The sequence below is a fragment of the Sphaeramia orbicularis genome, unplaced genomic scaffold (genome assembly GCF_902148855.1).
Source record: "Sphaeramia orbicularis unplaced genomic scaffold, fSphaOr1.1, whole genome shotgun sequence".
Classification (NCBI taxonomy): Eukaryota; Metazoa; Chordata; class Actinopteri; order Kurtiformes; family Apogonidae; genus Sphaeramia; species Sphaeramia orbicularis.
In genome coordinates this window covers 25,987-170,165 of record NW_021941589.1, presented here as the reverse complement: position 1 = coordinate 170,165, position 144,179 = coordinate 25,987, and the positions used below count along the sequence as shown (strand labels likewise).

Sequence of the window (144,179 nt, the reverse complement as noted above, 5' to 3'; positions counted from 1 at the left end):
ATCATGAATTATGAGAAAAAAGAATCTTGATGAACCCTTTCATGTACAGTGGTCCCTCCAGTGGACAGCTGTTCTCCAGTATATTCATTTGGCTGTTTTAGTTCCATATCAGCCGACGCAGTGGGGTCAAGTCACACACCTACTGACTTTAAATAAAAAAATTAGACTTGAGATAATGATTTAAACTTTTTAGAGTTCAATAGCAGAACATCTTAAGTTTCTAAATCCATTAAAATTTTTGCCAAAAAAAGATTTTCAAGAAAGTTACAGAACTTTTTATATGAACTAAATTCAGTCCCTCGGAAAGTTCCCTAAGAATGAATAATAACAGAACGTATCACCAGAGGTGGGTAGTAACGCATTACATTGACTCTTTTTTTTTACTTTTTACATAAATTGTACTTTTAAGAGTACTTTTAATATGACATACTTTTTACTATTACTCGAGTATATTTATGAAGAAGAAACGCTACTTCTACTCCATTACAATGGTGCACATTCCACTTGTTACTTTTATTTTTGGTCATTTGTTAATGGACAAACCATTTGTTTTGTTTTGTTAGAAAGATTTCTACCAAAAACTCACATGACTCACGTGAGTTAAAGAAATTTGACAGAAGGGGAAGATATGTTAAGATAAAGATATCTAGGCTAACTCGTAAAAGTAAATAGAAAAACATGCACAGTATCTGCCTCCATAAGAACAGACTAGAAATATTAAAGTGATGGAACCAACAATGATTATTGTGAGGTATATTTGTAACTAGCTGTAATGTTCCCATATATACTTTATATATTTTATTTTAACAATTCATTTGTTAATTGTTGAATTTAAAAGAACAATAAATATGATGTTACTCAGGAACTACTCAGTACTTGAGTAATTTTTTCATTAAGTTCTTTTTTACTTTTACTCAAGTAATTATTTGGATGACTACTTTTTACTTGTACTAGAGTAATATTTTTCTAAAGTAACAGTACTTTTACTTGAGTCTAATTTTTGGCTAATCTACCCACCTCTGCTTCTCACTGCTATAATTTGAAATCTCAATCATATATTCCTATTTTCAATATAGTCTTATGACCTTTTATACATCCTTTTATCATTATAAAAATCATTTTGTCTGAAAAATTGTTGTGAATTGCTTTTTTAAGCATTTTAATAACAGATGGTGCTGGTTATGTAGGGAATTTCACTTTTCTCAAAAAACATGTTTTTTTTTTAAATCACTAATTAATCAAATGAGCTAAACCAATGGAAATTTCTGAAAGTAAGCATTCAACCCTCTGCTTAAGCATGGCTTCATTGGAATTTAAGATTATTTTGTCACTAATCCAAAAAAAAATATTTATTTTTTTCCTCTACATAACCAAAAATGGGTCTTGACATGAAATAGCTGCTTGTGAAGAATTTTTTTCTTTCACTTTCTATAGATTTAACTTTTAAATCAATAATTATGATATTCTGTCGTCTTCCTATGGATTTGGTATACATGAATATTACATTCTCTGGAAAATATTTCCTCTTAATTGAGATTAAAGGGTACACTTCTGCATCATCTTAAATACTGCAATTCATACCATAAGTGTAACTTTGCTGTTTTCGATAAAGCTGATCTGCAGTGGCAGGTTTTGTTTGGTTTTTTTTTGTTTCATATTTTTATTGAAGTGTATACAAGAGAAACAAAGGTACTTACATATACTGTACCAGGGCACACTGATGTCAACATTAACCATGTTTGTATACACCATTAGGTTTAGAGTTGCATATTTTTAAGAACAAATAACAATGAAACCCCACAAACAATGCTATAAAAAGAATATTAAGACATAGTTTGTATGAAATAATTAAAACTGGTGACATAAACATAAGAAAAAAAAAAAAAAAAAAAAAAAAAAAAAAAAAAAATATATATATATATATATATATATATATATATATATATATATATATATATATTATATATATATATATATAATTAAATTTAAAAAAAAAAAAAAAAAAAAAGGGGGGGGGTTACATTGTCTCAAAAAAAAAAAAAAAGTCCATGAACGGTTGCCATTTATTGTAGAATTTCTTCAAGTTTCCCTGTTTTGAATATCTAACTTTCTCTACTTTTAAAAAGGACATAACCTCACTAATCCATTGTGTGCAGTGACATGTTTGAGTGTAAATCAAGTGCTAGTTGTTACTAGACTGTAAGTAACAGTTTTCGTAAAACAAAAAACTTTTTTTTCCCTTTATTTCTATGAAGTGAATTGTAATGGCAAGTTTACATATATTCAATATTACATATAAGTTTGGTTGAACTCTGGATTATATGAGACTGGGTTTTATTCCTGTTCGACAAATGACTTTTGCATTCTGTGTTTGGTCTAGGCCACAGGGACGTGTGTGTTGGAAACAGCTTTCTCACAGGAGTTTCCCACAGAAGTTCCCTCTTCCAGACATTCCATTCTAAAACAGGAGATATTGTGACACAGAGAGCATGATTTTTTTTTATTAGTTTTCATATAAGAGACAATGACGACTATAATTTCTTGTCCACTCATGCATCGTACCTTGGAGCTCCAATTAAAATTATACTGAAAAGACACTGATCGTATGAATTGACCATTTCTTATTTTGAGGATGAATGAGTAGAGTAATTTTTTTCCATAACATGAATAACAACTAGTGTTAGAGTATGTAAAAATGTGAGAAAACATCAGATTAGCTGCATTAAAAATGTTTTTATTGCATAGTTTTCACAGAGTTTATCACTTTCTGATATTGCATGTTAAATACATGTTTCTTTGCTTCAAAAATTAAACACATGCTGTTCAGTGGAGTAGACATTTTTGGAAATCCCTAAAAATTAGGTTCATTAAAAAAATTCAGTCACATTGTTTTTTTCATGTCTAAAGAGGAATAAAAACACCCAGGAAAAAAAATCTTGACTAAAGGCTGTTTTGAGGCTGGGTTATTCTTGCTGCACAAACGTGACGTGTGGAAAATAAACGCAGGGAGTCGGCACGAGAGTCACGTGGTGCTTTTTTTTTTTTTTTTTTTTTCCAACTTTATTAATCAAAATCTGGTTATACATTCAATCAATTTCATAGAAAAGACTTATTTTTTCCAGACTGAGCAACAATATCAAACTTAAGTGAACAATATTAGTAAAGAACATCATAAAATAAAATAAAATAAAGTCAGAGGTCTAATCAGGAATCAATACATTCAAATTTTCATAAACAATCAAGGCTCGTTTGGTTTTCACATGTCTCAGTGTCTTTTTGAAGTTTGTTATTTCATTCTTGTAAATTAAGAACAGTGTGTGTGTGTGTGTGTGTGTGTGGGGGGGGGGGGGGGGGGGGGTGTCTTCACAAATCTACACTTGTGTATAAATTGTTTGGTCATAATAACCAAAGTGTTACACATAATTTCTCTTTTTCTGTTTCCATTATAACTCCAAAATTAATGTCTTTGTATTCCAGTTTGGGTGTTTGAGTGTCCTTCTCAGATGTCCAGTCTTGAAATGTTGTCCAAAATGTCCTGGTGTATGGGCAGTCAAAAAATAAATGTTCGAAAGATTCAATTTCAAATTCACAAAAAAACACAATTATTTTTCTCAATATTAAATCTTTGTCTCACAAAGTCATTGCAAGGATAGATATCATTTAGTGTTTTAGAATGAGTTTCTTTTGCTTTGGGGGTATGGGTAGAGTCAGGTATCTGGTTCTAATCCTGAATAAAATTTCTTTTAATACATTTTTCCATTTTAATGGGAAGGGGAAAAGATTACATGTGAGGGCACCACGCATGAATTTGTTTGTACATTTTTCTCCCATAAAATTAATGTCATCCATAAAGACTTTATTTTTTGTATGGTTTCATTTAAATAACAGTAAGCATACGGAGTATTTTGTGCATTTAGTCTCTAGCCGCATGCTGTTTTAATATTATTCCCTATTATTTCAATTTCATTTAAATGTTATTTTGTTTTTTGTCTTATTTTCCTTTATTTTGTTTTATTTTGTTTCACTGCATGTTCGAAATAAATAAATAAATTAAATTAATTTAATAACGCATTTAGTTTACGCCTTTCGCCCCAAACGCATTCCCTTCCGGCCACCGTACACGGACGTCTCGTTCCACTTCTCGCGATAAATTGAGAAGGCGAGAAAAAAATAAGTGTAGAGAAGCTAACGCCTGTTTAGCATGATGTACTGACAGTTTCGCAGGCTGTTTGATGGAGGACAACACGTCTGGCTGATTTTAGGGTGAGTTATGAAATGTCAGACTAAACCACACACATGTACATGTTTATTTGAGCTGTACGTTGATGATTAAGGGGCCTGTGCAGCTCAAGATTGTCGCCGGTTAGCTGCTGGGTCGGCTAGTTATCGATGTGATTGTAGCTGAAATGGACCTTAAACGTTCTTATTATTGTTGTTAGCCGCTGTTTTTTAATAGTCATCGGTCTGTATACTGTGGGGAAAAGTCAAGTTTATCAGTCTAAACAGTGTGGTGGCAGCAAAGAAAACTGACAGGTATGTGTAACAGGGGTATAAAGATCCTCAGTGCCTAGTTTTAATGTAATGAGATGTGATTGAGGCCCAGTCTTTGCTAAAGAGTCAGTGAGTAAGTGTTTTTCCAAGTTTTTTTTTTTTTTTTTCAATTCTGTCATCACTATTTTATCTCATCTGAAAAGTGTATTTCTAAGCGTAGCATTAACATGTGCAATCCCAAAATTAATCTGATCCTTGGGTGTCAGGCAACAACTATTCGTGCTGCTACAAAAAGGACAGAGTTGACTGTTTTTTCTCCAAAGTTTTATATTATTGAATTTTTTAGAGCTGCAACCGATTAATCGACTCAAAGTGATCCAAAAAAATCCTTCAACCACAATTCTCCTGAATCAAAGCTTTGTTTCCTTCATTTCTCTGCTGTTAAACATTGGTTCCACTGTTGTGTTTCACACGGACGCTTATTGTGACGCACAAAGAAGCTTCAATTCAGGAAAACTGCAATAGAATATTTCCCTTCAATCAATTCGAGACGATTAATCGAATCAGGAATTTTTGCATTTGCTTCAAGCACTTAATCGATTAATCGGTTGCAGCTCTAGAATTTTTATCTTGTAACAATCATAACTGTACAATTGAATCTATATAAAATATAACAATGTAGTTATGTATCCCCACTCTAACAGAGTCCCAACCCTGATGTAAAACCTGCTCTACAGATAAACTCAGGGTTCGTATGGGTGCTTGAAACCCTTGAAAATGCTTGAATTTCAATGTTGTGTTTTCAAGGTCTGAAAAGTGCTTGAATTATAACTCTGTGATGTGATTTATTTATTTATTTTTTATATTAACTCTACCAGGTTAGATGGCAGGCCAAAGCGACTTACAGAGAGGTGATGCATTTAGAAATATAGAACTTTATGTCGAAAAATAAAACTTTGTCAAAATCAAAGTTACCAGGTGTTCCCAGGTCAGTTCAGGTACATTTTCATCTTAATCTTTGTCTCGGTGCGAGTGTGTCTGAAGTGGCTTTTTTTTTTTAATGTGTTAGAGCCATTTTTTGTGCTTCAGTTAAAAACTCAGATTTATATTTATGTTTGATTTCTTATTAATAATTTATGTACATTATATGAATATCAAGTAATAATAGCATAAGTCTTGACATCATTGTGTGATGCAGTCCTGTTGGCTGCTAAGATCATAAAACTTAAAGAAAGAAAAGTGTAACTGGAAGCCTGGAGCCCAGGAGCATCACAGTCTTTTGACTGTCATGTAATTTAGAAATTCATCTTTTGTTTGTATCAATCTAAGTTTTAAATAAAGACCACAAAAGAAAAGTTGGATTCCAGACCCTTTGTTTACTGATACGTGTCGCGTACAGAAGAACTCTGAGGTTCACGGCTAGTGAGTTATACACCGCACTCACATTATGAATAAAACTTTGTGTTCTCTTTTCATTTATAAACTTGTTGCTACAGTGAAACAACATTTTAGATGTTTATAGCATAATACAATGAACATTATAGTGATAAAAAGTGAAAAATAACCCTGAGTATATGTATTCCTGTAGATGTGTATTTTTTCCCAGTGATGAGGTGCTATGCTGGAAAAATTACAAAAATTACCCTTAAAAGTGCTTGAATTTGACCTTGAAAAATGTTGGAACCCTGTGAACTGTTCCTGAGTAATGTTGTGTTTTCTTTGCACAGAAGGAAAGGCGTCCACAAACCTGGGCCTGCACTTCCTCCATCAGCCTCTTCAGGGCGGATATGAAGATGTAGCCAAGAGTGACGTGGTTCATCTGGTACCCTGGCTGTCCCCGCCCACAACTCCTCACCTCCGTCCAAAACCTGGAGATCTTCCCCCCCTAACCAGGGCACAGTGTGAGAGGCTCCGCCCCCTGGTTCGGCCATGCTGTTCTCTCTGAGGGAGCTGGTGCAGTGGCTGGGCTTCGCCACCTTCGAACTCTTCCTCCACCTCCTGGCCCTGCTGGTCTTCAGCATGCTGGTGGCGCTACGAGCCGACATGTTCACGCCGTCGTTAAACTGGTGGCTGGTGTTCGTGCCGCTGTTTGCCGCGGACGGCCTCAGCACCTACTTTACGGCCATCGTCTCCATCCGCCTTTACCAGGAGAACGAGAAGCGCCTGGCGGTGCTGAGGCTCCTGTGGGTGCTGACGGTGCTCAGCCTGAAGCTGGTGTGCGAGGTGCTGCTGTGCCAGAAACTGGCCGAGCAGGAACAAGCCAGAGACCTGTGGTTCGGCCTCATTGTGTCGCCGCTGTTCATCCTGCTGCAGCTGCTGATGATACGAGCGTGTCGGGTCAACTGACGGCCTCGCCTCGCCGACGAATCACCCACGAGCAGAGAGCAATCTTCATCTGCCATTAGAGATTTAAAGCATAACCCTCCCTCCATGTTCAAGCACACTGATGTCCCCCTTGAATTCAGAATGTGACAGTGTTCCCAGTTACACACGATCATCGTAACGGTATTTTCCATTTAGATCTCCTGAATCTGAGTTGTCATCTGAAGGGATCATTTTCTGATTAAAACATGAAGCATGTGCTGGTATTATTTGAGCTTTAGGAGCATTCTGTGGTCATGTATACAGAGCATTCACAATGTGTCTGAGATCAGACTGTACTGTCTTTTTCATCTATTTACAGTTAAAAAAAAAAACAAATAACCAACAGATTCTCAGTTTGGAATAGAGGTGGAAGGCCATAAGAGGCGCCCACGTTTCTGGTCAGAAGGAGAAACACCTGCTTTAACATCATCAGAGACACAAATATGCTGATAATTGTGTTACTACACTACTATACTGTACACTATGTACTCATGCAGGGTGTGAAGTCAGCTCCAGAGCCTTTACTGGAAACAGTTTCTGTTTTTTTTTTGTTTGTTTGTTTGTTTTTTGTTATAGTTGACATTAAATAATGTCAACTCCAAACTTTTCTCTTTGTTTTCGTGTAAAAAACAAACATTAAATTAGAAATGTGAAAACTATCCTACAAAAAAGATGTGAATAACCAGAAAAAAACTGACATTTCAAGTGCATCTTTAACTCTGTACGTCAGCTTATCATTTATACACGTACGTTACACACAGTGTTACACAAACATTTAGTAACAGGCAGAATATTGTTAAAATTGCACTTGATTTTCTTCAGACATTTCATGTTGTTCATATTTTATTGTTAAAGGATAGTTTGTAAATATTTTCACAATTTAATGTTTTGTTTTTTTTCACATCACATTGGAGTTGCCATTATTTATTTCTAGTTTATTCAGTTATTATTGTCCTGGTCTGACCCACTTTAGATCATATTGGTCTGAATGTGGAACCTGAACTAGAATGAGTTCATCCCTGCTTTAAGTTCACACAAACACATGTACATGGACCACAACAGACGACTTAAGGCCTTAAGGTGGGATTGCCAAGGCAACTTTTTGGGCTTTAGTGAGTAAGGAGTTGCTGCAGCGTTGTTGCTTTTTTTTTTTTTTTTTTCTCTAAAACACACCAAAGGGTCCAATCTGGCCCGTGGGATGAATTTGTGAAATCCAAAAATTACACTGAAGATCTTAACAATCAGTGGTGTCAAAATCATTTTAATTCAGGTTCCACATACAGACACATACAGTCCAATTAGATTTCAAGTGGGTCAGAACCAGTAAAATATTATCATAATAACCTATAAATAATCACAAGCCCAAATTTTGTCTTTGTTTTTTTGGTATAAAAAAATTCAATTACATGAAAATGTTGACATTACCAAACTATATGTTTACAAAAAACATGAATAACCTGAACAAATATGAACAAACGGAAATGTCTTAAGAAAAGTAAATGCAATTTGACTAATATTCTGCCTGTTACTAAATGTTTTGTGTGATTGTAATGCACATGTGTAAATGATAAACTGATAAAGCGAGGCAGAATATTGTGAAAATTGCACTTGTTTTTCTTAAGACAATTCAAGTTGTTCATGTTATTCAGATTTTTAAGAAAACTTTGTGGATGTAAACCTGATCATAGTAGAATTTTACTGTTTTTGTTATTATTTTCCTGGTCCGGCCCACTGCAGATCCAATTGGGCTGAATGTGGAACTGAACTAAAATGAGTTTGACACCCCTGCTCTAAAAGATGGCGTCGTTCACTCATTTGGGGGTTGGGTTTCTTCTCTCCCGTCTCACTTTGTTGCCTGTTGCTGGAAGTGTCGCTCCCACATTTTCCTCCCCCTTTACCCCAGGCTTTAACCTCCATCAGTTTAGGGTGTTTCATGTTCACCCTAACGTACAACTGAATGTGTTTGGTGTTGACACATCTACTCTGATTACTGCTGTTTATTTGTACACAGTGTAACACATCGGATCTGTTTTTGTGGAAGCATCGCATGTATTTAAAGCCTCCTTTTACAGTAAATTCTGATGTGAAATTCTCTGTGATGTGTATATGTTGATTCTGGAAAGAAATCCACTAAATGTTTATTTATGTTGTTGTTTTCACGTCATGACATCCATACTGTCACCTGTATATATGTGTAAATAAAACATCGACATTTAAGTGATGACATTGTGAATAGAACACTTCTTATCAATCACTTTGGCTCATTTCTAGATAGGGATGTAACGATTACCGGTATAACGATAAACCATGGTAAAATTCCTGATGGTTAGCATTACCGTTTATACTCTAATTATCATGATAACCGTGTTTTATTACTGTACTTTAAAAGAGAGAGAGAGAGACCCTAAAACAACTCAAACTTGATCTGGAAAATGGTCAAACAATGGCCATGAGGTGCCATCTTTAACGCACATTTATATGTTTGATGTTTACGTGTTAATATTTGAATGTTTCTGCAACAGAAAGTACATTGTGCCTAGTATTTGATTTGATTTTTTTTTTTGTTTTTTTGTTTGTTTTTTTCAAAATACAACTTGGTTAAATTATTTGAGTGTGTGTATCAGTACTTTTTGAACATTTTGAGCACATTTCAACAATACCGTGATAATAATGATGACCGTGATAATTCACAATAACCGTGATGTGAAATTTTCATATCGTTACATCCCTATTTCTAGACTAGGGGTGTTCGAAATATCGGTTCTGCAATATATCGTGATATTTCATTTCACGATACTGTATCAATATTAAAAAGTATTGTATCGATGTATTTTTAGGTGTTTATTCAAATACAGATATAGCGGAGGTTCATGTTTGTGTTTTTGGTTTTCTTTATTTATATTTTATTTATTATTATTTAACACTTTTATTAAATAATAGTTATTTGAAGCATCCTGAAAGCACTTTTTACTGTCTGAGAGGCAGGTGGTAGTTCCTTTGGAAACTAGGAGAATCAGTAAAATAAAAATGTGTTTAGTATTTGTACATATTTCTGGTGTAATTCAATTCTTCCAGGAAATCTTAAAAAAAAAAAAAGAAACCAAAAATTGCCTTTTTTAACAGTATCATGATATATCATGTTGTGATTTGTATCGTATTGCTAGATTCTATCCTAGACATATTTTTAATAATCTTAATGCTTTATTTGCGTTTGTCATGAGCAGCTTTAATAGTAAAGTGTAAAAGTCACAACTCAGAAAAAATTAACTCATTCTTCATAACGTGTCTCAGAAATGTGAAGTGTTTTGTGAGTATGGCAGACTCCTTTAAAATGATGTTGACCTCAACTAAATTTGCACTAAACAAGAAAAAAAAAAAGTTAAAATTGCACTTCAAAGACTGTCAGACTTTTCTGTTATTACTGAATTATTGTTTATTTAATTTATTGTTATCACCTGTTTTAAAGCAGAACTATATAACATTTAGCCGTTCTGGTTCTTCTTTGCTGTTTTTCTGGTCATTTTTCTCTATAGAGTGCCCCCTACAGTTTCAGAGTACATATTCACCATCGTAAAACCCACCGTTGACCCTCCCCCTCTGACCATGTATATATATATATATATACATATATATATATATGTGTATATATATATATATATATATATATATATATATATATATATATATATTTTTTTTTTTTTTTTTTTAATTATGTGCATTTGTTTACAATGAAGCTGGCAACAAAAAGGTTAAAAAAAATAGTGATTGAATACACTACTGGAGCGGAGTGGGAAACTTTAGCTGGACATTTGTTTTCGCTTCATGGAGGAGGTTGTGGAACCGGCGCTGGGGGGGGGGGCATGTGGACAGGAACCTTCTTTGATGTACATAAACCAATATATGACAACCAGGAGCGCACACAAAGTCCTCTTTTAATTAGGGCGGTCTCCAAGACTTCACTCCTGTTGTCATTTGTGCAGGAAATCTAACGCCCCGTTTCCACTGCGTGGTATCGGCTCGACTCGGCCTTTTTGTGTTTCCATTATGAAAAAGGACCTGGAATCTGGTACCTGGTACTAGTTTTTTGGTATCACCTCCGCCGAAGTTCCAGGACTGGGGACCAGATACTAAAACATGACGTGTAAACACTGCAGACCTCTGACTGGTCAGACAGTTTTCTCTGTGACCCACTGTTTTACAAAAACAGATGTGGAAGTGGACAGTAAATATAGCGGAAGGTTAATCCACATGATAACAGCCCAAAACTACACCATGGTCGGTCGAGGAGATTCAGTCTTTGGTGGCCGACGTAAAAATTCAGACAAGACAACACGCAACGAGCGAGTTTATCAGCACCTCTCTGAACAGATGACACGGAAGTAACACGTCGCATCGCTATGACGACCAGGTACCGTAAAGTCAGTAGTATCCTGTAATGGAAACCATCTCCAGTATACTGAGTCGAGCCGAGCCGGTTCCATGTAGTGGAAACGTGGCATTAGTTGATCACCCATGACACACAAATCAATAGCACGCACATTTTTTTTTGTGCGAGGAAGCACATTAGCGCCCGTTATTTGCGATCTTAGTAAATCAGGCCCTATGACTGAACAACGAATGTAGGACAGGAAACTGTGGTCCACTCAAAGCACCAAAAATTCTGGTTCATGTTGGACCTGGTGAGATGGAACCTTGTCTGGATGTGGCTTTGGAGATCTTCCAGATTTACCCACAATTCAATTCTCCAGTGAACCATGGATGGAGGTTTAGGATCACACCCAGGGAATCAAAGTCTCATTTTTACACATTGTTAAATCCTCGGTACTACTTTGGTTCAGCTCTCCGTTTAAATAGGGTCCTGATCCTACATGGTTAAACCGGGGTCTTACCCTCACGTCCTAACCCGCAGAAATACTACTTAGCTGAAGTAATTTTGAAACGCTCGCCTGTCTTCTAACTACCTTTAATTCCAACCTCTGCCCCGCTAACTCTGGTACCAGAACTGCCTGTCATGTCTGCTCCCAGACTGTGTCTGTCTTTTCTGTTTTCTCTGTCATTTCCTGTTTTATTTTGTTAAGTTTCCCTCTTGTGTCATGTCTGGTGTCTTTACTTCCCCTCCTTGATTGTTTCACCTGCTCCTGATTACCTGACTCCTCCCTGATTATCTCCACCTGTGTCCTATTGTCTTCCCTCCCTCTTGTGTATTTAAACCCTGTGTTTTCCCCTGTTCCTTTGCCAGTTTGTGTTCTACCTTTGTGTGCTCACTTACCAGCGTTTTTGGATACCTGTCAGTCTGTCTGCCCGTTCTTGACCCGTTTTTGCCTTCCGACCACCGATCCTGCCTGTTCCTTGTCTGCCTGCTCGTCTGGTTCTGACCTGGTTCGTACATCGACTTCTGATTCTGCCTATTCCCTGACTACCTCAGCCTCCAACGTGTTACCTTGTGTTTCGACCCTCGCCTGGACCCTGACCGTGAGTAGCCTTTCCCTCATGTCCCGTTGCCTCCTGAATTGCCCTCCTGTGTATGACCTGGTTTGTTTTTTGACTATCCTCTGTTTTGCCCTAGTCGGGGTGTTGACGGGAATCCTCCGGCTCGGCCGTGCTGACCATCCATATTCTCCGCTCACAGCCCGGACGAAGAGTCCAGTATCACACGCCTTCATAGACGTGTTAACAATTTTGTGCTGTGTTTTTACTACTGTGATTGTGTTTAATAAACACACTCAATTGGTCATCTGTGTTCTGGTCTTGCATTTGGGTTCAGCATTTGTACTAGTCCCATTACACTGCCAGGAGAAACCCGCTCTGTGGTCAGTAACAACACCAGCCCAGCTTGTTCTGGCAGCTGTTTCACATGGATTTAGAGCACTTGTTACATGACAGGTAATAATTTAAAGGCCAGGAATGGAAGGCCCTAGGGACACACAAATGGTAGGTGGACTAAGGCTAAGACACCTTTAGGACCTTTAGATGTTATGCACACAACAACCTAACGTTTTACGTTCACCAACATAAGGTACCATATTGGGAATAATTCAAGGAGAATTTAGAATTTACTTTTTATAAATTTATTGTTGGCAATTTTAGCAAAGTAAAGCATATACATAAATCATCAATCAATTCATCAATAATAAAATCATTAAACTGAACTTCTAAATTTATAAATCAATATCCAGATCATTAAACTTAACTGTCTTCTATTTTCCTTACTTCACCGCAACCCAGTTGTTATCCCTCGACCCACAGTTCAGTCCTTTGAGTCCTTTTGAAAATGTCCCAATTGTTGCCCTGCTCGATGTCCTCAAGGGGAGAAATAAGAAAGAATTTGTGTTTCCGAATTTATGAAAAAATTGAAAAGTTCAAATTCAGGCAAAGTAAAAATTAATACAATTTAGAAGTCGACCTCAGCAGTTCGGCCAAAACTGCTCAAATCTTGAAATGCCGGATAGAAGGAAAAAGAATTAAGAAATATAAAAATCTTCTTCTTTTCCAGTTTCAGACCAAAGCAGGGAAAAACCCAACAAACTCTGGTAAACAGCTTATTCGTTGGCAAATGTCCCCGTGGAGTTGTCTCTAAAGTCTTTTTGGTCTGTTGTCTCTCAGATGAGATAGGTCTTTGTCTTCAGATCCCGATTCATCGATGCAAAGTTACTCTATCTGATGAAACCTCCAGCATTCTTTGAGAAGTAAGATTAACAACTTAGAAGCCAATCTGCCACACTCTTTCCTGGTCCTAAAAGAGCATAAGTCTAAGTCTAATCTCTACGTATAACACGTAGGGCACCCTTTCCTTCGGAGCGCCTCGTACTTCTGACATGCTATAATAGCAATTCTAGTTTTTAACAGAGCTTTAGACATCCTTGGGCTACACCCAGTTGACTTCATTGATAGATGAGTCATGTCCAGATGTCTCCGTTGGAACTTCCCTTTCTCTCCAGTTTTGACCAGTTTCGGGTGCGGCAGATAGCCGGTGGTTTTTCTCACTTCTCTTAATTTGCAATAGTCACTGACTGTGTTCGTGCAAAACCTGTCCTGACATGCCCCTTCTCTACTTTAACATGTCTCAACACATCCCTTTGCATACAAATGAATCAACATTCATCTACACATTGTTTTTACCTTAATCATACTTATTGATTACAATACATATATCTAATTCAGCTTAATAAATCAACTTAATCATCATGTTAGTATTACATATCACAGTTTTTACCCTGGATAATATGTTCCCCCTCGGTGCCCACTGACCTGAGGAGCCCTGACCTCGACCTAACTTGACAACATAAAAAGTCATATTTCAGGATAAATGTTGTTCTACTGTTTTAATAAAAGCATCAATACATAAAGCGAAGAACTCTGGACTACTCTGAGTAAAAAGTGTTTTCAAAAACAAATCAGAATATTATATGAAGGAAGTCATATTTACATGTGTCTAAACCAGGGGTCTCAAACACGTGGCCCGGGGGCTAAATGCGTCCCACCAAAGGTTCCAATGTAGCCTGTGCAATGAATTTGCAAAGTGCTAAAATTCCACAGTCAAGGCTGTGGAACTCATTACAGTTCAGGTTCCACATATCAAGTAAAATAATAGCATAACAACCTACAAAAAATAATGACTGCATATTTTCTTCTCAGTTTGATGTGAAAAAAATTACATTATGCTGATAAATAATGACAACTTCAAATGTTTGTCTTTGTTTTAGTGCAAAAAATAACATTAAATTATGAAAATATTTTCATTTGCAAACTATCCTGTAACAATAAAATGTGAATAACCTGAACAAATATGAACAACCTGAAATGTCTAAAGAAAATTCAGCACAAGTTTAACAATTTTCTACCTGTTCCTCAGTGTTTAGTGTCTTTGTAGATCCGATCCATAAAGCACATGTAGAAATGATAAGTTGAGGCAGAATATTGTCAAAATTGCACTGATTTTTCCTATGAAGTTTCAGTTTTTTCAGTTTATTCACATCTTTTTTGTTTGGATAGTTCATAAAAGTAAGTATTTTAAGAATTTAATCTGGGTTTTTGCACTAAAACAAAACAAAAAAAAAATTGGAGTTGTCATTATTTATAGGTTATTGTGTTGTTCTTTTACTGGTCTGGCCCACTGGAGATCAAATCGGGCTGAATGTGGAACCTGAAAGAACATGAGTTTGAGAACCCTGGTATAAACTCTGTGAACAGAAGCTGAGACGCTGATCGATCATGAAGCATCAGAACAGACTGAAGGCGTTTATTGGTTCAGCTGTGAAACTGTTGATCCGATCCAAACATCAGCTGGACTCACACTGAACAACTGGAACTCTACAAATGGGATGTTTCTTCCACAACTCTCATCGTGTTTGTCTCCGCCTTCATTCGGATCCGCTTCACGGAGACCTGGAAAAAACATGGCAGCACACATGTCCAGTTCAGACTTCTGTGTGTGACTAAATCTGAAGTCCAGTGGATCCACTGAGGACAGATGTGAACGTACCTTATAGAAGAAGAAGAGGCAAAGATCAAATATGAGTAGAGCTGGGACGAGGACCACCACCCTGATGATCAGATTTGTCACAGAGTCTGAAACACAATAGAAACAACCTTTAAAACAACGCCCATGGCACATGTGTCTGAAGACTACGAAGAAATACCAAAGGATTGGATTGGATTGGATGGATGGATGGATGGATGGATGGATGGATGGATGGATGGATGGATGGATGGATGGAAAGGAAGGAAGGAAGGAAGGAAGGACGGATGGACGAAGAAATACCAAAGGATTGGATTCGACTGGATTAGATTTGATGGATGGATGGATGGATGGATGGATGGATGGATGGAAGGAAGGAAGGAAGGAAGGAAGGAAGGAAGGAAGGAAGGAAGGACGAAGAAATACCAAAGGATTGGATTGAATTGGATGGATGGATGGAAAGGAAGGAAGGAAGGAAGGACGGACAGACGAAGAAATACCAAAGGATTGGATTGGATGGATGGATGGATGGATGGATGGATGGATGGATGGAAAGGAAGGAAGGAAGGAAGGACGGATAGATGAAGAAATACCAAAGGATTGGATTGGATGGATGGATGGATGGATGGAAGGAAGGAAGGAAGGACGGACGGAAGGACGGACGAAGAAATACCAAAGGATTGGATTGGATTGGATGGATGGAAAGGAAGGACGAAGAAATACCAAAGGATTGGATTGGATTGGATGGATGGATGGATGGATGGATGGATGGATGGATGGATGGAAAGGAAGGAAGGAAGGAAGGATGGACAGACGAAGAAATACCAAAGGATTGGATTGGATGGATGGAAAGGAAGGAAGGAAGGACGGATAGATGAAGAAATACCAAAGGATTAGATTGGATGGATGGATGGATGGATGGATGGAAGGAAGGAAGGAAGGAAGGACGAAGAAATACCAAAGGATTGGATTGGATGGATGGATGGATGGATGGATGGAAGGAAGGAAGGAAGGAAGGACGAAGAAATACCAAAGGATTGGATTGGATGAATGGATGGATGGATGGATAGATGGATGGACGGATGGATGGATGGATGGAAAGGAAGGAAGGAAGGAAGGACGGATAGACAAAGAAATACCAAAGGATTGGATTGGATGGATGGATGGATGGAAGGAAGGAAGGAAGGACGGAAGGATGAAGAAATACCAAAGGATTGGATTGGATTCGACTGGATTAGATTTGATGGATGGAAGGAAGGAAGGACGGAAGGACGGAAGGACGGAAGGAAGGACAAGTTCCCAAAGAAGGAAGACCAGAGCAAAGGGGAGGACTCCAGAGGCAGAACACTCTCGTCCACACCTGGAACGACTTTCACTAGAACTCTATCAGAGAGGATCAAACCAGCAGCAGAGGACCAGCTCCATGACAACCAGGCTGGATTTGACCAGAACAGGTCAGGTGTTGATCACAGAGCACCCAGCGGATCGTGGTGGAACCGTCTGTAGAGTGGAACCTGCCTGGATTAGTCCACTTCAACCACAGTCAAAAAGCATTTGATAACAGAAACCTGTCCAACACTGGAAACTCAGGAGACACCACGGAATACCAGAGAAACTAGTCAGCGTTGTGAAGGCCATGGACCAGGAACCAACTGCACAGAAAGGACAACTGTCCCAACCTGTCCACGTACAGACAGGAGGACGACAAGAATTCTTTTCATCCTGGCAGTTGATTGGATCATGAAGGAACCGACCAAAGGAAGACAGCGTGGACTCCAGTGGACACTGGTAACAACTGGACGACCTAGACCAGGGCTGTCAGACTCATTTTAGTTCAGTTCCATATTTAGCCCAGTTGGATCTCAAGTGGGCCAGACCAGTAAAATAATGACTTAATAACCTATAAATAACGACAAATCCAAGTTTTTCTTTTTGTTTTAGTACAAAAAACCCAATTAAATTATGAAAATATTTACATTTTACACAAAAGATGTGAATAACCTGAAAAAACAGAAATTTCATTAGAAAAATTAGTGCAATTTGAACAATATTAAGCCTCGACTTATTATTTATACATGTACATTACACACAATGTTTAAAAAAAAAATTGGTAACAGGCAGAATATTGTTCAAATTTTGGAGTTTGGAACTAAAATTTGAACAATTTCTACAATATTCCATCTCTTATTATTATTATGAACACAACTCCAGATCACAGTGGATCCATAAATGCACCAAACATTTAGGAACAGGCAGAATATTGTTCAAATTGCACATTTCCTGTTATGCCTCTTTGTTTTTACGTATGTATTTATTTGCATTTTATTGTGAAAGAATAGTTTTGTAAATGTAAATATTTTCACAGCGTAATCTTATTTTTTTCACTTAAATTTTTTCCACATAATTTTTCACATAGAAAATGTGTCTTTGTCATTATTTCTGGGTTATTGTGTTGTTATTTTGACTGTAGGTCACATTGGTCTGGATGTGGAACCTGAACCAAAAGGATTTGGACAACCTGGACTGTTCAGGTTCATTTTTGCACTTTCATCCTGCTGGCCGGAATGGATCCTTTGGCGGGCCAGATTTGGACCCCGGGCTGCATGTTTGACACCTGTGACCTAGACTTTGTGGACGGTCTGGGCCGACTGTCTCCTACACATGTAGATGCACCTTTAACAGTGGACACTAACTGGGCTTCACATTCAACTGGATGGACTGGGTTTAAACCTGGGTTTAAACTCAGCTGTGGTTTAAACTGAGCTCAGATTAAAGGAGTGTTTGTTGGTTCAGCCCAGTCTCTGACAGGTTCATCTGGACCGGCTTTACCTGATCTCAGTTCTACCATCGTGGTTCTGCTCACACGTGTTCACTCTGCTCAAAGGGAACATGGTCATGTGACTGTTACTGATGCATTGTGGGTGTTTTGTGTGTGTTTGTCCTGGTCTTACCTCCGACAGTGAGATAGAGGGCGGGGCTCTGGGACGACGAGAAGCTGTGGTTATAAACGTCTACGTGATAAACACATGTGTAGTTCCCTCGGTGGGCGTGGCCCATGGCAGACAACAGGAAGTGGGCGGAGTGATTGACAGCCGGCAGGGTGAGGTTCAGGGGCTTCTTGGTGTTGGAGATCAGCTGGAAGGAGCCTCCTGGGTACTGTGGTCGGACGGAGCACGTGATGGTGAGGTCTGAGCCCACCAGCACCCGGAACCCCTGCTGGTAGACCTCAAAGACCCCGTCAGACAGGGAGATGTTGGGCTGAGGCAGCAGATCTGTCCACACACAGAGACATGATTGGACCAAGCAGCACACATGAGCACAAACAAGCAGTCAGAGAATCCATCCTCCTCAGAGACACAGATGGATCTGATCCACAGGAGTTTGGGATGGGATGAACACTGACCAATGAAAACATGAGGAATGGGTCATTTGGGCACAGCTGACATTCAAAGGCATTATGGGTAAAAAAGGACACACATGTGGTGCTTTTGCAGTCTCACATGTCAACATTTGGTCCTTTTGTCCGAAATGAGACTAATGTGAAATCTGTTTGTGTTTTCAGCCTCATCTGGTCCAAATGAAGACGTTCATTTGGGATCTGGACGTTCCAAAGGTCAAAGGTCAATATATGACACATTTGACAGAAAAAACAATGAACTGAGACAAAATAATCAACTGATGAAATGAAAAGATTCATTAGATGTAACTTTAAACGGCAGAGTCAGAACCATCTGGTCACTGAGAATTCAGTGAAGACACAGTTTGTGTCCATTTGTACCTGAACACACCACGTCCACAGCAGAGCGACTGGAGGAACCATCTAGTCCAACACAGTTCTCGGGTCCAGATGTCAGCTTTACACAAAGACCTGAGACCACCCACACAGGTCTGTCTGGAGAACCATATGTTCTGTTGACTGACACAGCTGATCCACAGTCCAGATGTTGACACACAGCAGATCCAGACTTCAGGTCCCAGTCTTTATAGTCATCTCCTGTTGGTCTCCAGTGTCCCTGGTGTTGGATCTCCAAAGTACCAGCACAGCGGCTCGGCTGTCCCACCAACCTGACACCACGTGGACCTGAGCAGAGACACAAAGACATGAGTCACAGAAACACACTGTCGTATGAAAGCCACGCCCCCTTGGTACCTGAACAGGTGAGTCCAGCAGCTGTTCCATTTGAGCAGGTCTTCCCAGCTGAGCTGGACCTTCTACAGTCCAGGACAGCAGACTCATTTCCTTCACACTGGAGTTCACTGGTCCAGACTGGAGCCTCCCCCTCTCCATAGAGCCCCCCCTGGAGGAGCCCAGGAGCCCCACAGCCCAGCTCCCTACAGACCACCTGGGTATCATTAAGGTCCAAATCCTCTTCACACACTGAGGACCAGGACTGGTTGGACCGGACCTCCAGTCTGCCTGAACACCGAATGGAACCATGGACCAGTCTGACAGAGTCTGTGGACCCACAACAACACACACACATGTTTAAAGACACAAAAGCCCCTGGACAGACGGCAGTGTGAGGGTGGACCACTGAACCCTTTCAACCCTCAGCCCAAAATGGACCGCCTGCACTTTTTTTAGTATTTTTGACGGGAAAAAGGACAGAAAATATGCTGTGAGTTCATCCTTTTGCCCATATTTCCACAACACTTAGAACATTCAAAACCTAGTCATTTCCAATTTAATAATAGTAATAATAATAATGATAATAATAATAATAATAGTAATAATAATGGGTTAGATTTTTATAGTGCTTTTTGGGACACTCAGAGTGCTTTACAATTTCCTGCATGTTCTAATTCTGCTAAAACGGCTTCTTCTCCAGCTTCTAGTTCATGTCTGAGTAATGACCCAATAAAACCAATAAAACCTGGAAAGCACAACGTCTTAAACAGTGAAACAGTTCCATCTGTCCAAACTGCATATGCACAGGGTGTGTCAGCGATGACACGTCAGGTTTGAAAGACTTAACAACACATCTGTTCATTTGGAAGAACAGAGTACAATATATAACAGAACAGTTCTATACAGTCTATTGTCACAGTGATAAATACTGTAATTATGAGAGACAAATACTGGTTGGTTACTCAAAGAGATGATTAGAAGGATCAAATATGCAGTAATTCTGAATACTAATACTACTGATAATGCCTTCATGTTCAAATGTTCTTCCACGTTCCCTGTGCAGAACCATGTCTGTGCACACGTGTTCTCACATTCATCTGCAGAAGGTTTTCAGTTCTCAGCAGAAAATCTGAATTTATGGGCCCGACTGACCACAGAACATTTGGAAATATGACGGATGATGGACAGTGGACTTTTACAGAAGCAGGAAACACGTATTATCTGAAAAGAAACTGATAACAGGTACATTTGGATTTGAACAGATGCTTTTTTTCCAGAAATGTGGACAAAAAGTCAGTTGAACATGAACTAAACCATTGAACTTTGGAGGAAACACCATGTTAAAATCAAAGATTAAAGTGATCTGGACTCTGTCAAAGCCTCCTGTCAGTCATTAGTGACACAGGAACTAAACTGGACTCATGGACCAGTTCAAGCAGAGACACAACGTCCTCAAAGAAAACAGCAGAACACAGAACACACCAATAAAAGGCCCTTTAGTGTTGAATGTGGAGCTGAAGGACACAGTGAGTGTGTGCTGTTGTTGACCTGGATTCCAACAGAGGGCGCTGTCTACATTCAGACTGGACTCAAACAGGCCTCAGGTCCACTCTGTGGATCCTCAGTCACAGGTTAGAGTTAGTTGAACATCAGCGCTGGTGGACACACAGTCATTCTGAAGTCAGACTGAACATTCAGTATGTGTGAGTGGGGTCTGTTCAAAGGCACACACACAATCCCAGTGGTCAGTGAATGCACCATAATGCAGTGGGTTTGATCAGTGACCTGTGCACTGGTTCATCTCAGACCACTGGAAACATGTGGCTCATGTCAAACATCTGCATTTAAGGACTTGGCTTAGTGTCAGTGATCTTTCCATGGTGTCCTCAGAGTCCAGCAGACCCACATAGAGCTGGAAAAAGAGCACATGGACCAACACAAAGTCCAGTTCAGACTAATGGACTCAGTCCTTCTGAGCTGTTCAACAGCCTGTTGGAAAGCAGAGTCATGTGACCACGTTCATGGACTGGAACTGAATTCAGCTGCATGTGTTTGATGGTTCAGTCCAACTGTCCAATGTGTGGACCTGGTCTGACTGGGTTTGGTTTGACCCAGCTCAGATAAAACACACCTGAATGGACTCATGGAAGAACTAGGACAGAACCAGGACCATCATCAGTAGACTTACCTGAACAGGTGAGGGTCAGGGGGGAGACACTGGAGTCAGACAATGGTCTCACACAGTCCGTCAGTGTAGATATAGAGAGAAGACAGTAGGAGCTGATGGACCACACAGGACCAGATGGACCAGATGGACCAGATCCTCTCACAGAAACAGCAGATCCACAGTCCAGTCGACGACATATGACATCTGCTGTCTTCAGGGTCCAGGGGTCAGAGGAATAATAAAATCCCACGGGTCTCCATTCTCCATGATGCTTCATCTGTACTTCACCGTTGCAGCGACTGGCTCCTCCCACCAGTCTGACATCATCAGGATCTGATCAAATACAAATGACAGATACATGAGCTCAAAGTGAGTGAACTGATGTCAGCTGGTGTCAGTCAAAGCTCCGCCCACCTGTGCAGGTAAGGTTCACAGCTGTTCCAGATGAGCAGGTCTGTGCCCCTGAGCTTCCACAGTCCAGCAGAGCAGACTCATGGCCTTCACAGGTGAACGTCTGCACCACAGGAGCCTCCGCTGCTCCAGAGAGCGCCCCCTGGAGGAGCCCAGGAGCCCCACAGCCCAGCTGCCTACAGACCACCTGGGCACCATGGAGGTCCAAGTGTCCTTCACACACTGAGGACCAGGACCTGGACTGGTTAGACCGGACCTCCAGTCTGCCTGAACACACACTGGACCCATGGACCAGTCTGACAGAGTCTGTGGACACAGATGGAAGAAGACTGGAATAAGACTAGAGTCTGAAGTGGACTCTAAGGGATTGTAGTGGACTGGAGGAGACCAGGGTCTGGGGCTTGGACTATATAGTGGATTTTACTGGACTGTAGTGGACTCATATTCATATGGGTTTGGTTTGGATTCTTCTGTGTGACATGATGTTCAATCAGCTGTTTGTTTGTGGACATGATATTATTGATTGTATTGATCAGTTTGTGTGAGTTCACATTAAATGTGAGTTGAAGTCTCGGACCGACCAGGATCTGAGGGTCCACAGAGTCTGGAGCCCACAGTGACAGTGGAAGGGTTAGGGTTCAGTGTTCATGCTCTTACCTGAACAATTCAGCTCCAGGATTGAAACGAGAGATGAATAAGATCTAAAACAGTCCCTCAGTGCAGATTCATCACATTCTGAACTGATCCACCAATTATCTATGCGTGAACCAGTGTCTCTGCATGTCACTGAAACTACAGATCCACAGTCCAGTTCTGCACAAACTCTGTTTCCTAACTTCCTGTACCAGTATCTCCCATCCACTGGTTTCCAGTTTCCATCCTGTCGTTTCATCTCCAGGTCACCATGACAACGACTGGCTCCTCCCACCAACCTGAAGTGGACAGACTCTGTAGAAATAAGACAGACCAGTCAGAGTCCAGTCCAGAACCACAACACCCCATGTGGACCACATGGACTGGATTATTGAGCACATATGGTTTCCATGTGAACAGTGTTTTCAGTCCCACTGACAGATTTTGTGTCCAAACAGACTCAGTTCATCCCTCATTCATTCAGTCAGTGAACTGAATGGCTCAGTCTGCTCCTGTTTGTCAGTGTTTCCTTCACTTGTGGATCTTTAACCCTTTCATGCATGAATTACAAGAACCTTAGTAAAGATTTTTTTCTTGAGTGTTTTTATTCCTTCTTACATATGAAAAAAACAAACAAACAATACGATTAGTTTTTTTTTTTTTTTATGGAGTTACAAAAATGTCCATGCACTTAATTTTTGAAGTAAAGAAACACGTGTTTAAAACCCAATATCAGAAAGTACGGAAGAGGATTAGGGCCACTGGAAAAAAATATAATAAAGTAGGTCCAATATATATTTCTTATTTTTGTTATGAGAAAAAAAAGTCAGAATTCTGAGAAAAAAGTCAAAATTCTGAGTTTAAAGTCAGACTTCTGCATTAAAGTCCAGTGGTCCTAATCCTGTTCCGTAAGAAAGTAATATGAAAACACTGAAATAAAAACATTTTTAATGCTGCAAATCTGATGTTTTCTCACATTTGAACTTATTCCAGTCCTAGTTATTACTCACACCATGGAAATAACATGCAAAAAAAAAAAAAAACACCTTTGTATCTAACAAATAACAGGTGATTTCCACTCAAACATGTTAGAGCAGATCAGGTTTATGAAGAACAGCAAAGTGACAGTAATGGTCTGAATGTCAGTGTATGGGATGGAGCGTAAACAGCCACTGTGTCGGCTGATGTGGAACTAAACCAACAAAACCCATGAATATACAAGAGAACAGCTGGAGAAGAACTGTCCACTGGAGTGACCGCTGTGCATGAAAGGGTTAAAGCCACACTTGTCCAAATGTCAGGAACAGGAGCTGAGCGTGCTCAGTGGAGCTTCTGTAAACCCATCCTTCCTGAATCCTCTGCATTGGCTCCAGTTTGTTCAGATGAAAACCACCTGAACCAGGATGTTCAGCTTCAGCCCAGTTCACATCCCTCCTTTGTGCATTTCTTACCTGTTGAAGTGCTGTTGTTTCCAGACAGAAGCCCTGCAGCAAAAACACAAAGGACAGCCATGAAAACAGGACAATATTCTGATGAGAAATCCAACATGTCCACATTAGGAACCAGGACCAAGGACAGCCATGGCTATCTATCTATCTATCTATCTATCTATCTATCTATCTATCTATCTATCTATCTATCTATCTATCTATCTATCTATCTATCTATGAGTTTCACAGCTTTATACAAAAAAATAAATAAATGCTGTCCACCGCAAAGGACATTCCATAATTTAAAAAAAAAAATACATCTGAAAAAATTGTTGCATCACGATGTTTCCAATATAGACAATTATTTAATTAAAAAAAGCCAAAACGTATATATTACTGGGTCTCTATTATTAAAAATTCAAAATGCATTTCAATTACGGATGTCCCGATCCAATCTAAAGATCTGTATCTGCTGCTGATCTGGCAAACATACAGCCCGCGGACCAAAACCGGCCGGCCAAAGGTTCTATTTTGGCCCCCAGTATGAATTTGGAAAGTGCAAAAATTATACTAAAGTTATTAAGAGTCAAAGGTGTCATATTTGTTTTAGTTCAGGTTCCACATTCTGTGATCTCAAGTAAAATAATACCATAATAATCTATAAATAATGACTCCAGATTTAAATGAAAATTTCATTGTAAAAAGTATCAGTATCAGATCAGTATTGGCAAAACTAATCATATAACTAGAAGCACTCGGAGAGCGCAGACCTCTGCCAAGGCTAATTAGTGCCCCCCCCCCGTGGGCCCCCCCACGCCAAGGAGGTTATGTTTTTGCCAGGGTTTGTTTGTTTGTCTGTTTGTTTGTTTGTCTGTCCGTTAGTGTCCAACATAACTCAAAAAGTTATGGACAGATTTTAATGAAATTTTCTGGTCTGCGCCCCCCCCGTGAGCCCCCCCACCCCTGATCACCACCAAAATTTAATCATTTCTTCTTTATCCCATTTCCAACAAACCCTGAAAATTTCATCAAAATCTGTCCATAACTTTTTGAGTTATGTTGCACACTAACGGACAGACAAACAAACAAACAGACAGACAGACAAACAAACCCTGGCAAAAACATAACCTCCTTGGCGGAGGTAAAAATCGGATCAGAAGTAAAAAATAAATCCAGATCAGGACATCGCTAATTTCAAATTTAGCCTAATTTTGAGTAATAAAATCAACCTAAAATAAATCTAGATACTTTTTTTCAAAATTCATGCATGAAAGGGTTAATGTTGTTTCAGTGTGTTCTAGACTGCATTGGTGTGGTTTGTGGTTGATAGTGGTGAACAGATGTCCAAAGCCCATGGAACAGAGACGGTTCCAGCTGCTGAACTGAAATGAGTTTGACCCCCTGGTCTAATGTGACAAACACATGAAACAGACTGGGTGACCAACAGCAGTCCCACTGTGTCCAGTGGAGACGCTGGAATGCATCAGTGTGTCCACAGTGTGGTGCATTCAAAGCCTGTCGTCCATCCAAGCACACACACACACACACACACACACACTCTGTTTGTGTCCCAGACTTCAGTCTCCTCCATCCTGTTCCTACCTGGAATGTTCATGGACACAAACACCAGGATGTAGACGCTGTGCTCCATGTCCAGTCAGATGGTCTTCTGTTGTCGGAGTCGTCCTCTTCACTGTCTCTGTCTTTGATCAGGACTCCGGTCTCATCCTGCGTTCTTATCTCCTCATCGATGCTTCCGCTGCTCAGTGTCACAGTCGACCTCAAACATTTCATCACATCAGACGTGTTCAGAGTTCAACCGGAAAACTGTCCTGATGAATGTGACGCAGCTCCAACACCACAACCAGTCACTGACACTTTAACCCTTTCATGCACACTGGTCACTCCAGTGGTCAGTTCTTCTCCAGCTGTTCTCTTGTATGTTCATGGGTTTTGTTGTTTTAGTTCCATATCAGCCAACACAGTGGACACTTATGCACCATCCCATACACTGCATTTCAGACCATTACTGGAACTTTGCTGTTCTTGATAAAACAGTACAGTTCTTGATAATACAGTATAGTATTAGGTTTGAGTGTAAATCAGTTGCTAATTGATATTAGAATGTAATTAACAGTTTTCTCAATCAAAAAGCTTTTTTTTGCTTATTATCTCGATGAAGTGTGTAATAAATAATATTAGAGTATGTTAAAATGTGAGAAAACATCAGATTAGCTGTATAAAAAATGTTTTTATTTCATAGTTTTCGCGCTGTCACTTTCTGATGATGGTTTCTTTGCTTCAAATTTAAAAGCATGGTGTCCAGCAAGGGTGTTAGAAAATACTGATTCTGCAATATACTGTATATTTCATTTCACAATACTGTGTCAATATTAAAAAGTACTGAATTGATATTTTTAGGAACTTATTCAAATGCAGATATTGCAGAGGTTCTTATTTATTATTATTTAACACTTTTATTAAATAATGGTTATTTGAAGCATCCTAAAAGCACTTTTTACTGTCTGAGAGGGAGATGGTAGTTCCTTTGGAAACAAGGAGAATTAGAAAAATGTTGTGATATAGTATTAGATCCTGTTCTGATCAAATAAAAATGTGTTTAGTATTTGTACATATTTTTTGGTATAATTCAATTCTTCCAGGAAATAATCTTTAAAAAAAGAAAGAAAGAAACAAAAAATGGCCTTTTTAACAGTATCATGATATATCATGATATATCATATCATGATCCTAGTATTGTGATTTGTATTGTATCATCAGGGTCTTACCAATACACGGCCCTAGTTTCCAGCTGAGTGGACATTTTTGTGACTCCGTGAAAACTAGGATCATAAAAAAATTTCAATCACATTGTTTTTTTCATGCCTAAAGAGGACTAAAAACACTCAGGTGAAAAATCTCACCTAAGGTTCTCAATTAATGCATGAAAGGGTCAAAGTTAGTTCCAAAGGAATCACCAACAACAACAGCAGCTTTGAACTCTTCTGTCGTCCAATCACAGTCCAGTCCACTAAATGTGGAGTCTGTCAATGACAACCAACCTGTGTTCGACACCAGGGAAACTAATGAAACCAAAGAATCACTGAGCAGTCACTGTAAACAAGCACCCGGATCATGGGTGTCCTTAGACCTGGGCACTCCGGGCTCAAGCCCCAGATGTTTGGGCAGAAGCTCTGGATCTCTGAGACACCGTTTTTATTTATTTATTTAAAAACAAACATATGAGTAAATGCATGTCCCCTCCATCACTGGCGCCTGCAGCCGTACGGTCTGTGCTGACTGACTGTGTACTAGAGGTGGAACAGGACAGAAAAAGTTCAGTTTGGTCCATTTTGGGTACAGGGGTCTTTGGTTTGATACATTTTCCATGTTTTTGGTACAGGGAAGGAGACCAATGTCTTTGAAAAAAATTTTACTGAAGTAAAAATGCAACATATTATGAATTATTAAGTCTCACTCCAGCTGAAGTTTGTATACGACTGTGGGTCTTTGAATGTGAAATATATATCGAAATAAATTATGAACTGAATCCTAGATACACTATACTGCCAAAAGTATTGTCTCCCCCATCCAAATAATCAGACTCAGCTGTTCCAGTCCCTTCCATGTCCACAGGTGTATTAAATCCAGCCCTAGACATGCAGACTGCTTTTACAAACATTTGGGACAGAATGGGTCGCTCTCAGGAGCTCAGTGAATTCCAGCGTGGAACTGTGATAGGATGCCACCTGTGCAACAAATCCAGTGGTGACATTTCCTGGCTCCTAAATATTCCACAGTCAACTGTCAGCTGGATTATAAGAAAGTGGAAGTGTTTGGGAATGACAGCAACTCAGCCACGAAGTGGTAGGCCACGTAAACTGACGGAGCGGGGTCAGCGGATGCTGAGGCGCAGAGTGTGAAGAGGTGGACGACTGTCTGCAGAGTCAATGGCTACAGACCTCCAAACTTCATGTGTCCTTCAGATTAGCTCCAGAACAGTGCGCACAGAGCTTCATGGAATGGGTTTCCATGGCCGAGCGGCTGCATCCAAGCCATACATCAGCAAGTGCAATGCACAGCGGTGGATGCAGTGGTGTAAAGCACGCCGCCACTGGACTGTAGAGCAGGGGAGGAGCCTTCTCTGGACTGACGAATCGCGCTTCTCCATCTGGCAATCTGATGGACGGGTCTGGGTTTGGCGGTCGCCAGGAGAACGATACTTGTCGGACCGCACTGTGCCAAGTGTAAAGTTTGGTGGAGGGGGGATTATGGTGTGGGGTTGTTTTTCAGGAGCTGGGCTGGGCCCCTTAGTTCCAGTGAAAGGAACTGGGAATGCTTCAGCAGAACAAGACATTTTGGACAATTCCATGCTCCCAACTTTGTGGGAACAGTTTGGAGCTGGCCCCTTCCTCTTCCAACATGACTGTGCACCAGTGCACAAAGCAAGGTCCATTTGGACATGGAGGACAGAGTCTGGTGTGGATGAACTGGACTGGCCTGCACACAGTCCTGACCTCAACCCCATAGAACACCTTTGGATGAATTAGAGCGCAGACTGAGAGCCAGGCCTTCTGTCCAACATCAGTGTGGGACCTCACAAATGAGCTTCTGGAAGAATGGTCCAAAATTCCCATGAACACACTCCTAAACCTTGTGGACAGCCTTCCCAGAAGAGCTGAAGCTGTTAGAGCTGCAAAGGGTGGAGCCACGTCAGACTGAACCCATAGACTAGGAATGGGATGGACCTGAAATTCATATGTGAGTCAAGGCAGGTGAGCAAATACTTTGGCAATATAGTGTAGTTCAAATTCTGCCCTTACATTTGACCTTACATTTGACCTTACATCTGAGGCTGTAAACATGCCAGTAGCATTTGTTCTGTCATTTTCTGGATCAGAACCAGAGGCTGAAGGTGTTTCAACGCTGCTGGGATCTGTAGTTGGGTTACACTTTTTCTCTTGGTAGTGCTAATAAACTAAAATGAGTTTGACAGCCCTGGTCTAAAGTGTCATCGCAGTCCCAGATCCTGTTCCATCATCAGTGTCTTTGACAGAATGGGAACCTTGGACCTCTGGAAAACCACCACTGATGCACAAATGGACGATCAGCCGCTCCATCTCACTCATCACTTCTGTTTCTCACCATTTTCTCTGCGTACGTGACTTCAGCCTCGTCCACACGCCGCTGCTGCTGCTTCTGTGGTTTCCTGGGCTTTAGCTGCAGTGCATTGTGGGACACGTTGTCCTGGGCCGTATGAGTTGGACCTCAGTCCCAGGAGTGGGTGCAGTCGATAGGACTTTCACCTGTTGAACTTGTGTCTGGATTCAACCTCCCTTTGGACCTCTGAGCTGCTGATCAGGAACAAAACAACAACAACAACAACAAACACCAACTCTCCCAAATGGCTGTGCTGTTGGACCCACACTCATCACTTCTCTGATCCGTATCACAGGATGCAAAGACTTGAACTCATCCCACAGTGGTTCCTGTGGCTCGTGGTTGCTACGGTGACCGCAGTCAGAGATGTAAACTTGCAGATACCTGATTAGCTGACGCTGTTATCGTGCCTCATGATGCTTGTGGGAACAGAGAGACAGGAAGTGTGTCATGATAAAAATCAGCTCAACTTGAATTCATGGCTCTGGGTCTAGATTCAGATCAGTTTCTGAGTTTAACCCTTTCATGCATCAGTTATGAATAAAAAAAAATAGGTTGTAGATGGTTTTGGTCACCTGCAGATGTTTGGGGCTTTATGGGTTAAACCTGTGTTCTTCGATGGCATGTGCTGTTGATCTCTTGGGCAAGTCGTCCTTGTAAAAGAGAACCGAATGTCAATGGAACTCTGGTAAAATAAAGTTTAATAAAAAAAAAAAGATCAGCAAATCAACAAAACAAATGAGATGTTTAAAGGTTAAAACCAGTTAAAGCCTCATAATCACATGGTTTATTCTGTCCGATGTGATGACGTTCCTGTGTCTTATTTGTCCAGATGGAAAAGGTGTTCAGAACATTCTAACATTATCTGAAATCACACTGTAAAAAAATGTGTAATTTAACAGAATTTTCACTGCTTCTTTAACAGATTTTTCCTGTATTTTTAAGATACAGGAAAATATCAATGAAATGACAAAAACAGACTGTGATTGTACATGTCAAATGTAAAATAACATGAAAAAACTGTAACTGTGAATAACCATAAAATTTCCATTTTTTAAAAAAACAAAACAAATGTTTTCGTTTTTCACAGAAAAATACAGTTAATATACATTTGCAAATGTATCGTAATTTCACAAATATTTCTTTTCCATGTATAAGACTAAACTGTTAATTTAAAATTTAATACTGTAAAAATAAATAAATACGTAAAACGAGATAAAATTACTGACAATTAACTGTAAAAAGAAGAATTTGTTCTGTCAGTTGAACCAGACTTGTTTGTTAATTGACAAATATCTTGTGTAATTACAGGAGGTTTCACAACAAAATGTTGAATAAATGTATTTTTGTGAATGTATAACATGTAGAAGCACTGATAAACTGTCCAAATACAGTTTTTATCAGTGGATTGGACAACTGAGTCTCACTGAAATTATATATATATATATATATATATATATATATATATATATATATATATATATACATATATATATATATATATATATATATATATATATATATATATATATATATATACACACACACACACACACACACACACACACACACACACACACAGACTCCCCACTTGTCTCACTCCCCCTTCTTGCTTTTGTATATTGTAGCTCTACTTAAAACCTCATTAAGATCCAAATGTGCAAAAGGTAAATTCTAGCTATTTTTCAACTGGTCTTAAGATTTTGATCAGGTCTATACACACACACACACACACACACACACACACACACATATATATATATATATATATATATATATATAAAAACACACACATACATACATACATACAAACACACTCACACACACACACACACCACACACACACACACACACACATATATATATATATATATATATATATATATATATATATATATATATATATATATATATATATATATATATATATATATATATATATATACATACAGGGTGGGAAGCAAAATTTACATATTTTGAGGCAGGGATTGAAAGACAGTGTATGACCAGTTAGTTTATTGAAAGTCATGAGAATTTATTTGCCACAAGAAAATGTACATAATAGAAAATGTTTTTATTCTATGTGTCCTCCTTCTTTCTCAATAACTGCCTTCACACGCCTGAAACTTGCGCAAGTGTTCCTCAAATATTGGGGTGACAACTTCTCCCATTCTTCTTTAATAGTATCTTCCAGACTTTCTGGTAATAGTTTTGCTCATAGTCATTCTCTTCTTTCCATTATAAACAGTCTTTATGGACACTCCAACTATTTTTGAAATCTCCTTTGGTGTGACAAGTGCATTCAGCAAATCACACACTCTTTGACGTTTGCTTTCCTGATTACTCATATGGACAAAAGTTTCTGAAAAGGTATGGATAATAGTGTTAGGTATGATTATGACATCAGTATATGTTTGGGTTCAAAACAACTGACGTAGTGTCTGCTGAGAAAAAACAACTAAATGTTCATTGTACATTTTGCTTCCCCACCCTGTACATATATATATGTGTAATTTGATTGTTTTAATACATGTAAAGATTCACTATTAAACATTAAAAAGTCAAAGAACATATGCAAAATCTCATGTAAAGTTAGGGCAAAAAACTGTATTTTAATTATGGAAAATTACCGTATTTTTATGAGATGGTTATTTTCCATTATTTAACAGTATTTTTGGCACCACTGCTGCTGGAATAATACTGTTTTTTTTTATGCTTTTTTTTTTTTTTTTTTTTACAGTGCAGGACAAATTCACAGATTCCACACGTTTTCATTTGTTCAAGTCTATTTATTATTGAGCTTCTCATTTGTACAAGTCTGACATCACTTTTGTTTTTATCTTTTATTTTCCCAAATCATTGACGGTAACTTTACAGTAAAACACATCTGCTGAGATGTAGATTTACAGACGAGAGCGAAGAGGAGGAGGAGGAAGGAGAGGAAGGAGAGGAAGAGGAGGAGGGGGTGGATGATGTGGTTTCTTTCAGTGATGATGAAAACACTCGTGTCCACTTCAGTCTCTTTCTTCTGCTGATGCTGGTGTTTGTAATCAATTAATTAAAAGAAATAAAGAAAACGACAGAAAATGCTGTGGGTGTGACGGTATCCTGTTTGGGGGGCGTGGTCAGTGGAGATCCTGTTTGGGGGCGTGGCCAGTGGAGATCCTGTTTGGGGGCGTGGTCAGTGGAGATCCTGTTTGGGGCGTGGTCAGTGAAGGTCTGTCATGTGACCTCCGACCCTCCTCCTTTGTGCTCAAACCTGACATCGTAAAGTCCAGGGTCATGTGATATTTACAGCAACCAATCAGGAGGAGTTTGGAAAATCAAACAGGAAGCAGTGATTTCTAAATGTGGTGGAATGTAACGAAGTACAGGTGGTTCATTTGGTTCCATTTTCTGCTGTTTCAACCTTCATCTCAGAGTCAAATACTGGACTTTTAACTTCGTTCATTTGACAAATTTAGATTCAACACAACAAATAAAAAAAAATAACCATAAAAGACCCAAACAAACCTATCTACATAGGTAGATACCTATCTACACCTGCTGGGTTTTTTTTTTGTTTTTTTTTTGCTGATACTCATGTTCTTTTACTAAAAGTCCAGTTTTTACGTAAAAGTGTTAGTATTTTTTACTGCAGATGAAGTTTTTCCTCCAGAATCGAAGTCTTTTTTTTTCTTCATCCAGGTTCACATAAATCACCTGTTTATGGAATGTGTCGCAGGCATCTTCGTTGTAAATTTACTAAATGAATCAAGACAAAAACACTGAGTTTAAGTACATTTAGAGATCACTGCTTTCCGAGTCGGAGTTCAATTCATTATTTGACATTTTCTGTTGATTATTCTTGTCTGTTTTTTTTTTTTTTTAATACGTGGATGCTTTAAGGTTTAAGACAAATACAGAATTAAATTAAAGTCAATGAACATCCAGAAAATAATAATAATAATAATAATAATAATAATAATAATAATAATAATAATAATAATAATAATAATAATAATAATAATAAAAAGATTTCTCAGACACAAGTTGCTTCGTATGGAAGCAGAGAACGGCCATGTTCACAATTTTTGTTGGTTTTTTGTAATTTTCTTTTGATAACATTGAGAATATTAATAAATTTGAGAATTTATAAAAGAAAATGGTCCTTATCGCAGAATTACTGAGGAGATCTGGACGTGATCGAATGAAAACATTAAAAATAAAATGGCTCCTGTTTTCTCGTGATAACTGTTGTTTTTTTTGTCGCATTGGCTCCGTTCACACTGCAGGTAAATGTGGCCCAAATCCGATTTTTTTGCTCATATGTGACCTGGATCTGATCTGTTAAAGACAGTCTGAACAGCACTAATCTGACCCGGACCACTTACATATGTGGTCCTAAATCTGACCCAGACCACTTTCATATGTGGTCCTAAATCTGACCCAGACCACTTTCATATGTGGTCCTAAATCTGACCCGGTCCTAAATCTGACCCGGACCACTTTCATATGTGGTCCTAAATCTGACCCGGACCACTTTCATATGTGGTCTTAAATCTGACCCAGACCACTTTTCATATGTGGTCCTAAATCCGACTCGGGCCACTTTCATGTGTGGTCCTAAATCCGACCCAAACCACTTTCATATGTGGTCCTAAGTCTGACCAGACCACTTTTCATATGTGGTCCTAAATCTGACCCGGACCGCTTTCATATGTGGTCCTAAATCTGACCCGGACCGCTTTCATATGTGGTCCTAAATCTGACCCGGACCGCTTTCATATGTGGTCCTAAATCTGACCTGGACCGCTTACATATGTGGTCCTAAACATGACCTGGACCGCTTACATATGTGGTCCTAAATCTGACCAAGACCACTTTCATATGTGGTCCTAAACATGACCCGGACCACTTTCATATGTGGTCTTAAATCTGATCCGTATCTGATATTTGAAATGTGACTTCAGTCTGAACGGCCAGGTCACATTTATCCGACCTTTATGTCATTGAAATGCGACAAACGTCACATTTCTTCGTCCCAGGAGTGTTAGTTCTGTAAACCCAGTGTGTGTCTGCGTGGTCACGTATTCCATCAGGACCTCTTTAGTGCATGTGGGTCACTTCAGGACCTCTTTAGTCCATGTGGGTCACTTCAGGACCTCTTTAGTCCATGTGGGTCACTTCAGGGTCGCATTCAGTTCAAACTCAAAACTGATAGAAGTCATATTTAATGTGGAATATGAACGAACACACAAAAAAATCGGATTTCACCCAAAAATGTCAATCGTGCATTAGGACCTGCTGTGTGAACGGAGCCTCAGATGCAAAAATACTTCAGTGTTTAAAGTTAAGGTTCATAATTACAAATAAATAAAAACATAGATAAAGTGATTTATCGTAAAGCAAAGAACAGCCATGTTTATCGTGTTTTTTTTGTCATTTTCTTTTGAAAATATCAAGAGTTTTGAAAATTTTGAAAATTTATCAAAAGAAAATGATCTTTATCATGGAATTATTGACGAGATCTGGACATGTTCGCATGAAAAACATTTTTTTAAAAAAAGTATTTTGTTTTCTCATGATAACAGTTGATTTTTGTCACATCGATGCAACAAAGCTTCAGTTTCTTGAGTTCAAGAGAAAATAACAGATGAATGAAAACACAGATAAAGCAGACATGGTCCTTCTAGGCTTCCGTAGTTTTGAAAACAGGTGTAATTTATCGTAAAGCAAAGAACAGCCATGTTTATGTCATTTTTTTTTTTTTTTGTTATTTTCTTTTGAAAACATCAAGAGTTTTGCTACATTTGAAAATTTATAAAAAGAAAATGATCTTTATCATGGAATTATTGACGAGATCTGGATGTTTGTATGAAAAAAATGTGTTTTTTTTTTTTTTTTTTAAGAATTTTGTTTTCTCATGATAACAGTTGATTTTTTTTAGTCACATCAGTTTCTTGAGTTCAAGAGAAAATAACAGATGAATAAAACAGATAAAACAGACATGGTCCTTCTAGGCTTCCGTAGTTTTACAAACAGGTGTAATTTATCGTAAAGCAGAGAACAGCCATGTTTATCGTGTTTTTTTGTCATTTTCCTTCAAAAACATCATTAGTTTTGATAAATTTGAAAATTTATAAAAAGAAAATGACCTTTATCATGGAATTAATGACGAGATCTGGACATGCTCGTATGAAAAACATTTAAAAAAAAAAAAAAAAAAAAAGTATTTTGTTTTCTCATGATAATGGTTGATTTTTCAGTTACATTGATGCAACAAAGCTTCAGTTTCTTGAGTTAAAGAGAAAATAACAGATGAATAAAACAGATAAAACAGACACGGTCCTTCTAGGCTTCCGTAGTTTTACAAACAGGTGTAATTTATCGTAAAGCAGAGAATGGCCATGTTTTTTCATTCATTATCTTTATTTTTTGTCACTGTCTTTTGATAACATGCTCATTTATGTCATGATTCCGGAGTTTGTTGAAGATTTATCAGAAGAAAATGATTGTTTTGTACACATTTATCACTAATTGTTGAAGAATCAGAATTGAAGTTTGTCTGTGAATCCCGATCTCTGGAAAACATTAAAATAATAAAAGGTTATTTGTTTTCTTGTTGATTTTTCTGTTACGTCGATGCAACAAAGTGTGATTTCTTAGGAGAAAGTGGATAAAGTCTAATAAATTAAATAAGTCACTTGTATTCAGACATAAAATAATTGGACGCATGGTCGTTCGTTGCTTCCGTACTTTGAACTGGTGCACTGTAGTTGTAACAAACTGGTTTGATCCATTAAAGCTGCGGTTCCTGCTCTTCTATGTACACAATACCTCCAGCATTTACACCAAAAAACTCAATTCCCAGCATGTTTTTGCAGCAGAATTGAGTTTTTCCTAAAGTCTGACTGGGGGAACCGCTGCTTGGAATGGCAGGTGTTGGTTTCAGAGGTTTTTTCGGTGCCAGAACCAGCCTCGGAGCGCGTTAAAGCTCGACTCCAGGCTCCGGCTGCGGTCACAGTGACAAGGCCGACAATCGTACGACGTCTGATTCAAAGGCTGAGGCGGACGCAGAGTACAAACAGTGGACATGGCATTCGGCGGCAGTGCATCCGACAGAGTTTTACTCCAAAAAACAAACAAAAAAGAACAATGACAACTTCATCAGACATTCCAACGCATCAGATGAGTCTGACGAACAATCAGGTGTAGAAAACTAGTCCCACTGTCCCTGTACGTCAGCGTCTGTTCTGTACATGAATGTGTGAGGTTTTCAGGTTCTGGTCTGGGTTCCAGACCTGGTTCTGGTCTATGTTCCAGACCTGCTTCTGTTCTCTGTTCCAGTCCTGGTTCTGGTCTATGTTCCAGTCCTGGTTCTGGTCTGTGTTCCAGTCCTGGTTCTGTTCTGTGTTCCAGTCCTGGTTCTGTTCTATGTTCCAGTCCTGGTTCTGGTCTATGTTCCAGTCCTGGTTCTGTTCTGTGTTCCAGTCCTGGTTCTGTTCTGTGTTCCAGTCCTGTCTGTTGTTCCAGTCCTGGTTCTGTTCTCTTTTCCGAGTCCATGGTTCTGGTCTATGTTCCAGTCCTGGTTCTGTTCTATGTTCAGTCCTGGTTCTATTCTATGTTCCAGTCCTGGTTCTGTTCTATGTTCCAGTCCTGGTTCTGGTCTATGTTCCAGTCCTGGTTCTGTTCTGTGTGTTCCAGTCCTGGTTTCTGTTCTATGTTCCAGTCCTGGTTCTGGTCTGTGTTCCAGTCCTGGTTCTGTTCTGTGTTCCAGTCCTGTATCTGTTCTATGTTCCAGTCCTGGTCTGTTCTCTGTTCCAGTCCTGGTTCTGTTCTATGTTCCGTCCTGGTTCTGGTCTATCCTATGTTCACAGTCACTGGTTCTGTTCTTGTTCCAGTCCTGGTTTCGGGTCTATGTTCCAGTCCTGGTTCTGTTTTGTTCCAGTCCTGGTTCTGTTCTGTGTTCCAGTCCTGGTTCTGTTCTATGTTCCAGTCCTGGTTTCTGTTCTGTGTCAGTCCTGGTTCTGTTCTGTGTTCCAGTCCTGGTTCTGGTCTATGTTCCAGGCCTGGTTTCTGGTCTATGTGTCCAGTCCTGGTTCTGGTCTATGTTCCAGTCCTGGTTCTGTTCTATGTTCCAGTCCTGGTTCTGGGCTATGTTCCAGTCCTGTTCTGTTCTATGTTCCAGTCCCTGGTTCTGGTCTATGTTCCAGTCCTGGTTCTGTTCTATGTTCCAGTCCTGTGGTCTGGATGCAGATCAGTCTAACTATAGAAGTGGGCGGGACTTTGACTGGAGGAGAATGCTGAACTCATCCAATCACAGTCCATATATGACTTCTATCAGTGACCAATAGGAATAGACTGATATCTGGAACCATTTACATGTTCTAAACCATCAACATATGGGACCAGTAGAAGGAAAAGGCAAATTTTTAATATTTCAAAAATTTGTTACAAATTCAAAACTCTAAATTTGTCCAAATTTTGTGATCAGACTTTGTAGACATTGCTCCAAGGATAATCACATTTAAAATTTGAAATAAATCTGACCTGAAGTTTTGGAGAGAAGAAAGTTTTGAAATCTATGCATTAGTGACCTTGTGTTTGACCTTCAAGGCCACTCAAGGTCAAAGGTCATGAACCCAATCAAAGTCCATATATGACTTCCTATCATGATCATAACTACTATATTGATACCTGTGGACCATTTCTATATTATAAACCATCCAAATATGGAGCGTTAGAAGGAAAGGCCAATATTTCAAATAAGAAATCTAAGAAGAATCTGTTCTTAATTGCTTGCCTGAGTAAATAAAGGTTAATTTATTTATTTATTTAAATTTCTTATTTTTATTTATTTTTTTGTTAGGGGTGGGGCTCTGTTGGAACATTGGTGGGAAGCAGGGGGTGGGGACTGTTCTTGTTTGTATTCATTCATGTCTGAAACACAATTCTGTAGTCTCTGCATAAATACCAATAAAAAAACTTTGTGCAAAAAAAAAAAAAAAAAAAATTCAAAAGTGAGTCAAAAGTCTAAATTTGACAAAATTGTGAACAGACTTTGTAGACATTGTCCAAAGGAATATACATAAGAAATTTGAAATGAATCTGACCTGTAGTTTTTGGAGAAGTTGTTGAAATTTCGACATTGGTGACATTGAGTTTGACCCTTCAAGGTCATTCAAGGTCAAAGGTCATGGACCCAAATGAAAGTCCATATATGACTTTCAATCAGTAATCAATAGGAACCATATTGATATCTGGAACATTTCCATGTTAAAAACCATCAAAATATGGAACATTAGAAGGAAAGACAAATTTTTAATATTTCAAAAATTTGTTAAAAATACAAATGCCTAAATTTGTCAAAATTTTGAACAGACTTTGTAGACATTGTCCCAAAGAAGATCCATAAGAAATTTGAAATGAATTCAACCTTTAGTTTCAGAGAAGATTGTTGAATCTAGACATTGGTGACCTTGAGTTTGACCCTTCAAGGTCAAGGTCATGAACCCAAATCAAAGTCCATATATGACTTCCAATCAGTGATCAATAGGAACTATATTGAGATTTGGAACCATTTGCATGTTGTAAAGCATCAAAATATGGATAATGTTTTAATGGCAAATTTTCCGGCCGCTGAGATAAAATATCGTAAACATGTTCGGACATTCCAGTGGATCAGATGTTTTTGTCGTATAATCAGCCTTTGGAGTAAAACTCTGTGAGCGGATGTTGTTGTTCTTTAAGAGCACGTTCTCCTTCTCCTTCTTCTTCTTCTCATGAGGTGCAAAACGAAGCTAAAACAACGACAGTGCAAAGACATTTAACATCAGGACAAAACACAGAAAAAACACTCCTGACAGAACGTCATCTGATTGACATGTTTGAAAAAATGACACGATAACTTTACGAAAATATGGTGGGATTCTCCGAACTGTACAACAACACTGGTCCCAGGTGGATTCTGGGAGAGCAGACCATGGACGTGAGGCTTTTACAGCAACACTTTAATAATCAGTTGGCATTATGAGTAAAAAAAACAAACAAAAAAAAAATCTGGAGAGTTATTGTGTATAAAAAAGTCTCAATTAAAAAAAAAAAAAATCATTACATTTCCTTAAACGCTCACAATCTTGCATTCGCTCACAATCGGATCGGAACCAGCGGACCGGATGCTGTTTGCTGTTTCCGTGGAATGTCAAAGTCCAACATGAGGTCCGACTGGAAAACACAAAGACACACAAGCACACACACACGGTCCTGGACGAAGCTCCGCCCACAACGCACAGTCTGGACGAGGCTCCGCCACAACGCACAGTCTGGACGAGGCTCCGCCCCACACCGGACCGTCTGTCACAACAAAACAGGGTTTGTACACGAGTGGGTCCGACAGGCAAACTTCAACTGGACGCAGGAGTAAACACGACCCGGAACCAGAACCAGGACCACTGAACCCAGAACCAGAACCAGAACCCCAGTTTAGACCTGAGGAAGACCAGGAGAACCGGACGATGTGGGTTTAAGGTTCGTAAACGTCATGAAATCACTAAATAAGGCCTCGATGTTCGATTAATCACACATTTATTAACCCATAAAGACCCAGAACTACTTTTCTATCAGTTCCCACATGATTTTTTTTCTCTCTATTTAACCTTTATTAAGTAATTTATCACCATTTATTCTAATATTATCCTCTATATTTTGCTTTTTTTCCTGTATTTATTTCACTGATCATGTAGATGTTCATTAAAGCTCAGATTAAAGTTGGTAATTACATCAAAAACACAGAAAACCTTTGAATTTACTCTGAGCTTTAATGAATATCTACATGATCAGTGAATTAAATACAGAAAAATACACAATTTTCACAAAAAAATGTAGAGGATAAAATAATAAATTGTGATGAATCACCTTGGAAAAATTAATTTACACAGAAAAATTAATTTGGACGTCACCAAAAAAAAAAAAAAAAAAAAAAAAAAGGGCTTTAAGGCTTTAAGACAAATTAATTCTAAAATCTACATTTAAATTTTCCAAAGTCACTTATTGCTGTTTATAATATTAGCCCTCAAATTTAGCATTTTTCAGGCATCTTCCTATATTTAATTCACTAATTATTTAGATTTAAGTGTTTTATCACCATTTATTATAATATTATCCTCTGCATTTTACATTTTTTTCAGTGAAAATCAAGTATTTTCCTGTATTTAATTCACTGATCATGTAGATGTTCATAAAAGCTCAGATTAAAGTTGAGGTTATTATATCAAATACACAGAAAACCTTTGAATTTACTCTGAGCTTTAATGAATATCTACATGATCAGTGAATTAAATACAGAAAAATACACAATTGTCACAAAAAAATGTAGAGGATAAAATAATAAATTGTGATGAATCACCTTGGAAAATTTACTCATACAGAAAAATTAATTTGGACGTCACAAAAAAAAAAAAAAAAAAATCTAGGCCTTTAAGGGTTAAAGATGAATTAATTATTATCTACATTTAAATGTTCCAAAGTCATTATCACTGTTTATAATATTATCCCCTTGAATTCTGCATTTTCAGGCATCTTCCTACATTTAATTCACTAATATATAGATTTTTTTGGCAACTTCCAAGTCAATTTTTCTCTATTTAACCTTCTTAAGTGTTTTATCACCATTTATTATAATATTATCCCTCTGCATTTACAGTTTTTTCAGTGAAAAATCAAGTATTTTCCTGTATTTAATTCACTGATCATGTAGATGTTCATAAAAGCTCAAATTAAAGTTGAGGTTATTATATCAATACACAGAAAACCTTTGAATTTACTCTGAGCTTTTATGAAAATTTATTGATCAGTGAATTAAATATAGAAAAATACACAATTTTCACTAAAATTGCAGAAGATAAACAATAAATGTGATGAATCACCTTGGAAAATTTACTTATCCAGAAAAATTTATTTGGACGTCACCAAAAAAAAAATAAAAAAAAAAAAAAATCTAGGCCTTTTAAGGGTTAAAGATGAATTAATTATCTACATTTAAATTTTCCAAAGTCATTTATCACTGTTTATAATATTATCCCTTGAATTCTGCATTTTTCAGGCATCTTCCTACATTTAATTCACTAATTATAGATTTTTTTTGGCAACTTCCAAGTCCATTTTTCTCTATTTAATTTTTCTTAAGTATTTTATCATATAGATATTTAATTATTATATTTTTATCACCATTTATTATAATATTCCTCTGTATTTTGCTTTTTTTCAGTGAAAATCCTGTATTTTTCTTGTATTTAATTCACTGATCATGCAGATGTTTCATTAAACTTAGATTAAAGTTGTGGTTATTTTATCAGAAACAGAGAAAACTGAAGAACAAATGACTTTTAGTCAAATCTCTCATTAACTGAACATAAACCGACATTTCCATGGTAACTACGGAGCCTCTGAACGTCCAAATGGGTCATATCTGATGACCATGAAAAGAAGAAGAACTGTATTTTACACCAGTTATTGACATGTATTGATAGAATTAGTGGATCACCGGTATTAACAGTTTAGATCAGTAGATGGTTTTGGTCACTGACTGTTTAAGTCTGTGAGTTTTTATAAATGAAGTCATAATATAAGAAAATAAAGCCACGTTGCATTTTATGAGTAAAGAAATGATCATGAAAAATCCGAAGCTGAAGTCCCAGATGGACCGTTTTATGTATGAGTATTTGACCTGTTCCTCTGATACTTGTACACCTTTATGAGTTTATTCTCACAAAATGACATCTTAAACCTCAAATGATCGTATTTGTGTGCCTCTAATCCACCTCTGGAATGTGTGAACCATAAAGTTTGAGGAAAAAAACTGTGAGAAAAGCCACGCCCCAACAAGTGAAGTTCTGTGAAATAAATCAGAAAACTGTGGGTTTTAGTTGGAATTTGATGTTTTGGTTTGTTGTTTAGTTTTTTTCTGCTCCTTCTGTTCCTTATTTCTTGATGTTACTACTATCAGTTTGTTTTTTTCCTTCTGTTTCCTTCCTTATTGACAGTTTTTCAGTTTATGGGGTTTGTATCTAGATAACGAAGATGATATCTGACCATAAAATGGAAACACTGATGTTGACTGGCATTCATTCACTTCCTTATTCGACAGTAACTGATGCTCAGCAGTACAGTTTTATACAACACATACAGAGACACGGTTCACCAAAGACTAAAAGAGTTCTGGACCCGTTGAATTCAGGTGTTTTCTTTTCTAACAGGGCTTTGGGATACAAACAATAATGACTAATGTCAGAATATAGTTTTATATTATGGGATAAATATCATTGCATTCGACTTAATTTCTCTCAACATTGTGTTTTTGGGGGGGGTTTTTTTTTTTTTTATTTGACTTCCACTTAACCGTGAATTTTAGTGAACTTTGTGCATTTTAGCATATTTTTAAAATGTATTTCAGTGCATTTTAGCATTTTTTGTGTGGTATTTTAGTGTATTTTGGGGAATTTAGGTTCATTTTAGTGTATTTTTTGTGTTATTATACACAAGTTAATAACTATGAGGCCCGTTGAACTGTTATTTATGTCTGAAATTGACCAGAGACACCATGAAAAATGTCTTTAAAAAGTTCTCATTTTATTTTACTTATAAATTGAATAATGTTTTTGTCCATCCCTGACTATGATTTTAATGTTCGTCCTCTAAATTTCTACAATATTTTTCATGCTCTGACTGTAAATAATAATTTTCTACACAACTAACCATCTATTTTCATCACATCTGACTGAGGAAGAAAAATCTACCATTAAACTTTAAGCAAATATTGATGTTTTGTTCTTAATCCTCATGAACAGGACATCTTACAGCTGTAGACATCATGTGTCCCAATATTTACGTCTATATAGTTTATAAAAAAATATCATTTACAGTCAGAGCAGGAAAAATATTTGAGAAATTTACAGGTAGAACATTTTAAATCAGTCATAAACCTATAACTAATGACAAATTCTGATTTTTTCTTTTTATTTTAGTTTTAAAAAGTGAAATTACATGAAAATAATTACATTCATAAACTATACTTTGACAAAAAATGTGGATAACCTGAACAAATATAAACAATATGAAATGTCTTAAGAGAAATAAGTGTAATTTTAACAATATTCTGTCTGTTATTAAATGTTTTGTGTATTTTGTAGATCCACTGCACTTATAATATTGACGTGTAAATGATAAACGGAGGCAGAATATTGTTAAAATTACACTTATTTCTCGTAAGAAATGTCTGTTGTTCATCGTATTCACATTTTTTTAAAGGATAGTCTGTAGATGAAACATTGTCCTCATGTAATTTCACTTTTAATTTTACTTTTTTTTTTTTTTAACCCAGTTTAGATCATATTGGTCTGAATGGGAACCTGGACTATGATGAGTTTGACCCCCACCCGTTCTGGTCTAATTCTGACACTGGAACGGGTCTGGTTCTGTTACTGAGGCGGTTTGGTTCGGGTTCTGGTCCGGACGACTCACAGAAACATTCGTCACCAGAAAAACACCGACGTACAGACATATTGGCCAAGGGCACTTTTCAAACATTCATCAGAAATGGGAGCTGCTACTGATTTATGCTGATTTTTGCTGATTATTTTTTCCCCGGAACGTTGAAGTTGCTTGTCGACTCGTCCACTTTTAACGTCCAGCAGCGTCGGTACAGCAGAAAAAAAAAAACAAAAAATAATAATAACAATAACCGTACAAAAACTAAAAGGCGTACAGAAGCTTTCCAGTCAGAGAAGCGACGGACCCAAACATGCAGGTACAAAACGTTTCATCTGTGGCACCCGTTGAACGTCTGTGTTTCTGAGGATGTGCGACAGGTTCCATGGTAACACTGAACTCACCGTGGCATCGCGGCGGTTTTAACACGTGCGGTCTCTCTGCTCCACATCCCAAAAACCAAAACAAAACAAACAAAAAATAATAATAATAAAAACCTGAAGCCGTGGCGCGGACGTGAGCAGGTTGGAAGACAGATCAACTGCCCCAGGGGATTGTGGGAACACCACAGTCCAGCTGCTTTTGGATTTTGTTTTTTTCTCACAGGGTTAAAGACGGAAAACAGCAGCGAGATGTGGACGAGGACGGAGACCAGCGCTGTTTCCTGTCCCTTATGGAAGGTGTGCTTGGAGATGAGCCGGAGGGCCTTCAGTCTGGTCCTGGTCCTAGTCCAGGTCCTGGTCCAGGTCCAGGTCCCGGTCCCTGGTGACTGATCAGAAGTAAAGCGCCGGCTCGCTGCTGTAGTCGGACAGGGACGAGCTGTCTGCGGGGGGTGAGCTGAGGAGAAAAGACTGACGTTAAAAAGGAGGAATTCTCGCACACAACCCAGAGACTGAGAGATGAAATTCAATTTCACACCATTATGCTTTATAAAATCGTCCTAATTCCATAATCCGATTTCAATTTAAAATCGTTAATCGTGCAGCCCTAATACACACCTCAAACAAGACTTTTAAGAACATCATTGCCTTTACAACTTTAACAGCTCGTCGGCTCATTTGACTTAAATGGAAAGACCGACATTCAACCTCGGGATTAAAGACCTTATGAACGATCGGACATCAGAGAAAATAAGAAATACCACAAAGAGGCAATCCAGCCAAATCCTGTGCAATGTGGCAACCTGTCTTATTATATATTAAACAGACGAACACAGACAATTTCTCATTGTAACTAGGATATCGTATATATAATATATATATATATTTTTTTTTTTTTTTTAATCTAATTAATGTTATTTCATGTGTTCCTTTCGGATGTGTATGTTGATGTATTTTGTTGAAGTGTGAGGTGCAATGCTGTTTATTGTGTGTGCATTCAATTGTAAAGTGTGATTGTTACAATATAAAAATTAAATTAAAATCTTTGGAGAAAAAGGAGGAATTCTGGGAGTTATACCAAAGGAGACGTTTAGTTCAGACCCAGTTATTAGGGTCCAAATACATGAACCAAATACAATACAAATACAGTGAACCAAAGACTAATAATAGTGGGTGCAGATAAATATGAGCCCTTTAAAACAACCACATAAACTTGGATAAAAACTGTGATGATTCGTCTTTTTTGGGGCTGTTCATGAATTTAGTCTCTTCTCTACGACGGATTAAAGCCTCTTAAAAATAAAGAACTAATTGCAGCCCTCCATCTGCAGCACTTGGAGTCTAATAGGTTGATAAATAATAATGTAATTGTCATTACATCCATATTAGTCCATGCTACATTCATATTTTTTTAAAGTGATCCTCTCTCCTCGGTGGGAAATGATGTGTCACTTTATTCAGCTTCACCTCAGGCCACATTAAAGTTGGCATCACATGTAATTAGTAGAAATTCAAAAGGGGGATGACGTGGAGTAAAAAAAAAAAATAGGACCAAGCAGTCCAAACGCATATTTAAAGACGGTAATAGACATTGTTTGACCTTTTAAGGTCACTCAAGGTCCAAGGTCATGGCACCAAATGAAAGCCCATATCTGACTTCCTATCTATTACCATAGTAATTATAATCAATATCTTCAACTGTTTTCAAGTTATAGCACTTTGGAATGTGTCCCATTATAAACCACTGGGGATTTAGAAAAATATCCAAAATTCAGAAATCGATATTTCCAATTATTTGATCAAACTTGGTAGACCTTACTCCAAATATATTCCACAACAAATATCAAGTCATTTCTGTTTCTGGTTTCATCAAAGAAGATTGTTGAAAAATTGTTTATGGATGACGGACAGATGACATAATAACCCTTCAGGGTCGGATGTCATGTTCTATGTGGATCAGGAACGAAAGTGAATGTGTGAGGTTGTCAGGTTCTGTTCAGGTTCTGTTCTGTGTTCCAGTCCTGGTCTGGTTCAGGTTCTGTTCTGTGTTCCAGTCCTGGTTCTGTTCAGGTTCTGTTCTGTGTTCCAGTCCTGGTTCTGTTCAGGTTCTGCTCTATGTCCAGTCCTGTGGTCTGGATGCACATCAATCTAACTATAGAAGTGGGCGGGACTTTCACTGGGAGGTGAGAACTCCCCTCATTAGATGCAGATGTAAATTAGCTAAAGGCTAACTCTGGTACCGTGTAAACTTTAACTAAACTTCAGTTTTTACTTGGAACAGACACATGCCGTGTTTCCACTACGTGTATCGGCTTCGACTCGACTCGACTTCGACTCGACTCAGCCTTTTTCCGTTTCCATTACGAAAAAGGACCTGGAATCTGGTACCTGGTCCTAGTTTTTTGGTATCACCTCCGCTGAGGTTCCAGGACTGGGGACCAGATCCTAAAAGGTGACACTGTGTAAACACTGCAGACCACTGACTGGTCAGACAGTCGCCTCTGTGACCTACTGTTTTATAAAAAACAGATGTGGAAGTTGACAGTAAATATGTCGGTAGGTGAATCCACATGATGACAGCCTGTAAAACTACACCATGGTTTGTCCAGGAGGTTCAGATGTGAAAATCCAGCATGGAGTTTGACAAGACAATAAGCAAGATTATCAGCAACTCTCTGAGCTACGACACAGAAGTAACGCGCTAGCATCGCTATGTACGTCAGGTACTGTAATGTCTGTAGTACCCTGTAATGCAGGGGTGTCAAACTCAGATCCTCAAGGGCCGGTATCCTGAATGTTTTAGATGTTTCCCTCTTCCAACACACCTGATTCAAATGATAAGCCTATCATCCAACTCTGCAGAAGCCTGATAACAACCGTCAGGTGTGCTGGAAGAGGGAAACATCTAAAACATGCAGGATACCGGCCCCCGAGGACCGGAGTTTGACACTGTGCTGTAATGGAACCGGTCTACAGGAATAGGACCTGGTACCAGCGTCGAGCCAGGTTCATGTAGTGGAACACGGGCAAAAGTCGTCTCTGATCTTCAATGTTTTCATGGTGTTTCTCTCACCATGAACCTCCTTGTCAGCTGCATCTGTTGTTGGTTGAAGTGACGTCTTCCTGGAAACGCCGCCGTGTGTTTTTGTTCTTGCCACGTTGCTGAAGTCCACCGAGTGTTTGGGGACGTAGTTGGACAAGGTCTGCAGAAAAGAAAAGGCAGAAAAACTCAAATAAAGATTATGATATTAATAAAAATACAAAGGTGTTCATATTTCGGCACATGTGCAGATGATGACAATAATTATTAGTTAAATATATGTTCAAATATATGTTGAAAGGGGGAGAAGGAAGAGTTTCATTGGCAAACAACGAAACAACACAATGTCTTAAAAAAGATTTTTTTTTGTCATTTTACCTTTTTGAAAAACACAAACCAACTACATTTAATACATTCTGCATTTCATATAATATATGTTATTTATGTTCATGATGTTGACTCATATATTTTCTTTGTGTACTTTTATGTTCTTCCACCAGGGGGCGAACTCTGCACATATATGTACATAAAAGTATCATGACTCAAAGGAGATGCTCTACATGTTCACATTTATCCATTTAAAGGTCTAGAATGATGCACATGCTCCATTATTTTTATAATACTTGATCTATTTCTTTAGCTGAAGTGTGTAATGTATTAAACAACAACTATTGATTATTTTCACTTGTGTTTTTGACTAATCGATTGGTCTGGAAAAGGTGTGGATGTGATTAAATGTCAGTTGTTCAGTTTATTTTGACAAAGAGGGAAATAAAACTGAAATTTTAATAAAACTTTAAGACGCTGGAATCAGAGAGTTGACCCTTTTTTCTTAAAATAATACTGAAAACCACCACTGATTATAAAAACAGTCGTCGATAACAGCAGTAGTTGGCAAGAATCTATGAAAATATATGAATTTTTAACCATTGTTAGGTGTTTAATGTCTATTTTTTAACCCTTTCATGCATACTGGTCACTACAGTGGACAGTTATTCAAAGCTGTTCTCTTATATATTCATGGATTTTGTTGTTTTAGATCCATATCAGCCAACACAGTGGATGCTTATGCACCATCCCATACACTGCAATTAGTAGTAGCAGTAGTAATTTATTCATCTATTTAACAGAACATGATGTATACATACATACAGTTTGGATTTCTATATTAAACAGGGGCAAGAAGGCGTCGGCTGAAGCAGCAGCTTATTTATGCCTTCCCTATTTACAAGAAGAAAAGTTGCAGAAACAAAAAAGATAACAAGATGGCACAGTTTTAAACAATAATATAGTAAAACAAATAATATAATCTAAGCAAAATCTTAGATTCACACTCATAGTTGGCTTACTTTATCCTAATAATAATTCATACCATTACTGTAACTGTGATGTTCTTGATAAACCTGATCTGCAGTAACATGACCGAGTGTAAATCAATTGCTTGTTATTGTTATTAGACTGTAATTAACAGGGTTGTTTGTTTTTTTAAACAAAAATACTTTTTTTGCATATTATCTCCATGAAGTGAGTAGTGACTAGTATTAGAGTATGTTCAAATGTGAGAAAACGTCAGATTAGCAGCATTAAAAATGTTTTTATTTCATAGTTTTCACACTGTACGTCAGTAAATACATGTTTCTTTGCTTCGAAAAATAAACACATGGTATCAGGCTGAGTGGACATTTTTGGAACTCCATGAAAAACAGGTTCATAAGATAATTTTCATGCTTAAAGAGGAATAAAAACACTGGAAAAAAAATCTTGATTAAGGTTCTCATAATTCATGCATGAAAGGGTTAATACTAACCACCTGAAATTCATGCTTTTTAGTCATAAGGACTGTTGTAAAATGTGTTTCGCTGCAGACAGGACTTTAGATTCTGTCGTTTTACTGGGTTTCCTGTCTGTTTTCTGCAGCTGATGGTGGATTTTCTCTTGGAGTCCATTAGTCAAAGTGAGCATGTTTAAGGCAGGGCAAAGGAAATTAAATGAAGACATCTGATGAGTCGTCCTCCACCCTCTGGAATATGAAGTCCAACTAGTTTTCATGGCTGCAGATCTGTGTGTTTGATGTGGACCGGTCCTTCAAAATAAAAGCCTACTACTGTTCGTCCAAAAACAATACAGTCTCGGAAAAAATTCTTAGACAAACCCCCCCCCCCCCCCCCCCCCCCCACCCCGTTCTTCAGTTTCGTGGTCATTTTAAAGCCTGTTTACAACTACAGGTCCATTTATTTGGACAAATATAAGATACCAACAAAAATAGCTCCATAGTAGTTTAATTTCAGAGCTGATATCTATCCATTTAAAATGTTTTTTTTTGGATAATAACCAAATCACTTCAGTTCTTAAATCAATACCTTTGTCATTGCACTGACAAAAACAGTGCTTTATTCATTCCATGTTTTTCTTTCTGTCTGTTTTAGTCACATGATACACACAGGAGTTAAGATTGGATTACATAATCATTGTTTTGTGATGACTTTGGATGGTCTAATATTTTTTTTTTGTATGTGTAAATGGTAACTGAGGCTGAATATTGTTAAAACTGCACTTATTTTTCTTAAAATACTTTCATAATGTAATTTTGGGTTTTTCACGGTTATTATTTTCCTGGTCCCGCCCACTTCAGATCATGTTGGGTTGAATGTGGAAGCTGAACTCAAATGGGTTTGACGTCCCCGCTGTGGAAGAACCAACATGATGCAGAGAAGACAGGAAACGAGTTCATGAACTAATGAATAATATAAGAAAAGATGAATAAAGCAGGAAATGAGAAAATGCGGAAAATGAACAAAATTAAGAGAATAATATAAGAAATGATCAAAATAAGAATAATAAAAAAAGATTGGAAATAATCATCAAAACGAGAAAAATTGAGAGAATAATGGAGAATAAAAAAAATTAACACAATAATGAAAAAAATTAACAAAAACGAATACTGAAAAATGAGGAAAATGTGGCATGTTTTGGTTTTTTTTCCAATATTCTTCATAAAAATTTAATTCCTGATTTGTTTTATTTTTTTCATCCTGGCATATGTCAGTGATTAACACCAACATTAATTCATGTACATTATTATTTTTGGTTCTAGGTCAAATGCTAAAATATGTCTGTGAATTTTATACTCACTTGGTGGAAAGGTGTTAGTGTAGGAATTTAACACTTTTTTTTTTACAATGTGATGATTTTAATGGATGGATCAGAATTTTATAAAATCATGCAAAAATTAACTTTTGAATTCTGACCTAAAACAAATTGTGAAAAAATAATAATCTGACCTGTTATAACATTAAAGTGCAAAGTGTGCATAATATGCTCACCTCGATACCAGCAGGTTAATAAGTCATAAAACCTGTGAGTATAAAGCACTGACACTAATCATCACATGTGATCCACAGAGTTCACACAGGCCTGTTTGTTTCTAAAATAGAGTTTTAATTGCTCATAGTTCAGATCACACCCTCAGAGATAATGAGAGTGAATCATGAACTCGTTTCCTGTTTTCTCTGCATCATGTTGGTTCTTCCACAGCAGGGACGTCAAACCCATTTGAGTTCAGCTTCTACACTTCAACCCAACATGATCTGAAGTGGGCGGGACCAGAAAATAATAACAGTGAAAAACCCCAAATTACATTATGAAAGTGTTTTAAGAAAAATAAGCGCAGTTTTAATAATATTTAGCCTCAGTTTATCATTTACACACATCAAAAAAAATTATTAGACCAATCCAAAAGTCATCAAAAACAATGGTTATGCAATCCAGTTCTAACTCCTGTTGTGTGTCATGTGACTAAAACAGACAGAAAAGAAAACTGGAATGAATAAAAGCACTGTTTTTGTCAGTAATAAAATAAATAAGTCATCCAGTTTTATGAAGAATATTGAAAAAAAAAAACATGCCATGTTTTTCCTCATATTTTTCAGTATTCATTTTTGTTAATTTTTTTCATTATTGTGTTTTTTTTTGGTTTATTCTTTTCATTATTCTCTTAATTTTTGCACATTTTGATGATCATTTCCAACCTTTTATTATTATTATTCCTATTTTAATAATTTCTTTGATTATTCTCTTTATTTTGTCATTGTTCTGCATTTTCTCATTTCCTACTTTATTATTTTTTCTTATATTATTATTATTATATCATTCTCTTTGTCATGTTGGTTCTTCCACAGCAGGACGTCAAACCCATTTGAGTTCAGCTTCTACATTCAACCAACATGATCTGAAGTGGGCGGGACTAGGAAAATAATAACAGTGAAAACCCAAATTACATTATGAAAGTGTTTTAAGAAAAATAAGCCGCAGTTTTAATAATATTTAGCCTCAGTTTATCATTTACACACACAAAAAAAATTATTAGACCATCCAAAAACAATGGTTATGCAATCCAGTTCTAACTCCTGTGTGTGTCATGTGACTAAAAACAGACAGAAAAGAAAACATGGAAATGAATAAAAGCACCGTTTTTGTCAGTAAATAAATAATAAGTAATCCAATTTTTATGAAGAATATTGAAAAAAAAAACATGCCATGTTTTCCTCATATTTTTCAGTATTCATTTTTGTTAATTTTTTTCATTATTGTGTTTTTTTTGGTTTATTCTTTTCATTATTCTCTTAATTTTTGCACATTTGATGATCATTTCCAACCTTTTATTACATTATTCCTATTTTAATAATTTCTTTGATTATTCTCTTTATTTTGTTCATTTTCTGCATTTTCTCATTTCCTACTTTATTTATTTTTTCTTATATTATTATTATATCATTCTCTTTGTCATGTTGGTTCTTCCACAGCAGGGACGTCAACCAATTTGAGTTCAGCTTCTACATTCAAACCCAACATGATCTGAAGTGGGCGGGGACCAGGAAAATAATAACAGTGAAAAACCCCAAATTACCTGTGTACTATTACAGCTACAAAAAGGACAGAGTTTACTTTAGCATGAAATGCTGCTGCTGCTAAATGGACAGTCTAGTCCTTGATATTTACAGCAGTTTTTTTGTGTTTTGTGTCAGAATTTAGGGCAGGTAGAAGGATGGGGTAAAGGGTTAAACTTCATCCCGCTCCTTTTCAAATGTTGGACTTTCTTTATATAATCTTTTTGTTGTTTGGTTTTACATGCTAATTCAAAATAAATTAATAAATAAACAAACCCAGATGCAGGCCTTTAATTGGGATTATTCTCTGGCTCTCACCGTTGCTGTTGCTGCTGTGAGTCGGGGGATCCGGTCAAACTGGGTTCTGGGGATGTGGATCCGTCCACCATGCTGGGCTGCTCGTCTGCCGCCGGTGCTGCCTTCCCGTCCTGTTTGTCCTCGTCGTCCTCGTCGCCGCTGTCCCATACGCTGCTCTCCGACGGGTACTCGTACGTACTCTGAAGACTGGACTCGTTGAAGGAGATCTTCAACTGCAGGAAACGAAACAAACCAACAACGTTACATTCACAGGAAGCAGTGATTCCCTCTGGTAACAAACGTACTTTGACTCCATGAAGGATAAACTAGATTTTAGATTAGATTAGATTAGGGATGTAACGATATGAAAATTTCATATCACAGTTATTGCGACCAAAATGATCACAGTTATCATTATTATCACAGTATTGTTGAAACTGTGCTCAAAATGGTTCAAAAGTACTGATACACACACTGAATAATTTAACCAAGTTGTATTTTGAAAAATAAATAAATACATAAAAAATAATAATAATAAAAAAATATAATAAAATAACAGGCACAATGTACTTTCTGTTGGCAGAAACACTCAAATATTAACATGTAACCATCAAACATACAAATGTGCATTAAAGATGGCCATTGTTTGGACCATTTTTCCATATCCAGTTGAGTTGTTTTGGATGGATGGCATGATGGATGGATGGATGGATGGATGGATGGATGGAGGGATGGATGATGGATGATGGATGATTGATGGATGGATGGATGGATGGATGGATGGATGGCTGGATGGATGGATGGATGATGGATAGATAGATAGATAGATAGATAGATAGATAGATATAGATAGATAGATAGATAGATAGATAGATAGATAGATCATATAGATAGATAGATAGATAGATTACCGCACATCCATCTATCTATCTATCTAACATGGTTATCATGATAATTATAATTTAAATGCCAATACTAACCATCAGGAATTTTACCGCGGGTTATCGTTATACCGTCAATCGTTACATCCCTAGATTAGATTACGAAAATAAGGTTCTCAGTAGCAGCACAAAAACGAATGTACACATGACAGAAATAGTACAAGAAAATATTAATAACAATAACTATGAAAAAGTAGTAAAAAATAAGATATTGCACATTAGAAAGTACTAGTGGAAATAAATAATAGTCATAAATGATAATAAAAAGTAAATTATTTATGGTATATATTATTTATTTATACATAACAGCAAAACTACTACTACTACTAATAATAATATTGATGTTTCTAAACTATAATGGACAAAAGTATTGGACACATCATGTCTACAACTGTAAGAAGTCCTGTTCATGAGGATTTTATTGTTTATTGTTTATTGTTTCTTGGGGATCCCCATTAGCTTCCACTGTAGTGGTTGCTAGTGTTCCTGGGGGTCCCAGTTAAAAGACATGAAAATTGACACGTCATTCACAATAAAATACAGGACAATGCAAGTAGCAATAATAACAGTTAACACACCCAATAAGTACAACTTTCACATAATTATTGACATAATTCTAATTATTGAGATAATTCTTGAGATAAAAACAATCAACATTTCCTTAAAGTTTAACGGTAGATTTTTCTTCCTGCAGTCAGATGTGATAAAAGTATATGGTTAACATGTGTAGAAAGTTATTATTTACAGTCAGAGCAGGAAAAAATATTTTAAGAATTTAGAGGAAGAACATTTAAAAATCATAGTCATGGATTAAAAACAATAATGACTGGTTGAGAGAAATGGAGTCAAAAACCACCTCTGAGGCATGTTAACCCAAACTAACCAGTGTAAGTAATATTTATCCAACATAAAACTGGGTGTTTCTGAAACTGGTCCTAAAAACAGGACAGGAGGCTAAAATTCAACCCAGATGTAGACTAATGTTATGAAGCAGTTTTGGAGGACACTTTGGGTCTATTCTCAAAATAAAATATTTACTGTGATAAAACACATTTTTATTTGATGTGTGCATACAAAAATCTGCATGTAACACAGTAAAAAGGACACGAAAATGACACGCTAACTATTTTATCAAATATCTCTTAATCTCTCACAGGCATATTTTGGGCAGAGAGTTTCACGAAAATGACCGCTGATGCAAAATCATTTGTGATTAATATGCGTTTAAATGGACAGGTTCTGTATGTAACGTGAGTGGACACAATGGGTTCCACACCAAACCTGGAATGAGTCTGCATGTCCCATACTTCTGTCCATATAGTGAATGATACAGAAAAATGAAAATGAAAACTCCTTAAACTAAACTAAAATGGTCTACATTCTTTACTGTTCAGTCTGAGTCCGGACCAGTTCTAGACCACCTCTGTTACCAACACAAACCAACCATGGACCAGTGTTGGAGTCTGAGTCCGTACCAGTTCTAGACCACCCTCTGTTTACCAACACAACAAACCAAACCATGGACCAGTGTTGGAGTCTGAGTCTGGACCAGTTCTAGACCACCTCCATGGACCGGTGTTGGACCAGTGTCAGAGTTTCCGGTTCTCAGTTCAGACTTGAACGTTCCGAAGGCTTTGGGCTGTGATCTGTGGTGAACATTAACGGGTTACGACTCTTCTTCCTTATTACTCTCAAATGACACAGTCAGGGTTAACCCGAGTCGCTATAACGCTGAGGCATCGCCGTGGAAACCAGCCAGACCAAATGAATGTCAAACCAGTGATGATTATTATTATTGTTACTTCATTACGCAAAGCACAAGAAATGACTGACTTCCAAAAACAAACAGAAAACAGGCACTGATAGGAACTAAATATGAAACAATATTTGCTACAGAGACTTTTTTTTTTGCTAAAATTAATTTGTTTTTGATCATGTAACAGTTTGCTATACTGTGTTTCAAATACAGGTTAATTTTAGAGGACATTTAGTCTATATAATGTATATTATTCTGGACGGAGGCAGTAAATCCAGGTGTAGATTACTGCACAAAGGGAGTAGTTTGATTTTCCTTGGTCAGGAATATGTACAGTCAGTCCAGCTGGGATTTACAAGGAGGACAATTAATACTGAACAAACAAGAACTGAAACTATGAATTATGAAAGAGCTGCAGCATCTGAACCTGACCACAATGAACATTTGACAGATAACAGAAACACAGTGCTGCAGTTCCACAAACCACAGTTTGTCTGGGTCTTTTATGGATTGGGATTGTCTCTGTCAACTCAACAGATTTTTTTTACTGGTAAGTTTTGCTTTGTTTTTTTTTTTTTTTTTTTTAAATCAATTACTAGAAATTTCAGGCGACCCCATTTGAATTCCAGGCGACCCCACGTGGGGTCCCGGCCCCAGGGTTGAAAAACACTGATTTAATGGTTCAGGCTTTACAGGGTTAAACGTGGTTAAACTAGACTAAAGTATAGTAAAAAAAAACAAAAACAAACAACAACTTTTATTTAACCTTTATTTATGCAGAGCATGCAATTAAGAACAGATTGTTACTTGACAAATGCAGCCTGATCAAAGAGCAACGTCTCCTTGAGGGGTGGGGGGGGCTAAAAGTAAAAAACAAGGTTAAAACAATTACAAGAAACAAACTGTTTAATAATAAGTACAGTTTCAGACTCACAGTTTGTCTTTATGGATTGAGACTGTCTCTGTCAACTCAACATATACTTGTTTATTAATAAGGTTTTTTTTCTTTTTTTTTTTGTCAATTACTGGAAATTTCAGGCAACCCCATTTGAATTCCAGGCGACCCCATGTGGGAAAACACTGTCATAAAGGACTGTTTTACGGTGTTTATAGCAAGGTTATTATCGTTAACGAAAACCAACGAAATGACGAAAACTAGAATTTGAAAAAACATTATCGTTAAACTGAAATAAATGAAAACTAGAATTAAAAGAAAAAAACATAACTAACTGAAACTGTATTGTATGTTTACAAAACTAACTAAAATGGATAAAATTATGGATAAAATTCCTTTGTTTTCGTCTTTGTCAATGTCGGATTGATACGAAATCGATTTATTTCGCTCTAGCAATTTTAGCTAGCGGCACCATACGACCTTCACAGTCCGTCACTTCTCGTCAACTTGTGGTTTCCAGTCGTCTTCTGGTCCCCACTCTGCCTGGAAACATGGAGACTAAAGTTGGGGAGCAAGCAGCAGAGTCCTGTCTGGGATTTATTTGAATACGCAGAGAAGAAGAGAAAAGATACGACAAAACTAAATTAATACTAAAACTAAACTAAAACTAAGCATTTAGAAAAAAAATGAAAACTAATAAAAACTAGCAAACCTGCACTAAAAAACTAATTAAAAACTAACTGAATTAGAGAAAAAGAAGTCAAACTCAAAAAAACTAAACTATAATGAAAAATCCCAAACTATTATAACCCTGGTTTCTGAGAGGATCCTCCAGTGTAAATCCTTCTCCTACTGGTTAAAGCTTCCAGAAACCTAGGAAAAGCCTGGACCCAGTGCATTGTGGGTATTTCCATGTATATACAGTCATTTGTTCTCACTGTAGAATCCCTGTTTAGCTCCACATGAGCTAACTGCCTCCTCGTGTTTCCTGCAGCCGTACATGTGGTTTTAGTCGACCCGTATGCGGTGGGCGTCTGCGGTCCTCAGTGGGACAGGTGGCGGCCTCGCAGGGGCCCTCACAGGGGCCTCGCAGGGGCCATCCAGCCTGGGATTGATCCTCCCCCAGGTGATGCTGTCGGACATGTCTGTTTGGCAGTGTTTCGGAGGTCTGCCACTGCAGCTCTGAGGGTGTGTAATCCAACATGAGACCTGATGGACTCAATCTGTCACCAATGACACGTCTGACAGATACAGGTTAAGAACCGAACATTAACCCCTTTTATACACACATTCCCATGAACTTTGTTACCAGGAACTTACACTGTGTGGACAAAAGTATGTGGACACCATTTTTGTCCATTTTGTTGACCGTTTCTATCTACCTGGTTGTTTCCGTTCATTGGTTATTTTCTTCATTATGTTGATTATTTTGGTTGTTTTAAAGTTACTTTTTGGATTATTTCCCTTTAATTCTTGCCCATTGTGTTGAATTTTTGTTCATTTTATGGATGTTTTAGTTCATTTTTGTCCATTTTGTTGATTGTTTCTACCTTGTTGTTTCTGTTCGTTGGTTATTTCTTCATTTTGTTGATGATTTTGGTCATTTTCAGTTACTTTTTGGATTATTTCTCTTCATTCTAGCCCTTTGTGTTGAGTATTTGATTTATTTTATGGATGTTTTAGTTAATTTTTGTATATGTTGTTGATACTTTCTTCATTTTTGTCCATTTTCTTGGTTAATTTGCTAATTTTTGGTTCATTATTGTCCTTATTGTTGATTATTCTTTTCATTTTTGTTCATTTTGTTGATTATTTCTTTATTGTTGTCCCTATTGTTTTTTTGTTTTATACTATTTGGTTCAGTTTTGCTCATTTTTGTCCATCTGGTTGCTTTTTCTGCGTTTTTGTTCTGTTTATTGATTATTTTGGTCATTTTCAGTTATTTTTTGTCAACTTTTTAGATCATTTTCCTTATTCTTGCCCTTTATGTTGAATATTTTGTTCATTTTATGAATGTTTTAGTTAATTTTTGTCCATGTTGTTGATTGTTTCATCATTTTTGTTCCTTTTGTTGGTTAAGTTTTGGTTCATGACTGTCCGTATAGTTAATCATTCTGCTCATTTCTGTTCATTTTGTTGTCTGTTTCTTTATTGCTGTCCCTACTGTTTTTTATTATTATTTTGTTCATTTATGCTTCTGTAGAACTGAGCTAAACATCACTTCCAGGTTGATTCTAAAACCACTTCCTGCCTGATTTCTATACAATATGTTCTTTGTGTTTTAGTTCATGCTTTTGTCACTGTGTGATTCATAGTTTATTTTGGATCTGAGTGAAAACTGTTTCATCACCACTCGCCGATGCTGGCATTGTACGTGAGTGTGGGGGCGTTGCCAACACATGGCCGGGAGGTTTTCATACTTTCTGGCTGGTTGCCATGGAGACGACTCATGCATACACAAATATAGCAGCAGGTTGGCCGTCAGCTGACTGCTCTTAACGTACAGTACCTGGCTCCATCCACTGCAGGCCCTGAGCTAAAGCTGCACTAATCACTAATCTCCATCACAAGGCATCGAGCCAGCAGCAGCAACGCGACAACTTCAACGACAGGTTCCGGATCAGCATCACGGACGGCGTTTAGTCAACAAACAAACAAACACTGACAACACTGACATGGACCCTGATATGACACTAATGATCAGACTGTGCACACTCGAACACACAGCAGTAGTTACTACTTACATGCATTATATGCTTTATATATTGTATTTATATAAACTAATATAATTGTGGGTTATATATAAAAAAGCACATAATTGAGATAATCATATATGGTATAAATCAGTCGTGTCAAACTTTTAAAAATTTTTTATCAATTACTAGAAATTTCAGGCGATCCTACGTAGGGATGGGAATCGAGAACTGGTTCTTTTTGAGAACCGGTTCCCAGTAGCTCGATTCCTTGGAATCGTTTGCCTGCCTGCTTAATGATTCTGCTTATCGATTCTGCCTTCATTGTGAATGCACAATTACGTCACGCGCACGCTGCATTGTTTTGGTCAGAACGAAGCCAACATGGTGTTGAGGCAGAAACGGTCTAAACAGACGACACCAGGTCCACTGGAACACTGTCAAAGCTTCCATTTCTAAGAAAGGGTGGAATCCCTCCAATCTGTTCAAACATTTGTCCACAGCATGTGGTTCATTTACAGGAATGTCACATATTTGATTTGCTACTTAGCGACGCTTGTGAATGTAGCGGCAGAGTGAACGCCGGGCCCAGTTCCAGTTCCGGTGCGGGCAACAAATGTTGTACCCAAATACAAGTTTCCGAAGGTAGGGGAAAGGAAATGAGGTGCATAACAATGGGAGACTGGCCGAGTCGAACCGATTCTACGTAGTAGAAATGTGGCAATAGAGGAATTAGTAAAGAGTCTTTAATTTCACTTTCACTGCAGCCCCCCCCTCAAACCAGGTCCAGTTTCATCTGTTATTATTTGTAAATACTGTATATGTTATATTTTCTGTGCAGATGGAAATATAAAAGACAGTTAATGCAAACACACCTGTTTGTACTCTTTTATTCCCTCACCCAATGAGAATCAATAAGGAATCGGATTGATAAGCAAAATCGATAATGGAATTGGAATCATTAAATTCTTAACGATTCCCATCCCTAATCCTACGTGGGGTCCCGACCCTAAGGTTAAAAACACTGCATTAACTGCTCCCAAGTCCCTTTTTAAGTTATGTGGTACAGTCTGTTCTTTCTCAAACTGATAAAATCTTGCACCACAAATATCTGAAACCAGTGTTCAAGGGGTTAAACTGAAATGAGGAGGAAAGAGGGTCTTATTTAGAGGCTCACCTTGGGTGGATATCCACCAGCAGCACCAAAGTTTGCATTGGAATGATGTCGATCCTTTTACTGGGAAACCTTGCCACTTAAGTTTTTTTTTTTTTTGTCTTTTTTTTTATCAATTACTAGAAATTTCAGGTGACCCCACATGGGGTCCAAACCCCAAGGTTGAAAAACACGGGCTATTGTATTCCAAAACTACTAATATCTCCCAAAATGTTGGTCCTGTTAACTTGCCACTTCACTAGTCTGGCCAAAAATACTTAAGTATGACAAACTGAGCAGTCAGCTGTGGACGGATTTAGTGTGAATCCCCGGACACACACACACACACACACACACACACACACACACACACACACACACAGAGGCCACTTGCCTTTTATAATACAGATATTATGACATTTGTTATTATTGTTTTGTATCCCAGAGCCCTGTTAGAAAAGAACACCTGAATTCAACATGTCCACATACTTTTGTCCACATGTTTTAGATCCACAGTGAATCTGAGCTGCTGTGGGCTTTTATTTCCTCAGTCCCAGCCCTCACATATTCATAGCCCTAAAACTGCCTTTTTAGTTCCCGTCTGTGGCGTAAGGTTTAAAGTCTTTGAAAAGGCTCCTTATATATAGTATAACGGCAAATCAAAAGTACTGAAAAACGGCCGAAATAGGCTCAGACCACTAAGGGTTAAACCAAACTAACTAATGTAATGATATTTATCCCATAATATGAAACTACATTCTAACATTAGTCATTATTGTTTTGTATCCCAGACCCCTGTTAGAAAAGACACACCTGAATTCACCGTGTCCACATACTTTTGTCCACATCTTTCAGATCCACAGTGAATCTGAGCGGCTGTGGGCTTTTATTTCCTCCGTCCCAGCCCTCACATATTTATAGCCCTAAAACTGCCTTTTTAGTTCCCGTCTTAAACCTTACTCCAGTAGAAGTGTTTCCTTTCTGACTTGGCGTCCTGTCTTAGAGGAAGTCTGTCGATGCCAGAGGACTCCATCAATAAATCAGCCCTGCCGCCGGGCCGGGCCGCTGGGCCGGCTTCCTCTTTCAGCTTCTTTCACTTTCCTTTTTGCTCCGTGGTGACTCTTCTCAGGTGCACGGGCCTCGGATCGGCCCTCTCATCTGCGGCCTGAGTCTGGCTCTTTTTCATGTCGTGGATAAAAGGCTGGATCACGGAGGCAGAAGTGATTGGTCTGGTGTCCTGGGGCTGTGGGACGGATCAGCCCAGGACCAGATTAAGGCCAGTCTCAGCCCAATCAGTCCCACTTTCTCATTCATCTTTCACCACATGAGCCTCTAACAACCCCGTCATGACGCTGCTTTTCAGACTCACACTGTCCGCGCTGATACCAATTAAGATATTTCAAGGATTTATGGAGAAATAATGACTGCTTGTACTTTTTGGGGGTTTTCGCTCCTTTATCCAGCTTTGATGGAAGGAAGAGGACGCTATCGTTTCTAAAATCCTGGATTTTAGTATCAGTCCATTCACTTCTCTTCATCTCATTGGCTGAGTACTGAACCAGAACACCGTATATGTACCATGGTAAAGCAGGGATTTGACTGGCAGATACTGAGTTTACAGTCATTCTTGGGTTAGAGTTAGTAACAGCACAAATATGACCACCAGGCAGTGGCAATAAGAGGAAGTGAAACCTACAGGAGGGAGTGGAACATAAACCTGGAAGGAAAGGGAAAACTGCAGGTTTGGGGAAGCTGCACTTGTGCTGAATGTCTCTTAGAACAATAATAATAATAATAATAATAATAATGATAATAATAATAATAATAAATGTATTTATATAACTCTGGTGTTCATCTGACACTGACAATAAAGGCTATTCTATTTCATTCTATTCTGATTATATTACCATTCCATTCCGTTCCATTCCATTCAATTTCATTCCATTCCAATTATATTACCATTCGATTCTATTCCAATTATATTACCATTCCATTCCAATCATATTACCATTCCATTTTATTCCATTCCATTCCGATTATAATACCATTCCATTCTATTCCAATTATATTACCATTCCATTCCATTCTATTCCAATTATATTACCATTCCATTCATATTACCATTCCATTTTATTCCATTCCATTCCCTTTATAATACCATTCCATTCTATTCCAATTATATTACCATTCCATTCCATTCCAATTATAATACCATTCCATTCCATTCCATTCCAATCATATTACCATTCCATTTTATTCCATTCCATTCCGATTATATTACCATTCCATTTCATTCCATTCCGATTATATTACCATTCCATTTTATTCCATTCCATTCTATTCCAATTATATTACCATTCCATTCCAATTTTAGTACCATTCTATTCTCTATTCTATTCTATTTTGATTATATTACTATTCCCTTCCCCTCCCTTTCCACTCTCTTCCATCTGCAGTTTCTTATTCAAACACATCAGTGAAAACAGGGTAAACCTTTATATTTTGCAGTTTCTTATTCAAACACATCAGTGAAAACCTGGTAAACCTTTATATTTTGCAGTTTCTTATTCAAACACATCAGTGAAAACAGGGTAAACCTTTATATTTTTGTAGCTGAAGTCATACAGTACTGAGTTCTGAACGCTGGGATGAAAACGTCTGCATTTGCACAAATACATTTACTCTGTCGGAGTTTTCTGAAAGTGGGTCACGACTCGATTATCATGGGAACAAGAGCGTCCTGAGGTGAGATGGGCTGAAACTGAAACGAATACATACTGCAGGGCCTTTGCAGTGATTGGATTCACAGTTTTCACAGTATTAATGAACGGAGAACTGCAATGAGTGGAAAAGAGGTTCTTTTTAATGTTCAAAAACTGATCTGATGAGATGAAAAATAAAACCAAAGAATCGTCCTTTTTATTAAATTACTGTTTGTATCAGGAACTGAACAATACCTGGTCCTATACGTTCTGTTTTTAACCCTGTAAAGTCTGAACCATTAAATCAATTCCAGTTTTTTGAAACTGGAGCCTTTATTGGTCCGTCTGAACAACCCAAATATTTTTTTTCAAATATCAATTTCCATGTATGAGTTTCAATTTTGTATCATCCATTGGGTCTCAATACTGAAATGTTGATACTGGCACAAGGAACAAATAATTAATTTTTTCAATATTTGAGGATGATTTTTTTTTAAAGCACATTGACTGTAAAATACAACTGAAACACTCAGATAACGAGAAAATGTGTCTGTGTTCAAACTTAAATGATGTTTTACAGACGTTACAGTTTAAGATCCTGTTCAAATGTTCATATTCTATTAGTTCAGAACTAACATCAGAACATCATTTTTGTGCAATCCCAACAAAGGAACTAACATCTGCCTCTCACAGTAGAAAGTGCTTTTAGGATACTTCAAATCACCACGACCTCCATTCGCATATAACTTGCGCAATAAGAGAGAGAAAAAAAAACGAAACAGCAAAAAAACCCCGACAAAATGAACAAAAATGAACAAGATAATCAACAAAATGAACACAAAAATTAACAAAATAAGTAAAATCCAAAATAAGCAAAAAAATTAGCAAAATAATATACAAAAAAAGAAAATAATCAACAAATTGAACAAAATATAACCATGATGAACAAAAAATTTTTTTTAAATTTTATAAAAATGTAAAAATGACCAAAACAGGCAACAAAATGAGCAAATAATCTACAAAAAGAAGAAAATAATCGACAAATTGAATGAAATATGACTAACATGAACAATAAACAAAATAATCAACAAAATCAGCAAAATAATCTACAAAAAGAAAATAACCAACAAATTCAATAAGATATAACCAAAATGAATAAAAATAAACAATATCAACAACAAAAAATTTAACACAAAAAAATCAACAAAATTGGTAAAAATGACCAAAATAGGTTAGTTCATAACTAACATCATAACATTATTTTTATGCAATCCCAACAAAGGAACTAACATTATTTAATAAGAGTGTTAAATAACAATAAATACAATACAAACAAAAAAGAAACAAAAAATGACCTCCAAAATATCTGCATTTGAATAAATACCTAAAAAATATTGATACAGTACTTTTTAATATCGATACAGTATCGTGAAATGAAATATCATGATATATTGCAGAACTGATATTTCCTGACACCCCTAAAGATCAGTGAATTAAATATAGGAAAACACATAATTTACACTGTTTAATGCTAAATGCAGATGATAAAATAATAAATGGTGAAAAATCACTTAGAAAAGGTTAAATATAGAGAAACATTCATTTGTGAACTGTTACTGAAACAGTTCTGTGTGTTTAAGGGTTCAAGTCTAAATCTGAGATGGTGGATGATGGAGCCTGAACGCATCACGGTCACTTCACTGCTGCTCTAGTATCATATATATTGGGTGGGTTCTGATCAGGCGCCTGCTCGGCCACCCCTGCGTAAATGGATAAATCCACTCGTCTCGGCCTGTGCAGAAACAAACATGTCCCAGTAAAACCAGGACACGTCATGCTGGGTGGCCTGGAAAACATTCCTGGCAGCGTTCCCCGGTTTCCTATTGGCCGTCGATGAAGACATACCGTCCACTTCCTCTCTCACTCACTTCTCCTTTTGTGTTTTGTGTCCAAAATGTTCTTCTGCCTCCGAGAACACCACCATGAAACTGGGCTGAAAAACTCGGATGGAATTCAGCCTCAGAACAGACCGAACATGATGTACTGTACTTTATATTAAACAGGATTACAAGTGCACTATGTGGACAAAAGTATGTGGACACGTTGAGTTCAGGTGTTTCTTTTCTAACAGGGGTCTGAGATACAAAACAATAATGACTCATGTTAGAATACAGTTTTATATTATGGTATGAATATCATTGCAGTGGTTAGTTTGGATTAACCCTTAGGGGTCTGAGCCTATTTTGGCTAAACTAACTAAATAAAACTAAACTATGATGAAAAATCCAAAACTATTAAAACCTTGCTCATGATTTGATTCGATTCCGATTTTTGGGGCTACGATTTGATTCAAAATCAATTTTTGATTCAAAACAATTTTCGATTCAAAACAATTTGATTCATAATGATTTCTGCTTCAATCTATAGGTGTGCAAAGGATCCTCATGATCTACTCCAGTCTGCTTTGGAAGACAGAATGACAAATGTAGACATTCACATGTCTTTTTCACATTTATTCAGTTTTAAACATTTATCCATGCTTGGCAGGAGTTTGGTGAGGCACAGTAGTGTGTGTTGGTTTGCTGCTGGTGGCTGACTCTGCACTGTGTCATTAAACTCTGGGTGATGCGGATGACAGACTGAGCTCATCAAATCACATTGTATGTGATGCCAGTTTATTGCATTTGGTGTGCTACATATATGTAAGCATTTTCATCCTTTCACGTATTATTTAACACCATTTGATTGCATGTCAATGTGCTAGCCGCTAATTACGCTAATTACTAACCGCTAACCCTACTTCCTCCATTAGTTTCCTCTTTGTTTTGGTGCTTACCCCGCATGCATATGTTCCAGAATCGGCTGCGTGATGACATCAGGACTAGGGTGTAAGAAAATATGGTCCTCCAATATATCGCGATATTTCATTTCACAATACTGTATTGATATTAAAAAGTACTGTATTGATATTTTAGGCATTTATTCAAATGCAGATATTGTGGAGGTTCATTTTTGTTTTTTAGTTTTTCTTTTTTGTTTCTATTTTATTTATTATTATTTAACACTCTTTAATTAAATAGTGTTAGTTCCTTTGGTGGGATTGCACAAAAATAATGTTTGGATGTTAGATCTGAACTAATAGAATATGAACATTTGAACAGGATCTTAAACTGTAATGTCTGTAAAACAGAATTTCAGTTTTACCACAGGAACATTTTGTGATATAACATTAGATCCTGTTGGGATCAAATAAAAATGTGTTTAGTATTTGTGCATATTTCTGTTGTAATTCAATTCTTCAAGAAAATAATCATTTAAAAAAAAGAAACAAAATATAGCTTTTTTAACAGTATCATGATATATTCCAATATATCGTATCGTGATCCTAGTATTGTGATTTGTATCATATCACCAGATTCTTGCCAATACACAGCCCTAGTCAGGACATCCTGCGTACAAAACAGAGGTAGACTGCCAGCGGATTTCTTTTATTTTTTAAAATCAATTTTGGGACATTTTAAATCGATTCTGAATTGTAGTAAATGAGAATCACGATTTTTAAATATATCGATTTTTTTGGCACAGAGACCGACTTCCGACGCTATGACGTGTTGAAATTTTCATGTGATTCAGTTGCAGGGCTGTGACCGTGGACCCCTAAGGGTTAAATTGTCATCTTTCCTTCTAAAATGCTTCTAAAATCTCCTGATGCATCTTTTGTCATTTTCATTATTTGTAGTTTTAAAAAAGACAAAACAAAAACCATCCCCTCCCTGTTCATCCTGCACTGTTCAATGCATATTTTCAGACTTTTTCTTTCATTTCCTCTCATAAAAAATACATTTAAAAGTGGAATACAGTCACTGTTTCTACACCGACGTCTAAAAACCCCTAAAATACACGACGAATATGTGATTAAATCAGCTTCAACGGTTTTCTGTCGAGGAGGTCGATACTTTTCTCTTCATAAAAGGTCAGAATTGTGCCGTAGTGGAACCAGACGCAGGTTGAAAATAATGAGTCTATTTTCATCACTCACTTCTTTCAGTCACTTCAAAGCTGTTCTTTACAATGTTTTATATTCAGCCAATGGTCGACGTCACCGTGGTTACACTGAGAGGCTGAAGCTGTCTGAGGCTCAAATCCACCACATTTAACATCAGTACATCATAAACCTGAACTGGAATTGATGATCCTCATGAACATTAATAAAAAATAAACATAAAAGGACGATTATCTGAAATATTCACTAGTATTTCTGCAACGTCCTTCACTTCCTGTTACTATACTACACTGTAAAAAAATCTGTAATTTAACAGAATTTTCACTGTTTATTTTACAGATTTTTCCTGTACTCTTAAGATGCAGGAAAATATCATTGGCATTACAAAAAAAGACTGTGATTTTAGTCAAATGTCAAATGTAAAATAACATGAAAACACAGTAACTGTGAATAACCATAAAATTAAAATTTTTTAAAAGAAATTTTTTCTTTTTTCACAGAAAAATACAGTTAAAATACTTTTGCAAATGTATCGTCATTTCACAAATATTTATTTTCTATTTATGAAATTAAACTGTTAAAGTTTAATACTGTAAAAAAAATAAATAAAACGAGATAAAATTACTGACAATTAACTGTAAAAGAGTATTTGTTCTGTCAGTTTAATCAGACTTGTTCGTTAATTGACAAATATCTTGTGTAATTACAGGAGGTTTCACAACAAAAATGTTGAATAAATGTGTTTTTTGAATGTATACATGTATAAATAAACTGTCCAAATACAGCTTTTATCAGCGGATTGGACAACTGAGTCTCATTGAAAATTATTTTTGAATGTATTTATAGGTAATTTGATTGTTTTAATACATGTAAATATTCTTTATTAAACATTAAAAAGTAAAAAAAAAAAAAAAAAAGCAAAATCTCATATAAAGTTAGGGCAAAAAACTGTATTTTAATTATGGAAAATTATCGTATTTTTATGAGATGGTTATTTTCCATTATTTTACAGCATTTTTTTGGTGCCCCAGCTGCCACAATATTACCGTTTATGTTTTTTTTGTTTTTTTTAACAGTGTATGTATTGGCTTTTCTGTATCAAATGCTCGTGCTAATGTCGTTATGTTGTAAAAATCAATACATTTAGCCGCGTCGATGATGATTAGTCCGTTCTGACGTTAAATCAAACAGGAACCTTATCAGTGACTGCCCTGACCCTGTGGAACACACCTTGGAGGCAGAAGGAAAGTCAGGAGGGTGTGTTCCACAGGGTCAGTGAGGTTGAGTTTATGACTTTACTCCATCGTGTTCCATTTGAATGAAGCTTAAGAGAAAGACAAGCGGAGTAATCAGATAAAACAGCATATTTATGTTGAAATGGATTCTCTTATGTAAAAAAAAACTAGGACCAATGTCCCTGTATCTCACCAACATGTTCTGTCTAGAATCAACCCCCAGTTGAATGTGTTCCATCCACAGCTCCACTACTTCCTGAACTTAAAGCAGCTCCTTTATTTCCTGTCTTTTATTATTGGACACACTCATTAATCCAGGTGTGTCTGACCACAGTATCACAACAACAAGTAGCAGACACACCTGCATTAATCAGTGTCCAATGATGAAGACAGGAAATAACGGAGCTGCTTTAACCTCCAAAGACCCAGGAAATGTCAGCAAAGTACTAGCTTGTTTTGTTTTTTTATTTAATAAGTGCCTATATTGGAAACATCTGATGCAACCGTTTTTCAGATGCAGTTTTAAAAGTTTTTATGGAATGTCCTTTATGATGGACAGTTTTCTTTTCTTTTTTTTTGTATCAGTTATTAACTCTTGTCCATAAATGTGGACAGTGGGTCGTGGAGGTTAAATTCAGGAAGTAGTGGGGCTGTGAGGTTGTCAGGTTCTGTTCTAGTTCCAGTCCTGGTTCTGTTCTATGTTCCAGTCCTGTGGTCTGGATGCAGATCAATCAACTATTTAAGTGGGCGGGACTTACACTGGAGCAGAACTTCAACCCATCCGATCACAGTCCAGATATGACTTCTATCAGTGACAATAGACTAGACTGATATCTGGACACCATTCACATGTTCTAAACCATCCAAATATGGACCAAGTAGAAGGAAAGGATACATTTGTAATACTTCAAAGATTCATCACAATTTCAAAAAACACAAAATTTGTCAACACTGTAAACAAACTTTGTAGACATTGTCCCAAGGAAGATACATAAGACATTTGAAATGAATCCGAACAGTGGTTTCAAAGAAGGAGATTGTTGCTATGTAAACACTGGTGACCTTGAGTTTGACCCTTCAAGGTCACTCAGGGTCAAAGGTCATGAATCCAAATGAGTCCATATATATCCATATCCAGGAAGTCCATATATGACTTCCAATCAGTGATCAATAGTAACTTTTGATATCTGTAAGTATTTACACGTTATAAACTATTAAGTTTTACAGAAACAATGTAGAAATGAAGAAACGTTCTTGTACTTGAGTAAAGTAATAGTCTGTACTTCTACTTGCATATGTATATACACATATATTTACTTAGAATTCCACTAATAAATAAATAAATAAATATTTTTTATATATATCTATATCTATCTATCGATCGATCGATAGATAGATAGATTTACTGATCATGTAGATGTTCATTATAATTCAGAGGAAATTTAAAGGTTATTCTTTTACAACAGAAAAAAACTGAAGAAAAAGGGAATTTTTCCACTAGGATATCAAAGACTGAACATAAAAACAAGCATCTACAACTTCTGTCACTGATCCAACTCCATGGGTTTTTCTGGTTGAATCAATGTTGTAGAAGATGACCGTGTTTCCACGGTAACTACAGAGCCTCTGAACGTCCAAATGGGTCCATATCTGATGACCATGAAAAGATGAAGAACCTGTATTTACACCAATTATTTCCATGTATTGATAGGATTAGTGGATCCGAAGTTATTAACGTTTTAGATCAGTAGATGGTTTTGGTCGCTGGTGGATGTTTGGACTTTTATGGGTTAAAAATTAAATTATTAAATTAGTAATTAAAATTATTTACATAGAAGCCTGGTGTGAGTCTGATGTAAGATATAGTCCTGTGAAACACGGACACAATGAAAGTAAAACTGGGGGATTAAGTGTTGATGAGGCCATCTCTTGCGGCCGTACTGCAGACTTTGTCGGACGCTTTTTATGCGCTAACCGCCCTGAACGATGCCACAATGACAGTGTGTGCACAGAGCCGATCGCCGAGGTTTCCATCTCCACCCTGTTGGTGTCGGCTTACATACAAAGTGTGTTCATGAACAGAAACACATGTAATAAAAGGCCTCGATTCATGTGAAGTGGATCTGTTTGGGAGCTGGTGTAAAACTGTGGATGAGAACGCGCTGTAAAACAGGAAGGTCAAACTCATTTCAGTTCCTCATTCAGATCAATGGGATCAAAAGTGGGTCGGAACAGTAAAATAACAGCGTAATAATCTATAAATAATGACAACTACAAACTTTTCTCTGTGTTTTAGTGTGAAAAAGGTAAAATTACATGAGGACAATGTTTACATCTACAAACCATCCATTAAAAAATGTGAATAACATGAATAACCTGAAATTTCTTTTGAAAAACAAGCGTAATTTTAACAATATTATGCCACAGTTTATAGTTTACAGACGACAGTGAATCTACAAATAAATAAACATTAACAACAGGCAGAATATTAGTAAAATTACACCGACTTCACTTTAGAACATTTCAGATTGCTCATGTTTTTTGAGGAAAGGATAGTTTGTACATGCCAAGATTTTTCATGTAATTTTATTTTTTTTTAAATTTTAAAAAAGAACAGCAAAAAAAAACCCCAGACAAAATTAACAAAAATGAACAAAAAATAAACAAAATGAACACAAAAACCAACAAAATGAGTAAAATTACCAAAATAGGCAACAAATGAGCAAATAATCAACGTAAAGAAGAAAAAATAATCGACAAATTGAATAAAATATCACTGAAATGAACAACAATAAATAAGATGATCAAAAAATTCCCAAAATAATCAACAAAATGAACAAAAATGAACAAAATGAGAAAAATTACCAAAATAAGCAAAAAATTTTAAAAAATAATCAACAAAAAGAATAAAATAATCAACAAAATGAATAAAGATAATACAAATGAACAAAAAACGAAAAACATGATGAACAAAATAAAAGAAATTAACACAAAAAACAACAAAATTTGTAAAAATTACAAAATAGGCAAGAAATGAGTAAAATAATCAACATTAAGAAGAAAATAATCGACAAATGGAATAAAATATCACTAAAATGAACAACAATAAACAAGATAATCAACAAAATGAACAAAATAATCAACAGAAAGAAGAAAATAATCTACAAATCGAATAAAATATCACTGAAATGAACAACAATAAAAAAGATAATCAACAAAATGAACAAAATAATTAACAAAATGAAAAAAAAATGAACACAAAAATTTTAAAAATGAGTGAAATCACCAAAATAAGCTAAACATGAGCAAAATAATCTACAAAAAGAAGAAAATAATCAACAAATTGGATAAAATATAACCAAAATGAACAAAAACTAGCAATAAGATCAACAAAATAAAAAAAAATTAATAACCCCCCCCCCAAAAAATTTGTAAAAAATGACCAAAATAGGCAACAAAATGAGCAAAATAATCAACAGAAAGAAGAAAATAATCGACAAACTGAATAAAATATAACCATAATGAACAAAAAATGAACAAGATAATCAACAAAATGAATACAATAATCAACAAAAAGGACTAAAAAAATGACCTAAATAATCTGGTTTAATTCCACACGTCACATGTTTGTAATTGTTTGTGCTGTTTCTTGTCTTGGGGTCAGAGGTCAAACTAAATACTGACATTAACCTTTACGACACATTTAGTTCTGTTTTTTGTGTGTCTTAAATACAGTGTATATGTGTATGAAATATCGCGCTCTATTGCAGAACTAATATGTTGTAATGCGTCTCTTTCCCTGTATGTTCATGGGCTTCCTCCGTGGGCCTGGCGGTCAAAGGTCATACTATTACACCAGTGAGTCACGGCGTTCTGAGACGTGCCAGAGTAAACACAGCTTTCTGGTTGTCAGCTGCGAGCGCCAAACACCTACACCAGTTTATCGACGCTGTATGTGATACTCCATCATTACACTGATTCAGCCCGACGACGCCCACGCTCGCTGCACCTCGGACGTGAATCCACGAACCGGCGAATGAAGGAGGATGGCGGCTGCGAGGCGTCACCCACTGTAGGAGTGTGACGACCTTTACAGAAATAAACCACGATACGACCAAAAGTAGGAGGGAAAAAAACAGGAGTTGCGTTTGTGTTTCATCCGCCTTCGTGCACGCTTAAAGGTTCAGTGTGGAGGATGTGGGAGGATTTTCAATAGGGTTTGATCACCTGAAAATAACTGTTGTGTGTTTGGAACTGTAGTAGAAGTCTGGGTGATCTACTGGTTTTAGGATCCGGACTTTACAGAAGGACCTTACAGACAGCATCATTACATAAATAAACTAGAGAATCACTCTGGTACTGGAACTAAAACACGACAAATATGATCACAAACCTTTACTGAACATAAATATTACAACTGTAGTGATATATACAGCTAATAACAGAGGATATATGACTAATAATTGGACCGGACAGAATCTTTGTATATTCATGTGCTGTTGAATAATTAGTTCAACATATTCACAGACCACAGACTGAAACCAGAAAAGTACTCGGAGAGCGCAGAACTCTGACATCACAGATCAGACCCCCCCCCCCGATCACCACCAAAATTTTATCACTTGTTCCTTGTGCCAGTATCAACATTTCCTGAAAATTTCATCTAAATCCGTCCATAACTTTGAGTTGTCTTTCTAACAGACAAACCCCAGTAATGGCAGTAATGAACAAAAATGAACAAATATGATCAACAAAATAAAAAAAGACCAAAACAGGCAACAAAATGAGCAAAATAATGTACAAAACAAGAAAAGCACTCGGAGAGCGCAGACCTCCGCCAAGACAGATCTGCCCCCCACCGATCACCACCAAAATGTAGTAATTTGTTCCTTGTGCCAGTATCAACATTTCCTGAAAATTTCATGAAAATCCGTCCATCACTTTTTGAGTTATCTTGCTAACAAACAAACAAACAAACAAACTAGAAAAGCACTCGGAGAGTACAGACCTCTTGCCAAGGCAGATCAGTGGGCCCCCACTGATCTCCACCAAAATTTAATCATTTGTTCCTTGTGCCAGTATCAACATTTCCTGAAAATTTCATTCAAATCTGTCCATAACTTTTTGAGTTATCTTACACACAGACAGAAAGACAGACAGACAAACCAACGCCGGCAAAACCATAACCTCCTTGGCAGAGGTAATTAACACGCAAACACACAAAGCAAAGTGATCACAATACCTCCTGGTGGAGGTAAAGGAGGACATAATCAATAAATTGAATGAAATATGACTAAAATGAACAACAATAAACAAAATTATATATACATACATACATACATACATACATATATACATACACACACGCACATATATATATATATATATATATATATATATATATATATATATATATATATGTATATATATACACATACATATATACATATACACACACATATATATATACATACATATACATATATATATATATATACACACACACATATACATATATATTCATATATATATATATATATATACATATATATACACACACACACACACATATATTATATATATATATATATATATATATATATATATATATATATGCTGAGACTAGGAAGGTTATTATTGTTATTAATTATATAAGGAGAAGGGGTGGGAGTTTATAAGTTGTGCTTCTCACTCCTTTTCGAATATGTATTATATGTCTTATGTTTTATGTTTAAGTGTTTTGTTTATTTATTTTTCTTCTGTTTTGACATTCATATTTGGAATAAATACAATCAATCAATGAATAAATAATCAACAAAATTGGCAAAATAATTTAAAAAAAGAAAATAATCTACAGATTGAATAAAATATGACTAAAATGAACAACAATAAACAAGGTAATCAACAAAATGAGCAAAATCATCAACAAGACGAATAAAAAATGACCTAAACAATCCGGTTTAATCCAGCTCATGTCATATGTTTGTAACTGTTTGTGCTGTTTCTTGTCTTGGGCTCAGAGGTCAAACTAAATACTGACATGAACCTTTAAAACACATTTAGTTCTGTTTTAAATCTAGTGTACATGTGTATGAGCTGGTGTCGTCCACATGTCCTGAACCTCTGCTTCACTCCTCTAAACATCTGAAGGCTCCGCCCACACAAACACTGATTTGCTTTTGCTGATTACAGAGGAAACCCTTTCACACATCTGCAGTAGATACTGTTACTGCCAGTCCAAAAAAACTGCACCATCAACACTGACATAACGCCGCATGTGTGTGTGTGTGTGTGTGTGTCCTTATCCTGGAATCCTAATGACAGGATAGAATGGCCGCGGCTCATGTTGCCGTGGCGACAGGCGCCATGGATATGTGACAGAGGGAAAGGGGAGAGAGACGAGCAGAGAGGAAGTCGACTTAAACAGCAGAAGTAATGACGAAGACTCCTGTGACGCAGAAAAATGTTATTTACATGCATCGAAACGCAGCCTCTGCCGACACTGTGCATTCATTTTACAGTTATTATCAACCAGTATGCAAAAAATACACAAAGAATACACTGAAATACACTGAAAATACACTAAAATACACATAGAATACACTAAAATACACAAAAACACACTAAAATGTACTGAAAACTATGCAAAAATACACTAAAATACACAAAAAATACACTAAAATGTACCGAAAACTATGCAAAAATACACAAAGAATACACTAAAATGGACCAAAAACTATGCAAAAATACACTAAAATACATAAAGAATACACTAAAATGGACCAAAAACTATGCAAAAATACACTAAAATACACAAAGAATACACTAAAATACACATATAATACACAAAGAATACACTAAAATACACAAAGAATACACTAAAATACACCAAAAACTATGCAAAAATACACTAAAATACACATAGAGTACACTAACATACATACACAAAACCTACACTAACCACACAGTCAGTGTATCTGCAGGTTTGATGAAGTCAAATGTATGACTTTACTAAACATTTTTCAATGCAAAACTAATGACAAAGATTCTGATGACGACTGTAAGTCATTTTCATGCATCGAAACGTAGCCTCCACTGACACCGTGCATTTACAGGCTTTACAGTTATTATAAACCAACATGCAAAAAATAGCCTATGCATAGAATACACAAAAATACACAACGAATAGGCTACACTAAAATGCACCAAAAACTATGCAAAAATACACTAAAATACACAAAGAATAGACTACACTAAAATGCACCAAAAACTATGCAAAAATACACTAAAATACACAAAGAATAGACTAAAATGTACCAAAGACTATATACAAATATGCAAAAATACACTAAAAAACACAAAAACTCTGCTAAAATACACAAAACCTACAGTAACTCCACAGTCAGTGTATCTGCAGGTTTGATGCAGCCAAATGTCTGACTTTACAAAACATTTTGAAGGTAAGCTAATGATGAAGACTCTGATGACGCCTATAAATGTCATTTACATGCATCGAAACACAGCCTTCACTGACACCGTGCATTTGAATAACATTTACATCATGTCCAAAAATAAGCACATTCCCAGCTGTGTTTTGCATTTGTCATCCAGGATCCAGACACAGAAAGCTGAGTGTTTTTTACTTTATTTGCCAAAAGATTTCACCTTCGAATGAAATAAATAAAACAAAGCGCCGCTCAGACGCCGCCTGGTTTCAGTCGCTCACAGCCTCGGCTTCTTTTTAAGGACTTTCTAAAAGCCACATCAGATAAACGCTGCCTGCTTTTAGCGTCTTCATGCACTTTAAAGACACACACACATACTGAATTAAACATGACTATGATAGTGGGGCTTAGCCGGCTGAATTCTAATTACAGCCACGTGCACATGTGCCTCCGGCTCTGAGTATCGGTGAGAACCAGCTGGAGTTTGGAACCCACAAATTCAAGACGTTTGTGCTGGATCTCACCTTCACATGAACCTGAAAACCCTCTGTTTCAGTCAAGGTCACACTTTAGTTTAGTTTTAGAATTAGGCTCAGTTTCTCTTCTCAGATGAATGACTTATTATACTTTCATATTTGTCTCATCATTTTAGAAAAACTCATCATTTTAGAAAAACTCACTATTCACCATCATCAGTGTATCTGCAGGTCTGAGGAAGATGAATTTATGACTTTCTAAAACAAGGCGTCTTTGGTCATTCATATAATTAACAGCACGACAGGCCTCACAGCTATTATAAACCAACACGTAAAAAATACACATAGAATACGCTAAAATACACATAGAATACCCTAAAATGTACAAAAAACTCTGCAAAAATACAGTAAAATACATATAGAATACACTAAAATACACATAGAATGCACTAAAATACATATAGAATACACTAAAATACACATAGAATGCACTAAAATACACAAAGAATAGACTAAAATATACTAAAAACTATGCAAAAATACACTAAAATACACATAGCATACACTAAAATGTACTAAAACTATGCAAAAATACAAAAAAATTCATATAGAATACACTAAAATGTACAAAAAGTATGCAAAAATACACTAAAATACACATAGGATACACTAAATACACACAAAATACAATAAAATTTACAAAAAGTATGCAAAAATACACTAAAATACACATAGAATACACTAAAATATCCAAAAATTATGCAAAAATACACTAAAATACACATAGAATACACTAAAATGTACAAAAACTATGCAAAAATACACTAAAATACACATAGAATACACTAAAATACACAAAGAATAGACTAAAATATACCCAAAACTATGCAAAAATACACTAAAATACACAAAGAATAGACTAAAATATACCAAAAACTATACAAAAATACACTAAACTACACATAGAACACATTAAAATATACAAAAACTTTGCAAAAATACACTAAAACCCACACAGAATATACTCAAATGTACAAAAACTATGCAAAAATACATTAAACTACACATAGAACACATTAAAATATACAAAAACTTTGCAAAAATACACTAAAACCCACACAGAATATACTCAAATGTACAAAAACTATGCAAAAACACTCTAAAATACACAAAAAAATACACTGACTACACAGTCAGTGTATCTTCAGGTTTGATGAAGTCAAATTTATGACTTTTCAAAGACATTTTTCAAGATGTCTCTGGTCAAATTTCAGACCCTCCATTCACATAAATAACATAATTAACTCAGTTATTATACTTGGTGTACAATAATAACAAAAAATACACTAAAATGAACATACATTCAGAAAAATGCACTGAAATACACTAAAATACATTTTAAAAATGTTAAAAGGCACTAAAGTTCACTAAAATACACAAAACATAATGTGCGTGTACTTGAAAACCTTCAGCCATCAGTCCAAGCTAAAGCTTTTGCACATACAGACGGACGGACGGACAGATGGACAGACAACGTGCCGTAAACTCTGTAAATGTTTGTAATTCTGCAGGACCAAAGTGAAACATCCAGAAAAAATAGAATCACAGCCGTAAAACTTCACAAAAGTAGAAAACGGACACATTCCAGCATCAAAAGTGTCCGTTTGTCCTGTTCCGCCTCTTGTCCATTTCCTTCTACGGACACTTCATATTAAAACTTTCTGTTCGGACTGTGGAAAAGCCAGAAACCGCTGAGTGGAAGCCACAGATCCAAATAAAGAAGAGGCTTGTTTAAATATTTCAAAGGCAGGAAAAGCAGCGAGTGAAGCAGCACAAGCAGGAAGTGAAGGACCAGGCAGAAACAGATGTTCCACCTGGAATCCAGTCACATTTGACCTTTGACCTCTGCCCAAACACAGGCCGGTCCACTTCAACTAATGGTGGATCTAGAATGTTCTCCTCTGTGACAATCCACCTCTACGTCCAGAAGGAGATATTATAAAGTCGCTCAGATTCTCTATTACAGCCGTTACACTGGACAGAAGACCAAATCCACTGTATCACAGGTGTCAAACATGCGGCCCGGGGACCAAATCCGGTCCGCCAAAGGATCCAATCAGGCCCGTAGGATGGATTTGTGAAATAAAAGAATTACACTGAAGATACTAACAATCGAGGATGTCCAAATCATTTTAATTCAGATTCCACATGAAGACCAATTAGATATCAAGTGGGTCAGACCAGTAAAATATTATCATATTAAACCTATAAACAATTAAAACAGCAAATGTTATCTTTGTTTTAGTGTGAAAATGTAAAATTACATGAAAATGTTTATATTAAAAAAACTGTTATTTTGCAAAAAATGTGAAAAACCTGAAATGCCCTAAGGTAAGTAAATGCAATTTTGCCAATATTCTGCCTGTTATGAAATGTTTCGTGTATTTGTAATTGTAATTAAGCTGTAATGCACATGTGTGAAGGATAAACTGATAATCTGAGGTATAATATTGTTAAAACTGGACTTGTTTTTCTTTTTTTTTTTTTAAACTTTTTATTTAGATTTTTGCACGAAACACAAAACAGAACAAAACATCTGGGATAAGACACACAAAAAATAATAATAATAAAAAATAAAAAAAATTAATTAATAATAAAAAAATAAATAAATTACACCACATAGTATTATTATTGTTGCAGACACTACACTACATCTATAGATACATTGCCAAGTATCAAAACATTCATATATTTGTATACATTTGCACACATCTATATAAATACAAAACACCTCATGACAGGGCTTATAAGAGCAATTCTCGTTAACAACCCAAAAAGTTTAATTATACAAATAGTCTTCAACCATGTGCCATCTCCGCTGAAAAAGATCCATTTTCATTTGTAATGATGCAGTCATTCTTTCCATAGCATACACTTGTTTCAGTCTTTGTTTCCATTCTATTACCGTTGGTGATTTGACACTCTTCCAATTTACTGTTCCTATTTTTTTTAGCAATCAATAGTAAAATATGTAAAATATATCTCTGCTCTGCATTAAAATCCTTGATCGGTATAACTCCAAGTAAATAGAACAAAACATTTGAAGGGACTTCTCTTTTTACAATTCTTTCAATTTCTTCTTTGATATTTTTCCAGTATATAAACAAGTTCGGGCAGTCCCAAAATACGTGTGTATGGACTTGTTTTTCTTAAGACGTTTGCAGTTGTTCATGTTATTTCAGATTTTTGTAGATGTAAACATTATCAGAATTTCATTTGACTTTTTTTACTGTTATTATTTTACTGGTCCGGTCCACTTGAGATCATATTGGGTTGAATGTGGAACTGAACTAAAATGAGTTTGACAGCCCTGCACTATATGGACAAAAGTATGTGGATACGTTGGATTCAGGGGTCTGGAACAATAATGATAAATGTCAGAATATAGTGATATATTATGGGATAAATATCATTGCATTGGTTAGTTTGGTTTAAAGGAACTTAAATCTTAAAAGGAAGTTCTTGAAAACTAAACAAAAAATTATTGAAATGAATAGCACTGGATGGTGATTTTAAGGCTGGGTTATATGACTCAAGATTTAAAGAATGGATAAAAAAAGGCAATGACGGCGTGGTGTACTGTTACAGAGAATGGAGAGTTAAGAAGTTTGAAATATTTGAAGAAACGATTTGCACTTGTTAATCAAGACCTATTTAGTAGGCCTGTAATGGTACACATACTGAACCGAACTGTTTTGGTACGCACCTGTTTGCTCTGACAAAAAAAAAAAAAAAAAACCTCCTGTGTTTTTGACAAATCGCACCCTGCGCACACACACACACACACACACACACACACACACACACAGTGGCCTAAACAGTTTGTTCCTAAAATAAATAATTAGGTTAATTTTGTTGTTAATATTGCTTAGAGCTGAAACGATTAATCGACTCAAAGTGATCCAAAAAAATCATTCAACCATAATTCTCCTGAACCAAAGCTTTGTTTCCTTCATTTCTCTGCTGTTAAACATTGGTTCCACTGTTGTGTTTCACACGGACGCTTATTGTCACGCACAAAGAAGCTTCAATTCAGGAAAACTGCAATAGAATATTTCCCTTCAATCAATTCGAGTCGATTAATTGAATCATTAATTTTTGCATTCACTTCAAGCACCTAATCGATTAATTGTTTCAGCTCTAATGTTGCTCTTCAGTTTGTTAAAAGAGAACACAAGTTTACCTTCTTGTTAATGTTGCACTTCATGTGGAATTTTTTTTTTTTTGGTTATTTTTATGCAGAATGTGAACTGACAGAACTGTGATTTGATTTTTGTCATTTGTTCAAAACTACCTTTCAGGGAAAAGAGCAATACTACTGTTTAAAATACATTTAGTAATATTTTTTTTTTATTTTATTTTTGATTTGTAGCAGCAGAATTATATTATTTCTGTTTTTCTGTATTCTATTGTCTCCAAAAATTGAGGGGAAAATGTTCAAAAATTCATAATAAATGCATTAAAGACATTTTGAGGGGTTTTCTTTCTTCCCGTACTGAACTGAAAAAAAAATAAAAAATAAAAAACGAACCTTGGCTTTCAAAACTGAAAATGTACCAAAAAGTTTGTGTATCATTACATGCCTACTATTTAGATATCTTCAACTGAGGGAATATTACAATAAAGTAACCCAGTAATGGAAGTCATGGTTAAAGCAAATAATCCAGTGGTTCTCAACCTTTTTTTGGCTCCTGACCCCATTTTAACATCATAAATTTCTGGTGTAATTCAATTCTTCCAGGAAAAAAATCTTTAAAAAAAAAGGGCCTCTTTAACAGTATCGTGATATATCGTGATATATCGTATCGTGATTCTAGTATTGTGATTTGTATCGTATCACCAGATTCTTGCCAATACACAGCACTATATATAAAATGTAAGTGGGAAAAAGAGTAGAATTCCATGATTTCCACAGAGGAATGGTACCACATGAAAACCTACAGGCTAAGGAAAGAATAACAAGTTCTGCGTTCGGAAACAGCATCTAAAAAATGTATTTATTACGAGTCCCCATTAAAAAATAAAACAAAATTTCGCTGTAGTGCATTTTTCCCATTTATCCCCATTGTTTTATTAATGCTTTGAGCTGCTTGTGATATTTTCTTGCTTTCATAGACTCTGTTTCTGGGAACAACAGATGAAAATGATCCCTGTTGGCGTCTCGTGTTTCTGTTGATTATTGAGCATCATCTCTGTCAAATGAAGCAGGAAACCAAAAGGAAACTTCAGACCTAAATCTAGATGTTTCTAAATCTGATTTAAAAACCCCTTCTTTGTGAATACGGAGCTCTGAATCCAGGGCTGTTATTATTGTTTTATGATGATTGGATGGATGGATGCTGGGCTGGATTTCCCAACATGTGCATGTTTTATGATTTTATTTTCCTCCAGATGGCCTATTTAGATTTTTATAAACACACTGAATTAATGGCCTTGTTTTGTGTGTAAAATTTAATAAATAAAAGTAAATAAACCTACCTCATCTTTCCTAATAAGATCCCCGTATAATTATTATTATTATGATTATAGTTTTATCTATAATCATTATTTCACATGTATCTACATTATAAAAGCCAAGTGACCTCTGTGTGTGTGTGTGTGTGTGTGTGTGTGTGTGTGTGTGTGTGTGTGTGTGTGTGTGTGTGTGTGTGTGTGTGTGTGTATCAGCTTTATAACTGATAAACTGGACAGATCACAAATCAGAGAGTGAAAACAGCTTATTGATACGACCAGTACTTTTGGGGTTATTAGTTGTTTTTAAAATTACACTGGGCTTACAGGCGGCCTGCAGACGAGTCCATTATTACATTGATCATATTTATAACTAGTTCATGTTGTACATATATTGTACAACTCCCTCTTCTAATTGAGTTTTAGTGTGTTTTAGTGAGTAGTACTGAGTCATAAATTTGCCTTCATCAAACCTGCAGATACTCTGATTGTGTGTTTAGTGTATTTTTTCTGTGTTTCAGTGATTTCTATTGAATATTTGTGTGTATGTGAATGTATTTGGTGTATGTTAGTGTATTCTCCACATTTTTAAAACACTTGTGCAGAGGATTATGGGAGTTTAAACCAGCAGAAGCATCCCTGAATATTCTCCGGAGGGAGGACTTGGTCTGTAAAGGAATCCTTGCAGGATCCTCCTCAACTCTGACAAACACCCAGAGTTAGTACATAAATACATGTTCCTGTCTCAGAGTCCACCAATCAGATGAGGCAGTGGGGGCGGGACATTGAGGTACTGGGGTGGAGCCTAATGGAGTGTTTTAAAATGTATATTGGCAGTATATATATATAATGTATAATGCATTGTAAATTAAAATATTATAACATAACATAATAAATATTTATTGTTACTTCAACTGTATTATTACTACTCTGTTACTTGTTATTTTTACTGGTACTTTTCCAATGTGCAGCTGCTTGTTTTTTCACTAGTGTTTTAAAAGGTTGTTTTTTTTATATATATATAGTTATTGTTACTACTATTTTCATATAGTATTTCTTATATGTGTACATTTGTGTTGTGCTGCTTTGGAGCCTCAGTTTCCCAAGAGCTCTGCCCAAAGGATCAATAAAGTTCTATCTAATCTAATGTTTTCTGTAGTAGTAATAGTAGTATCAGTAGTAGTAGTAGTAGTAGTAGTAGTAGGAGTAGTAGTATCAGTAGTAGTAGTAGTAGTAGCAGTAGTAGTAGTAGTAGTGGTAGTAGTAGTAGTAGTAGTAGTAGTAGTAGTAGTAGTAGTAGTGGTAGTAGTAGTGGTAGTAGTATCAGTAGTACCAGTAGTAGTAGTAGTAGTTGTAGTAGTGGTAGTAGTAGTAGTAGTAATGGTAGTAGTACTAGTATCAGTAGTAGTAGTAGTATCGGTAGTAGTAGTAGTAGTAGTAGTAGTAGTAGTAGTAGTAGTAGTAGTTGTAGTATCAGTAGTAGTAGTAGTAGTAGTAATAATAGTAGTCGTAGTATCAGTAGTATCAGTAGTAGTAGTGGTAGTAGTAGTAGTAGTTGTGGTAGTAGTGGTAGTATCAGTAGTAGTAGTAGTAGTAGTAGTAGTAGTAGTAGTAGTAGTAGTGGTAATAGTGGTAGTAGTAGTAGTATCAGTAGTATCAGTAGTAATAATAGTAGTAGTAGTAGTAGTGGTACTGGTAGTAATAGTAGTATCAGTTGTAGTAGTGGTAGTAGTGGTAGTAGTAGTAGTATCAGTAGTAGTAGTAGTAGCAATATCAGTAGTAGTAACAGTAGTAGTAGTAGTAGTAGTAGTAGTAGTGGTAGTAGTAGTAGTAGTATCAGTAGTATCAGTAGTAGTAATAGTAGTAGTAGTAGTAGTGGTACTAGTATCAGTAATAGTAGTAGTCGTAGTAGTAGTATCAGTAGTAGTAATAGTAGTAGTAGTAGTAGTAGTATCAGTAGTAGTAATAGTAGTAGAAGTAGTAGTAGTTGTAGTATCAGTAGTAGTAGTAGTAGTAGTAATAATAGTAGTCGTAGTATCAGTAGTATCAGTAGTAGTAGTAGTAGTAGTAGTAGTAGTAGTATCAGTAGTCGTAGTAGTAGTAGTAGTAGTAGTCGTAGTAGTAGTAGTAGTAGTAGTATCAGTAGTAGTAGTTGTAGTAGTAGTAGTAGTCGTAGTAGTAGTATCAGTAGTAGTAATAGTAGTAGAAGTAGTAGTAGTTGTAGTATCAGTAGTAGTAGTAGTAATAATAGTAGTCGTAGTATCAGTAGTATCAGTAGTAGTAGTAGTAGTAGTAGTAGTAGTCATAGTAGTAGTAGTAGTCGTAGTAGTAGTAGTAGTAGTAGTATCAGTAGTAGTAGTTGTAGTAGTAGTAGTAGTCGTAGTAGTAGTATCAGTAGTAGTAATAGTAGTAGAAGTAGTAGTAGTCGTAGTAGTAGTAGTAGTAGTAGTAGTAGTATCAGTAGTCGTAGTAGTAGTAGTAGTAGTAGTCGTAGTAGTAGTAGTAGTCGTAGTATCAGTAGTAGTCGTAGTAGTCTTAGTAGTAGTAGTATCAGTAGTAGTAGTAGTATCAGTAGTAGTAGTAGTAGTATCAGTAGTAGTAGTAGTTGTAGTATCAGTAGTAGTAGTAGTAGTAGTAGTAGTAGTATCAGTAGTCGTAGTAGTAGTAGTAGTAGTAGTAGTCGTAGTAGTAGTAGTAGTCGTAGTAGTAGTAGTAGTAGTAGTATCAGTAGTAGTAGTTGTAGTAGTAGTAGTAGTCGTAGTAGTAGTATCAGTAGTAGTAATAGTAGTAGAAGTAGTAGTAGTTGTAGTATCAGTAGTAGTAGTAGTAATAATAGTAGTCGTAGTATCAGTAGTATCAGTAGTAGTAGTAGTAGTAGTCGTAGTAGTAGTAGTAGTAGTAGTATCAGTAGTAGTAGTTGTAGTAGTAGTAGTAGTCGTAGTAGTAGTATCAGTAGTAGTAATAGTAGTAGAAGTAGTAGTAGTTGTAGTATCAGTAGTAGTAGTAGTAATAATAGTAGTCGTAGTATCAGTAGTATCAGTAGTAGTAGTAGTAGTATCAGTAGTAGTCATAGTAGTACTGCTCATTTCTTTGCTGTTCTTTCTTCTTCTTCAGATCACCTGTTCCTCTGAATCCTTTCTCTGGTGTTACATATGTTTTGTGACTGTGATCAGATGCAGATGTAACAGTCCTGACACAGTCCTGGACAGTACAAAGATCTGACCTATCGTCTGCATGAAAAGGGTCTGGGGTCTGACCTCCTCCTGCGTTTCCTTCCTCCATGTTTGTTGTTTCTCCTTGTGCTTAAATGTCAGTCCTGCAGCAGCAGCAGGTTAAAAATACCTGGAGGCCTGGGTAACACAGGAAGGCCAATGAAAGGGCACACTCCTACATTTACATTGTGTGCCTGGCCTACAGGTGTGAAAGTCCATTGTGTTTAATTATTTACCACCCAGCAGACATTCCCCATCTCTCCTTCCTGAAACCTTCCACCCCACCCCCTCAACTCACAAAAAACATGTGGCTTTTCAAAATAAAGGCCACGCTGGGTGTGCTGGTAGTGGCCTGAGCCTGAGCTGTAGCACTTCTGTATCCTGGGAATCAACAAAACCACAACTTTTAGCAAACAAAGACAAAACAACGGATTAGAACCTTTAGTATGGAACTGAAACTGTTTTAAATGACACGTCAAGTACACAATATGGACAAAAGTATGTGGACAGGTTGGATTCAGGTATTTGTTTTCTAACAGGGGTCTGGGATACAAAACAATAATGACTGTCAGAATACAGTTTCATATTATTTAACTGTATTTATTGTACATTGCCTGTAGCACTTTGAGGTTTTAGATAAAAATGTAAAGTGCATTACAAATAAAATGTATTATTATTATTATTATTATTATTATTATTATTATTATTATTATTATTATAATTATTATTGATATTGGGGGATAAATATCATTGCATTGGTTAGTTTGGTTTAAATTATCTTTGTTTCTAAAATGCCTCAGAGATGATTTTAACTTCATTTCTCTCAACATTGATTTTGTTTTTTTAATTAAAAAAAAAATAGATTCATATTTCCTTAAAGTTTAACAGTACATTTTTCTTCCTCAGTGAGATGTGATGAAAGTAGATGGTTAGATGTGGAAGAAAGCTATTATTTACAGTCAGAGCAGGAAAAATATTATAGAAATTTAGAGGTAGAACTAGGGATGGGAATCAATAAGAATTTAACGATTATGATTCCATTATCGATTTTGCTTATTGATCCAATTCCTTATTGATTCTCATATCGATTCTCATTAGGTGAGGGAATAAAAGAGTACAAACAGGTGTGTTTGCATTAACTGTCTTTTATATTTTCATCTCTGCACAGAAAATATAACATATACAGCAGGGCTGTGCAATTAATCGAAATTCAATTACGATTTCGATTATTAGACGCAACGATTACAAAAATTATGTAATCGAGAAAAAACGATTATTAATTTTGAGTTGTTTTAATTCACGCGCACGCAAGCTACCATGAGCTGCTCTGCCCCGCCCCCCTCTAAGCTACTGCTGCCTGCTAGCCGGCAGGTCCACCCCAAGAGGAAAGTTGTACCTAGCGGTCTGGAAAAATGGCAGGAGAATCACAGCAGAAGTGCTTGGTAAACAAAAAAGGCAAGTCAAATTCAATTGTATGGAATCACTTTGGGTTTGATGAAGAAGACGAAGAGCAAAAACACATCACGTGCAAAAAGTGTTTCGTAGTTGTGTCCGCACCGACCGCTAACACAACAAACCTTTGTAACCATCTAAAGTTTAACCACCGCCACCTTTATCATAATCTTATGAAAAACTAAAACACATAAAAACAACTTCGTCCGCAATGCAGTCTTCAGTTTCCGAATCTCTTTACGCTGCAACTCCCGTATTAACCTAACCCTAACCCGTATAACCCTAACGTATGTATTCTAGATGGCTGATGTATACAGAAGGCCTGAACTGAAACCTCACGGCACGCCACTGAATTTATTATGTTTCGTACTACATTGAACATACTTGAATTTATAATTTGCACTTTACGTGAGTTTTTTGTTTTTTGTTTAAATTGCTACAGTTCTATGGCAAGTCTATAGCAGTTTAATTACAGTGCACTTTTTATTTACAAAAGGAAACATACTTGAATTTACAGTACACTTATTTGCATTCAAAGATTTTTTTGTTTCATACAAAAGTGAACATACTTTGCTTTAGTGGTTAAAAGCTTTATTTATGTTTAAAGAGTATATTTTACATTGTTTTGCAAGAAAAAAATAAACAACTTTAAGGTTAACAAATAATCGTTTTTAATAATCGTGATTTCAATTATTGCTAAAATAATCGTGATTTTTTTTTTTTTCTATAATCGAGCAGCTCTAATATACAGTATGTACAAATAATAAGAACAGATGATGCCAGGCCCGGTTTGGGGGGGGTGCAGTGAAAGTGAAACTAAAGTCTCTTTACTAATTCCTCTATTGCTGTATTTCTACTATGTGGAACCGGTTCGACTCGGCTCGTCTCCTGTTGTTGTGCACCTCATTTCCTTTCCCCTACCTTCAGAAACTTGTATTTGAGGAGGTACGACATTTGTTGCCCGCACCGGAACCAGAACTGGGCCCGGATGACAGCCTGGTGTTCACTCTGCCACTAGATTCACAAGTGTCGCTGAGTAGTGAATCAAATGAGTCACATACTGTGGACAAATGTTTGAACAGATTAGAGGGATTCCACCCTTTCTTAGATGGAAGCTTTGACAGTGTTCCAGTGGACCTCCTGTCGTCTGTTCAGACCGTTTCTGCCTCAACACCATGTTGGCTACGTTCTGACCAAAACAATGCAGCGTACGCATGACGTCATCGCGCATGCGCAACGAAGACGGAATCGATAAGCAGAATCGTTAAGCAGGCAAATGACTCCAAGGAATCGAGCTACTGGGATCCGGTTCTCAAAAAGAACCAGTTCTTGATTCCCATCCCTAGGCAGAACATTTAAAATCATAGTCATGGATAAAAAAACAAAACAAAATCATTGTTGAGAGAAATTAAAATAAATCAAATAAAAATTTAAAAAATCCTAATTTACGAAAATAATGTCATACTTTTATGAGATTAAAGTTGTCATATTCCAAGAATAAAGCCATAACAGTATGAGAGTAATGTCGAAATTTAAAAACAGGAGGGAAAAATCTCCTAATTTCCCAGAATCCAGTGGTGCCCTGCTGGTCCACAGCAGTAGTATCTGTGTTGGATAAAGTACTGGATCTGAACTAGACTCAGTAAATCTCCTCAGTCCCAGTAGATCATGCATATATTCACTGGGGTCAGTCCACGGTCTACTGTAAATGCACTTTGGATCAGGTGGTTCTGGGCCCTAGTTTTGGACCCTTTGGATCAGCTGGTTCTGGGCCCTAATTTTGGACCCTGGTTGTCAGTCCTGATGAAACCATGTATATTAGTTTCAGGTCCAAATAGCACTGATCCCTCCACCCTGGATCAGGTCTGGATCCTCCATTTGTGTCCACATGTCAGTGTTCATGGACCACTTGTTCTTTGGTAGCTCGTACAGATCCATGTCCAGTCCAACTGTCCTTCATTTCATTCCATATTTCACATTTTCCCAGTCTCGCTGTGTTTACTGCCATACTCAGTCCAGTTGAGTGAGGTTGGTTTTTGCCACTCAGTCTGATTTAGAGGGGCGTGTATATCACGATATTTCATTTCACAACACTGTATTGATATTAAAAAGTACTGTATCGATATTTTTAGGTATTTATTCAAATATAGATTGTGGAGATTCGTTTTTGTTTTTTTCTTTTTTGTTTCTATTTTATTTATTATTATTTAACACTCTTTTATTAAATAATGGTAGTTCCTTTGTTGGGATCGCACAAAAATAATGTTCTGATGTTAGTTCTGAACTAATAGAATATGAACATTTGAACAGGATCTGAAACTGTAATGTCTGTAAAATATAAAAAAATGTGTTTGGTATTTGTGCAGATTTCGGGTGTAATTCTATTCTTCAAGAAAATAATCATTTAAAAAAAAAAGAAAAACAAAAAATTGCCTTTTTAACAGTATCATGATATATCGTGATATATTGGGATATCGTGATTTATTTCAGGAGTAATTCTATTCTTCAAGAAAATAATCATTTAAAAAAAAGAGAAAAACAAAAAATTGCCTTTTTAACAGTATCATGATATATCATGATATATTGTATCATGATCCTAGTATTGTGATTTGTATTGTATCGCCAAATTCTTGTCAATTCACAACCCTAGTGGCCTGGGGGGTGATGTAAATGCATACCCTTTACATTACACACATCAGCTGCAGCAGTTTCTAAACTAGTCTGAGTGGAAAAAGCCGGCGTGCACCATGACATCTCTTGGTTTTTCTCTTAAACTCATGGTACATCTGTTTTTTTTTCCATAATAACCGGTCACAGGGAGCACAGACTTCCAAACACAAACCACTCCACCCCCTCTCATGTCTTATTTCCAGCTGCATCTTCCCCACGACAAAGAGCGCCAGCGTCTACCGCAAAGCTGGAAACGCGACTTTTCCAAATTCTGCTGCGAGAGAAGCCGGTCACATCAGAACCTCGGGAGGAAACCGGGTCGATCCGGGCCCGGAGTGTTTTCACTGGAAACACCGAGTGGATTTTATGCAAATGCAGGAGTGATGCGGCGGCACAAGAAGCTGCACTTGACCTACATTCGAAAGCTCTTCCAACAATTCCCTGCTCTAATACAGAGGAGGAGATCACAGGGACGGCAGATATCAACCAGCGGTGCTCAGGAATAAAGCAGTGCACCATGGGAACAAAGCAGAGTGGTGCTTCAAAACAACCCCTGGCTTTGGGTTAGATGTGCATGTTTACGATTAGGGGGTGTAGAAGCCAATAATGTAATAACAACCGATAACGTAATAGCGGCCGATAACGTAATAAATTTGCCATTTTTTAAATGTAATAAGCCAATAACATAATAAAAGTCCTGAGCCGATAACATAGTAGCTTTTGGCCAATAATGTTATAACTTATTACGTTATTGGCTCAGTTATTACATTTGCAAAGAATTATTTTTTTTACTAGGAAAATGTTGTAATAACCAGCCAATAAGTTATAATGTTATTGGCCAAAAGTTATTATGTTATCGGTTCAGAACTTTTATTACATTGTTGGCCAGATATTATGTTATTGGCTTACCACATTTTAAAAATAGCAAATTTATTACATTATCAGCTGTTATTATGTTATCGGCTGTTATTACATTACTGGCTTCTACAGGGGAGTTAGAAAATATCGGTTCTGCAATATATTGCGATATTTCAATTCACAATACTGTATCGATATTGAAAAGTACTGTATTGATATTTTTAGGTTTTTATTCCAAAGCAGATATGGTGGAGATTTTTTTTTGGTTTTCTTTATTGTTTATATTTTATTTATTATTATTTAACACTGTTTTATTAAATAATGTTTATTTGAAGCACCCTAACAGCACTTTTACCGTCTAAGAGGCAGATGTTAGTTCCTTGTTTGGGATTGTACAGAAATAACGTTATGATGTTAGTTCTGAACTAATAGAATATGAACATTTGAACAGGATCTTAAACTGTAATGTCTGTAAAACAGAATGTCAGTTTGAACACAGGAACAGTTTATGATATAGCATTAGATCCTGTTGGGATCAAATAAAAATGTGCTAAATGCCCAGAGGAGGAGGCTACGGCAGCCTAGAGGCGCACGGCCCCGAGACATGAGAGATGGAATTCAATTTCACTCTGGGCTCTATGCACAACCCCACTACTCCCTGAACTGCAGGTGGGTCCTTTATTTCCTGTCTTTCATTACTGGACACACTGATTAATCCAGGTGTGTCTGCTACTTGTTGGGACAACTGATTGATTAGACACACCTGGATTAATCAGTGTGTCCACCAATGAAAGACAGGAAATAAAGGACCCACCTGCAGTTCAGGGAGTAGTGGGGTTGTGCACAGAGCCCATTACCTTTTTATAAAAATCGCCCTAATTAAACAATCCAATTTCAATTTAAAATCGATTAATTGTGCAGCCCTACTATAAATAGTAAGTAGGGATGGGAATTGATAAGAATTTAATGATTCCAATTCCATTACTGATTTGGCTTATCAATCCGATTCCTTATCGATTCTCTTATCAGTTCTCATTGGGTGAGGGAATAAAAGAGTACAAACAGGTGTGTTTACAGTAACTGTCTTTTATACTTTTATTATATTTTACTAATTCCTCTCTCGCCGCATTTCCACTACGTGTAACTGGTTCGACTCAGCTTATCTCCTGTTGTTGTGCACCTCATTTCCTTTCCCCTACCTTCGGAAACTTGTATTTGAGGGGGTACGATGTTTGTTGCCCACACTGGAACCAGAACTGGGCCCAGATGACGGCCTGATGTTCACTCTGCCACTAGATTCACAAGCGTCGCTAAGTAGCGAATCAAATGAATCATATGCTGTGGACAAATGTTTGAACAGACTGGAGGGATTCCACCCTTTAGAAAGAAGAAGAAATGGAAGCTTAGACAGTGTTCCAGTGGACCTGGTGTGGTCTGTTTGGACCTGGCGTGGTCTGTTTGGACCTGGTGTGGTCTGTTTGGACCTGGTGTGGTCTGTTTGGACCTGGCGTGGTCTGTTTGGACCTGGTGTGGTCTGTTTAGACCACTTCTGCCTCAACATCATGTTGGCTACGTTCTGACCAAAAGAATGCAGTGTACGTGTGACGTCATCGCACATGTGCTACGAAGGTGGAATCGATAAGTAGAATTGTTAAGCAGGCAGGCAAATGATTCCAAGGAATTGAGCTACTGGGATCTGGTTCTCAAAAATCGGTTCTTGATTCCCATCCCTAATAGTAAGTAACTGGAAACCCTCGGTCTATTGTCCATTTGAAGCAGCCATAGGCTTTGGTTCTGTAGAAGCCTTTATTTGACTAATAAGGGAGTTTTACCACAGACTGGAAATAATAATAAAAGAATCTGAAGAATGCAAACTATTGTTGTTTGTTCTCGGTATCGGTTACAAAAGGCAGGAAGTTATTGGTTATCGGTATCGGTTGTAAAAAAAAACTATTTTTGAGTATCCATATTGGTTTCCATTTATCTGCATTTATCTACATACAGAAGCTCTTCCAACATTTCCCTGCTCTGACAGAGAGGAGGAGATCACAGGGTCGGGCGTTATCAACCAGCGCTGCTCAGGAATAAAGCAGTGCACCATGGGAACAAAGCAGAGTGGTGCTTATGGACCGACACACCAAACAATCCCTGCAGAGGCTCATAAAGCACAACATGCAACGGGAAACTGAGAGCCTGGCATGATCAGCTGCTCCTGGAATGTTCCTCTTTAGCCGGTTTTCCTCATATAAAAAAAAAAAAAAAGTGGTTTGGTGGAAAAAGAGCGTTGACAAAACCCACTCTTTCCTTTTCACATCGAGGCACCGAGGAGCAAAAAATTCCACACAAATTACACAGGCCGGGGCCGAGCCTCCAGTGCCTTTGTAATTGCCAACGCAGCCCTGCCCAGAGAAGAAAAGAAGAAAACAAATGTGGGCCGCGATGATGACCAGAACGAAGACAACAAAAGGACGACCAGGTCTGACGAGGACAAAAGGCAGGATGTGATCTACATGCAATTAAAAAAAAAAAAAAAAACCCAGTCGCTGAAGTCTGCAGCCTCAGAGTCACGATCTGCAGGCCATGTCGCAGATTTACGCGAAAGCCCACAGCTTCCATGGTTACCAAAAATATAAAACTGAATTAAAGGGGACGTGAACAAGATGTCTGGCGCATGAATTTCCACTTGACGCAACACTGCGGTAAAGAAGCAGCTGGATTTGTACAAATATACACAGGTTTTTACCTTTATTTAACCTCCTGAGACCCAGGAAATGTCAGCAAAGTACCAGTTTTTTGTTTTTTTTTTTTTAATTAAATAAGTGCCTATATTGGAAACATCATGATGCAACAGTTTTTTCAGATGCAGTTTTTTAAGGTTTTTATGGAATGTCCTTTGTGGTGGACAGAAAACCCATAGATGGGTCTGAGGAGGTTAAAGCAGAAGAACCAAAACACCCTGAAAATACATCCACAGTCGCAGAAAAAAGTATCAGACACGTACTATATTGGCACTGATGTGTGTGTGACGTACTGCTGTGTGATAAATGAAGGAGGTTGATGTGTGAGGAAATTAATGAACGGATGTTGATATGTGCATGATGCATATTTTGTTTTTATTATATATTTTTATAGCTATTATCACTATTTATTACAATTACTATTTATGAGTCCGCGTCCTGATAGTGCACTGAAATTTCATCGTACATTTTGTATAATCCAGGGCTGTCAAACTCATTTTGGTTCAGTTCCATATTTAGCCCAATTTGATCTCAAGTGGGCCAGACCAGTAAAATAATGACTTAATAACCTATAAATAATGACAAATCCAAGTTTTTCTTTTTGTTTTACTACAAAAAACCCAAATTAAATTATGAAAATATTTACATTTTACAAACAAGATGCGAATAACCTGAAAAAACAGAAATTTCATTTGAAAAATTAGTGCAATTTTAACAATATTATGCCTCAACTTATTATTTATACATGTACATTTACACACAATGATAAATAGACATTTGGTAACAGGCAGAATATTGTTCAAATTTTGGAGTTTGGAACTAAAATTTGAAAAATTTCTACAATATTACATCTCTTACTATTAACACAACTCCAGATCACAGTGGATCTATAAGTGCACAAAATGTTTAGTACCAGGCAGAATATTGTTCAAATTGCACATTTCCTGTTATGCATCTTTGTTTTTATTTATGTATTTATTTGCATTTTATTGTGAAAGAATAGTTTTGTAAATGTAAATATTTTCACAGTGTAATGTTACTTTTTTCAATTTTTTTTCCCCACATAATTTTTCACAAAGAAAATGTGTAGTTGTCATTATTTATGGGTTATTGTGTTGTTATTTTTACTGTAGATCAAATTGGTCTGTATGTGGAACCTGAACCAAAATGATTCAGGTTCATTTGTGCACTTTTATCCTGCGGGCCAGAATGGAACCTTTGGCGGGCCAGATTTGGCCCCTGGGCCACATGTTTGACACCTGTGGTATAATGACAATAAAGTATTTTATCTCATCTTATCTTATCTAGGGGTGACAGAAAATATTGGTTCTGCAATATATCTGCAATATATATTTCATTTCACGATACTGTATCGAAATTAAAAAGCACTATATCGATATTTTTAGGTATTTATTCAAATGCAGATAAGGCAGAGATTCAATTCTGTTTTTTGGTTTTCTTTTGTTTATATTTTATTTATTATTATTAAACACTGTTTTATTAAATAATGGTTATTTGAAGCACTTTTTACTGTCTGAAAGAGGCAGATTTTAGTTCCTTTGGAAACTGGGAGAATTAGAAAAATTTTGTGATATAGCATCAGATCCTGTTGTGATCAAATAAAATGTGTTTCGTATTTGTACATATTTCTGGTGTAATTCAATTCTTTCAGAAAATAATCTTGAAAAAAAAAGAAAAAAACAAAAAATTGCTTTTTTAACAACATCATGATATATCGTGATATATCGTATCGTGATCCTAGTATTGTAATTTGTATTGTATTGCCAGATTCTTGCCAATACACACCCCTAAACTTATCTTATATTAATGGGGACTGCAGCTGAAAGTTACCACTGACGCTAACTCTGGCATATTTACATGTTTACACTGAAATGGAATGTATAAATGTGATCATTAATGTGCACTGTCCCACCTAAATAAAGATACCTACAAATACATACAATATTAGAACACCCCTTGTTTTCTTCAGTTTCTTGTTCATTTTAATGCCCGGTCCAACTAAAGGTCCATTTGTTTGGACAAATATAATGACAACAACAAAACAGCTCATAGTAGTTTAATTCTGAGCTGATATCTATCCATTTAACAGGTTTTCTTGATAAAAACCCAAATCACTTCAGTTCTTCCATCAGTATCTGTGTCACTGTACTGACAAAAACAGTGCTTTTAGACATTCCATGTTTTCTTTTCTGTCTGTTTTAGTCACATGAAACACACAGGAGTTAGAATTTGATTGCATAACCATTGTGTTTGATGACTTTGGATGGTCTAATAACTTTTTCCGTGACTGTACTCTGTGACTGACTCCTCCAAAGTAAAAACACAACATCACCAGGACATCAAACTGCAATGCAAATACAAACACATGCAAACACAAGTGACACTTAACACCAGCAACAACTGACACATGAAGCATCCACTATGTGGACAAAAGTATGTGGACACGGTGAGTTCAGGTGTTTGTTTTCTAACAGGGGTCTGGGATACAAAACAATAATGACTAATGTTACAATATAGATTTATACTGGGATAAATATCATTGCATTGGTTAGTTTTGTGTACATTTTTAAATGGCTCAGAGATGAGTTTGACTTAATTTCTCTCAACACTGATCTTGTTCTTTGTTTCTTTTATCCATGACTATGTTTGTAAATGTTCTACCTCTAAATTTCTAACATATTTTTCATGCTTTGACTGTAAATAATAATTTTCTACCAGAACTAACCATCTACTTTCATCACATCTCACTGAGGAAAAAAAAAAATCTAACATTAAACCAAAATTTTGGTTTTTGGACAAAAGTATGTGGACACGTTGAATCCGTCCCCATTAACTCTTCTTTCATGCTTTAATTTCTTTATTTATTTCTGAGAGACAACTCGCATTCATTTTCAGTTTAGACGTCAGTGTAAAAATGTCGGAGATAATGAGCCAATCGTTAGCCTCATAGCATAACGAGGCTAACATCATACACAATCACATCTCACTGAGGAAAAAAAAATCTACCATTAAACCAACATTTTTAAGGCATCTGGTCAAATTTCAGACCTTCCATTCACATAAATAACAGTCCAACAGGCCTCATAGTTATTATACTTAGTGTATAATAACACAAAAAATACACCAAAATGGACTTAAATTCACAAAGATGTGCTAAAATGCATTAAAGTACACAAATAATGTGCTAAAATGCACTGAAGTTCACTAAAATACAAAAAAAAAATCTGATTAAACGGGAAAAAAAACACAATGTTGAGAAAAAAGATGTTTATCCATGACTATGATTTTAAATGTTCTTCCTCTAAATTTCTAAAATATTTTTCCTGTTCTGACTCTAAATAATACTTTTCTACCAGAACTAACCATCTATTTTCCTCACATCTCACTGAGGAAGAAAAATCTACCATTAAACCAACTTTTTAAGGCGTCTGGTCAAATTCCAGACCTTCCATTCACATAAATAACAGTCCAACAGTGCTCATAGTTATTATACTTGGTGTATAATAACACAAAAAATACACTAAAATGAATGTAAATTCTCAAAGATGTGCTAAAATGCACTAAAATACACAAAAATATGCTAAAATGCACTAAAGTTCACTAAAATACACAAAAAATTCAATTAAAAAAGGGAAAGAAACACAATGTTGAGAAAAAAACACATTGATTTTGTTTGGTTTTTTTATCCATGACTATGATTTTAAATGTTTTACCTCTAAATTTCTACAATATTTTTCCTGCTCTGACTCTAAATAATACTTTTCTACCAGAACGAACCATCTAATTTCTTCACATCTCACTGAGGAAGAAAAATCTACCATTAAACCAACTTCTTTAAAGTGTCTGGTCTTAATTTCAGACCTTCCATTCACATAAATAACAGTCCAACAGTCCTCATAGTTATTATACTTGGTGTATAATAACACAAAAAATAGATATATTTAGAGCTATATTTTTTTGTCGCATTGATAATTTCCTTCCTGTTACTTTCATTATACTGGCACGGAGCCTCTGTAACACACAATAACTTCCCCTGGGATTAATAAAGTATTCAGATTCTGTTTCTGGTAATGCAGGGACGTGTTAGTGATGTTTGTCGTACCATTTCAACAACACAAACAGCGGAAGTGGACTTACTACGAACTAAAGTCGCCCAAATCCTTCCAATCAAATGTGGTGTTAATACACAGTTGAATAAAGTGGAGCTCATAATTAGATTAGAATTACAAGTGGCTTTTTCAGAGTTTTTGACCTCTTTTTAAACAACTTTTCCTCTATGTTTGCATGAACCCATAAAGACCCAGCACTACCTCTGTGTCTGCTCCCAAATGAGTTATTCTCAGTATTGACCCTTTCTGAAGTGATTTATCATTATTTATTACACTATTATCCTCTGTACTTTGGCTTTTGTCTCAGTGAAAAACAAGTATTCTCCTAAATTTAATTCACTGATCATGTAGATGTTCATGAAAGCTCAGATTAAAGTTGAGGGTTATTATAGGGTCCAAACACAGTAATGTCCTGTCAGAGAGTGAACTTTAATTGATTGCCATTCCAACATTTATTTCAATATAAAGTAGCTCCTTGTTTTGGATAATCCCTCATGGTCCAACTAAAGCAAAAAGGAATTGAAAAGTAAAAATGTGGGTCATTTAGCAACACAAATCTGTCAAATTGTCCTCTAAAATGTCCTGTCAGAGAGATTTCGAATACTGTGTTTGGACCCTATATCAGAAACAGACAAAACAGAAGAAAAAGTGACTTTTTCAGAGAAGATATCAATAACTGAACGTAAAAACAACTGTGTCCATCCACTGTCATTGATCCAACTCCATGGGTTTTACAGGTGAATCAGTGTTGTAGAAGATGACGGTGTTTCCACGGTAACATACGGAGCCTCTGAACGTCCAAATGGGTCATATCTGATGACCATGAAAAGATGAAGAACTGTATTTTACACCAGTTATTGACATGTATTGATAGGATTAGTGGATCAACAGGTATTAAGCAGTTTAGATCAGTAGATGGTTTTGGTTTTTGATGGTCAACAGACTAAATACAGGGCTCTGGATCTTACGAAATGATGAACTTTCCTCATTTATCAAGTATTTTTCTTATTTTCCTCCTCACTTTACAAGGATTAATTCACTTTTACGGCCATATTTTAAGGTTTATAGTGCAAGTTTTTCCTTATTTTTTCAAGAATTTTCCTCATTTTATTCTCATTTTACAAGTTTTTGGACATTTTAATCCTATAAATAATTGAGGTAAAACAGTATTTTACACCAGTTATTTACATGTATTGATCGAATTAGTGGATCAACAGGTTAAAGATTAGATAGATTAAACAGTTTAGATCAGTAGATGGTTTTGGTTTTTGGTGGTCAACAGACTAAATAAAGGGCTTGGATCTTACGAATGATGAACTTTCCTCATTTATCAAGTATTTTTCTTATTTCTCCTCACTTTACAAGGATTAATTCACTTTTACACCATATTTCAAGGTTTTATAGTAAAGTTTTTCCTTATTTTTCAAGAATTTTCCCCATTTTATTCTCATTTTACAAGTTTTGGACTTTTATCCTATAAATAATTGAGGTAAAACAGTATTTTACCCAGTTATTTACATGTATTGATCAAATTAGTGGATCAACGGGTTAAAGATTAGATTAAACAGTTAGATCAGTAGATGGTTGTGGTCGACGGTGGATGTTTGGGTCTTTATGGGTTAAAGGTCTAGTTTCGACTTTATTTCTGTCCTTTGTACCAGAAAAGTATTTGCATCACCCCCTTCTCTTTTACATTGTATACAATATATGTGGTTGAATGCAGAATTAAAGCCAATCTGCTAAATGGTACAGTGATTTTTTTTTTTTTTTTGGTTTTGTTTAATTTTTAGGGGTGGGGCTCTGTTGTTGGAGCATGGGTGGGATTATGTATGGTGGGGATTGTTCTTGTTTGTATTGACTCATGCCTGTAACATACTGTCTGTACAGTCTCTGCATAAATACCAACAAAAAGACTTTAAGCAAAAACATAAAAAGTATTTGCGTCTGACAAACCTAATACTGAGGCCAAACCACCGACAGCTGATTCATACGATCGGATCAGATTTTATATGTGAATCCTGGCCGTAAAGTCTTGAATGTTGGACGTACGTGGGTGAGTTTTGGCGTCAGCTCGTCACTGTTTCCACGAAGGTTCTCGGCCCGGTTCTAACAGGTAGATGGATTTAGTCTGAGAGCCGAGGATTACAGCAGGACCAGGTCAAGGAAACTGGACTGAGGCCAGAGAGGCGGAGACAACGGCCTACATGGAAGAGCTGCCAAATGTCTGCACACGCTCACTTTGGCGATGGCGTGCAGATTTGGATTTCATGATGTAACTGAAGAAACCTAGAATAGTTCCTCCTGGTCATCGCAGACTTAACCCTTTATCGGGCAAGTGACTATTTTTGGTAATTTGGAACAAGGTTATTATAGTTCTGGATTTTTCATTATAGTTTAACTTAGTTTTGACTTTTTTTTCCCTAATTCAGTTTTAATTTGTTTTTAGAGCAGGTTTGCTAGTTTTTATTAGTTTTTCGTTATTTTCTAATGCTTAGTTTTAGTTTAGTTTTAGTTTCTTTATATTTTTTATCTTCTTCACCGTCGTATTCAAATAAATCCCAGACAGGACTCTGCTGCTTTCTCCCAACTTTAGTCTCCATGTTTCCAGGTAGAGTGGGGACCAGAAGACGACTGGAAACCACAAGTGACGAGAAGTGACGGACCCTTAAATATCACATGGTGCCAGCAGCTGAAATTGCTTGAGGGAAATAAATCAATTTCCCATCAATCTGACGTTGACAAAGACGAAAAGGAAGGGAATTTTATCCGTAATTTTTTTTCCCATTTAGTTAGTTTTGTAAACACACAATACAGTTTCAGTCAGTTATCGTTTTTTTCTTTTAATTAGAGTTTTTATTTATTTCAGTTAACGAAAATGTTTTTACAATTCTAGTTTTCATCATTTCATTAGTTTTTGTTAATGATAACCTTGATTTGGAATAGGGCCAATCCACTGCCTCAGTGAGTTCATGTTGGTTGCCACAACCAAAATCAAATGCTTTAAAGAGGACAGTTATTTATCATGCCATCGATTACTGGAATAACTGCCCGCTGAACATACGTAAATTAAAAGGTAAATCATCTTTCAAGTATCATCTGAGAAGGCACTGTTTAAATATCTGAGCAGGTCCTGTACGGAGGGGAGTGGATGTATTTTGGTGATTAATGTAAGAACTAATCCTATATTTTTCTAATGATGTTTTATGTTTTTAATGATGTTAATAATGGTTATTATTTTTAGATTTGCACTGTTAATAATGTGAATTGTGATTGTCATTAGGGCTGTGTATTGGCAAGAATCTGGTGATACGATACAAATCACAATACAATATATCATGATACTGTTAAAAAAGCAATTTTCTGTTTGTTTCTTTTTTTTTAAATGATTATTTCCTTGAAGAATTGAATTACAACAGAAATATGCACAAATACTTAGCACATTTTTATTGGATCACAACAGGATCTAATGCTATAATCACAAAATGTTCCTGTGTTCAAACTGAAATTCTGTTTTACAGACATTACAGGGTGGGGAAGCAAAATTTACAATGAACATTTAGTTGTTTTTTCTCAGCAGGCACTACGTCAGTTGTTTTGAAACCAAACATATATTGATGTCATAATCATACCTAACACTATTATCCATACCTTTTCAGAAACTTTTGCCCATATGAGTAATCAGGAAAGCAAACGTCAAAGAGTGTGTGATTTGCTGAATGCACTCGTCACACCAAAGGAGATTTCAAAAATAGTTGGAGTGTCCATAAAGGACTGTTTATAATGGAAAGAAGAGAATGACTATGAGCAAAACTATTACCAGAAAGTCTGGAAGATACTATTAAAGAAGAATGGGAGAAGTTGTCACCCCAATATTTGAGGAACACTTGCGCAAGTTTCAGGAAGCGTGTGAAGGCAGTTATTGAGAAAGAAGGAGGACACATAGAATAAAAAACATTTTCTATTATGTACATTTTCTTGTGGCAAATAAATTCTCATGACTTTCAGTAAACTAATTGGCCATACACTGTCTTTCAATCCCTGCCTCAAAATATTGTAAATTTTGCTTCCCCACCCTGTACAGTTTAAGATCCTGTTCAAATGTTCATATTCTATTAGTTCAGAACTAACATCAGAACAGTATTTTTGTGCAATCCCAACAAAGGAACGAACAATATTTAATAAGAGAGTGTTAAATCATAATAAATACGACATAAACAATAAAGAAAACCTAAACCCAAAAATGAACCTCCACAATATCTGCATTTAAAAAGTACCTAAAAATATCAAAACAGTACTTTTTAATATCGATACAGTATTGTGAAATGAATATCGCGATATGTTGCAGAACTGATATTTCTTACAGCCCTAATTGTCATGCATATCATGTATTGTTATGTCCTGTGTTCTGTGTTAACCCTAACCCCCACCTCATTTTCATACTTTTATTCATGTTTGTTTGCTCTGGTTTCAAAACCTCATATCTCCGGTTGTGTTTGCTCTATCAACAACAAATAAAAAGTGGGAGAATGTTTCAAGCCCGCACTTTCAAATGCAATTCTCCCCACTGGACTACACGACTGACTTCCGACGTTACGGTGTGTTGAAAAAGTCATGTGATTCAGTCACGGGGCCCCTAAGGTTTATCTTAGAACTGGAAACCAGATCATGACAAACAGGTAGATTCACAACTGCAGTTTCATCACAAGTTATAGTGTTTTTGTTTCCTCTGACAGGTTTTCACTCCGAGCTGTTTTACAAAGAGAGTAAAAAAACCACACAGATATCCATACGTTTGTCCACCTCCTGCTGCTAAAAAGCCTCAGATCAAATACATTTCCACAGACGACTGCAGATCTTTGTGTCCGTGCGTCAACAGAATGTTAATGTCAGACGCCAACAGGAGGAATGATCTTAGGAACCATAAAAGCGGTTGTAAAGGGCGGGTGCTCACGCTGCAGATGACAGGATGCCCATAAAAACGTTTTCTTCACTTAAAAACCAAGGCTACGGGCTACAACAGTTTACTTCCTTCTACTGTTGCAACACAAACACCACCATGATGTAAATAAAGCTCAACACGTAGAGCACAGTCTGAAGGAAGCCTGCAGCAAACCGGCAACATTAATTAACAGCTTCCTCTGATAATTAACCCCTAATGGAGATGAAACAGAAGAAGGGACGTACGCATCTGAAATCTGAGAAGATCAGGAGACAAACTATATGGACAAAAGTATGTGGACAGGTTGAATCCGTCCCCATTAACTCTTCTGTCAGGTTTTAATTTCTTTATTTATTTCTGAGAGACAACTCGCATTCATTTTCAGTTCAGACATCAGTGTAAAAAATGTCAACGATAATGAGATAATCGTTAGCCTCATAGTATGACGAGGTCAACGTCAAATACTATATGGACACATTGTATTCAGGTGTTTGTTTTCTAACGGGTCTGGGATACAAAACAATGACTAATGTTATAATATAGTTTTATATTGTGGGATAAATATCATTGCATTGGTTAGTTTGGTTTAAATTTTTAAATGGCTCAGAGACGGTTTGTACTTAATTTCTCTCAACACTGATCTTGTTCTTTGTTTTTTTTTATCCATGACTATGATTTTAAATGTTCCACCTCTAAATTTCTAAAATCTTTTTCCTGTTCTGACTCTAAATAATACTTCTCTACCTCAACTAACCATCTACTTTCCTCACATCTCACTGAGGAAGAAACCTCTACCATTAAACCAACTTTTTTAAAGTATCCCGGTCAAATTTCAGACCTTCCATTCACATAAATAACAGTCCAACAGGCCTCATAGTTATTATACTTGGTGTATAATAACACAAAAAATACACTAAAATGAACCTAAATTCACAAAGATGCGCTAAAATGCACTAAAATACACAAAAAATATGCTAAAGCACACTAAAGTTCATTAAAATATACAAAAAATACAATTAAAAGGGAAAAAACACAATGCTGAGAAAAAAAAACACACTGATTTTGTTTTTTTTAATCCATGACTATGATTTTAAATGTTCTTCCCCTCAATTTCTAATTTTTTTTTCTTTTTTTTGACTGTAAATAATACTTTTCTACCAGAACTAACCATCTACTTTCTTCACATCTCACTGAGGAAGAAAAATCTAACATTAAACCAACATTTTCGGTTTTTGGACAGAAGTATGTGGACACGTTGAATCCGTCCCCATTAACTCTTCTATCATGCTTTAATTTTAAAATTAAAGCATGATAGAAGAAAGCATTAATTATAAAACTAATATAGACCCAATAATTAAACTCCAAAAAAAAGCTATCAGAGTCATAAACAAAGCTGGTTATCTTCAATCAAGTAATCCACTTTTTGTAGAATCTGGTTTACTAAAATTTTTTGATATTGTATATTTAAAAACAATGGAATTTATGTTTCGTGCTAAAAGTAAAAATCCTCCTGGTTGTATTCAGAAAATTTTTAAGTTAAGAGAAGGAAATTATAATTTAAGAGGGATGTTTGTGTTTGAAACATGTAAAGTAAGAACAAATGTTAAATATCACTGTGTTTCTGTTACTGGTGTCAAATTATGGAACAAATTGAAGGATGAAGTGAAATTGTGTAGCTCACTGTCGAGTTTCAAAAAGGCTTTAATTTGTCAAATTCTCAAGGGCTATGAAAGTAAAATGATGTCAAAGTGACTTATAAAACCGAATGTAGAATAATTTGTGTTTAAGTTCTAATCTGCTGCAACTTCAGGTGTGGACTTGGAGTAAGGATGGGAATAGGAGAAGCAAAAATGAGCCTCTGGCTTCAGCTTCCGCCTTTTTCAGTTACCAATTGTGTTAATTTTATGTTTGTGTTTTTTTTTAATATGTATGTGTTTTGTATTTAACTGAAATAAACATTCATTCATTCATTCATTCAATTTCTTTATTTATTCTGAGAGACAACTCGCGCTGATTTTCAGTTTAGACGTAAAAATGTTGGCGATAATGAGCTAATCGTTAGCCTCATAGCATGACGAGGTCAACGTCAAATACTATATGGACAAAAGTATGTGGACACATTGAATTCAGGTGTTTCTTTTCGAACAGGGGTCTGGGATACAAAACAATAATGACTAATGTCAGAATATAGTTTATATTGGGGTAAATATCATTGCATTGGTTAGTTTGGTTTAAATTGTTACCTTTGTTTCTAAAATGCCTCAGAGATGAACTGATATTATGCACCTCTGCTTTTTTATGTATAGACACAATATTAACAGTGTATATATTTATGAACTCGTCTATATAATGCATAAATATTGCGTTGTTTTTGTAAGAACAGAGGATTATTCTATGAACTTATTGCACACAATTCACATTACACAGGGTTATTATTGCACAGTATTGGAGGTAATTGCAGTAGGATACATAGAGGGAAGTGAAAGGAGGAATAGAAGAAGTATTGAACCAAACTGTCAGTATTAAGTTTATTAGAGGCAGAGTTCAACTGTTATTGTATCTGTTTAATCGAACCATGTGCCGACTGTTCCCAGAGGTATCGTTAAAGTTTCCTGTGGTCTAATTTGAGCGTGGAGGCGTCATTCAGGAGCGTCTGTTGTTTTTGTTTTCCTTTTTTCTATCTGTCGTCCGCTCTGCCGGCTTCTTTCCCAACCTGGGCGCACCTCGGCGTTAATCCTCGGTTGTTATTCCCATGTGCGGTGGTGCTTTAAACCTTCTTGTCCCATCACTTGACCTGCTCCTGGGCCTGGGTGTCTAAGTGGATTAAAAGCCTGTGTTTACACAGCCTCTTGGAACGCCTGGCATCGCTCCGCTGCTGATGGCCGTCCCACTAAGTCCTTTTATTTGTCGTAGAGCGTATTACAGGGTTAGGTGGCCTTCCAAGCCTATTGACCCAACAATCCCATCAAGGCTGTATCCAGTTCTGCAGATTTACCTCCAGCTCCGACCCAAGTTCTGGTTCAAGTTCATATAGTCCACGTTTTTTCTCTTAACCTCCTAAGACCCAGGAAATGTCAGCCAAGTACAAGCTTTTTTGTTTTTTATTAAATAAGTGCCTGTATTGGAAACATTATGATGCAACAGTGTTTTCAGATGCAGTTTTTAAAAATTTTATGGAATGTCCTTTGTGGTGGACAGTTTTCTTTTCTTTTCTTTTTTTATGTAAAGTTGTGAAACTCTTGTCCAAAATGTGAACAGTGGGTCTAAAGTGGTTAAATTCTAATTGCGTGTTAAGGATGTAGCGATTACCGGTATAACGATAAACCACGGTAAAATTCCAGACGGTTAGTATTACCATTTAAATTCTAATTATCATGATAACCGTGTTTGATTACCGCACTTTGAAAACTCATGAAGCTGCTAATTTCCTGGAGAAGCAGCAGCATTCCAGGTGCACATGCAGAGTTTGCAATGTTTGGCCTCTGAAAACATGGCTGTCTATCTGTTAGGGTTGTTAGAAAATATCAGTTCTGCAATATATCGCAATATTTCATTTCAAGATACTGTATCGATATTAAAACTTACTGTATGGATATTTTTAGGTATTTATTCAAATGCAGATATTGTGGAGGTTCATTTTAGTTTTGTTTTTGTTTTTTGTTTAAATTTTATTTATTATTATTTAACACTGTTTTCTTAAATAATGTTAGTTCCTTTGTTAGGACTGAACTAAAATACTGTTCTGATGTTCGTTCTGAACTAATAGAATCTGAACATTTGAACAGGATCTGAAACTGTAATGTCTGTAAAACAGAATTTCAGTTTGAACACAGGAACATTTTGTGATATAACATTAGACTCAAATAAAAATGTGTTAGTATTTGCGCAAATTTCTGGTGTAATTCAATTCTTCAAGGAAATAATCATTTAAAAAAAAAAGATACAAACAAAAAATTACCTTTTTAACAATATCATGATATATCGTGATAGATCATATCGTGATCCAAGTATTGTGATTTGTTTCGTATCACCAGATTCTTCCCAATACACATCTCTAATAATAACCCCCCAAAAATCTTAAAATTTAGGGTAGAATTAGAAGACTGGATAGAACTCGTTAAAGAAATTTCCCTGATGCAGAAACTCACATTTGCTTTGAGACGAGAACATGACAAATTTGAGGAATACTGGAAACCATGGATGGACTTTATGAACACTCATAAGGAACAAATCATGATACCCACTGTTGTTTAGCTACTATATTACTGTTGTTTGTATTTTTTATGGTTATTTAAAAAAAAGGGGAAAAGAAATCCAGAAGTAATACACGGGAGATAAACACAGAAAAAACAATTGTACAGATAGACTATTTTGTTCTTTGTGAAAAGAAAAGAAATATAGAAAAACAACACTGTAAAATGTTCTATGTGCATGTGATGTAAACATGTAAACTCTCCATTACAAAATCAAATAAAAACTTGAATTAGAAAAAAAAAATGGAAGGTGTAGCTCATGGATGTTTGGTGTTAACCATTAACCAGGGCTGAAAACAGCAGCTGATTAATGTGATTAATGGTTCCAGATCTACGGTTTTATTGACTTTCTGAATCCTGAAGCTTTGTCGTGTTTGTTTTTAGGGTGATTCCATACGAACTCACCTACAAACTCAAAGTTCACATCATGGATTTCCTGTAAAATAATCTGTAAATTAATAACTTTGTGTGAACCTGTACTGGTCATGTTTACCACATTAATTGTACTTTGTGTTTTATTTATAGCAAGAGAGGCGCAAATTCCATTAAAAAAAGGGCCATAAATGCACCACACTAGACTGTTTTATTATGTGAATTAGGGGCAGGGGCAGAACATATTATGGGAGCAGCCGTTGGTGGCCAGAATTGATGTACCATCATTGATTCCAGGGGATGAGTGCGAGTAAACAAGCAGCAGTCAGTGAGCATGTTTGAGTGGAAAACACATGTTCAAAAAACAAACTGTGGCTCGCAATTTTGAGGAAATTGGTGTAAATTAGAGCTGCACAATATATCGTTTGAGCATGACATCGCAATGTACATGTGCGCAATAGTCACATCACAGGTCCTGCAATGTAGGAGGCAAATGAACTCAACCTGTTCTCATCTAATTTCAACCTGGGTACCTGACACACGCTATACGCAGAGTTCCACCGGTCACAATCGTTCTTAATCAGTTTGGAGTGAGTCACTGGTAACAACATTGAGAAATGACCAACGAACAACAGAAAATCACTGAAAACGAAGACTTGGTGCCAAAAAAAAAATGCAATGTCAGTTATCTGGAATTATTTCAGCTACAAGAAGGATGAAACTGAAACACATGTTCTGTGTCGACACAACGAGGGGAAACAACTAATTTGTTTGAGCATTTACGTCGACATCACACAGCTATTACATCCTCCTGAGTAGTTTTTCATATCGCAGTATATATCGCAGGGTTAAAAAAAATCGCAATGCCAGTTTTTTCCAATATCATGCAGCCCTAGTATAAATAGTTACCAATTTGATCGGATAATGGGTTATTTTAGACTGGTTGTAACACCGGTCAATTGTAACTCTTGCAATTGCTCCAATCAGGAACAACTTAGAACTCACCTATTTCACTCTGCACATGCTCAGTTTAGTCCTTAGTCCACATGGGAAGTTGTAGTGCCGTGAGAGAGACACATCAAAATTCGTGAGGGAAAACATAATTTTGTGGTAGTAATATTTTTTGCTCTAATTATTTTTGTGATTACATAGCTTGCTTTGTAGTTGGACTCATTAAAGGTAGGCGTCTCTTACATTTTAGAGAATGATTTACCAAACAATTTTGGCATAAAAACTACCACATCTACAACCTGTGGTTCCCCACAGGTCACAGACTAGTCTAATATCAGACTGTTATACAGCGTTTGAAAGTTGTGTAAATTATCTGTGTGAGATAAACAAAAACTTATGCAACTGTTAATCCACCTGTTCACAATTATCTGATAAAAGATTATTATATCCTGTGTAGATCAATGTTCTTATTTCATATATCGGCCAATATATCGGTTATTGGCCAATGTCGGATATTGGCCGATATATCGGATATCGGCTTTTTTTTTAGCCCCCAATATCGGTATTGGCATCGGCCCCAAAAATCCCATATCGGTCGGGCTCCACTAATTACTTCTTTTCCACTGGACTAATCACACAAACACAGTCTAGATCTTCATTTAACTTGTGCATCTTTTCCCAGACTGATAAAAGGAACACCCCCCCACGTGTTCAGGTTTTGCTCTTACCTTCTTCCCCGTGGAGCCGGTCTTGGAGAGGCAGGACTTTGCGAGTGACAGGTATCCTCCTATGACCTGGATCTCCTCGGCGGCGGGGTACCGTTTTTTCAGCAGGGACCCCAGCTGGGCATAGGGGGCCTGTGGCGGCGTCGACCCTGGGGGGGGCGTCAGCGGAGGGGGCATCCTGCGGGGGCTCAGGTGAGCCGGGCTGGACCTCGGGCTCCACCCTCCGTTTAGGCACCACAGTGAAGGTGTTGCCCTTTTTCCTGTGCACCAGGGGGCTGGGGGCAGGCACGCGCTGGGGGGGCTCCACCTCGATGTCGTCGATGTTCGTTACTGGCAGTTGATCCACGGGGGGAGGCGGTTCTTTAGCGGGGGAGGGCGGAGACGGGCCGGGGGAGGAGGGGGAGGCGGGGGGAGACACGGGGACAGCTGGAGAAGACGGGGGAGACGAGGGGGCAGGCGGGGAGGAGGGAGGGGGGCTGAGAACCGAGGGCGAAGCACAAACTGGACTGGTGGCGACCGGAGGAGGGGCTCCTTCTGCCGTGGCTCCTCGCTCCTCTTTGAGGGCGTTACCGTGGCGGTGGGGGGGTGAGAGGTTGGCACTCCGGGCGTGGGCACCTCCACCGCTCTGTGGGGACGGGGAGGACTTGACCGGGCCGGGCGGGACCGGACTGGTGGCCGCGGACGACGCGGCCAGACGCCGTTTGGGGGATGACGGTGAAGGAGTTCCGGGACTGCAGGCGTAGGTTGGCCAACGCCCGGGCCTGGGCGTTCGCCCGCAGGGATCCGGCTCAGGTCTGGCGTTGGGGACGGGCGGATCCGTAGTCGGGTGAGGGAGCGGGGGGAACTTCGTTGGCGACTCGGCACGAGCTCGGCGGGTCTCTGGAGAACATGGCACCTGAAAGACAGGAAGTAGTATTTACAACAGGGGTGTCAAACATGAGGCCTGTGGGCCAAGACCGGCCCACCAAAGGGTCCAAAAAGCCCCACCAAAGGGTCCAAAAAGGCCCACCAAAGGGTCCAAAAAGCCCCACCAAAGGGTCCAAAAAGCCCCACCAAAGGGTCCAAAAAGGCCCACCAAAGGGTCCAGCACCAAAGGGTCCAAAAAGGCCCACCAAAGGGTCCAAAAAGGCCCACCAAAGGGTCCAGACCGGCCCACCAAAGGGTCCAGACCGGCCCACCAAAGGGTCTGGTCCGGCCCACAGGATGAACTATTATTGACAGATATTAACAATCAAGGATGTCAAACTCTTTTAACTCATTACATTGAAAAGCTTGTGTATCAGTGTTACAGGAGTTAAACTGTGGAACAGACTGAGTGCGGAACTAAAACAAATTTCCAGTCTGATTGTGTTTAAAAAGAGGCATAAAGAAAGGATTTTCCAGAGGTACGTTGATAAATTAACTCCATGAGGTGCTTGTTTGTCATTTGGATATCAATTTTGCAATTAGGGCTGTGTATTGGCAAGAATCTGGCGACACAATACAAATCACAATACTAGGATCACAATATGATATATCTCAATATATCACGATACTGTTAAAATGGCAATTTTTTATTGGTTTTGTTTTGTTTTTAAAAGATAATTTCTTGGAAGAATGGAATTACACCAGAAATCTGCACAAATACTAAACACATTTTTATTTGATTAGAACAGGATCTAATGCAATATCACAAAATGTACCTGTGTTATATTATATTATATTATATTATATTATATTATATTATATATATTATATTATATTATATTATATATATTATATCTGATATTTTGGGTTCATTTTACTGCTGCGTTCACGTGTTTTAAACTTCATGTTTTAAACTTCACATGTATGTTTAAGGTTGAGCTCATACGTCTGTGACTGAAGCTGGGTTACATAACGGGTAAATGAGTACACCAGTTTGACTTTCCTGTATGATATGAATTTTTCATCCACCACCACAGTGGGGTTAAAACAGCAGCTGAAACAGTAACACTATTATGTAACATGGCTGATTGTTTTGTTTGGAAAAGGAAGCCATGCTAAGTATCTTTAATTTCAGTTTGTACTCTGCTGCAGTTTGTTCAATAACAAAGATTAACTTCTTTCATAAGGTCTTTAATTCTTTTTTATCATTTTTAACTTACAAATATGTATAAAGGCCTGGTCATGAAGAAGAAGATGACATACAAAGGTGCCTATAAATAAAATGTATAATTATCATCATCATCATTATTATTAATATTATTATTATTATTATTATTATTATTATCATTATTATTATTTATTACCTCCGCCAAGGAACGGCAGAGGTTATGTTTCCATCGGGGTCTGTTTGTCCGTGTGCAAGATAACTCAAAAAGTTATGGACAGATTTGGCTGAAATTTTCAGGAAATTTTCAGGAAATGTAGATACCATCACAAGGAATAAATGATTAAATTTTGGTGGTGATTGGGGGGGTGAGGGAGACGGGACTGATTTGCCTTGGCAGAGGTCTGCGCTCTCCAAATGTTTTTCTAGTTATTATTATTATTATTATTATTATTATTCTACAGCATATCCATAAAGACTCTTTACAGCTGAAAAAATGTATTACAAAATTAACTGATGAGATGTGTTGATCAGATTTGTTCTATGTACTCAGTGATGATGACTAGGGCTGTGTATTGGCAAGAATCTGGTGATACGACACAAATCACAATATTATGATCATGATACGATGTATCACGATATATCATGATACTGTTAAAAAAGCAATTTTTTATTTGTTTCTTTTTTTGATTATTTCCTTGAAGAATTGAATTACAACAGAAATCTGCACAAATACTAAACACATTTTTATTTGATCCCAACAGGATCTTACGCTATATCACAAAATGTTCCTGTGTTCAAACTTAAACTGTTTTACAGACATTACAGTTTCAGATCCTGTTCAAATGTTCATATTCTATTAGTTCAGAACTAACTTCAGAACAGTATTTTTGTGCGATCCCAACAAAGAAACTAACATTATTTAATAAGAGAGTGTTAAATAATAATAAATTCCAAATCTGTGGAATAATCTGCGACCGAAACTTCAATCAACATCTACTTTATCATTGTTTAAAAAGCATCTGAAAAGGACTTTAATTCATGAAAAAATGTAAGGCTGTATATCATTTGATTTGTATTTGATGATTTGTAATATGATTCACATTTTTATTGTTTTTACTGTAGTTTACTAATTCAGTTATATTGTACTTTTAATTCTTTTTTCTTGCGTATTGTTCATTTCTGGGGAGGTATTCACATAAGCTTTTTTTGGCTTCTAACCTCTCCTGCACAATATTGGTACTTGTTTGAATGTTGTTGTTTTTTCTTTTGCCGTTTTATTATGTCCAAATAAATAAATCAAAATAAAATATAAACAAAAAAGAAGAACAAAAAAGACTAAAAATTAACCTCCGCCATATCTGCATTTGAATAAATACCTAAAAATATCGATATAGTACTTTTTAATATCGATACAGTATTGTAAAATGAAATATCGTGATATATTGCAGAACTGATATTTTCTTACACCCCTAGTGATGACCGTTTTTAGTCCTGTTGCCTGTAAAAGTGCTGACCTTGGGTTTGGGGGGCACCTCAGCGCTGTCCCAGTCCCTCTCTCTGGTGGGTTTGGTCTGACCCCGGTCCGGTTCGTCTCGGCCGTGACCCCCACTGTCCTCAAAGCGGTGACGGAAGGAAGACACGGACTGGGCCGGCGGTGGGCTGGTGGGCTCAGAGGCGGCCAGCGGCGGCGGCTTTGGTTTGGAAGACCCGGGGCTGTGGAAGACGGGTGACGGGGGTCCGGCTCTGGGCTTTGGCACCAGGTCTGGCTGTGGCTTGGGCCAGAGGCGTGGCCGGCCGCTGGCACTGCAGTCCAAGTCCAGCAGGTTCTCCGTGCTGTGGGACTTCTTCTGCAGTTTCCCGTAGTTACTGTCGAACTTCTGCAGCATCCGGCTCACCCTGCCTGGACCGTCACCTGCAACCAGTCACATGATGTCATACACATGTGATATCATACACACATAAGGGTGAGGTCCAGGGCGTCCCAGATGGACCACCCACTACTTTTTGATTTATAACTTTTGAACCAGACCAGTTTCAGACAAATATTCCACATAATTGTAAAGGTCCAAATACCATCTGAAACAGACTCAAAGGGTAAAATTTAGTTTCAAATATTTTTAAATGAAAAATATCAAAAACTACGGCGTCACATATGGACGAAAAATTAAAGTCTATATTTTGTAAGAATTCCAAAGTTCTCCAAAGGGAAGTTCCTCTGATATTTTTATCCTCAACTGTATTCAGTGTTTACCTTAAACCCTCTGTTTTACAACCGAATAATTGGTTATAGAGGAAAAAAATATTTGATCAAACCTAAATAGACATAGTTTAGAAAAATGGCAGCATCACGGATGGACAACAAAGGTAAATAAAATAGTAAAAAAAAACTTGAATAAAGCAAAAAATCTTACATTAAGCAAAAAAAATCTTGAATTAAGCAAAAAAATCTTGAATTAAGCAAAAATCTTGAATAAAGCAAAAAAATCTTAAATGAAGCAACAAAATCTTGAATTAAGCAAAAAAAAAAAAAAATCTTGAATTAGGCTAAGCAAAAAAAAAAAAAAAACTTCAATAAAGAAAAAAAAAAAAAAAATCTTAAATTAAGAAAAAAAAATCTTGAATTAAACAACTCAAGCCCTCACAGACTTCTGATGTTGGCCTAAATCTGTTCAACCAGGTAAAAAATGACTCATTGAGATTAAAAAACCTCTTGTGCAGTGTCCTGGCCAAGACAGAAGCAGCAGAAGTTAGAGGAAATAGAAATCACAGCCGTACATCCACACTAAAACCTCCATAAAACACCAAACTAAGAACATAAAAACACCAGCAGGAAGTTTAAAGGTACCAGAAGCATAATCAACAGTGTTCCTTAAACGCACCTCAAAGCAAAACCCGATTAGATCAGTTACAAAAACATCTCCTCCATCCAGACTTATCCTTTTCCTGTTCTTTTCAGATCCCTTTGCCTGTATTTACAGACTCCAGCTCCATCAGTTTGATCTCCTGTAGGTTTTTTCAGTCACTGGAACCAGAACAGTTAACAGCTTTCTGTCCCAGTTCGGTTCTGACCTGCAGAACATACAGAGATAACCGTTCCTGGGACTGGGGCTGTGTAGTGGTAAGAAGCTGATGATACGATACAAATCACAATACTAGGATCACGATACGACAGATCATGACAGCGTCTTCCACCTGTCATCACAACAAGAGGAAACACAACTAATTTGTTTTTGACCATTTACGTCGACACCACACAGCTGTTATGTCCAAGCAAGTCTGGCTCTGCTCCAGGTTTGTGCTGTTAAAGGGAAGTTTTTCCTTCCACTGTCACCAGTCACAAGTGTTTGCTCCTGGAGGATTCTGTTGGGTTTCTGTAAATTGGCTTAGAGTCTGGTTTTGACCAACTCTCCAACTCTATATATAAAGTGTCATGAGATAACTTTTTTGTTGTGATATAAATAAATTTGATTGATTGAGTGATTTGATTGGTTTTCCCCTGTAAGTCGCTTTGGAAAAAAAGCGTCTGCCAAATGCATAAACATATCCTCCTGAATAGTTTTTCATATCACAATATATATCGCAGGGTGAAAAAAAATCGCAATGTCAGTTTTTTTCCAATATCGTACAGCCCTAATCTGATACCATTTACATTTTATATATTTATTAAATGGGGACTGCGGATGAAAATTAGCACTGACGCTAACTCTGGCATATTTACTTGTTGATATTGAAATGGACTGTGTAAATGTGTTCATTAATGTGCACTGTCCCACCTAAATAAAGATAAATACATACATATAATAATATATATCACAGGATTAAAAAAAAAATCGCAGTGTCAGTTTTTTTCCAATATCGTGCAGCCCTAATCTGATACCATTTACATTTTATATATTTATTAAACAGGGACTGCGGATGAAAATTAGCACTGACGCTAACTCTGGCATATTTACTTGTTGATACTGAAATGGACTGTATAAATGTGTTCATTAATGTGCACTGTCCCACCTAAATAAAGATACATACATACATATAATAATAAATATCGCAGAGTTAAAAAAAAAAAAAAAAAAAATTGCAGTGTCAGTTTTTTTTCCAGTATTGTGCAGCCCTACTTGCATTACAGAGTTCTTCTGTCTCTGTGGTGTAGATGTGTTCTGTTGTATATTTTCAGTGTAATTTTCTGCGACATTCTTTATTTTTGCATTTACAGAATCTGCTGCTAAATAGAACAGAGCTGATGAACTGATCTGTACTGTTCCTGTAACAGCGGTAAGAAAGGTTCTGGTTTTGTTTCGGTTTTTTTAGCAGCCTTTATGCTGCCTCCTGGTCAGGTCATCACTGGAATGAATGAATGAATGAATATTTTATTTGTCATACACTTCCCTGTCCAGCCCATACAGGCTTATAGGACACTACTGACATTCAAAACAGGAAGATGACCAACATGTGAAGCACAAACTCATCCCAATAACTGTGACATAAAACCAGCTCCTTTTAGCTCAGGATGCAGAGTTGGAAATGACAACTGGTTCTCCAATGACCTGGTTAAATAAAGGTTCAATTAAACAAATAAAAGATCTATTCTATTCCCTTCTGTTCTGTACTAATAAATGTAGTGTTCCTGTCAAATTCAGTTCTAATACAGACAGAACTTTATGAACATACTGGACCGAACTGAAACGACTGGAACACTTTTGACCGTTCACATCTACAGTGTCATTTTGTATTTTACAAATCCATCCCCTGGACTGGACTGGACCCTTTAGGGGCTGGACTGGTCCCTTTAGAGGCCAGACTGGACCCTCTAGGGGCCAGATTGGACCTTTTGATGACCAGACTGGTTCCTTTTAGGGACCAGACATGCCCTTTAGGGACCAGACCAGACAATTTAGGATGCAGATTGGGTGCTTTAGAGGCCGGATTGGTCCCTTTGGGGCCGGACTAGAACCTTCAGAAGCCGGACTGGGCCCTTTGGGGACCAGAGTGGACATTTTAGGGGCCGGACCGGTCCCTTTGGAAGCCGGACTGGACCCTTTGGGGACCGAACCGGACCCTTTGGGACACTTTGACTGTTCACATCTTCAGTGTCATTTTGCATTTTACAAATCCAGCCCCTGGACTGGACCGGACCCTTTGGGGGCCAGACCAGACCCTTTGGGGCTGGACTGGACCCTTTAGGGGCTGGACTGGATCCTTTAGAGACTGGACCAGACAATTTAAGGGCCAGACTGGACCATTTAGAGGCCAGATTGGACCTTTTGATGACCAGACTGGTTCCTTTTAGGGACCAGACATACCCTTTAGGGACCAGACCAGACAATTTAGGATGCAGATTGGATCCTTTAGAGGCCGGATTGGTCCCTTTGGGGCTGGACTAGAACTTTGACAAGCTGGACTGGACCCTTTGGGGACCAAACCAGAGCCTTTAGGGGCCAGACTGTTCCCTTTGGGGGTCAGACTAGACCCTTTGGGGGCCTGACTGGACCCTTTGGAAGCCGGCTTTGGCCCATGGGCCATATGTTAGACAGCCCTGATAGTAGAGGATTACAAGTAGAAAGTCCCATGAATGGGCCCCCCCCCCCACCCCCCCAGGTGAGTGTCTCAGGTCAGTGAGAGTGGTGGGTGTCTGTGTGTGTCAGTGTGTATCTGTGGGTGTCAGTGTGTAGGTGTCTGTCTGTAGGTGTCAGTGTGTGTCTGTGGGTGTCTGTGTGTGTCTGTGGATGTCTGTGTGTGTGTGTGTGTGTGTGTGTGTGTGTCTGTGAGTGTCTGTCTGTGTGTGTCTTTGGTTGTCTGTGGGTATCTGTTTGTGTCAGTGTGTGTCAGTGTGCGTCTGTGTGCATCTGTGTGTGTCAGTGTGTGTCTTTGGTTGTCTGTGGGCATCTGTTTGTGTCAGTGTGTGTCTGTGTGCATGTCTGTGTGCGTCAGTGTGTGCCAGTGGGTGTCTGTGGGTGGTTGTCTGTTTGTGTCTGTGTGTGTCTGTTTGTGTCTGTGTGTGTCTGTGTGTGTCAGTGTGTGTCTGTGTCTGTCAGTGTCTGTCAGTGTGTGTCTGTGTCTGTCAGTCTGTGTCTGTCAGTGTGTGTCTGTGTCTGTCAGTGTGTGTCAGTGTGTGTCTGTGTGTGTCTGTGTGTGTCAGTGTGTGTCTGTGTGTGTCAGTGTGTGTCTGTGTGTGTCTATGGTTGTCAGTGTGTGTCTGTGTGTGTCTATGGTTGTCAGTGTGTGTCTGTGTGTGTCAGTGTGTGTCAGTGTGTGTCTATGGTTGTCTGTGAGTGTCTGTGTGTGTCTATGGTTGTCAGTGTGTGTCAGTGTGTGTCAGTGTGTGTCTATGGTTCTCAGTGTGTGTCAGTGTGTGTCTATGGTTGTCTGTGAGTGTCTGTGTGTGTCTATGGTTGTCAGTGTGTGTCAGTGTGTGTCAGTGTGTGTCTATGGTTGTCTGTGTGTGTCTGTGTGTGTCTATGGTTGTCAGTGTGTATCAGTGTGTGTCAGTGTGTGTCTATGGTTCTCAGTGTGTGTCAGTGTGTGTCAGTGTGTGTCTATGGTTCTCAGTGTGTGTCAGTGTGTGTCTATGGTTCTCAGTGTGTGTCAGTGTGTGTGTCAGTGTGTGTCTGTGTGTGTCTATGGTTCTCAGTGTGTGTCAGTGTGTGTGTCAGTGTGTGTCTGTGTGTGTCAGTGTGTGTCTATGGTTGTCTGTGTGTGTCTGTGTGTGTCTATGGTTGTCAGTGTGTGTCAGTGTGTGTCAGTGTGTGTCTATGGTTGTCTGTGTGTGTCTGTGTGTGTCTATGGTTGTCTGTGTGTGTCTGTGTGTGTCTATGGTTGTCTGTGTGTGTCAGTGTGTATCAGTGTGTGTCAGTGTGTGTGTCAGTGTGTGTGTCAGTGTGTGTCTGTGTGTGTCTATGGTTGTCAGTGTGTGTCAGTGTGTGTCTATGGTTCTCAGTGTGTGTCAGTGTGTGTGTCAGTGTGTGTCTGTGTGTGTCTATGGTTCTCAGTGTGTGTCAGTGTGTGTGTCAGTGTGTGTCTGTGTGTGTCAGTGTGTGTCTATGGTTCTCAGTGTGTGTCAGTGTGTCCTCACCTGTCTCGTGCGCCCTGGGTTCGCGCAGGCCCAGTGTGCTCAGGTTCTCCTCGCTCCTGCTCAGGGCTGGGTCATAAATCACCACCTCCTTGGCTCTTATCTCGGTAACCGCGCTCCCCCTCCGGTCCAGGAGGTCGTTCAGGGAGCTGTAAGTACTCACGCCGTTCTGCTGCCATTTAGAGCCGGCTTTCGCGTCTCCTCCTTCCGGAAAGTAATCCGGGTCGGACTCTATGATGATGATGTTGTCGGCCCGGATGGTCCGGATGCCGGGCACGCTGCCGTACAGCTCCAGGATGTGCTGCACCGGCCGGGCTGCGTTCTCCCGGTCCTGCCGCCTCCTCCGCTCCTTCTCCAGTTTGATGAACGGGTTCTCCTGGAGCGGCCCCAGGCTCTCCTGGAGCACCAGGCTCTCCGGTCCGCCGTCCTCCCGGTCCGCCGCGGGCCGTGCTTCTTTGTTGTGGCCGTGGTGCTGGCTGGCCGGGCTGATGGTGTACTTCCGCCCGGACCCTCCGCTCGGCCCTCCGTCTCTCTTGGGGCCGCCGCCGTTACATTCCCCGTTACGTCTCCGTTCAGCCGCTGCGGGCCCGCTCCGGCTCCGGCTCCTGCTCCGGGGCCTGCCTCCGCTCCTCCGGCCCCTCCAGCTCCCCCGGCCCCGCCGCCCTTCGCCTTCCTCCGCTCCAGGATCTCGCGCTTCCAGGCCGGCATCCTCGGGCTCTCTTGGCCGGCCTCCTGCCGCAGCACTCGGACGTCTCCTCCGCCAGACATCGCGCAGGGTTTTTCGGGAGGGGTTGAAGAGGAGAGAGGCGTGCTCCGAGGCGGGTTTCCGGCGGTCCGGTGCGGCTGGACACCTGAATGGGGCTCGGTCGGTTCGTGCAGCAGAGCCGTTCACCGGCTCACGCGCATCATCCTCCCGTCTGCTCTTTCTCTCCTCTCCCTCTGACTGTCTGCTGCTCACTGGCCCCACGGTCCCTGAACGCAGCCCCGCCCCTCCGCAGCGGCACGAGCGCCTTCATCCGCTGCTCGATTGGTCCGCAGGGAGTGAGGACACGCCCCTCTTCCCTTTGTCGCACGCCCCTCACTGACGCAGGCCACACCCTTTTCTATTGTTGACTGGGCCGGGATCGCCTGTCAATCAAAAGTGCTGCGTTCAGGTGCAAACGGCCCCACCTCTTTCATATACATTAAACCAGTGGTTCCAACCTTGTTTTGCTGTGACCCCATTTTAACATCACACATTTGTGGCGACCCCAAACATTCAAAACAGAGAGTTGTTTTTTTGTTGTTTTGCTCAGATTAATTTGTTTTTGATCATGTAATAGTTTGCTATACTATGTTGCAAATACAGGTTATTCTTTAGAGGACATTTCGTCTATATAATGTATATTATTGTAGACAGAGGCAGTTAATCCAGGTGTAGATTACTGCACAAAGGGAGAATTAGATTTTCCTTGGTCAGGATATGTACAGTCAGTCCAGCTGTGATTTACAAGGACAATTAATACTGAACAAACAAGAACTGAAACTATGAATTATGAAAGAGCTGCAGCATCTGAACCCTTAATAGTCTGAGCCTTTTTTGGCTGTTTTTGAGTTCTTTTGATTTTGTCTTTATATAAAGAAATATGTACTATATCCATGTTTAGTGTCTTCTTTTTCAGCACAACTTCATCTATCTCATCTGTCTATTATTTTTTCACTTTAACCTACTATATCAACACAAAAGGCCAAAAAACACACAAAAAATATAAAATCCAGTTTGAAAAATGTATATAATTTATTGCATAAATAACACAAAGATGCTAATGAACCTTTTCAAAGACTTTAAAAGTGAATATTGGTTCCAAATATTAAGTATATAAAATCAAAATTGTAATAAATTAAAATCTATTCAAATATTTGACCTAAAACCATATCTTTACATAGGCGTTTTCTCCAGTTTTCTCAGTCAATTACCAGAAATTCCAGGCGACCCCATGTGGGGTGCCGACCCCAAGGTTGAAAAACACTGGATTAAACGCTATTAAATTAAATTTTGTCTTTATTAAATGATCAAATCGCAATAACTGCTTGCTTTTTTCCCTCCAATGTGTACACTTTTAGCCATAGTACCGCTTAAATACCATTATATTATGTCATAATCACCATTAGACAGTGAAACAACACTGTACACTTCATTTATGCAAGAAATAAATCAATAAATAATATTCTCTCATAAATTCTAGTAAAACTGTTTCCTAATTTTTCCCAATCATTGAACCAATCTTTACAGAACATTTTAACACCTCAAATCACTCCTGTTCAAACAGGCTTTTTAATTTCCCAGCTGACTCAGGGCTGCTACACACTGATTACACTTTATGTATTTATGATATTTTAATTGTATTTTATTGTGTTTTAATGGTATTATTATTTGTACTGTGTATTTGTACTTCGCACTGTAAAGCACTTTGTGACTCTGTCTGTGAATAGTGCTCTATAAATAAAATTTACTCACTCACTTCCTTAATAATCATGCCTGGGACGTTCATTCTTGCCAAAATGAAAGTGATTAAGTGAAATAAATATTGTGTTATGATCAAAGTCCAGTATTTTCCAAGCCACAGTACCACTTAAATACCATTATATTATGTCATCATCACCATTAGATAGTGAAACAACACTGGACACTTCATTTATGCAAGAAATAAATCAATAAATAATATTTTCACTTAAATTCTAGCAGAACTTTTGCCTGATTTTTCCCAATCATTGAACCAGTCTTTACAGAACCTTTTAATAATAATCATGTTTGGGACATTCATTCGGTCTCACCTCTTTCATATAGATTGAAGGCTATTAAATTAAATTTGTCGTTATTAAATGATCAAATCACAATAACTTGCTTGCTTCCAGAAAACCTCAGATCAGCTGAAACACTGTTTTTTGTTTTTTTAAATCCAGGTTACAGACCCACCTGTTCTCAGCTGCATTTGAATAGAGTTTGTATTTTTCATTCTTTTAAGCTTAAAGTTTTTATCTGTTTATCTGATTTTGTTTTGTTTTGTTTGTTTTTCTCATGCCTATACATTTTATTGCTTCTGCTGAAATGCTTGTAGTGTTTTATGTAGAGCACTTTGAATTGTCTTGTACATGAAATGTGCTGTAGAAATAAACCTGCCTTGCCCCCCCACCCCAATGTCTACAGTTTTAGCCACAGTACCTCTTAAATACCATTATATTATGTCATAATTACCATTAGATAGTGAAACAACACTGTCCACTTAATTTATGCAAGAAATAAATCAATAAATAATATTTTTTAATTAAATTCTAGCAGAATTTTTTTTATAGATTTTTCACAATCATTGAACCAGTTTTTACAGAACCTTTTAATAATAATAATGTTTGGGATGTTCATTCTTGTCAAAATGAAAGTGATTAGGTGAAATAAATATTGTGTTTTGTTCAAAGTCCAGTATTTTCCAAGCTTAAAGGACAGTGGGAAGTGTTCATTGAGTATTTATCCGTGATGCCACCTGTCCATAATCCGGATGAAGGAAACACATGAGCTGAGAAGGAAGAGGCCTCCTCCTCCTCCTCCTCCTCCTTCTAAATGAATCAGCTCTAAGAGGGTTATTATTGGCCACTACAGGAGATTACTGTTCCTCATCAAACATTTATCACAGAGCCATAATTACCAACGAGGATAAAGGAGGCTGACAGGGAAATATAATTAAAAAGTACAAACACATGGTTGTGTTTAGTCCTGCTGAAGTTCTCTGACAGGTCAAATACTGTTTATCACTTCACACTCACAGGAAACATGGATGAAAAGTGGAAAAAGTCTGCAAAAATATGAATCAAATATACTTCACATTATAAAAAATATGCAGTAAACATATTAAATGTTTCAGTTAAAGGTTGTTGTTGATGTGTTTACAGTGACACAGCACAGTTTCAAGTCTTTACCTTCAATTATACTTTAAAGGAAAACTTGACAAAACAAAAAAAGGAAACAAGTCAAATTGGTATGATATAATTATAAGTATAATTTATAAATGGCCTGGTTTTGGGGGCAAAAAATAGAAAAACCTCATGATATTGTTATTTAAGCAGCTTCTCGTCACGCAAATAAGATAAAATGATGTAACAGCGCCCCCCTGCGGTAGATAACTGCTAACACACCACACTTACAAACTGAATTAACTTTTTTTTAATTGATAATGAATATGATTATAAATGTGTCCTAAACTTCAACACGTTTATTCTGGTAAATTAACAGCATTCATGAATATATGTCAGTAATTGTAATCGATTACATTGTTTCTCAGTTCTACTCCTGGATTTCCACAAAACCACGTCTCAGACCCAAAGTGAGTGAATGGTTGAACATTTTTCACAGGGTAATCCATTACTTTGTTAATTTTGGTTTATTTTCTGGAATAGTTTTTCAGTTTGATTATTTTGCTCAGTTTTCATTAATTTTTTGGTATTATTATTATTTGATTCCGTTACTGTTCGTTTTCTGAATTATCTTTTGTTTCTTTTTTCATTTTAAGGCCAAAAGACCTCAAACTATTTTAGAGTTACATCCAAATTAAATTTTCTCTACATCAAACCATTCCCAGGTGATTTAGTGTGATGTTATTTTTCAGTATTTTCCTACATTTTAGTGATTATGTAGATAAACTCAACGATTAGTATATGACAGAAAACTTACGAAAAACGACTTTTGTATCTAAATGGGCTTATATTTATCACAGATTAATTATATATGATAATATATTGATGATATAGACATATATACATGTATTAATATAGACTGATGTAGTTTATGTTATAATTAAAGGGTTGGATTCCATGAGTGTTGAACTTCCTTCCACTCCAGTATCTGTACTGGTGTGTGGATGAATTTGTTTTTGGTTCTTATGTTACTTTGCTTTTGTTGCTGATTGTATTGTGTTTTTTTTTTACATGTATGAAATAAAACATTCATTCAAAGGGTTAAAACTGGAATCAGCTGCTTTTACGTATAAAAGTCACACCATTTTTATTGGAAAATTTATAGAATTTACATTAAATAAGTTCTGTGCAATAAAACAATCACATATTAAAGAACGGGCCATGAACGGAGGGCAAGCAGGGTTCTGGTTCTGGTTCAGGTTCCTGGTCCCAGTACCGGTCAGTGGTCCCATCTGTATGGTTCTTGGCTCTGCTCCTGGTTCAGGGCCCTGATCCTGGTTCAGGGTCTTGGTCCAGGTCAGTGGTCCTGTCTTCGTGGTTCTGTGGCTGTGCTCCTGGTCCTGGGTCCTGGTCCCAGTCAGTGGTCCCGTCTGCGTGGTTCTGTGGCTGTGCTCCTGGTTCAGGGTCCTGGTCCTGGGTCCTGGTCCCAGTCAGTGGTCCCGTCTGCGTGGTTCTGTGGCTCTGCTCAGGTTTCCGGCCTCTTGCTTCAGGACGCTGAGGAGGGACTGGGAACTCTCCAGGATCTGAACCACAAACACATGAAAACACACACAGTTATATGAGTTTAATCAGGTTAGAAAAGGAAGGAAAACATTAAAAACAGGATGGAATGAACCGAACAGAACCAAAAGAACCAACAAATAGAACCACTGAACAGAATAAATCATCTACAGGATCATTAAAGGTCAAGTCAAACATGTACAGGATCAGGAAAACGCCCTGAAACAGGAATAAGCACACACACACACACACGCGCACACACACACACACACGCACGCACGCACGCACACACAGAGTTTACTAATTTATTCATGAGCTGCATTAAGTTTTACTGACGTAGAGAAGACTGTGTGTTTTATATGTGTGTGTGTGTGTGTGTGTTATGTGTGTGTGTGTGTGTTATATATGTTATACACTATACTGCCAAAAGTCTTGTCTCCTCCATCCAAATAATCAGACTCAGCTGTTCCAGTCCCTTCCATGTCCACAGGTGTATTAAATCCAGCCCTAGACATGCAGACTGCTTTTACAAACATTTGGGACAGAATGGGTCTCTCTCAGGAGCTCAGTGAATTCCAGCGTGGAACTGTGATAGGATGCCACCTGTGTGACAAATCCAGTGGTGAAATTTCCTGGCTCCTAAATATTCCACAGTCAGCTGTCAGCTGGATTATAAGAAAGTGGAAGTGTTTGGGAACGACAGCAACTCAGCCACGAAGTGGTAGGCCACGGAAACTGACGGAGCGGGGTCAGCGGATGCTGAGGTGCAGAGTGTGAAGAGGTGGACGACTGTCTGCAGAGTCAGTGGTACAGACCTCCAAACTTCATGTGTCCTTCAGATTAGCTCCAGAACAGTGCACACAGAGCTTCATGGAATGGGTTTCCATGGCCGAGCAGCTGCATCCAAGCCATACATCAGCAAGTGCAATGCAAAGCGGTGGATGCAGTGGTGTAAAGCACGCCGCCACTGGACTGTAGAGCAGGGGAGGAGCCTTCTCTGGACTGACCAATCGCGCTTCTCCATCTGGCAATCTGATGGACGGGTCTGGGTTTGGCGGTCGCCAGGAGAACGATACTTGTCGGACCGCACTGTGCCAAGTGTAAAGTTTGGTGGAGGGGGGATTATGGTGTGGGGTTGTTTTTCAGGAGCTGGGCGTGGCCCCTTAGTTCCAGTGAGAGGAACTGGGAATGCTTCAGCAGAACAAGACATTTGGGACAATTCCATGCTCCCAACTTTGTGGGAACAGTTTGGAGCCGGCCCCTTCCTCTTCCAACATGACTGTGCACCAGTGCACAAAGCAAGGTCCATTTGGACATGGAGGACAGAGTCTGGTGTGGATGAACTGGACTGGCCTGCACACAGTCCTGACCTCAACCCCATAGAACACCTTTGGATGAATTAGAGCGCAGACTGAGAGCCAGACCTTCTGTCCAACATCAGTGTGGGACCTCACAAATGCGCTTCTGGAAGAATGGTCCAAAATTCCCATGAACACACTCCTAAACCTTGTGGACAGCCTTCCCAGAAGAGCTGAAGCTGTTATAGCTGCAAAGGGTGGAGCCACGTCAGACTGAACCCATAGACTAGGAATGGGATGGACCTGAAATTCATATGGGAGTCAAAGCAGGAGAGGGAATACTTTTGGCAATATAGTGTATGTGTGTTGTGTGTGTTGTATATGTGTGTTATGTGTGTGTGTTACTTAAAGAACATTTAAAGTCACAGTCATGGATAAAAAACAAAACAAATAAATGTTGAGAGAAATTAAGTAAAAACCATCTGAGGCATTTTGGAATCAAATGGAAGCAACAAATGAACTCCACCCATGAACCCCCACACCCCCCCTCCCCCTGTTCCTAAATGTCACCTTGGTGTATGCGGCCTGGCTCTCTGCGATGGTTCGCTCCAGCGTGGCCCTGGTGCTCAGTCTGTGCGTCAGACTGTCGTTGACTCGGCTCAGTTTCTCGGTCAGGACGCCGATGTCGTGCTGCAGACGCTCCCTCTCCTCCTCCTCCTGATTTATCTGACGGTTCAGCTCGTCCCGTCTGGAGTGAAGGTCCTCGATACCTGAGCACGACAGGGACGGACATTAGACCACAGAGGGACGGCACATTTCATTTGTCTTAGTTTTGATCAGGAGTTAGTCTGACCTTTGACCTCCTAGGGCCCACTGTCCACATTTGTGGACAAGAGTTTCACAACTTTATACAAAAAAAAAAGAAAACTGTCCACCACAAAGGACATTCCATAAAAATGTTAAAAACTGCATCTGAAAAAACTGTTGCATCATGTTTCCAATATTGGCACTTATTTAATAAAAAACAAAAGCTGGTACTTCGCTGACATGTCCTGGGTCTGAGGAGGTTAAGACTGGGTTAGGAGCTGGTGTCCTTCCACCCCCTGCTGTGATTCAGTGAGGACACCCATGTCCTCTGAGCTGGTCATGACACAGATAAAGGCTTATAGGTTACATAGAGTTATAGATTATATTTATATATTCAACTAATATAGTTGTAGGTTATATATTAAAAAAAACACACAAGTGAGACAGTCATATACAGTACAAATTCTAAGGAAAGGTAGTGGATTATAATGTAGAAGTATATATATGATTTGTATTTGAATTTATTTATTCACACTTCACAAACAAGAAAAGAATAAAAAGAAAAAATAAATTATCATACAAGTAACACAGTTATGCAGGAGAAGCCAAAAAGACTTATATAAATTCCTCCCCAGAAATAAACAATACACAAAAGAGAAAGAAAGAATAAAAATTCTACATAATTAAAATAATAAAAAATGAAAATCAAATGATATAAAACGTTACATTTTATAATGCATAATATAATGATAATTATTATATCGATTTGTAAATATACATGTTGTATTAATGTAGATTTCTATAGTGTCTGTGTTGTACTAAAGGTGTGTGATTAATAAGTGTTTACTTTTAGTCTCTCCTTTTCTGATGTGTATATAATACTGAAATTGTATTTCTTTTGTATAATATTTTTATATAATGGTATTTTTAGTTGTTTTTTGTTGTTATTTTGCTTCGGGCATTTGCTTTTGTTGGTGGTTGTGCTGTTGTTATGTGAAAATTAAAAATAAAATCTAAACACCCATTAGAATTCATTCATTCAAAGGGTTAAAACTGAAACCAGCAGCTTTAACATAATAAGTCACAGTTTTTACAACATTCCTATTGGAAAATTGGAAGAATTTAGATTAAATAAGTTCTGGGCAAAACAACAATTACAGTGTTAGTGATTGTACTGTGCTTTTTATATGTATGAAATAAAACACAGGTGTCAAACATGCGGCCCGGGGGCCAAATCCAACTCGCCAAAGGCTCCAGTCCAGCCCCTGGGATGAATTTGTGAAATGCAAAAATTACACTGAGGACATTAACAATCAAGGATGTTCAAATCATGTTAGGTCAATTCAACCTGAAGTGGGCCAGACCAGATAAAATACTATTATAACAGCCTATAAATAATGACAATCTTTTATTTCTCCTTTGTTTTAGTGTAAAAACAGCAAAATTACATAAATGTTTACATTTATAGACTAGCCTTTTACAAAACATGTGAATAACCTGAACAAAAATGTCTTAAGTATGTGGAATTTTAACAATATTCTGCCTGTTATTCAATGTTGTGTGTATTTGTAGATCCACTGTGATCTGTAAGTTGTGATGCACATGTGGAAATGATAAAACTAAGGTGTAATATTGTTAAAATTGCAATTATTTTTCTTAAGAACTTTCAGGTTGTTCATATTTGTTCAAGTGCAGTTCATTCATGTAAACATTTTCATTAAGAAATTTAGCTTTTTTCACTCAAAAACATAGAAAAAACATTGGAGTTGACATTATTTATCAGTTCTTATCCTATTATTTATATTATTTTACTGGTCTGGCCCACTTTAGATCATATTAGGCTGAATGTGGAACTGAACTAACATGAGTTTGACACCCCTGAAATAGAACATTCATTCATTCATATAGTTGTTTTCCAGGTGATAGACGGTGTCATCTGTCAGGTTTAATCAGATTGAACAGACCCACCCTGAACACACACACACACACACACACACACACACACACACACACACACACACACACACACACACAGTCTGAAGCTCAAACTGAACTCCACCCTCAGATCTGGACCAGAACAAACCTCTGACTTACACTTGACCAGTTCGTTGTTGTAGGTCTGCAGAGCCGCGGCCTGTTGGGTCATGTTGGACCGGGCTTCAAGTCACCGGAACCGAAAGAAAAGACGTGAATTCACCGAAAACCCGCGGCTACCGGCGGTCTGTCATCTGACTGAAGCAGAACAGAGCTGGACTGAACACCTTCCACTGAAACAGTCCTGCTGAAGGCGGGTTTCCCTGACAACCGCTCCAATAGACCGGAAGACACCCGGAAGTGACTCTTCTTCTACGGTGGTTAAACAGGTAGGAGAAGGTTTAGCGACACCTGCCGATGTACGGTAACACCTGCCAGTGGCGACAGAGAAGAAAAAGACAAAAGAAAAATGATTAAATTAAGTAAGGAAAAAACCCTCTACAAATAATGAAATTAGCTAATAAAAATATGAAAAATATATGAAAATATTGAAAAATATGGGAGAAAAAAAAAAAAAAACACAAGTTAACCCTCCGGTATCCGGGCGCACCTTTTAGGCACACTTTGCACTTTGTTTTAAAAAACTTCATATTATTTTTCACAATTCAAATAAGGTTAGAATTCAAAAGTTGTTCATTTTTGCATGATCTTTAAAATTCTGCCCACCAACTAAAATTTTCACATTATAAACAAAAGAAAATGACCAGACTAGCATCTGTCTCTGAAGTGTGCCTAAAATCCACTACTTCTTCCATTTGATCTGTATGATTAGGACTGACCTTGATTTACAAAAATAAAATCAAATTAGAGCAGAAAAATAAATCAGTATTTAATAGTTTGATTTACAGATGTGCATTTTATGCACACTTGGTGACAGATGCTAGTATTTTTGTACATTTGACCTAGTGCCAAAAATAATAATGCAAATTAACCAATGTTGGAGTTAATCACTGACATATGCCAGGATGAAAAAAATCAAATATGTGATCCACTTTTTATGTTGTATATTGAAAAAAATTATTTATTTGTGTTTTTTGCATCCGAAGAAATGGTTTGTTTACATTACAAACACGGCATTTAAAGGGTTAAAAAAAGTGACAGTTATTGAGTATTTGGTATTTTTATTTACAGCTCAAGTTGATGAAATAGAAAAAAGTGTAAAAGAATTAAAAACAAACTGTATGAATTTTTTTTTTTTCTCATTATTCCACAAGTGTGCGAAAAAAGCACGCTTAGAGCTTAGTAAGGGCTTTGCTGGACGGGATACCGGAGGGTTAAAAAAAAAAAGCTTTGAAACACATGGAAAAGATGAGCCCCGGAATGCACTTTTAATTGGCACTTTACTGCTGTGCACTTTAGAAAACAAATTTTACTTATTTATAGGTAACTTTTTTTCCCCATTTTATTCTATTTATTTATTTATTTTATTTTTTTTTTTTTTTTGGGGGGGGGGTGTATTTATTTATTTTTATTAGTATTTTATTATTTTTTATCAATATTTTACACTATTTACGAAATCCTGCTGACACTCAGGGACCTGAGTAAAATGTTTCGTTTCTGTGTATTTTACATGTTGAAATGACAAATACAATTTGAATCTTGAAAATATATTAATAAAAACCTTCAAAACATATGAGGGGAAAAAAAGGAGTTAAAAAAAATTAAAAGAACTTCAAAACATATGGAAGAAGAACAGAATAAAGGGATTTTTAAAAAAAATTCTAAACATGCAAAAAGGAATAAAAATAATATTAAAAAAAATCAAAAAGTAGTAAAAATCAAAACATGGAAAAATAATAAAATTAATTTATTAAAAAAAAAAAATGATAGCAATTAATAACAACATGGGAAAAAATAAAAATAACTACGAGAAAAGCATTGAAAAACATGGAAAATAATCAAATATATGAATAAAAACCTTTGAAGCACATGGGGAAAAAAAAAATACAAAGGACTTCAAAATATATGGAGAAAGAACAAAATAAACTGATTAAAAAACCACTCACAACATGGAAAAAATGAAAAAGGGAGTAAAAATCAAAACACATGGAAAAATTACAACAAATTTATTGAAAAATAAATTAAAAAAAATAATAATGAAAATAAAAATGATTTAATAAAAACCTTTGAAACATAAACTCAAATATCTGTACTATTTACATTATTATACTGAAAATAATTAATTTTTTTTGGATGGAAAACAAAAAACAGAATAGATTTAAAAATCGATCAAATCACCTTTTAAACCAATGACTAATAATCCTGTTAATGAATATATAACGTTTTACTCTGTTTTATTGCATTTTGTTTTTCTCATTCCCTGTATTTGCACCTGTATTATTTGGGTTTTATTTTCTTCTTTTAGACACAATTATCAATTAGAATCAATATTATTTTAGTTCTAATACATATATTTTTTTTATCACTATATTTTATTAAATTAAGTTGGTCCTGTGAGAGGCTTTTTTTTTTTTAATTAATACGTGTATCTTTTTGTAATATCTTGTATTTCGACAGGACACTTCAGTTTTATGTCGTTACATATTATCACCAGCAGATGGTGCCAACTACAAGAAAATCAAGAGTTTCAGGGCTGATAAAACTGAAATGTGTCTGTTTTCTATAGTTTTAAATGAATGTTCAAGGTTTTTTTCCATTCACATGGTTTAGTTTTGTCTAGAATCATCATCTGAAGGAGTTTTACATTGATTCCATCATCCTCGAGATAAAACCTTTCCACTTTTTATCTGTTTATCATCTGCAGGTTAACACAGTCAAAAATACAATGAAATGTTTTGGTGAGGTCTAAACTAATCTAAAATAAAATAAAGGTAATTTAAGAGATGGTTTAAACAGACTAGAAGCTGGTCAAACCAGTAAAAAAACAAAAACAAAACAAAAACAAAAACAGTAAAACTAAACTAAAACATTATCAAAATAAAATAAAAGACAATAAAGTCAAATTAAACTATGCTAAATCCAGATAAAGGATGGTTAAACTGGACTAAAAGATGGTGAAAAAATACTAAAATTAGCTAAAACCAAACTATTTGATGGTTAAACCAGACTTAAATATGGTTCAAGTCCAGTAAAAACCAAACTATGAGATAGTTTAAACAGGCTGAATGTTAGACAAACCAGTAAAAAAAGACAATAAAACTAAATGAAAATGCAGATAAAATAAACTTTAAGATAATGAAGCTAAACTAAAAGATGATCAACCCACTTAAATGATGAAGTTACTGAAATGAGTCTAAAGGATGATAAAACCAAACTAACAGTTGGTTAAACTAGTCTTACAGACGGTTAAAACAGACTAAAAACATGCTTAAAAGACGGTAAATTCAGAGTATTTGAAGGTTAAACCAGACTTAACCCTTTAACACCAAACGTATCATATTTGATCCATGAGTTTTGAAGCCCTCTGCATGATCAGTGTGATATTTTTTGTCTTAAAACCTGATGTATACAATTAGATACATGTAATACACAGATAATCCACCAGGGGGAGGCGTTCATTCACCAGAGGCCTTTCCAGTGACACTACAAGACTGACATGAATGAGGAAGAACTGGGACCATTTAGAAAAGGAACGAACAGTCTGTCAGACATGTTTGTGTTAGATTATGTTTTTGTTTGTTTAAAAATAATAATATTTGAGCATTGAGACCTGATGGCTCAAATATGATACAAAACTGAAACTCATACATGGAAATTGATATTTAAAAAAACATTTTTTTTGGTTGTTGTTCAGAAGGACCAATGACGGCTCCAGTTTCAAAGAAGTGGAATTTGTCAATGATTTAATGCAGTGGTTTCCGACCTTTTTTGTCTCGTGATCCCATTTTAACATCAGAAATTTCTGCTGACCCCAGACATTCAAAACTGAGCCTTTTTTGTTGTGCTAAAATTAATTTGTTTTTGATCATGTAATATAATTTTAGAGGACATTTAGTCTATATAATGTATATTATTGTGGACAGAGGCAGTAAATCCAGGTGTAGATTACTGCAGAAAGAGAGAATTTTATTTTCCTTGGTCAGGATCTGTCCAGTCAGTCCAGCTGGGATTTACAAGGAGGACAATTAACACTGAACAAACAAGAACTGAAACTATGAATTCTGAAAGAGCTGCAGCATCTGAACCTGACCACAGTGAACATGTGACAGATGAACAGAACCACAGAGCTGCAGTTCCACAACCACAGTTTGTCTGTTATGGATTGGGATTGGCTCTGTCAAGTCACCATATATTTTTTTTATTATTAAGTGTGTGTTTTTTTTTTTTTTTTTTTTTTTTTAATCAATTCCTAGAAAGTTCAGGTGACCCCATGTGGGGTTCCGACCCCAAGGTTGAAAAACACTCATTTAAAGTTTAAAGTTAGTTGTGAAACTGGAGACGGATTCTTCACTGAGGCTGATTAATGGATGCCCCGAACCCCGAGTTTAGCATCGATATAAGACAATACACACGACTGCCTCCCAAAATGGGTCAATGAGCTGTTTCTATTGTGTCGCCAATCATCAAATTGAATAAAATTCAGTGGTGAAAAAAAAGGTTTTGTTCACCGCATACGTATTTGATCAACTACATATATGACAGTGCTTCAGTTTCAGACTCAGTTTGTCTGTTATGGATTGGGATTCTCTCTGTCAACTCACCATAGATTTTTTTATTAGTAAGTTGTTGTTTTTTATTTTTTAATCGATTACCGGAAATTCCAGGCAACCCCATTTGAATTTCAGGCGACCCCATGTGGGGTCCCGACCCCAAGGTTGAAAAACACTGATTTAATGGTTCAGACTTCACAGGATTAAACTAGACTAAAATACAGTTTGTTTGTTTTTTATTTAACCTTTATTTACCCAGGCAAGCAATTAAGAACAGATTATTTACAAATGCAGCCTGATCAAAGAGCAATGGCTCCTTGAGGGGTGGGGTGGGGGGGGGGGGGGGGGGGGGGGGAGATGGGGGCAAAAGTACAAGCAAGGTTAAACAATTACAGAAACAAACAGTTAATACATAAGTCCATTACAACAATAACTGTGACCAATCCAAATCAAACTAAGACATGGTTCAAACAGACGAAAAGTTGATCAAACCAGTAAAAAAAGACAGTAAAACTAAACTGTGGTTAAAATGAACTAAACAGTAATTCTGTGTGAATTACAGCAAAGTTGAAATCAACATCCAAACACCAACGAATACTGTTAGAATTTACATTTGATTTGACAGATGTGGACTAAACAGACGTCCTGTTTGTGAGAATAAACCTGTAAAATCTGAGCTGAATCCATGGTAATGGTCCGTCTGGTGTAATTCCTCTGTCGGCCACTAGGTGTTGATCCACGACCACAGAGACGGTCACTAACAGCAGCTCATTAACGATGCAAAAGTGGGACCGAGATCATTTTTCAGCAGGAAAGAGGAGACTTTATTAAGATTCAGCAGTTAATGATCAATAAAAATGAGATTTAGGAGATTAATTCATCCAGTTAACCTTTAGGATTAGAAAGATACGGATGAAAACAGGTTCAGTTTAGTCACAATGAAGGAGAAGAGTTAAGAAAAGATCCACATGTCAGGAATTATTGGACCAGCATGCCGATGTTTGTGGACTTCTTTTCTGTTGCACATGTTGAAACCAGAACGAATGAATGAAAGTGAGTCCAACAGTCGTGTGTAAACGTCGAATCCCTCCTTTATTTTCGCTGTTTTTCAGGGTTGAAATGATCATATATGGTTATTTTTCAGTCTCTTTTCTTCAGATACGACAAGAAAATACAAGAAACACACGCACAGCCTTAAAAGACACAAAAAACGAAACTGAATGTGTTGTAAAGGTCAAAGTGTTTAGTTTGACCTCTGACCCCAAGACAAAAAACAGAACAATTAGAAACATCTGTGAATGAAACCTGATTATTTTGTTCATTTTATTGATAATAATGTTTATTTGTTTTGTTAATTTTGTTTATTTGGATCATTTTTGTTCCATTTGTTTTTTTTTGTTTGTTTGATGATTTCATTTTTGCTTAATTTTTTGATTATTTTATTTATTTTGTTTGAGTATTTTGTTCATTTTATTTGTTATTTTGTTCATTTTTGTTCAGTTTGCTGGTTTTTGTTCAGTTTATTGATTTTATTTGTTTTGTTTGAATATTTTGTTCATTTTTCTTTAGTTTGTTGATTATTTTTGTTCATTTTGTTGTTGGTTTTTACATTTTTGTTCATTTTTGGTTCATTGTTGCTTTGTGTTTATTTTCTTTTCTTATTTTTTTTTTTCAATTTGTGGCACATTTTGCTAATGTTTATCCAAATGAAAAACGATTATGTTGTTGATTATATGGTTCATTTTGTTTGCTATTTAGTTCATTTTTGTTCAGTTGGTTGGTTTTTGTTCAATTTATTAATTATTTTGTCCATTTTTGCTCAATTTGTTCATTGTTCTATTATTTTGTTTGAATATTTTTTTCATTTTATTTATTTTGTTCAATTTGTTGGTTTCTGTTCAATTTATTGATTATTTTGTCAATTTTTTGTTCAATTTGTTGATTATTATTATTATTATTTAAATATTTTGTTTATTTTTCTTGAGTTTGTTGATTATTTTTTCCATTTTTTAAAAACTTTTTTTTTTTCAATTTGTGGCTCATTTTGCTAATTTTTGTCCAGTTTGTTACTGGTATAAAACATCAGTAAATTAATGCTGTTAATCTCATATTAACTGAACAGAAGGGTTAAAGACATGTTAAGGTCAAAGGGAGGTCACATTAAATACGACCACTGTGGTTTATAGAAGCTGTTGAACGAAACACGATTATGTCGTTCATTATTTGGTTGATTTTGTTTGTTATTTGGTTCATTTTTGTTCAGTTTGCTGTTTTTTGTTCAATTTATGAATTATTTTTGTTCATTTTTGCTCAATTTGTTCATTGTTGTATTTATTTTGTTCATTTTATTTGTTATTTTGTATAATTTATTGATTATTTTGTCAGTTTGCTGATTATTTTATTTTGTTTGAATATTTTGTTCATTTTTCTTCAGTTTTTTTTTTTCTCAATTTGTGGCTCATTTTGCTAATTTTTGTCCAGTTTGTTACTGGTGTGAAACATCAGAAAATTAATGCTGTTAATCTCATATTAACTGAACAGAAGGGTTAAAGACATGTTAAGGTCACGTTAAATACGACCACTGTGGTTTATAGAAGCTGTTGAACGAAACACGATTATGTCGTTCATTATTTGGTTGATTTTGTTTGTTATTTGGTTCATTTTTGTTCAGTTTGTTGGTTTTTGTTCAATTTATTAATTATTTTGTTCATTTTTGCTTAATTTGTTCATTGTTCTATTTATTTTATTTTTCAGTTCCAGGCGATGGGACTGAAAAATACAGCCTTTAACTTTATGATCAACACAACTTCACTGTCGGTGTGTCTTAGTAAATTCGTCGTGGATCGGATCGGACCCTTGGGAAGGCTGGTTTTGGCCCACAGACCGTATGTTTACCACCCCTGTTGTATTTCCTCCTTTAAATAACGCTGATGTCTGATTTGTTTCCCGGTGCGACTCGGTCTCGCCGCACTGAGCAGCTCTGAACACCTCTAATACCACTTTATTGCATTTAGTGTTTTAACCTTTAGAACGGCCCGGTTTAATGCCACAAAGAATTCAGCGTTTTCACAGATTTACCTCCAGCCGAGGAGCAGCAGGTCGGACGTAAACCACCACCCCACACCGGTAACCTGTTATCAGCACATTTACTCCCAAAAAACAGGGCTTTTCATGTCCCTTCAGCCTGATCTGTCAACAGTAAATATTCCCAAAACTAGTGGAATATAAGTGATGCATTTAGACTGTGACGTCGCCGTGGTTACGGTCTGGATTTGGTAAAAATAGGAGCATAAATAGGATGAATGTGTAGCGCAGGGATGTCAGAGTCATTTTAGTTCTGGTTCCACATCCTCCCAGTATGATCTAAAGTGGGTCAGACCAGTCAAATAATAACAGAATAAACTATAAATAAGAACAATTCTAAACTTTTCTCTATGTTTTAGAGTGAAAAACGTAAAATTACATTATAAAAAAAGTTACATCTACAAACTAGACTTAAAAAAACAAAAGTGCACATGAAAAAAGTTAATCTATTAAGAAAATAAGTGCAATTTTACCAATATTCTGCCTCAGTTTATCATTTACACATGTATATTATAACTTACAGATCACAGTGGATCTACAAATACACAAAACAAGGCAAAATATTGTTAAAATTGCACTCATTTTTCTCAAGATATTTCAGGTTGTTTGTATTTGTTCTGCTTCTTCACTGTTTTATTGTTTATAAACATCAATATTTCCTTCAAGTTTAATAGTAGATTTTTCTTCTTCAGTCAGATGTGATGAAAGTAGACGGTTAGTAGAAGCAGAAAATATAATTTACAGTCAGAGCATGAACACTATTTTAGAAATTTACAGGAAGAACATTTAAAATCAGTCATAAAATAATGAAATAACATAATAACCTATAAATAATGATAAACTCCAAATTTATGTTGTTATTTTAGGGTAAAAGAGTGAAGTTACATGAAAATGTTTACATTTACAAACTATCCTTTCACAAAAAATAAGAATAACCTACAATGTCTGAAGAAAAATCAGTGTAACTGTACCAATATTCTGCCTGTTATTAAATGTTTTGTGTATTTGTGGATCTGTACGTTACAATGAACATGTGGAAATGATAAAGTGAGGCAGAATATCCTCCTGAGACCCAGTAAGGGAAAGTTTTTGTTTGTTTGTTTTTTACATTAAATAACTGCCTTGATTGGAAACTGTATGACGTTAGTTATGCTAGAAAAATATTATTTACGGTCAGAGCAGGAAAAATATGTTAGAAATTTACAGGTAGAACATTTAAAATCATAGTCATAAAATAGTAAAATAACATAATAATGTATAAATAATGATAAACTCCAAATTTTTCTCTTTATTTTCGCTTAAAAAATGTGAAGTTATTTGAAAATGTTTATATTTACAAACTATCCTTTCACAAAAAATATGACTAACCTGAAATGTCTGAAGAAAAATCAGTGTATTTGTACCAATATTCTGCCTGTTATTAAATGTTTGGTGATTTTTTTTTTTTAGATCCACTGTGATCTGGACGTTACAATGAACATGTGGAAATGATAAACTGAGACAGAATATCCTCCTGAGACCCAGTAAGTGAAAGATTTTTTATTTTGTTTTGTTTTTTTTTACATTAAATAGTTGCCTTGATTGGAAACCGTAGATGCCACATATTTCAGATACATTTTTAAAAATTTTTATTTAACAAAATGTCTTTTACAGTTTTTGTGGGTTTTTTTATAAATAAAGCTGTGAAACTTTTGTCCACTACAGAGGACAAAAATACTTTCCTGGATCTCGGGAGAATATTATAAACTATATGGACAAAAGTATGTGGACACATCATGTCTACAGCTGTAAATGTCCTGTTCATGATGATTTAAGATAAAAACATCAGTATTTCCTTAAAGTTTAATGTTAGATTTTTCTTCCTTAGTGAGAAGTGAAAAAAGTAGATGGTTAGTTGTGGAAGAAAATAATTATTTACAGTCAGAGCAGGAAAAATATTTTAGAAATTTAGAGGAGAGGAAGAATATTAAAAATCATAGTCATGGATGAAAAAAAACAACAAAAAAACAAAATCAATATTGAAAGAAATTAAGTCAAAACCATCTCTGGGGCATTTTAGAAACAAAGATAACGATTTAAACCAAACTAACCAATGCAATGATATTTATCCCATAATATAAAACTATATTCTGACATTAGTCGTTATTGTTTTGTTAGAAAAGAAACACCTGAATTCAACGTGTCCACATACTTTTGTCCATATAGTGTATGACGTTAGCCTCATTATGCTACGAGGCTAACGATTAGCTCATTAACTCCGACGTCTAAACTGAAAATTAATGCGAGCTGTCTGTAAGAAATAAATAAAGAAATTAAAGCATGAAAGCAGAGTTAAGAGGGGGGACGGAGACGTTCATATATTAATAAATAAACCTGTGATCAATGCGTCACCTGACCAGGCATGTGGCGGCCGGTGATCAATCTTTGGGGGGTTCGCGGCTCGTTGACGTGACGACTCTGACCTTGGACACCATTAATTAAAACTCTGTGGGGCTCTTTATCAGTCAGCGCTGCCTGCCGCCTGGACAGGCCATCAGTCAGCGGCTGAACACGCCACCGCTACACGCAACGCCATCACACACATGTGGGACGGACGGCCAAGCGGCGGCCCGGGGGCCGATCGATGGCGAGACCGCGGGAGTCCCACCGAATGCCAGGCTTCAGATTTAGAAACACCACAAAAGTAACGTGCCCCAGAACATGAATATGGAAATAAATACACATATACAGCCAGTTTTGGTGTGGTGTAAAGTGGGGACGTCTGCTGAAGCCATCACCGCTGAGTTGGATCTGCGTCCCCACGAGGTGTCGAGCCGTGATTAATGAGGACGGATTCAGGGGTCACTGAGCGGACAGTCAGAGCGGACAGACAGCCAATCAGCACGCACAGATATCCATATTTAAACACACAGCTGTGAAGTCACGTCAAAGTCCAGAAAATACTGCCGAATGAGAAGAAGTGTGTGAAACCTCCGTATTAACCCTTAAAGACCCACTGTTGCTTTTGTGACATCTTTCTCTCTATTTAACCTTTCTTAAGGGATTTATCAGCATTTCTTTTATATTATCTTCTGTATTTTGTGTTTTTCAGAGTAAATCAGGTATTTTTCTGTATTTAATTCACTGATTGTATAGATGTTCGTTAAAGCTCAGAGTAAATTCAGAGGTTTTTATATGAAAGACACAGAAAACTGAAGGAAAAGTGACTTTTTTTTGTAAAATACATCGGCTAAAGTTTGCTTAGAGGCCTTATTTATGTCTTCGAGCATAAGAAATCAGTATAAGTGAATCTCCAAAGGAACTTTGTGTTGGTAAATGACAGTTCTGCAAATGTACAGGATTTCACTTCTGTTCATATGAACTATGTTTTCAGCTCAAAAATGTCCAGTTTCATCACAATTAATGCTATATTTTCATGTCACAAATGGACAAGTTCTATTTGAACTGAATTTACCTGAAAAACAAATATTCTCTTCTTTTCGATTCCCCAGTTTTTCTTCCCAGATTCTCTCCTCCATATCACATGTTTTATTTGTACAGGTTCAGTCTGGAGTATGGTGCTGATCCATCCTGCTTCTGTTCCACCAATACATACATGAAGAATGGCACATGTCACTGTTTAAATCAACAGTTTTCTAATAATAAGCATTTTTATAAAGAAATAACAATTCTATATTGTTCTTTCCTCTTTAGTCTGATGATAAACTATCCAATAAATAATTCTGATCCTAGTTTTTGCACAGGGATCATTAGTGTAAACGCTGACATGGCTGCAGAGCATCAGTATGATGGGATCCACAACAACCATGTCACATCCGTCCACTGACACATTTAGTGTTTTTGTGTCAGCTGGGATTGTTTTAGATCCACAATACTAACATTCATGAATAAGAGGAGAATTAACAATAGTAAGTCTATAAGTTTATTCCTAATAAAGTACTCGTACTGACCAGAGCATCATGGGTAATGTCATGTCCGTCCACCAGCAAAAGTTTTCACATACACGTGCTATTCCAAATCCAATATTTATGAAAATAGAGCTTCCACTGTCAAAGAATATCAGTAGTCTGTGCACAAATGGATTAGTGTTATTTACACACACTTCTATGCATTTATGACAACTTTTTTTTTTCTTTTTGACAAAAATGGACATTCATTTGACCCCTGAAGTAAATTTTAGCCAATATCATTATCTGATCATAAAATCTACAACCTTATTTTGTTCCTGGCACTTATTTTTTAATTATTATTGTTACTTTTTTATTCCTTATTTGTTTTTGTTCATTTTGTTTCTTACTTTGTTCATTTTTTGGAATAAACTGGAAGGTTATTATATCAAGTACAGAGAAAACTGAAGAAAAAGTGAGTTTTTTATTGACATATGTCGTTAACTACACCTAAAACGATCATCTACAACCTGTGTTAAAAAAACAAAACAAAAAAAACCCCCAATACTCCTACCCTTCGGGGGGCAGGGTAACAATGGACAAAATATGAATACATGTAAATTTACATGATTAACAGTATGTGACAGAATGTATATCTATGAACCATCTATAACCCTAACCCTATTAAAGTAAAAAACAATGCAATTCTATTTTGATAAATATTGAATAAATATTGCATTGTTACTGCAGAACAGAAGATTATTACCAAATATAAATCATCCTGCCCTAACTGCATTAAAATCTACATATAAGCTTTGTAATGTATTTTTATGCAGCGCTGCAGTGAAATCTGTAACAACAGACTGCAGGTGATGAATTCAGCCACAATCAATGATTCTGAAGCAAATGCAGCGCAGAAGAATGATGCATTAATTTTCCTGTGGGTCCTCCTGATGAAAGACGGGTTCATTTTATTGACTGACAGGGAAAGGTCAGTGCGGGAACGCCACCCCCGGGCCTTTAAAGATGAAGTGATATTTCATGTGAAGAAATCAAAACAAGACCTCTAAATGGAGCCGATGGGGACGGAGACCCAGCTGCACTATTGACACAAGAAAAAGAAAAAAGAAGAAGAAGAAGGAGGAAAGGGAGGAGCTGGAGGAGATGCAGACGGATCAGCTTTGACATTCTGATGGCGTTTAGCTGATTTCCCTCTTGGCCTCCTCCAACCTGTGGACATTACATCTGTGATGCAGCTAAAACACACGTTAATGACTCAGTGACGCTCTCATCACAGGCACAAAACAAACACAATCATGTACGAAGTCTAGGGCTGTGTATCGGCAACAATCTGTGGATACGATACAAATCACAAAACCAGTGGGGGGGCTTATTTCAGGAAAGTTTTCAGATTCAACTTTGGCCCAGATTTTCTAATGCTCCCATGTCTTGGGAATACAAAAATGTGAAAAAATTTCAAATCAAGCCCAAACCCCCCACCCCGAAAAATACTTTTTCAACCCTGAAAACATGGGGTTTTTGGCAACTTTCAAACCTTCTTCACTTTTGATAAAGTACAATGTAGCAATCTGCTCATGATGGGCCCTTCAATGTTTTTGTTTTTTTTTGTCAGACATGTCATGTCTTCAGAGTGCTTTGCACTACAAAAGATGTAGAGTCAAGGTCAAATTATAGGTCAAAGGTCACCCAAATGGTCAAAAATGCATATTTGATGGAATGAAGCTGTTAATGTGGGTTCTTCCAAATGTTGGGCTCAGGTTCTCTCCTCAGAACACATCTACTGACCACAAACAACTGACATTCAATAAAACACATTAAACAGAACTCTTTACTCAATGTATTATCCATTTAGACATGTGAAAAAGAACAAACGGTAGTTTCACATGACTTTGCAATTTAGGTGTTAACCCTTAATAACTACTCTTTGATCTCAATTAAGAGGAAATATTTACCAGAGAATGTAATATTCATGTATACCAAATCCATATGAAGACAACAGAATATCATAATTACTTATTTGAAAAGTTAAATCTATAGAAAGTGAAAGAAAAAAATCCTTCACAAGCAGCTATTTCATGTCCAGACCTATTGTTGGTTATGTAGGGAAAAGAAATAAATCTTTTTTTTAGATTAGTGACAAAATAATCTTAAATTTCGATGAAACCATGCTTAAGCAGAGGGTTAAATGCTTACTTTCAGAAATTTCCATTGGTTTAGCTCATTTGATTAATTAGTGATTAAAAAAAAACATGTTTTTTGAGAAAACTGAGATTCCCTGCATAACCAGCACCATCTGATATTAGAATGCTTAAAAAAGCAATTCACAACAATTTTTCCAGACAAAATTATTTTATAATGATAAAAGGATGTATAAAAGGTCATAAAACTATATTGGGAATAGAAATATATGATTGAGATTTCAAATTATTGCAATGATAAGTTCTGTTATTATTCATTCTTAAAGAACTTTCCGAGGGACTGAATTTAGTTCATATAAAAAGTTCTGTAATTTTCTTGAAAATCCTTTTTTGACAAAAATTTTAATGGATTTAGTAACTTAAAATGTTCTACTATTGAACTACAAAAAGTTTGAAATCATTATCTCCGTTCTAATTTTTTGATTCAAAGTCAACAGGCGTGTGACTTGACCCATGAGTACGTCCTGTGGTGGGTAACACAGTGGTGCAGTGGATAGCACTGGGGCCTCACAGACAGAAGGTCCTGGGTTCGATTCCAACACCAGTCCATGGGCAACGAACAAGAGAAAACCACTGAAAATGAAGACTTGGTGCCAAAAAGAAAAGCAACGTCAGTTATGTGGAATTATTTCTACTACAAGAAGGATGAAACTGAAACATGTGTTCTGTGTCGACACAACTAATTTATTTGACCGTTTATGTCGGCACCACACAGATATTACATCCTGCTGAGTGGTTTTTCATATCGCAATATATATTGCAGGGTTAAAAAAAAATCGCAATGTCAGTTTTTTCCAATATCCTGCAGCCCTCATTTATAGTGGATATTCAAGGAGAAGACAGACAACCAGACACGGGACAAAACCCAGGGTGCCTAGTCTTCATCTTCTGGACAGTGGGAGTTTACATTCGGACACTGTGGACACTGTGGAGTGGATTCAACACATATACCTCGTTTTCAGCTCTCTAATGCCAGCAGTGACAGAGGTAAGAGACTGTTCAACATGTAGCCCAGTACTTTGGGAAAAGGATATTTCCCCCTCTCCGCTTTCAAGAAAAACCTCGGGCACATGTGACCATTTTCAGAAAAATCATCATTTCCACAGCCTTGTATATCTACACTGTGAAGAGCACGCCAACCTGTAGATGGCAGTGTGGTGAGACCATCAGGTACCTTTAACCAATCAGAAGCCTGAAAAGAATCACAACAAAATGCTACTTCCATTAGTCGCACGTGTGACGCAAATTTATTTCTGTGAAAAACTGTGACATCCGTGCGAGATCTCTGTTTCCCTGTTTACACGCTAACATGAAAACGGAGATTTGAGTTTTTAGAAACCATTGTTTTCGGTGGGCGTGGCCATCGTTGTCATGTAAACGCTAGGCACAAACACAGAAAAATCTCTCTTTTGCCAGATAGCAGCTAATGTAGCCTAAGCAGAATCAGATCAGTTCTATCGTCTTGATAAGATTATTCTTTTGTTTTCACAGAGACAGGGATTTTTTCTGTCTTCAAATTCCTTTTTTTTTGCGGTGTAAGAGCCCTGTAATTCTGTTGGAAGAAGCCTGAGGAGAGGCACCTGAACGCAGCATTAAACTCAAGTTAATAAGTCGTTTTTCTCCTCCTCTGACAGACAATAGTACAGAGCGTCCATAACCCGAGGGATGTGTGAAGGACATATATGTAAAGTATGACCCTAAATGAATCGGCCCTCTCACTCATTTCCTTAAGCTAATTTCAGAGCAGACATGCTCTGCTCGCCCTCATCGTAGATCTTAATTAAGTTAATTGGCCTTGGACAGCAGCTTCGGTTGGCGAGTCGAGCCAAAGAGCTGCACTTCAAGGTTCAGTTTGTGAAATTTAGGGACATCTAATATCTGCTGTGAACGTCCCCGTTTCAATTAAAATTTTAATGGCTGGGATTGAATTAATACAGAGCTCAATGTATGTAGTCATATTCACATATTTAACTTAAGTGTACTGATGTGGGCTTCATTTTTCAATTAAAGCACTTTCACTTAAGTTTTCCCTTTATTTTTTCTATAATACGTTTAGGTGCGAGTATCCTGAGGGAGGCTGAGGACCCTGAACGGACCATGTTCAGCTCTTCTATGGCAGAAGCAGCTGTTCAGAGCTGTGGCTGAGGTCGTGGGTGTCTGTTGTGGTGGGGATCCTCAAACCCAGTGGTGGAAACCAGTAATAAAGGGTAGCGTCAAGTCTTATGGGGCCTAGTTTGCTCACAGGACTCTAGAGGCAGCTGATGAGGACCAGGCCACTCAGTCTGCAGCTTTGGCAGATACAAAGGTCTGGAACAGCCAGTAAGTACCATGTACCGCTCACTTTACTAGGATGGACCAGAGCGGAGAGTTCACTCATGTTCAACATCCACATCAGGACTAGCTGTAGTAATGAGTGGGTAGGTCATGGGTTTGAAGTCTGTGTCTTGTAAACACTTTAACTCTAGGAAAAAACATCATGTGCATGTACTTGAAACCCCTCAGCCTTCAGTCCACACCATAGTTTTTGCACATACAGACAGACGACGTGCCATTTACGGGCGGCTGTGGCTCAGCTGGTAGAGCGGGTCGTCCAATGACCAAAGGGTTGGCGGTTCAAATCTTGGCTGTGACTGTCCACGTGTGGAGGTGCCTTTGGGCAAGACACTGAACCCTAAACTGCTCCCAGTAGGGCCAGGCAGGGTTAGGGTTATCCCATGGCAGCAGCCGCCCACTGTTGTATGAGTGTGTGTGTGAATGGGTGAATATGAGGAACTGTAAAGCACCGTCACCATGAAGGTGTAGAAAATGCACTATAGGAGTTCAGTCCATTTACCATTCACATGACGTTCAGATGAGGGTGAGGAGGTCCATCCAGACAGGTGAGGGTAAGGGAGGACATCCGGGGTCACAGATAGACTATAATAATTCTTCATTCTAACCATAATGCTGTCAGATGACTGGAAACTAGAGGCCAGTCGATTAATCGGGCCAATTGTAGCGTTCACCAACTAATCAACATTGGCCAATAAGTAGCCGATGTGGCCGATATATTAACTTTTTTTTGCTTCTTTAGATTCTGTTGCTCGCTGCTCCTGTGTGTGTGTGTGTGTGTGTGTGTGTGTGTGTGTGTGTGTGTGTGTGTGTGTGTGTGTGCTGCCTGGAGAGTAAGAGGAACTTTAAAGCGAGTTAGTTTCACTTTCACTCCTGCTTGGACAATGACGCTATCACCCCCCCACACACAGTCACAGAGCTACCCCCGCCCCACTCCAAAAATCATGGACCCCCCCTCATCTTATGAAGTATTCACCCCCCCACACACCCCCATGTCCGTGCACTTCCTGTCTCCCTCACAGTTTCATTCTGCAGACAGGCCTGGGTGTTAATAGTGTAGGGGAGACTGGGGACAGTTGTAACACAGGTCAGTTGTAACTCTTGCAGTTGCTCCAATCAGGGACAACTTAGGACTCACCTAACTCACTCTGCACATGCTCAGTTTAGTCCTTCGTCCACATAGTAGTGCCATGAGGCAGACACATCAAAATTTGTGAGTGAAAACATAATTTTGTGCTCAGTCATATTTTTTGCTCTAATTATTTTTGTGATTGCATAGTTTGCATTTGAAAGTTGTGTAAATTATATTTGTGAGATAAACACAGATTTATACAACTGTTTATCCACCTGTCCACAATTATCTAATAGAAGATTATTATATCCTGTGTAAATCAGTGTTCTTATTTCATATATCGGCCAATAAATTGGTTATCGGCCAATATCGGATATCGGCCGATATATTGGATATCGGCTTTTTTTAGCCTCCAATATCAATATCGGCATTGGCCCCAAAAATCCCATATCGGTCGGGTTCTACTGGAAACAGTGGGAGTGGAGGCGTTGGTCTGGGTTAAATAGTGAACACACCTGTTTAGCGCACGCTTCAACATAAATAGTGAACTAACGATGGTTTAGTGAATGCAACGAGCGCAGAAACGGATTTTGCGTCCATTAAGCCTCTGCGTTTGCCGACCCATTGTTGGCTCAATATTTGCGCTGAAAGGCGCACAAACGGCTGCGTTCACTCTTTAACCCAGAAAAGAGCCCCAGAAGGTCCATGACAAGGTACTGACATTGTAAAATTCTCTTAATTGAAGTACATTTTTAGACTTTCCAAATCATAAAAATGACCTTCAACACCTCATTGCTAAAAAAAAAAAAATTTCCTGTTCTTCTGACTGG

General features: G+C 37.1%; 2 protein-coding genes, 2 long non-coding RNA genes and 1 pseudogene across 7 annotated transcripts; 2 read left to right on the top strand and 3 right to left on the bottom strand.

The window, feature by feature from the left end:
- The first annotated feature begins 4,145 nt into the window (after positions 1-4,145).
- On the top strand, positions 4,146-7,175 carry LOC115416308 (transmembrane protein 203-like). Of its 3 annotated transcripts, none has more exons than XM_030130058.1 (2): positions 4,146-4,263; positions 6,227-7,175. In XM_030130058.1, the coding sequence occupies exon 2, from the start codon at positions 6,421-6,423 to the stop codon at positions 6,835-6,837; it is 417 nt and encodes a 138-aa protein (XP_029985918.1). In that variant the 5' UTR covers positions 4,146-4,263; positions 6,227-6,420; the 3' UTR covers positions 6,838-7,175. The 3 variants fall into 3 exon arrangements, with proteins under 3 accessions (XP_029985918.1, XP_029985916.1, XP_029985917.1); XM_030130056.1 differs by having other exon boundaries at positions 6,222-7,175; XM_030130057.1 differs by having other exon boundaries at positions 6,219-7,175.
- An 11,177-nt stretch (positions 7,176-18,352) lies between these two features.
- On the bottom strand, positions 18,353-19,511 carry LOC115416309 (uncharacterized). The gene is made up of 3 exons (XR_003934945.1): positions 19,464-19,511; positions 19,092-19,394; positions 18,353-18,585 (listed from the first exon to the last, which is right to left on the bottom strand). It is a non-coding gene; the product is annotated as an uncharacterized LOC115416309 (long non-coding RNA).
- Positions 19,512-32,022: 12,511 nt separating this feature from the next.
- On the top strand, positions 32,023-32,715 carry LOC115416303 (uncharacterized). The gene is made up of 2 exons (XR_003934943.1): positions 32,023-32,423; positions 32,461-32,715. It is a non-coding gene; the product is annotated as an uncharacterized LOC115416303 (long non-coding RNA).
- A 14,382-nt stretch (positions 32,716-47,097) lies between these two features.
- LOC115416304 (taperin-like) lies at positions 47,098-117,449 on the bottom strand (annotated as a pseudogene).
- A 4,102-nt stretch (positions 117,450-121,551) lies between these two features.
- Positions 121,552-126,414, bottom strand: LOC115416306 (Sjoegren syndrome nuclear autoantigen 1 homolog). Of its 2 annotated transcripts, XR_003934944.1 has the most exons (4): positions 126,207-126,414; positions 123,876-124,075; positions 121,867-122,030; positions 121,552-121,794 (listed from the first exon to the last, which is right to left on the bottom strand). XR_003934944.1 is itself a non-coding variant. In XM_030130054.1 (3 exons), exons 1-3 carry the CDS (start codon positions 126,256-126,258, stop codon positions 121,938-121,940), a joined length of 345 nt encoding a protein of 114 aa, XP_029985914.1. In that variant the 5' UTR covers positions 126,259-126,411; the 3' UTR covers positions 121,552-121,937. The 2 variants fall into 2 exon arrangements, 1 of the variants encoding a protein (XP_029985914.1); XM_030130054.1 differs by having other exon boundaries at positions 121,552-122,030; positions 126,207-126,411.
- Positions 126,415-144,179: the final 17,765 nt, after the last annotated feature.

What these genes read in the sequence shown, in the direction of transcription:
- LOC115416308 (XM_030130058.1), top strand. Translation starts at nt 6,421, where the DNA reads ATGCTGTTCTCTCTGAGGGAGCTGGTGCAGTGGCTGGGCTTCGCCACC.
- LOC115416306 (XM_030130054.1), bottom strand. Translation starts at nt 126,258, where the DNA reads ATGACCCAACAGGCCGCGGCTCTGCAGACCTACAACAACGAACTGGTC. An exon ending in CAACAACGAACTGGTCAAGT is followed by an intron (nt 124,076 to 126,206) that starts GTAAGTCAGAGG and finishes TGTCGTGCTCAG; the next exon opens with GTATCGAGGACCTTCACTCC. An exon ending in GCCAGGCCGCATACACCAAG is followed by an intron (nt 122,031 to 123,875) that starts GTGACATTTAGG and finishes TTTGTGGTTCAG; the next exon opens with ATCCTGGAGAGTTCCCAGTC.